Raw genomic sequence first — 129,524 nt, forward strand, 5'->3', positions numbered from 1 at the left:
ATGAGAAGCTTAAAAAAAAAAAAAAAATCCAGCAAAAACACAGTCAGCTACAGAGAGGTGGTGGGCAAAAGTCAAAACCCTCTGGGTGGGATGAGAATAAACATGCCTCAACTTTACATAACCCTAATTCTGCTAAATAAATTTTACCCCGTCATAGCAATGAAAACCACCTCATCAGCAGAATGGACCAAGAAAAGGCGTTCTGAAAAGTCATTGAAGTCAAAGACGGGTGCCAAATCCCACAGATGAATGAAACCCGATCTAGTCTGAAAATACACACCACACATACTTTGCCTCAATGATTAACTTCTCTTTGCTGGACTTTTTGCATTCTTACAATAAATTGCATCTTATCTTTGGATCAATCTACTGACAATACAAATGACTGTAAGATGTCTGCTGGAGGTTTCTATTTTTATATAATTCCATAAAATGATGGTTTTGTTCCAAATATTCACTTAAGATTTCAAATGGCCTTCATTACATTCACTTTACATTGTGTGTTTTTCCTTGCTTTTAACTTCCCCCAATCTTTTAGAATTGCATGGGGATGTAGCTCAGTGGTAGAGCGCATGCTTTGCATGTATGAGGCCCCGGGTTCAATCCCCGGCATCTCCACTTCAGTAAATTTCTCCACTGTGAGATCAATAAAGGCTTATCTTATCTTAATTTTAACACCCCCTGATAATAGATTGCTACATAATGCATAAATAATACCATGATAAAGAGTAAGTTATTTTTATGAATCCTCTGCTTTTGGTAGTAACCGATTACAAATATAACATTATTTATGTAGTTCCCAACACCAAAGTTTCATTAAGCTCATTTAACTTTTGAGCTGTAGAGCTGCTGTCTGTCTCTGCCCTGCTAATAGAGCGGACTGCTTTATCTCCACTGAAGAGCAGCTATTATTTCATTAAACTCCTGTTTACTGGACTGGTTCTCCCAATTGCCCCAACGTGATGCAACCTCAAGTGCATCTCCTACATAATACTGTAACAACACCAACAGGTGGACATTGTGCAATCTCATTATTACTCTTTATTTAATTATGTGGCGTAGTTTAGTACTTGTGCATCATTATTCTGAATTATATCGGTGAAACAAACTTTGTTTGGCGTCACGTCGCTGAGCTGCCTCCTCTTTTCGGCTGCAGCGTTTAAATGACGGGATAATGTGTAAACCATGTCCTCCCCCTGTGAGAAATCGCCTTGCTTGTGTTTTTAAAGAATGCGTGTCATTGGTTTACGGCGAGCTCGTCTGGAAAAGGATGCCCTCTGATGCTCACATTAGTTATAGGCTGTGACATCTGAAATGACGGCTAAACACTCTCATGTGGCAGACATGTGTGGCTGGAGAACGTAAAGACACAGCTCCGCTTTGGGGTTTGTTTTTTTTTTGCTTTGGTGGTGATGCAGTAATAAGCTTGGCCCACAGTGGCTGTTATTCTCTCCAAATTTTAGCACTGATTTGTTGATATTTACCCCCGAAGGTAACGCTGTCATAAATCCAGGTCGTCAGCGCTGAAACGCTTACAGTAAAAAAGGATTTTGCAGACTTTGGCAGATAGAAATATTTGGGCTATTTGGCGCATTCGGCTTTTTGTGTCAGTTTGTGTTAATATTTGCTTCTCCTCTGGTTCCACAGTGTCTGAGATTCCTGCGTCTGTCATCACTGCAGACGGAGCCACGGTGAGTAACGCGTTGCCTTCACGGTTATCATGGCAACAATCTCTCTTCGGGCGATCCAGCTGCTTCGAGCTCCAGAAAGTTCAAGAATCGCGTTTGTCTAAAGACTGCTGACAGTCGTATAACTGATGTTGCGATAACCTGTAACTGGCTTGAGATGTTATCCAGACTACTCCAGCGCAGGTAGGGGATGAGCTCACCAGCGAGGATGAAGTGAAGCTTTGAAGATTAGTTTGGCTCTTGCTATAATAATCCACTGCTATTCTAGGGCAAAGACTACGGCGCAGCACACCGCAGCCAGTCAAGGCGAGAGACTGCACATATGAGTTTATTCAGACAAGTAATACCATCGAGAGTCCGTCTGTCTTTATTTGTACTGTCTTGTGGTTGAGTCTTCACTTTGATGCTCATCGTAGTTTGCGCCTGCTGCTTCACTTTGCAGCACAGCTCGCTTAGTGATTAATTCGACTCATTATATGAGTTAGAAGGGGTTGGCAAATTTGTCATCAGTAAGTGATTTACAGTGCAGGCTGGAGCACTGAGCCACTGTGTCACTGAAGCACTTACTGCCCTGATTTTGGATTTGGAGTGTTTCACATTGAGCAGCTGGCAATTCAGCCCAGAAAGAAAGAGGTTTTTTTTTCAATACAAGCTGTAACAAGTTGATCAAATGTTTTAATATTTCTTTAAAACCTTTAAAAATAACATGTACAATGGATTATTTTAATCCATTTCTCTGGATTGCGGCTCATAGGTCATCTTACAATTTTCTTTTAGTTATGAGCCTGAAAAAAAAGATACACGACTCACAAAGCTGCAGCAGGAGTTCAAGCTAAGGTTATCCTGCATACATACCCTGCCAATATTCACTCCTCATTCCCAACCCTCTGTTTCATTTTGCGGCCAACTGGTAAGAGCATCAGTCTGTGGATTAGTAGGTTGCAGGTTTGAGCCACAGGTCAACCGATCTTATGGGTTATATCTTGGAGCAAGTCACTTCACTACAATTGCTTCGTACAGGAATAAGCAGTGTCAGGGATTGATATGCTGAATGACATCTGGCTCTTTCAGCTCTCATTGAGCTCCTGGTCTATAAAAATAAAACTGCCGTCCATGTATCAGTCCGGTCTATTACTGGATGTTGTACAGGCTCTTGACCAAGACTTTTGGAAACTGCGGCAGAGCACTTCATATCTTTTCCTTTTTCCACTTTGATATTAAAGAGAGAGTTTGTGCAGGAGAAGGTTTAGATGACACAATTCTGCATTTCTCTGTTTGATGCAGGTCATTTCTGAAGGTTGGCCACTAGATTTCTTGGCGGTTGAAAAGGACGCTGACGATTCCATCCAGTTTGAGCTTTCGGAAACCAACACAATGGCAACAACAGAAAACGATGTCGTTGTTCTGGAGGAAAGTGAAGTTGCACCTCCAGCTCTTGAACTGATCACCAGTGCACCCAAAACTTCTGGTAAGTCTTACTTTGTATCCGAAGAATTACTATTCTACTGTTTGAAGTCACCAGCCACGTTTCCCTCAGAGATCATCCAGTCAAATATTGTGTCTGCATCCTTCAAACCAAAGCAGCCAAAACAGACCAGACATTCAAGTTTCTTCTCGTCTTTACTTTCCCAGGCATTGAGGAAGAGGGTCTGTTTTTAGAGGACACTGTGCCAACCCCTCCTGTAGATACGCACCCACCTGAGGAGCTGCCAGCTGAGCCTCCTTCTCCTGAGCCGCCAGGTGATATCACACTTCCTCAGCCTCCAGTGGAAGTCGAGGCCTCTGGCTCGGGCGTGGACGACCTGGGAGGCCCGACCGAAGCCTCCACAATCAGTGAAGATGAAGAGGAAGCGCTCCTCGAGGAGACCGTGGAAGAGGTCGAGCCGACTTCAGAAGAAACTGACATTAAAACAGATGTTGTGTCGGAAGTTGAAACAGTTGTCAAGGCAGCCCCTGTTGAAGTAGAACCTACCACTGCTCCTCTGGAGGAGCTCGATGCGAATGAGGTTGAAATCTCAGAAGACTTTGAGATCTCTACAATCACAACCGAAACCTTAGAAGAAGAAGATCTGCCTGTCCAAATCCCACTTCCAGAGGCTGCAGACATTGCAAGTGAAGGATCAGAGCCAGAGGTGGCGGAAACTGATGTGCTCGCTGGAGGTAAAGACTCGGTGGAAGAGTTTACCATCACAGATGAGGAAATCAGTGCCTCACAGCCCGAGGAAGAGCCGACCGCTATCATGGTTTTGAACCCAGCTCTGGATGAGCTCAGTCTAGAGAATGCACCAGAGAGCGATGGGACAGAGGAGGCAGGAGAGGAGAGCATACCTGAGGCTCCTGTCGTTGAGGAGGAGACACCGCAAGCTCCAAAGATCTCAACAGAAGATCTTACTGAGGATGAAATCTTACTAGTCAACAAAGGCGAGCCACCACTGCCTGATTCTTCGATTCCCGCCCAGCCGACGGCCCTGTCTCCAGAGAGGGAGTCTCCTTTCACCAGGATTGCTGACACTGATCCAGCTTTTGACATCCTACCTGACGCAATCATCCCTTCGTTCGTGGAAGTAAGCAACACATAAAGAGAACAGGATTGGCTGACGGGGTCGTTCTGTTTGCATGTTCTCCCGGTGACAGCGGGGCTTTTCTCCGAGGCGATGCACATTAAATTCACTGGTTTTCCCTGCCTCTTGCTGTCGCCCCCTGTGACTCTAGTCTGAATGCAATAGGTTTAGTCGATGGGTGTATGTTTGATTCCAGCATTACGTTTTACCTTTGAAGGAAAACCAATATAAAATATGATATTTTAGCAAAATTGTAAATGCAGCACCCGTTGGGGGAGTGTTTCCCTTTGTCCTGCAGCGTTTCACATCTCCAGACTGTTGTTGCTTTCAGGTAGAAACAGAAGTGATGCTTCTGACTAAAAACTTTCATTATCTTGCGTTAATACAGGATATTTCACAAATCATCAGAGCATCTGCTAATTTGATGAGGACAATTCTTAATTCACAACAATCGATGGAGTAAATGTACTTACTGGACTCATTTGAAATTTCCTTTTTATTCCTCAGAATGAAGACTTGGAAGATGCCACGCCTCGAGACAACAGTTTTGACGTGCTTCATTACGGTTTTGGTTTGATCAACCACACAGAGGAAGGCAGCACGGGATTTCCCTTTGACGTGCAGATCAACACTGACCAGGCCAGCATCGCCATGCCTGTGAATCCTGGGCGGGCACTGATGGTGTTCTTCAGCCTGCGTGTGACCAACATGGTCTTCTCAGAAGATCTCTTCAACAAGAGTTCTCCAGAGTACAAGGCTTTGGAGCAGCGATTCATAGAGCTGGTGAATAGCAACACTTTATAGTAGTCCGATTTCCCACCATTTCCGCTCATATCTTCATTTAAACAATAACAAAACGATCTTTTTCCAGCTTGTGCCGTACCTCCAATCCAACCTGAGCCACTTTGAGAATCTGGAGATCCTGAACTTCAGGAATGGGAGCATTGTGGTCAACAGCCGGATGAAATTTGGGAAACCTGTGGCTCGTGGCGTCACCACCACTGTCTACCTGATTCTGGAGGACTTCTGTAACACAGCGTACCAGACCATGAATCTCGCCATCGACAAGTACTCACTGGACGTTGAATCAGGTAGGTTCTCATTTTTGCTCATACCTTTGAAGCTTCTGGATGTTGCACATTTCTCAACGTTTTGAAAATGAACATGTTTTTATTTTTCCCGATGATGGTTTGAAGATGAATACCATTCTCATGTTTGAAACGGCAAATAGCTGTTGAGTTTATCCGACAGTAATGACAAGATATAAGAAAACTGGTTCTGGACCTCACAAAACCTCAATAATTACTCAATGATTGATGTGCAAACAGGCATGTTTGATCAGCTTTGGAAAGATAGAGGTTCTGAACACACTCAATGCTCACTGCCTGATGGCAGGGATTCTGTATTCAGTAGACAGTCTCCTTGTCCAACTCTTGGATAAACAGTGATTGGCATCTTGTCTGAAGTGTCAAACTTCACCTTAATTGAATACCTTATCAGAACAATAAGACTTATAGGCTAATTATACACTAGGTCACTTAAGAACAATGTGTTTTTGTGTGTGAAATGCTCTGAAAAACCAGATGGTAAAACAATGGTCACATCACCTGAGATGAAGTAATAGAAGCTCTCCGGACTGCAGTCACATTAACAGATAGTATTACCTGCTCAACTTGAACAACTGATTAGTACTTGGGGCTCTTGTTTTAAACTGTGTGTATTGTATCGCTTGCTTTTTCTGAAAAACTAAATTTGCAACATAACATTACGTCATGTGGTATCGAAACCAAAATCTGTGAGTAAAAACTTCAGTAAGCTTCAATCATTCGAGTGGTTTATTATGATGTTCCTCACAACAGAATAACATAGAAATACCAAAGGTTTGAGAGATGACATTTCAGAACGCCCCAAAGCCCCTGGCAGCTTAAAACATAAGCTTTCCCTGTTGTAATCTGTGCTAACATCTGCGCAAATCAGTATTCTGAGATTATCACACCACTGAAGAATTTGTCATTGCTCACTCAGCCAATCAATAACAAAGAGTGGGCATATAAAAAAGATCTCAATTTAATTATCCAGCTCCCATCCCTCTCCTGAGATCATTGAAGTGTCCTCGAACAACCGTTAAATCAAAAGTGAAACTCTGCAGCGGAGAAGAAACTGAAGGGTACAAAGTAATATGGACGACGACCTTTACAAACTATTCTCACTTTTAACGGAATGATTTTTGAAAGTGATGAGCTTTAATCAACAGGAGGCCTCGGCTTGAGTCTTCATGTCTGAGAAGATGAAGCTTGCTTTTTAAAAATCACCTCTCAAGATGTACTTTTACAGATTTGGTTATATTCAAGTTTGGACTTGTTTTGGGTAATTTTATTGATATTTTACCCTTTTAGTGTAAGAATTCACTACATTCACTACATTTGTGAAGATGTATGTATGTATTTATGTATGTGTGTATGTATGGTTATATAATAATTTTATAGTTTCTTTACATTTTTAACCACATACATTTTTATCTGTATTCTTGCATATGATTCAGGTTCTAGTTGCTCCTTTTTTGTCAAGATGTTTGGTCTTCTGCAGTTATATACCACACAATATATTTTTTTCATCAAAGCAATTTGTAGATTGTTTCTATAACAGACAATATAGATCTGCAGGTGGTGTGTCTCAGCTCATTTGTCCCATAACTTGACAATGGCCGTTATATATAATTTAGATTTAATATACATAAAATTACATATGCTATGCTATCACAGCCTTTGAATTTATACTGGCAGAAATAACACTCTTTTTTCAATGATTCTTCTTTAGATGTACCAGCAGGTCTTCCCACACTTCTGTAGTGAGCTCTCCTTTGTTTCTTTGTTCCTCCTTCAGGTGACCAGGCTGACCCCTGTAAGTTCCAGGCTTGTAACGAATACGCCAAGTGTAAAGTGAACAAGTGGTCGGGGGAGGCGGAGTGTGTTTGCAATGCAGGCTACTTCAGCGTGGACGGCCTGCCCTGCCAGAGTATCTGTGAGCTGCGAACTGACTTTTGCCTCAATGACGGCAAGTGTGACATCATCCCGGGCCAGGGAGCCATCTGCAGGTGGGTGGGGATTAGGGGAAGTGATTTGCTTGCGTGCGGGAAGGAGTGTCTGAGTGTGCAGGTTTGAGAGGCGAGTGCCTCTTCACTTAACACTAAACAGATTTTAAAGTATTTTTGCAGGAGACCACAGTCTTCTAGCCTTATAGCTGTTTTTTTCCCTCAGCTGGAAGTTAATCGTGTGGAGAAGAGGAATGCACCCCCAAAGTCTTTTTCATAATTTGACGCCACGTTCTCTATTTAGCCCAATGAATTATAGACATAAACAACTAAATGAAATATAGATTGAGCTTTACATCCCTGTTGGCATCAGAAAACAATTAGCATCTTCTGTGATGTATGTTTTTTTGGCACGAAATCAAACCCAGGAAGTCAACATTTCTTTGTAAACGCTCAAAACACTGGCAATGCTCAATGTTTATTTATTTATACTCGAAGGCATACTTAAGAGGAGGATGTCTGGATTTACTCTGATTATATAGCTGTGGAACTGTCAAAAAATGTAGTGTTGATTATTAACTCTTTTTCGAACTTATTTAAATCTCAATTATTCAATATTAATTTGTGACATGCTTTTGAATCTTATTTGTGATTGGACGGTTTTACTGCAGAAGTCCAGGGGCCGCCGTACAATGACTGGAATACAGATACAAGCCTACATTCCTCTGCTTCCTGCTTTGCTCTGAGTTTTGTAATTATAACCTAAGTGGTCGAGAAGTTGCCAAATCCTGCCTGCGTCGACTTGATAGGAATAAGGTGTTAATGCTATGGCCATAAATGAAAAAAACTACCATTTGTAGAAGCATGGTTGTTAAGCTTCAATTAGAATTGTGTTAATTTTCCAGCATCAGTTTATGCAGTCACACCTTGGTGTAATACTTTGCTATTTATGCTTTATCCAATTCATTCTTTTGATCTGTGCATTTGTTTCTATGACCAACTGAGCATTTGCATGGGTTTACGTGTATGAATGACAATATGCTACTAATCCCAATCAGTGAGAGAAACTGGTGCACTTTAACTCACAAGCGTTTATGAACAGCCTGAGAAAAGATGAGCATGAACCTGAGCTTCACATCCACTACCACATCACAAAACTCTCTGATCCAGATGTTGCTGGATTGGTATTTACTTCTTGCTGTCCAGCCAGGAGGCAATGGATCACTACTTGGAGATGGGAAACAAACAGATGAAAAAAGTTTACCATAAAACAAAGAAATAGTGATTTATTTATTTTTTGGTACAGACAGACGACACACAATATTGTCTTAATGAGGGAAATACAAGGATCCCAAATCTCCACCACTGCACAATGGAATGTGATCAGTTGCAAACAGAATTTATAGATGTGTCTCCATAATGTCTTTCAGTGTTAGTATGGGTTCACGATGTCTATTTGTGAGTCACAGAACCTTGCAAACATTCAACTTGTTTGAATTTTGAACATAATCAAAGAATTTTTTGAACTTTTAATTTTTCCAGAATATTCACATAAAAGATGTCTGAACTCGTTCCCGGGATTGTTTCTTACAAAGTTTGTGAAATGAGAAAAGAACCTTCTGCATGTTCAGCTCGTCTTTATCCAGGTTTAGATCCTTGTCCAATGGCTTCTGCATCAAAAAACTCACAATTTTATGTGGTGAAGGGGTCAAGCGGCATACATGCAGAGTCCAGGCGAATTTTGACATCTAAAATGTAAAAAGCAGCAATTTACTTAGTGTCAGAATGAAGATTGTCACTAATCCACATATCTACTCATACTTCTCTATCTTCAACTACTTTGATGTTGAAGAATGAAAACCAAATCACGCATTTTTTTATTTCTAACAGCTCATAAGACATTGTTCAGTTTGCATTGTTTTGTTCTTCCCGAGTGAAAATGATTCCGTGACACTGTTGGTGAACTCCTGTCTTCATCTTCAGGTGTCGCGTCGGTGAGAACTGGTGGTACAGAGGCGAGCACTGCGAGGAGTACGTGTCCGAGCCGCTCGTGGTTGGCATCGCAATCGCCTCCGTGGCCGGCTTCCTGCTGGTGGCCTCCGGAGTCATCTTCTTCCTGGCCAGGACGTTACGAGATCAGTACGACAAGGATGAGTCAGAAGACCCCATACGGTGAGGATTAGCAGTTTGAGGCCAAACAGCCTTCTACCTTTCGTAAGAGAAGCGTCAGCATGGGGGCTGTGCCAGCTCAAATCAAGACGGTTTAGCAGAGAAGCTAAGTGCATTCTGTTTCCGCTGTTAATATAACAACTATTCTTCATACAAACACTCTCACATTTTTTTTTAAAATTCAAAATGTACTGTAGTTTGGCACAAGGATTAAGTTAAAATATCTGACAGAAATAGAAGTTACTGTATAACAGACTGTACACAATGGAAAGCATTGAAGATGACTCGTGGAAAGTTTAATAGGAGAATCAAAACACTGTTATTTTCCTCCGTCTACACAATACGTTAACTCAGAGTAGAAATAAAATGTGCTTTTCTCTTTGATACTGAACAGAAATACATGAAATTAGGGTGTTTAATGACTTTCTCTCCTCCACGTAATCGGCTTTAGATTAAAGGAGCCTGGTTATTTTCCCGAGGAGGCAGAATAAGTTGAGAAATCGCAGCACTGCAAATTTGGATCGAGGTCAAAATGATCCACTCCTCCGACTCCGACCCCATCTTAACTCCCGGCAGTGCTGCTCCGGCTTCATGTTTAGAGCCTGGTGCTTTTTTATTTTTCCCATCTCGTCCTGTCTGCTGCCCGCTTTCTTTCATCTCCCCTTTGAAGACACGCACAGCCATTCATCAGTGTGGGTGTGGGTGTGTGTGTGTGTGTGTGTGTGTGTGTGTGTGTGTGTGTGTGTGTGTGTGTGTGTGTGTGTGGCATGGATCCCAGAGCTACCTGCAGAGACTCGCTGAGCCAACCTCAGCCAATTAACTGATCAGATATTGTGCTGATCTATTTCTAAAAGGCCTTGAACACAATAGTCTCTGTGGTCGTCTCGGGTCTGACTGACTCATAAACAGACTGATTTATCCAAGGTTAATTAAAGCTAATCCACACTAATGTCTTATTTACTGCGGTTTAGTGTTACCATTGGGTTTCCATGCTGATTCTTCCTGTTTGCGTCTCGTGGAGCAGGCGGGCGGAAAGCCTCCCGTCTTTGGAGAGGGCGACCAAGTACAACCCCATGTACGAGAGCGAGGCCACCACGGGCTACAGCCACTACTACCGCCGCTATCCTGAAGCCCCCGTGTACAGCAGCGCCAGCGCCGAGGCCTCCACCGACTTCAGCAGTGAGGAGATACGACACATCTACGAGAACAGTGAGCTGACGAAGGAGGTGTGTGCGCAGAGAGTGTCCCTTAATGTACTCAACACAAAGTCACATGTTTTGACGTTTTTCTGCAGAACTTGTGAAATCCAAATTCTATTACTTAATTTTGCTTGACAGAGACATGGGAAAGGTTTAATCTATTTGAGGGAGTTGGCCTCTCATGCCTCACATGTTTGTCTCACACAAACTGAGAGTGAGTTTTGGTTGAAAGTTGAACTTCCAAATGTTTTTCCACATTATAAAACATAATTAACCGCTGTTATAATCTAGGAGCCTCGCTCTTGTCCCATTATATTGTCGTCGTTTTGAGAAATCGAGTGTTTATATATGGTCTGTAACTGCTTTAGATTAGATTAGATTAGATTTAACTTTATTGTCATTACAAATGCAACGAAATGCAGTTTAGCATCTAACCAGAAGTGCAATATCGCAAGTATCAGAGAATATTATACCCAGATAAATATATATGCATACCAATGTACATTCATATATATATATATATATATATATATATATATATATATATATATATATATATATATATATATATATATATATATATATATATATACATACATATACACATATATACAGATACACACACATACAACTGTTATCCTTGCGGTTTGAAATTCTTGTTTTGTCACTTAATTCACATATATTGCTCTTAAAACAAATTCAATTCTTACAAAATATTAAGTATTTCACCTTTCACCAATTTGTTCAAAGATTGAAATGACAAAGCTGAGAAAAGTCAACTTTCCCCCACTGCCTGATGGTCTTTGGTGACCTTTCCTAATATGATTTCACTGAGGTTAATTATTAGACCTCAAAGTCATTATACACCTTTTCAAGGTCGAAATAGACACATATTTGTAACTTGAAGAAGCAAACACTGGATATGCAACGTTACCTGGAAATGTTGGTCGAAGTTCACAAGTTTTATCTCCCTGGACATCATAAAAAGTGTTACTCTCTGACTATTGTATTTGTAGTTTTTTCATTTCTTCAGAATTCAAGATGCATGTTTACATGTACAATACCTTTGTTTTCTCTGTCCACATGTTAAAATGTCCTTAGGCAACACACCAAATTCAAACTTACTGTGATTTGAAGGCGAGCACCTTGAATGACGGCTCGCTTTCCATTTTTGTTTTGTCAGTGGTCGTCAGTGTGATGCTCCTTGAAACTAAAAGGGAATTTAAAATGAGGCATGTACAAACAGGACAAGTCTTTCAATACAAATCAATTACAAAATGTGTCAAAGTGTCCTTGAGCGAGACACTTTACCTAAACTTGCCCTCAGTGATGGGTGAGCACTTTGCACGGCAGCACTGTTGTGCTGGTGTGTTTGTGAGTGAGTAAATTTAATGTGTGTGTGTAGCACAGGATGGATATGACTCCCAGCTCATTGAGACGATTCATGTCACTGTTGCAAACGAACTCTACACAACATCTTATCTCTTATTTTGTGGGATGTTTTGAAAAAAGGGCAAAAAAGAATTGCCATAATGTGGATGGAATTTGTATAAAGAACTGTCTCATAACAAAATATCTTAATTTCTTAACACTGTTATGTTTTTTTTTTTTTTTGTTGAATAATCAAAATAGAAAAGTCTTGACGTAATTTCATTGTAATGTTTTTCTGACTGTAACTTGTAACAAAGTGTGTTTAGTTTACTGTTTATCTGACTGTGACGTAATGTTTCCTGATACCTGATATCGTGTGTGTCTGCAGGAAATCCAAGACAGGATACGCATCATTGAGCTCTACGCGAAAGACCGCCAGTTTGCCGACTTTGTGCGGCAGCATCAAGCGTGAGTATCTCGCTGGCTTTCTGTAGTTGGAAGGGAGTAAGATAAAGCAATGGGCCAGACGATCCAGGATATAAGGAAACGGGAAGTCAATGGAAGATAGTGGAGGCTGACAGTGTAGAGTGAAAATAAAGAGGTTTGTTAGTCGAGATTTGGCAGAGACGAAGGGTTTGAGTCGAGCCAAACCAGTATAGAGACAGATTGGTCATTCCTGAATCTTCACCAGCGCTCCCTGGAGCTGATACAGTGAGGCGAAAACCATTAGGACATGCATACGTTCATCTCCGTGCCAACAGCTTTGCAGCAACAAATATGTCTGTGTGCAGGGGTGGGGATTGTTTTTAAGTTGCATCTGGCTGCAGATCAGCTCTCTGGGTACCGCAGAGATTTTTCCTGCCAGATAAAGCTCTGTTTAGTTGTGGACAATTGTTTATACATTGAATGGAGTAATTGATTTACATGAGAATATTGAATCAGATGTGTTTGTATGCATGTGCTGCAGTGTTCTGGATACGCGTCGAGAGAGCTCCTCTGCACAGACATGAGACTTTTTCGTCACTATGAAGGTATTTCTTCTTCATTTACACATCGCAGCTTTACAGTTTTATCCAGACATCAATCTTTATTGCTCAGAGTACAACTTCATCTAAAAGTTTTTTTTTTTATTGTATTTGTGGAAAGTAAATTGTAAAACTAGATGTAAAAATAACTGAGCATATGCAGATCATCATTAAAAAGACCTTACGACCAAGTTGTTTATTTATAAGCAATATCTTTATGGTTACCAAGAGACCAGTAGTTTTGAGTTCTTTGAGCCTCAGGAAATATCAAAGGGTTGAGGGAATGCCATTTCCCAGCATGCTTTTTGAAAAAAATCATGATGAAAAATAAATCAAAACCCACACCGCTCGGATCTGAATTGGTTTAAAATCCAAACATTTGCTTCGATGCTAAATCTTGCAGTCTTGGAAATCATTCTCATATAATTTATGGAACGATAAATTTCAAGGACTTTTTGACGGGCCTGTATAGTGAATAAAGTGCTGCAGCCAGCAGTGTGTTAGCTTAATTTAAAGAACGGAAATTAGTTGAAGGAGTCTGGCTCTGTCTAGTATAACAAAATCTAACTGTTGCTACTTTTTATGCAACGACCTAACAGGATATAACTTGTTTATTTTGTGGCAGCAAAAGCCAAAATGTAAAAAAACCCAAAAAAAAACAAAGACAAATTGTAGGCTCTTAAGACTGGCAGGACATGTTGTCACCTCTTTGTTAGTAATCTGAGGAGACTTTAGGAAGCAATACCTTAAGTGAAAAATCAGCTTGGCATAGAATTTCTCAAAACAATAAAAACTGTTGTAACACCTCAGTTTATCTAAGGGTTCTCTTTCGTCTGGCGCAGACCCTTGTTTCCATTCTTAAGCCAAACTAAGTGGCTCCTGGCTGAAGCGTTGGACTTTGTATGGAGGAACTGAAAGTGGCATCTGCCTTTTCCTCTAACTCGGCAAGAAAGTGAATTAACATATTTCCTCAAAATCCCAGTAATTGTAGGCTGGTGCAACCCAACCTAATTTCTTTAAAACAACCACAGCTGACAACCAAGTTCTGTACATTTTTCTTTGATTTATTTGACCTTCATTTTACCAGGCAGTAAGTAAATACTCATCAGAACAACAAAGAGATAAAAAAAACTAAAACAAATTGTTGTATAGAAATGCATGGATGAAAGAAATGAACAATAAAAAAAACTAATTCTAATGCTGGGTCAAACGCCAAAAAGTAAGAAATAGATTTTGAGAGTGATTTGATCAAATTAGGCAGCTCAAGCGAGGAAAGATGGCGAAAGACTGTTCAAAGATTTAAAACATTTATAACTTGAGCTCCACTTGGTAGAGCGCAGACCTTCTCCAACACCACATTTGATGTGTCTCGCTAAGTTAGCATCGCTTTGTGATAGCCGTTAGCTCACATTGATGCTAACCAGCTAGGTCAGGTAGCTACATCACTGTGCGAAACACTGAGCAGGGAGCGTCCCATGGCAACAGACTGATCTCATTTGATCTCCTCCATGAGGTGCCCCTTGGAAATGTTATCACAGTTTTGGGGGATTTATTCGGAAATGCTTAGTCGTTAACGTCCCAAATTCTAATTGATTGATCCTTGGACAAGTCATCCTTTGTAAGTTCATGTCATTCGGGTGGGTCGTTTTTGTGAAAGGTTTGTTAAATACATACATACAAAAAAATGTAATAAATAAATGGATGGATGGACGGACAGAAACACGCAGCCAAAGACATAACCTTGCCCCAACTTTCGTTGGCGAGGTAATAAACTCTTCAGTGCACAGTTGTGAGCTCACAGCATTCTGCACACAAGTCAAAAAATTAGTTGAATGAGAAAATGTTTCACCATATGAAGGCCAATTAAACAGAACGTTCTTCCTGTACAACTCCAATTACCCCAAAACAAATGACTATCTTATTCAGTTCCAATAACCTAACTGACATGTCTCTTCTGTTTCACAGACCGACGATTCCACTCTTGAAAACTGAAACTCCTTGTCAAGACTTTTCTTCTTCCCCCTGACAGTTTTCATGGCCTGGACATGTAAATCGGCCACTGGTGGTCTCACATGGTGAATAAGCGTCGGCCGTGTGGTCGGGCGTGTTCACGGTTCCTCCTCTTCTCCTGGTGCCTTCTGTTGACTGAGTCAGCTCGGTGTGACATCTGCTCATCTGCTGGACGTCTCCCTACAGGGAAAACTGGACCGCATCCTAATACTTGAAATGTTGACAGACACAAACAGTATACACATTGAGTAGTACATATTCCCAGTTACATAACGGTTTCCTTTCACTCCGTCATATCTGTACATTGGTTTTTTTTTTTAAAGGGAAGAACATAAAGTGTGATTACTTTTGCGTTGTTAAACTGTTAGTCGAAATGATGTTGGTGCAGTTTGCTTTGTTGTTTCTAGGTGTTCATACAGAAGTCCTTTTTTTTTTAGTCAGTGGTGCTATTCAATATAAAATGGTATTTATATTGTAGTGGTCTGTAACTGCTTATTTTTACAATGTAAAGGCAACGCCAATGGATCATGTCAGTATATTAGACTACCACTGTACTTTAAAGGATTAGTTCAACAAATTGGGAGAGCAACGAAAACTGACTGAATTGCAATATGACAGAAATTGCTCTGCTGACCCCGTTAGTGGAATTATTATCGCGATGAAAAAATGTGCGTCACTCAACATGGTTGAACCGTCGTCAAGATAATCAAAGTAATAACAGATTTAATTTATTCGGACTGACCAGACATTTCACATACTGTTGAAAAGTTCTCATAATACTCTTACTGGCCATTTCTTTAGTTACTCCTGTTCAATTTGATATGATCTATAAACGCTCAGCCCTGTATTGTACCTACACAAAGCTCAGTGCTCAGGTTTGCTCGTGACCATCTGAAAGGGTTTTATTTAATTCAACTGAATATCTGTTTCTGAAGTTCAATATTGCAGTGGTGCGGAGCTGGACTGCTTTGTATTGATTGGTTGACTGATGGATGAGTTGATTTATCAATAGTTTGATATGCAGTTCTAAAAGTGAAGTTATAAGGAAAGACGTGAAAAATCTGTGAAAAGTTATAAATCCTAACATACATACTTTTCAGTGAACATGTAGACATGCGTATAAAACACAGCCTAAAGAAAAATTCTTAATTTAATATGAAATATCCTGAATAACACACTTATCTCCAGTGACATATGCATGTACGTACATTTGTGTATTCAAAAATGAGTGAGGTGAAGTTAAAATAACTTGCTTAATTCCATATTCGCCATATTCATGGGCGTTTCCATTATTTTGGCATCCTCAATAACATGACACTAATGTGTCTTAATACAAATTAGTGTGACTTAATGCCACTCTAAACTGCACCCTAAAAAAACATACATTTGAATTAAATCCTCTATACGACAAGCTTCAGGAAACCTCATCATGGCTCCATTTGTTAATGTAGATATTATGGCAGAGTTTTTGTATCAGATCATAGTTGGACCAGGTGAACTTCACGAGGTTTATAAACAGAGCGGACTGTAACTGGTGGAGCTGATGAAACGTATTTTTTACTTCAAAAGGAGAAAAGAAACAGACTTGAAAAGAAAAAAAAGGAGTAACCTGCGATGATTGTCATCTCTGTGATAATGCTTTCTCTCTGGATTCGCCTTTAGAGGGGCTGGTAAGTGGATTTAGTTTCCACCGGACTGAGCCAGGATATCAGTCCCCCTTTGCTTCCAGACTCGATGCAAAGCAAACCTGCACAGCAGCTAAATAATCACACTATATTAACTCAAAGTGGTGTTGACCTCCCATCTATAATACCTTCATAAATACAAAGGTGGCCAAAAGCAGCGTTCCTTTATAAACGAGAGCTTTTTCACTAAATGTGAAATGTCACAACTTAAAATGGATTTAACTTTCTTTTTTTTTTTTTTGATAAACATTGTAACCGCCTCATCAATGAGAAACCTCGGCGTTTGTTTGCACACCTGTGACGAGGCAGACGCGCGTGAAAACAAACAGTGGTGAGTGGAGGGGAGGCGAGGCGGGGAGCATGAACCCCGTGTCGCTCTGGGAGCCAGAAGTAAGTGAAAACACGTTTCAGTGGAAAAATGCTCTGAGCCAAGAGGTCCAGGGATTTCATCAAATGGTCTGCTTTCAGATGTCATGTGTAATGCAACTGCAAGAACAGGAAAAGCAGAAAAAAAGCAAGCTGATAAACAACATGTGCTCGTTGGAAAGACAACCTCAAGCTGCGTCTCCCACTGAAGGAAAACTTTAAGATTACCAGCAATTCTTAAAACATTATCTGTCCTCCGACTACTTATTTGGCCGCGATCCTACTTCTCAATCTTGAGCTGTCTGACAGTGCTTTTTGAGGTTTTTCTTTCTTTTGTTTTTTTATTTTTTATTTTTTGGGGGGGGGGGGGGTATTCCCCTCTGTTCTTCTTGACCCTTCTAATCGTTTGCTTAGACTCTCACAGCTGCAGCGGATTAAAACCTTTGGTTTGCTGTCAGCCGCGGTCACAGTCGTTTCCATTGTTGTGGGGAGGAGCTCCCAACCCCAGGTTACAGATCATGTCTTAGCTTCTGGTTTACATCACGTGCTTCTCTGCTCTTCTTTCATACGTCCACACAAGTGGAAAACACCGGTGAAGCAGACCCTTATGACAAATTCATGCCTTTTTCCCACCTGTGTGTTCAGTTTTCTTTTTATATTGTATGCTTTTTTTTTTTTTTCCTGTATCTGCATTCAGTTTTCTTTTGTCACTGTCCTTCAACATCTGCCACCTGTCCAATCATCACATACGGTGTTCTGTCCTGTAAATATGACTGTAGATAATATTTGTTGTTGTACTGTAGGATGTTAAAATTGTGTATCCTGAATGTTATAACCTATGGACATTACATTTTTATACTGACGACTCCCATGTTATCTGATCGTGCAGCTGTTTAAAGAAAAAATACCAGAGTGTAACAGGTAAAGAATAAAATGTCTTTCTTTTTTTTTATTAAAATCTGGTTTCCTGGCTGAGTGTAATTAACGATATTGTCGGCTGCTGGGTGCTTCAATACATGACCTGCTGTGAAATACGATGGGCTGTTATAGAATCACCTGCTCGGCCGTAACTCAAGATAAAACACTAGGAAAATACTGTTTGCATTTTTATACATGCGCAGTGAAGACTGGAGTGAAAGACAAAAGGGATCTAATTGAATACATCAATAGCATAGTTTGGTGAAAGAAAAAAATATTATTGCTCATTTATTGGGGCCTTAGCGTTTGCAATTTTTGTTTTGTCTTGTTTAATTAGTTTTTATCTATTCCCTCATTGTTCCAGGGGTTCCCTGTGTGTTTTTTTCCCTCTAGTTCACATTTTACATGATGTTTCCATCTGCCACGTTTACACATACCCAGGTATTTAAAAAAAACGCATCTATGAGTCACCATAAACGATGATTCTTAAAAAATCCGGCCACAGTGGGATTTAGAAAAAGTTTGTGTCTCTGTTTGCATCATAAGGGGGGTCGGTGGAGATTTATGTCAATTTGTGACATTGTGTTTTTTTTTTCCAGGATTCTGATTGGCTATCATTGCTTTATGCTTCTTTTCCCCCCCAAACAGGTTTGGCTGCTCATAGTAGCTCTGAATCAGGCGTATATGCGGTCCGTGTAAATTAAGGTTATTTTGTAAACACACAGGTGGAAATATCAGTTTTTGTAAAATCCCAGGTACGTGTAAACGTGGCCTAAGTATTGATGGTTTCCTTCTGTGTCTCGTCGCCTCGTTCCTGTATTAAGTGAGTGTATTAAGGCCTCAGTCTGTTCATTGTCTTTATAAGTGGATGTGCTCAGTTTGAGTACTTCATCCACACTCCTTGACTCTATTTTTTTTATTGTAGGGAATAATTTCCTTTGGAACACAATGCTGCCTTATCTTGATGAGTAATCCAGGTTATTTTGACTAACTCATCTTAAATCTGACTAACTCTCTGTCCTAATAAGTGCTTCAGTTCCCCATTTATTCACATCATGTGTTTATGAGGCGACGGTGACCATACACTCTGACAGCTCCAGTGTCATGGGGTCAACCCGGAGTTCATGTGAACGTGTTTGCCAAAGTGGAAGAAACTTCCTCCAGACAACCGGAGGGAGCGGAAAAATCTGCACCACGAGTGTAATCTTTGACGTCTGGCTGCTTGAAATTCATTCTCACTTCATCCCTGTGAGAGCGTGCCAAGCGTCAGGAACTTCCCCCAAGGTGCTGCTGAGACGTCACGCTAGGAGAGTGGACAGTTAGACACGTCAAAAACAGCCCGTAGTTTGCATCTGGTGCGGAGGCCGAGAGATCCAGTGACGTGCAGGGAATTTCATCAGAGTAAGGCTTACGCTGTTTAGAAGAAACACTGACTGCTGATTTGTTTCATATCTCACATCATAATTGTCTCCAGACCTGAATGAAGAACAATAGTCAAAGAGGATTACATTTGAATATGATTACAATAAAAAAACAAAGCAAAACAAAAAAAAAAACATTTGAAAATCAGCAGCAGAACAAGCTCAGACCTGTGTTCAGCACTGCCCCCTACAGTGAGTCAGAGGTATTGACTGCCTCACTTACTGCTTTTTTCATTGAAGTGTTTGTCAAATTAGCAGGACAAAAGATTTTGGACATGCGATTTTCTGTGGAAAGTGACAAGGTGTTGATATTGTTTTGGTCTATTTTTGTCTCTTTAATAGGAAGTGTGTCTGTGGCTGCTTTCCCACACAGATGTTGCCATTGCACCAATTTGGCTAGCTTTTTCTTTTCACCATAGCCTTCTGATGCAGCCAGGATTTGAACCTATAGGTAAGTAACACATAAGGGCAGGAAGTATTGGTAGATATACAATTTACTGCATTTCTTTATTTGCACCATTGTTTGACCTACTTTTCATGCACATCACACCACTTTGTCCTTTTGTTCATAGTTTCACTCATACCAAAAGTCACTCGTCTCGATATAAAAAGGCACATAGCAAGATAATGATGTGGGTTCCACACCCTGAGGTAGAGTCTTCATGACATTTAAATCTGAGGTGCAATTAATAGCTATTTACTAATTTTCAATCAATGGAAGTAAAAATCCACCACAAAATCATATGTGAAAATATATACTATAATACTTTTTATTCTTGTAAGACCCTTAAATATGTCACTTTGTATTTCTTTAAAACATCAGACTGCACACAATTCTAGGCCCTGGTGGTAGTTTCAATGAACACTCACCTGTATGCTTCACCTGGTCTGAACAGCTTCCATCAGGACGAACCAGTGGATCTACTACTCTTCCAACACGATACACCGATGATGCCAACGCCATATTTTAATTTCTTTCTTGTTTTTTTTTTTTACTTTTCTTTACTGGATTTCTATAAATCGGACCTCATATTACTCCTGGCCATTCTCACAGTCATACTCTGTTAGGAGTTGCTGGATAGACACTACTTAAAGATGGGAGGGACAGGAAGTCATTTTGAAACATGTATAGTTTTTTGTGTGTGTTTTGATTCTTGCTGCAATCAGGATTCAAACCCAGATGCTCAACAAGGGCTGTATAGTAAATAAGTAGTTGCAATTCTCAATTCACACAACTATGTTCCGTTGTTTGTCTCTTTCTTTAGTTATACAAATAAAAGAAGATTTCCTTTTGTCCCTTTGTCCACATTTTTACATGCTGCATCTGCATAAAAAAAGCAACAATTAATGGCTTAGGTTAATATTTTGAAAACATCACCAAATGAAAGTAAAAAATATACAATCCTGGTTGCAAAAGCTCTTTTGTAACAGCTGTGCTGGAAGAGTTTTCCTAGATATGTGCTTTCTGGCGAAAAGAGCAGAAGAAACGCTTCACTTTCTTGCAGAGTTGCTGATATATTGATGTCTTCCAATATGCTGCTGGACCAGGTGTTTATCCGCTCCTGGATGATCTGGAGGAGAGATCAGCTTCAGCAGGTATGGATTAGAAGCTCATCTGCAGCCATGACGGTTTCTTAAAGTGTGCACTCGTAATCGACCTGTGTCACAGACACACACACACACACACACACACACACACACACACACACACACACACACACACACACACACACACACACACACACACACACACACACACACACACACACACACACACACACACACACACACACACACACACACACACACACACACACACACACACACACACACGTGCCGGGATATGGCTGTGTAATTTGACGTCTATGCACAAGCGCAGGACTGTGTAAACACAGCAGTGGACTGGTGAAACAATACAACCTGGAACAGAGTGTCATTGTTCTGCATGCAGAAACGATGAGATCCAGCTGTCCCATTCTTTTTCGCAAAGGTTTCAGAGTGAGCAATTGTTCTAAAGGTTTGAATTATATTTTGGTGTGTGCTTTGCTGAGGTCAGTGGGTGTGTTGGTAGCCAGCGATGGTGTCATGCGATTTTAATATTAGAAAATTGCGATCATGGCAATCGAGCAGAAGGGTGTGTCTGTTTTAAGTCTCATCGTTTTTTTGAATTTCAGTGATGAACGAAAAGTGGTAGCGAGCGCCAGTTGGCTCAGTTTGAGATCGAATACCAAAGTCAGTGTCGCTTCAGTGCAGGGCAACATGGATGAAAAAAATGGAAAACCCCAAGTTGGGTATGAAATCATTGCTGCACATTGACAGAGAATTATTATTTTTTAAATGCTGGAGGGCAATTTGAGCCAAGGACTGACGGATGAAAAATTTCAGTGATGAGGGATGTTCTTGACCAGGCTGGCTCATGTTTCCCATGTGGGAAACACATCTACCCTCTGCATCAGATGCCCTTTCTCAGTTGCTGCCAAGTGTCTGGGCATGACACAAGACAGTTCATATGCAACCAATCTAGGAAAATAACATGAAGGCTAATGTGATCCTTGTAACACTTTTAACATAAGTAATACAATTAAATGCAAGCATGAAAATCTAAACTAAGCTGACTTGTCTATGACCGTTTGGTGGCTTTGATTAAGGGCCAGAGTATTTGTGCAAAATGACTGAATGCAAAACAAAAGCCTTTTTTTTCTTGTTTAAACTTTTCAATTCGTGAATCAAAAGCTCATGAGTCTTGCTCAAAAAGAAACAATCTGTTTCTGTGAAATTCCAGTTTATTGGGCTATTTTTGTAGCGTTTGTTTAATTCATGTGCAGGAAGTGGGAAGCTTTACTAAGATTCTCAATGGCATGGGTTATGTGACTTTTAACTAATAAAACTAATCAACACAAGTTTGTCTTTAAACATGCAAGTGATGCACAAAGCCTTCATATATGACAGAATGAAACTACAATAAAAGAAGAAAAAAAAAGCATGTGAAAACTTGATATTTGTGTGGAGTTAACAGGTCCTCCTTGTTTTTAGGGATTTTTGCCTGGTATTACAGTTTTCTATCTCAATATATCACTTCTAGATTTGTGTTGTTGTCTCTTTTTGGTCTTTGTGTGTTGACCCATCCTGGCTGGATGCTGCCTTTAGTCAGCTTGAATCAGCTTCAGCCTCCTTCAGTTTTGTCCATTGAGCTGTAATATAGTAATACAATAATCCTTTAATTGTCCCACATAAACTATAACATAGCATAAGACATTAAAAATGCTTTCAAGCCGTTCTTTTTTTCTTTTTTTAAAGAGTATTACTTGAAAAGAAAACCTTTTTTGGATACTGGAGAGGGAAGAAAATATAATTTGTCCCTTTTCTTTTTTCAATTGTCCGATTTTGTCAACTCAAACTGTCTGAAAAATTCAGTATTTTTTTTTTTTTTTGCATGATTTTCTGTTTTTTTGATGGTGTGTTCTTCACTAACTTGGCAGAGAGGATGTTTGGCACTCTGAGTAGGGAAACTACACAAGAACTGTCCAACTCTCACTGGGATAGTGGAAGGTTTCTCAGAGCATCATAAATCAAATTTAGTGTCACCCTGTCATGAGGCTGTTTGTATGAGAATTGTTTTCTTCGCAGGCGGACTAGATATTAAACATGAATTTGCAGTGTTGAAGTGAAAAACACCCCAGCTTCCTAGTTAAGTTCCTAGTTGCCTTTACGTATATGCACAGGTTCTTGTTCAGGTATTCAGGTTTCTTCCCACAGCTCCAAAACATGCCTGAGGATGGGGTCGGTGACTAAAAAGTTATGATAGGCATGAATATGACTGATAATTGCCTGATAAACAAATATGTTTCCTGTTTATTGTCATTTCTGTCAATTCTGACCTGGATCTTTCTCCACTCGGAACCTTTTGATTTCCAGTATGCATGACTGCATCACAGGTGTCGTGCATATTTCCATGCCAGTTCCAAGACATAATAGTGCTAAAATTGGTGTAGATGAATATGAAAATGGGTGTCGTGGATGATCATTAACTTAATTTACTTTGACACTAATAAAGGCGGAACCCAAAAGCAGACTGGTCAGAGCAGTCGAACGTTGAGGGCAGTTGGAATTGCGTCTCCAGTAATCCTAACATGACAAACGGGTCTAAATACGAGAAAACATGACGAAACACTAGGGAAATGGAAGAAAGTTGCAGAATGTCCCGGCGACGGTCTGGCAACGGACAAACAGAGAAGAGGTATTCCGATACACTGGGGAAGGGAAGACACAAGTGAATCACATCAGAAGCTGAGATGCAGAGAGGGAGGGAAGACAGGAGGGACGAGTGTGCAGAGGTGGAGATGAGACTACTGAATGTCCCAAAAACCAAAAACCAACCAGAAAGGAACTATACAGTCCAGACAGACTTTACGAGGACACAGAACGAGGCCTGACACGTTATACCGTCCATTAACTTTAAATGTATCTGCAACACTCCTTTGATTTTGAAGCATCTTAAACACTTGTAAAACTAAAGCCTGTGCTGCTACTGCATAGTGCATTCTGCAGAGATCTTTTTTTTCTTTTAATGTTTAGTAGAATGAATGCACAACTATAATCAAGTATATCGGTCACGCTTTTCATGTCTGAGTCTTTGTAGGCACAAGAGAGCCAAATGTCAAACTGTCTGGGGAAAAAAAAATGACTGTTGAATTTGGTCTGAATGAAAAGCGCTTTTAAATAAACTCTAAATAATGTATCTTGTATAAAGACAAGGCTTTGAGAAAACAAACTACATAATGACAATTTTCAGAATTTGTTAAAATGTGTTTCTAGGCTTCTGCCTGAGTGAAATCAGTTTTGAGGAACTGCAAGTATGATTGCAGATTATGTTACCGTTTAAAAGTACAGTATGAAGTTTATTAAACGAGTGATTGCATGGGACAGTAATGAGTTACAGAGCATGGGAACAGATCTTGTCTCCTGGTGCATTTTCTCCAACAAACGGCGTGTAATTATGCTGATAAGCTTTCACAGGGGTTATTTGATATTTCAATAAGTCTGCAGCTCATTCCCTCGTGTAGAGCTGACTCTCGTTAAGTTTCTTATAGAAGTCCGTTGATTTATGAGCTGATAAATGACAGAGTGAGTGAGAAGAGCAAACCCTGACCCTCATCAGCTGGCTGTGAAACACTAAAGAATTTATCTCTTGTACCTACGCACCATGAAAGCGGTGAAGTTGTTTTGCTGCAGGCAGGTTGGTACCTCTGAATAAGACCCAGGCAGGACTTTTATTTGCTGCACTGACAGCTGTTTCAGGATTTTCTTTTCTTTTCTTTTTTTTTTTTTTGTTAAAGTTTGTAATGTCTTGAGGCAGATCATCTTTTGCAAATGAAATACTACATAAAGTAAATCCACATGGAAGGCATATTGGAGCCATCTTTGACTTGCCAATGAATTTTACGATCTTCTAGTATACACTTTAATCATCTCCGTCACTTACATTGGCACTTCCTTCTTCAGGCTGTCCTGCTCCTCACACCAGAATCTCCCCTCGCCACTTCTTTCCATATCTTCTGGCTGCGCCTGATGTGAAACTTTAATGTCTCCAGTGTGTTTTCTGTGTGTATGTGTGTGTGTGTGTGTGAGGGACAGAGAGAAGTGAATCGATTTGAAGGAGAGAGAATACAAAAACGCACGTGGCTGGACTGCTGCTCTCTTTTTAGCTCACGTGTTCCACCAGCAGTGTTATGAATGTATTGTGTGATCAACAGTTCACTGACTGACAGAAGTGTGCAGGTCATTGTCTGCTTTTTCTGCCAGTTCTCAAGTCCCACTGTCCTAATGGACAAAACTATAATCAGCACTAATTGATCCAATATCTTCTTTGTCTTCAACTTAAAGGGGCGTGGCCATGGCACGCCAATGAAAATCTGATGGTTCGCCACGAAACAGGAAGTGGTGTGTAACTCTGTGTCACCATAGTGCTGTCCTGAACACTAATGTCCATTCACAGTCATAGCGCCACCTTGTGGAAGCAGGGATTGTAACTTTTTTTACACTTTGGATTATGAAGCCCATATTAAGGTCAAATGTGGTGACATAGACCTTGACACAATCATGATGAGTCATGATGAAAACGTGTCTGAGGCGGCATGGCGACAGTGAGGTGGCTCAACTGATTGAGTCTGTAGAAAATAAAACACCTCAAGGCATAGTTTTTTTTTTTTTTTTTTGGTTTACCTTGAAAAAAAAGCCACCTTTTTCTGGCCTCACAGCAGCAAACGTCTGAGACACAATCCTGTCCAAGGCAGCATGGGTCTTCTCTATCAGCCACAAAACAAACAAAAACAAACAAACTCATAACTCATTACTTCAACGGCTTTCCTTCAAATGATAATCCTGCAGAAACAAAAATGTGTAGAATAGGAGCCAATGTCCTGGACACCAGGATCTTGTGAGCAACATATAGAATATGTTCTCAAAATAGCAATCAGCCCAAACAAGGATACTTATAAATAATGAGTTATTGACTTCCTCAAACAATAATTTGTCCAAATGGTTCAATCAATCAAAGAGTTACAGAATATTCAGAGATGTGTTTAACTATATTTAGTAGCATCTTCATGTTTTTTTCAAGATTTTCTCCCAAAGGTGGTGATGTCTTCTCTCAACAGTGAGAAAGTTGTTTGAAAGCAGCCTTCTCTATGGCATGGCTATTTCAAAACACACAGTGCTGATGCAGAGTAACTCTGGAAACAATACGATATTTTCTTTTTGGTGTTCCATGATGAAGTTTATTTCCAACATGTTTCCAGCAGGATAAGCCTTTGTGACCATGTCTCTGGTTTTATTGATCACCTACAAAAAACCCCACACAAAACAACAACACAGTCGTTAATGTTAATAGCAACATATGTCATTATTTAAAACAACACAATTAACAGGAAAAGCTGACAACATACTTCAAGAGCAAAAATCACAACAGATACTTGAAAAATGAAACTAAACAGAATTGTTCTGAAGTCAAAATCAGAACTGGGTGTTTGAAAAAAAACAAACAATCTTTTTTAAAGTTGCAAAGGAAGATTTTAACTGATGATTGCAGCAAGGATTACCTTATCTTCCCTCTGTCCCTGTGTGGCGATGACCTCATACTTGGTTTTCCAATCGGAGACCACTTGCATAGCCAGGCATTAGACATTTTCTTTTTAAGGGCCGTATCAATAAGAAACTAGGCCACATGGATCTCCGGTAACGCTCATCCATCTCCAAAATCCTGTAAAAATACAGACTTTACTTAACTAGGATTGAGGCAACATGTTTACGTGCTATATATTTCCTCAAGTCAACATGAATGAGAAATTAAAAAAATGAGGGACTCGCCTCCAAAGACTGGGGCACCCAACCTTTTCTCCGCCTGTTGGGAGCGGCTCTTTTTTTTTTTGCTCAAGTTTGTTTATTGAGTTTTTACATAGACAATTTTTGCAAATAATGGCATTTCAAATATCAATCTTGTGTTAAATATAACAGCATAAGCCAAGCCAAAAAGCTAGACAAACAAACAACACCCATTCCCAAAAGAAAAAAACAGAAAACAAACAAACAAACAGAAAGAAAAATGTAAAAAGAAAGGGAGAAAACAAATAAACTCCCTTCCCGGTCAACAGAGATTGAGCAAGTCAACTGTAAAATGCACACAGTATTACATTTTTTTTTTTTTTTAAAGTTAGACATTCCATAGCCACCTCATGCACACATGAGCACCACACACCACTTTGACCTTTACTCACATCAGTCAGTCTGGAACAGCAGCAAACACCAATCCCTCAGCATGTTTGAAGAATAAAGGGGGATAAAGTCAATTTTAATGAAACCTTCTGGTGCAAAATACAATGAAATATAAAAAAAAAAATCCAACTTGTATAATTCCTATATAACCAGATTGCTTTGTGGGACCAGATTGGAGCGTCTTGCGGTCAGTTTTGGTCCACAGGAATTAAGTTCTCTGCTCAATGCGTGATGAAAATCGTCATCCACACTGTGCGCTCAGGTCCGCTCTGACCCTCGACCGGGATTTTCTCTTTTTTTTTTTCTTTTAATAGAAAAGCCCAACATATCCACATGAGCAAGTAGGGTTATTTGCGACTGTGGAAAAGAACAACTCCCTCTAACAGGAAGAAACCTTTGCAGAAACCAGACGGTGGCGGCATTCTGCTGACCGGTTGGGGTGAGGGGATAGAGGAGAGGAGAGGAGAGGAGAGGATAGGAAAGACAGAGAGATAGATTGGGTGGGGAGATAAATACAATACCCTTGTTAGTGCTACATATATTTTTTTTACAGTAATCACACTGATCCAAATATTTTCCAACTCTTATGAGACTAAACCAGCCTGAGCAGTACTATCTTCACAGTAAAATTATTTTTTATGAGATTAAACCAGCCTGAGCAGCTATATCTAGGCAGTAAAATGATTTTTATTAGACTAAACCAGCCGGAGCAGTTCTATCAAGACAGTAACATGGTTTTCTAGATTAAACCAGCCTGGGCAGCTCTAGCTAGACAGTAACATGATTTTCTAGCAAGAGTATAAATTAGCAGGTAGGCAAAAAACAACAAAAAGCGTACACTTTTAAACAACAACAACAATGATAACAAAAGCAAAAACAAAATGACACAAAACAAAAACATGATTTTGATAATTGAAAGAACAATAGCTGAAAAAGAAAAATCAGCGGCAAATCTCATCAATGAGGAGTGGAAGTGTGCGTGTGTGTGTGTGTGTGTGTGTGTGTGTGTGTGTGTGTGTGTGTGTGTGTGTGTGTGTGTGTCTGTGGTCTGTCCACTGGGTGTGGTTGAAACTGTTATGGGGGAAACGCAGTACCACCCGAGGCCACCAGTGCCAGACACCGCCACTTCGGCACCCGGCGGCCTCCCGGACCCAGGGAGGCCCCGACAATCCACCCCAGAGAGCCACGCCCCAACCCAGAAGGCACCAGACAGAGAGTGCAGAGAGGACCCCCCCCAGACAAGAGGGGCCCACAAAAGAAGGATAAAGGGTGCAGAGCCAAGGCCCCTGACCCAAGTTGCCAAGCCGGGACTGGCCGGAGGAGGGCCCCCAGGCCATGCGGGCAGAGAGCCCCCCCCAATCCCAGGGGCGAAGCCCGCCACTCTGCTGGGGGCCAGCTCCCACACCAGCCTCCCCTAGGCCACCAACCGTGAATAGGGAGGGAGAACCACTACCCAGCCCCTCCGGGAGTGCCACGCCTGAGCGAGCGTACTCCATGTACTCCCCCCGTACTCCAGCCGCACTCACCCCGGAACACGGTGGGACCACAGCGGGAGGTGCTCGGGATTTTCGAGATCGTACTCTACGTTATGGAACACACATGGACGTGAACCCAGAGTGTAGTATGGAAGTAATCATATATCACCCGTAGCCTCAATATTCCAATAATCGGATCCAGCTCAAGTATTTTGGCTGTTTCAGTGTCAGTGTCTTGAAATTTGCCAGGGAAACCCGTCCGTTGTGAAACCCGTCCATTGTCCACATTTGGCAGGTTGTCCACTCATTATGGTGCGTTGAGGGTTAAGTATGTGTCCGTGCACAGTGACATGTCCGCCCAGTACATGGTGCCGCTCTTACCGGGTCGCTCCTCAGAGGTTCTACTGTATTCCTAAATAACAGACAACCACAAAAATACAATTGATTTAACCAATTGTATTGGGTTAAATGTATTGTAACAGCATGAACAGTAAGGGCTCTGTTTTGTTTTTGCATGTTTTGCCAGAACTGATCTGCGAGATCCAGTTGAGGCTGCCCATCCTGTGTCTCACAAGGAGGAAGATGAGAACCTTGAAGAAGGTTTGTTTGATCCATGCCATAGCAAGAATGTTCACATCACTCCAGCATTGCAGCTAAATCACTATCTTGAGTGCGCAGTGTAGATAGAGTACTGTGTTTATCTGGTTGCTACGCAACCGCCACATCCCCCACCCCTCACCAGAGCCGCTATTTTGGATTGGTATACCCGACTCATCCATCCCCCGGTGGTCCACCGTATTTTTGTTCAACCGTATTTTGGTAAACAGTATGTTGATTTCTTTAAAAGAGGAAACTTGGCCTTGAAATACGGATGCTTGAAGTTCACTTAAATGGTTTTAATACTTTCAAAGTATGGATTAAAAATACATTATCTCATCTGAACACACACATTCACAGAAGTTGCTAAACATAGCGACCGCAGTGGACTGAAGGAGTGACAGACGGGATTTTGGGCAATGCTTAAAATTTTCACAGTACTTTTGCTGTATGTATCCAAAGTTGCGTTACAGTAACTTCTACAGTTTTAGACCTCTGAAGATACATTTAGTGTTGAATTTGTTTTATTAACTTTTGGACAGAGATATAGAAACAACAATTACAATTTTTCAGAGTTATATATGAAAAGACAAAAACAAAAAACTCCACCCCACACAAACAACAAACTCCTTGCCCCTATTGTCACTTATACCAAAAACAACCTTGAAAAGTTGAATGGAAGAGCTGCCCCACCCATCCGCATTTCAGCCGAGCATTGTCTGGATTCTTAAGGTGTGTTTCTTGAATGAAAGCTATTCTTGCACTTAAATTCCTCAGGTGTGTAAGGGCCTTCTTTGAAGATACATACAGTATAAAGTGTTGATTTCCTTATACTGCTGCTTTACCCCATTTTTCTGCTTCAAGTTTTCATCTCCAAACCTCTATCTTAACATAATTTTGGTCTTTTGGCGATTACAAATGATGTGCTGCATGTTGTGATGGTTAAATTCCCTTTTCTTGCTCTGCCATCCCTGTAAGGGCTTTCTCTCTTTGTCATCCTTGTAGTTCGTGAGTTAACCTCTGTGAGAGTGATTTATACCACACAGATGTTGTGGAATGAAGTCTGTGTCTACGTGATGAGTGTCATGGCAATGACATTCATACTGCCATACTGAGGTGTCCACTTCAGGGCCTGCGCTGACACACTTTTCTCCTCTTCTTTGTTCACTTTAGAAGGAAAAAGTAAGTTTATCCTTTTAGTATAATATTAATAATTGTAATGACAATAACCCAGCTTTAATGCTCCTTTCAAGGAACCCGAGGTCCCCTTGCATCAGAAAACTATCAAGCAGAAATGTCCATTTACAGTCGTTACAAATAAACATCCATGACTTGAAACAAATTAAAACAAGAGTAGCTGTGTGCGTGTGTGGGTGTGTGTGCATCAATATTTGCTACATGCATATCACCAAACAGAGAGTGTACGCCAATATATTGCTTCCATGCACTATGCATGGATGTCAACAGGCTCATTAGATGATGGCGTTCTGCACTCGATCATGTCGACAACACATCGTATTTCACCATTTCAACTTGACATCATAACTGGTAACAACATGATGGAAGTCGAAAGCACAAAAAATCAAGTAAATATGGCTAAAAACAATAAAGTTAACAACTGCTGAGCTTCTGAAAGGCTGCTGGTGGGATGGGCAGGTGCCAGTGTGAGAAAAAAAAGTTGTATCTTGTTTAGAGAGCATTGTACTACTATTACAGAGTACAAGGACATTATATAATATGCTTCCAATATATTATTGCAAAGCCCTTATAAGTAGTGTGTAAGGGCATTATAGAATGCTTTGGTGTAAAGTGGGTGATGGTTCTGGCACTTGCAGGTTAGATCTTTTATTTATGAGATACATTTGTAGTGATTGGAGGTTTTGTACTGGATAAGGTTGATGACATCTCATCCTGTTTGATTAAGTCTTTCCACGTCATTTCATCACAGTAGTTGATGCTTTACATTGTCACCATAGATGTAGTAACAAAATTGCATCTTTTTATACCTGCAGAAAAGAGGCCCAGTGTCAGTTGAAAACATGAGGCATTCAGTCTTGAATAGCTCCCATTGTCATCCATCTTTAATCAAGGCAAGATTCAAACCAGGTTTCCTGGCAGAAACACTAACTAGCTGACTATTTTTCAACCAGTATCAGTTTGAGTACTTGGCTCTGGTTATTCTTGTGTTTTGGTGATTGTTGTTGTGTTGCATGAAACACGTGATGCACAGTTATAGACTCAGGCAGTTGGAGAATAAAAAACAACACTTTGAAGCAATGAAGCATTTGTCCCAGCGGACCGAGAAAATGCAGAACGAATGCCATTTGTCTCCTCTGTTCCTATTATGGTTCTCTCCAGTCATATTGTCGTACTGGAGCATTTTCTCTGACATTATTTATAACCACTGTGGAAATGGTCAATCAGGAGTGTGAAAAACATGATCTCAGCTGTCTTGTTCCAGACTCTCCGTCGAAGGAGACCTGAGCCGGGACGAGTGGGAACAAACCGCTCATAGAAAACCCTCCTGGTCCATCAACACCTCAGCTCATAGTAGGTAGACAGGTGTGCCTTTCCTGGATCAGAAATAATGTGTTTATATAACCACTGAGCTCACGGCCTGATGTCATTCAAATTTCAATGGCTCCATTGTTCGTGAGTTTTTACTGATAAATGAGTGGTCTGTTTAGGATTTTATATGACATCGCAAGTACTCACGTGGAGGTCTTTTGTGTTTTGATGCAAGGCAATCTTGTTTCATGCTGAGTGTTGAAGTGTGAGGTTTGCCACAGAGACCAAGGCGATTACAACCATACATGTCCAACCTCATTTACTCCGGTTAACCCACTGTGTGGAATAACAAATCTCAGCTGTCCGTAAGTGTTCTCCCGAGTGAATTACAGTTAAATATGGGCATCAAAGTTCAAGGACTTCATCATTCCTCACTGTGAGATCCCCTGATGTAGACAAATTGCTGTGCAGGGGAGCTGGAGCCAATTCCAGCTCACTGTGGGTGAGGACAGGATACACCCTGGACAGGTCACTAGTCCATCACACCTATGGGCCATTCATCACCACCATTTAACCTCACATGCAGGCTTGTGGACTGTAGGAGGAAACTGGAGTACTCGGACCAAACCCACACAAGCAGAAGTATTTCTTCAGACCTTATTAATCATAAGCAGCAAGATTTCTTTACAAATCTCGAAGCGACAGTGGGAAAGTGATTATTTACTTATACATTTCCTATTCACTTTATTTTATTGTTTTAATTGTTTTAATAATTGCATTACTGTGTGCCGTATAAACCACTGTGAATTGCCTTGTGCTCTACTCATACCTGACATGAGACTCATACTGCAAACTTTTCTTCATTACAGTCAGACAACTGGACAGAAACTGTCCTGAGCTCAAGCTGCTGCTTTCATTACTGCCTCGGTCTTTTTATTCACAGCCTTCACTTGTCAGATCATCTGTCACGTGTTTATTATTTCCTCTTCTCTCCAAACTCAGATATTTATTTGCTAACTTCCAACATGTCCAATTCCATGGTGTATTTGGCTTTCTGCTCGTCGGGGCTCAGTTCACCATTAAATCCCTCCATGGGAAACACAAACAATGCTGTTATATGGTGATCATAATCGTAATAATGAAGCATAATGCATGTAAAACCTTCATTTGGACACTCCTGATGTCGGTTATGATGTCATTTTTAGTTGATCACTTGCAAAACGCACGCAAACCGAAAACTGTCTTATTTACGTTTCAGCACGTTTTATGCAGGATCTTAGTAAATCTCCCTTTTAAAAACTGAGTCCTCTGAGGGAAGAGTTTAGATTTGCTCCAGTTTGTAATTTCCATTCTTAATTCTACATGTGTCTTGTGCGTGCATGACTGATGACCTGCCGGTGTGAGCATCAAGGACACGTGGATGAGAAACATGCCGTGTGGAAAAGGAAATCGGCCCGAGACAGAGTGCAGGTGTAGAAACCAAAAGCCCTCTGAGGCCCACTGCTCATGTAGAAAAGATGAGCTGAGTGTCTGGTTTTAGTCTGTTTAAGGGAGACGGTAGCAACATTTTTGGACTTCTTTGTCAATGTGTTAAAAATAATACATTCAGAGCCACGACTTCTCGATTTCATTTTCTTGCACGACGCCTATTTAACATTTAGAATTGGTCGTGATTTACTCTTATCAGTCCCTACATTTATGATGATGTTTGTGGTGTAATCTGGAGAGAACTTTGTCTGTTGTAGTTAGTGTAGATACAGAAATTATAAATATATAGAATTGCAGCATTGAGATGACCAAGGCTAGTTTCTAATGAGTCTTATTTTTTGTGCTGTGTTACATTAAATGTCATATATAATAATTGACCAATTTTTAACGCAAACCAGACGATTTGACAGGACTTCCTGACTTTTAGGTAACCTCGGGTTTCTTCTCATTTAACTTTGGTATAAAAGAGAACTTGAGAAGATCATAAATTTCCCAAATAATCTGCCACAGAGAAAATACAGTCCATTTATTTGCAGCTGGCAGCAGGGATTTCTTTTGGGGAGGATTTAACCTGGCTGCACAGAGTAAAGAAAAACAAAGATCAAACATGGATGTTGGTGGAGTTAACGTGAGTTTGCTGCATAATCCGCTTGCAGCTGCTTTGCTCGGCATCAATGTGACTTTGGCTCACAATGAAATGATCTGAATATTGACTGTGATTGATTGGCGATCATAACTAAACATTTTTATGCGTGCAGGGACGAACAGACGATTAAAGCTGCCCAAAGGAAAAACTGAATTACAGTTAGACATGGGACAAAATCATTTCTGTGACTGTTTGACATGGGGCAGAGTTGCATCAAACCACAGTACTGTTGATTTTATTGCTTAAAGTCAACCTATCGACCCGTGATTCTCCATGTAACTAAAGATGGACAGCAGCTGTGTTGCTTTGTGGCACCGAGGAAGACTGTCGTCCAGGGAGCGACGGGTCCATCTGGGTTGTATAACGGAGGAGTCCACAGATCGGTTGTCTCTCAGTCCTGTCATACTGTTCTTTCTCTTGGGACAGTCTGCTCTCATGGGCCCCAGAACAGCTATAAAAACCAATGGGGCCATCTGTGAAACAGAGGCAACATGAAAACGACAGGCACGGGACCCTGCAGCAATGCCCTTTAACTGACTCTTCTTCCCCGCTGCTTTTGATTTTAACTCTGTTTGTGAAAACCATCCAAAAACCTTGTCTTGTAAACTTTTGCGACATGTCTTATTTCATCCTGGGGAATAATCTAGTTTGTTTCAATCTGATACGAGTACAAAACATTGACTTTTGAGGATTTAAATGTCACCCCATCAGTGCTTTATTGGTTTAGTGATTGTACATTATGGCAGAAGAAATCAATCACTAACAGAGGAAGACAAGGGGATTTGTCCGTCCTTCCTGTGCTGGCATGGGCCTTCTCTGCACACTCCATGTTTTAAGCAGCAATACAAATGTTGGTTTGTAATTGATGAAACTAAATTGATTGTAGATATGACTCAGATTCAGATTCAGAATTACTTTATTAATCCCTTGGGATGACTCCCTCAGGGAAATTCAAGTTCCAGCAGCTTTTTACAGGAGAGGAGCAGCACACAGAGAGCAAAGAATAAAGAAGAAATAAAATAGGATAAGTCTAAAAAAATAAAATAAAATAAAATAAAATACATAATTATGTACAATATTAGATAGACTCTTCACTAACCTTTACTAAATAGAAATAGCAAAAAAGAATCAAATATAGAAGTGTAAAGTGACAGGTGACGTTAAACTGCACTGTGGTTACAGACAGGGTTATGAGGTGGATAGCTGCTACTTCCCTTCCGTCCTCTGACCCCCTCCTCCCCCCAGTGAGGAGTTGTACAGCTTGATGACCTGAGGGACAAAGGAGTTTTTAAGTCTGTTCGTTCGGCATTTGGGGAGTAGCAGTCTGTCACCAATCAGGCTCCTTTGGTTGATGATGACGGCTGGTGTCGTCCATAATGCCCAGCAGTTTGTTCAGTGTTCTCGCCTCTGCTATTGTCTGTCACTCTGTAAGATGGAGCGGTAACTTACACCCTGCCTTCGCCCAATGTCACCTCTGACCTTAAGTCATGTAAAGAAGGCGTAGAAGAGGAATTGATGGGTTTAGAAGATGTCAGGGACCAAGCAGTAGGCAAACAGGTTTCTCTGAAAAAGGGTTTTATTTACCCAACCAAAATACAAAGGACCAATGAAGGTTTCTTTAACAGAAAATGAGGTCAACAAAACAAACTCAAAACATCTGACAAACTGGGATGTTGACATAACAAAGTGACCTCCCTAAATGAGCTACTCAGGGGTTTATATAGTGATCGGGTAAAACCAACTAAGACACAAGGGGGAAACAAATGACAATACACAAACTAATGATGGGGAAACGACTGAACCTAAAAGAAATGCCCCTCTGCTATGGCACGAGATGGTGGGGCCAACTGCTTGGAACAGCCTCTCGTCTGTTGCCCCGCCTTTGCCACTGCCAGACGACTCCTCCCATCAGCAGAGGAACTCAAAAATTAATACAACAGAAATGTGGCAAACGATAGTCTTTCAGTGTGAAAATGTGTGCATTTAAACAGTGAAAGACTAGAAAATCAATTATAAATAAATGGAATAAATCAAGTGTGCGGCGCATATGTAAAATGTTGGCGGTGTGGCTCTCTGTAAACAAGGAAGTGAGGTGAGGTGAGTGAAGGCTGCACCTGCAGGCTTTACTGTGTGGACTTGTCCGGCACAGAAGACAACGTCTGAACTAAAGCTAAATCTTATTAAGCTTTGCTTTGACAGAGTAACTTCACATAGTTTAAACATACGTGTATGTCATTTTGTGAGCTTTGAGAGATGTTGGTAGACAATAGTTTGTATTCTTTGCAGTTTTTCGGTTTCCAGCCTTCATGTCCAGCAAAGATAACCAACTGCTCGCTCCATCAGGAATGAAAGGAGACATTTGATGTTGCACTGAGACCTCTTCGTAGGGAGAGTGAAATCGTGAACTCACACAGATTTTGAAGGTGTTAATGACTTTGATCAATTGAAAAAAATTGTGGTTTAATCTAAATCATAATGTTTAAACTCAGTTTATACTATTGTTCAGTGTGACTTCGGTTTAGTTCCAACACCATTTTAGCCTGACCTCGTCTCTTTTCTGCTGTCTGTCACCTAAGAAAATGAATACTCACGCCTGTCCGATGAGCTCACCAGATCCTCATACTATCCAAATGATGTGACCAAACTTATTTTGAATCTTTATGCAATTTGTGTGAAATGATTCAGGTAATTATATGATTTAAAAGATCCCCCACAGTACTTGAGATAACTTTTCCACAGTCAAAACAATCTTGAATCTAGTGCCAAAGACATTTTTCCTTGTTTTCAAAAGCTCAACAATGTTTTTGTTATTTAAAAGACTAGTCTGAGGCTCTTTCACTTGTTTTGAAACAAAGATATCAAAATCTGCCTACTGAAGTTGACACATTGCGGTTTTACTGGGGATCATGTGTCAGTCTATTTCTCGGCTGGGTGCAATGACTTCCTGGCATGTCAGATAACCAGCAGAGAGGCCAAAACATAACACACAACCCAACGTAATCCATGTACAAACCGCATGCTGGTGGGATCATCTTGGTGAAAACCACAAGTGTGTTAATTAGCATTGGATGTACTGGTAGGTGGATATTGTTACCTTTTTATTATGGGGAAAACAGCCGCATCCAGTCTGTCTAGTGGTTATTTTAACCCAGATTATGCTGCCTGTGACGGCACATTTAAGAAAGAAATATTAAAAGGCAGCCTAGCTCTTTATCGAACTCTGAGCCTCAGCATTGTTGGAATATAATGGTTTTTTAATAAAAAAATTTCTGTTCATATGTGCTGTAAGTCAGCTAATTTTGGAACTCATCAACACTTGTTTTTGATCTGTTCTCTGGTGCAAAGAACTTCTACGAAGCATCCAGCTCCCAGTTGAGTTTTAAATAGATCAATCGGCTCTTCGCTCTATTCAGGAAGCAATGAGCCCCTCAGCCAACTGCTGAGCTTAGCAATGCTGAAATTTTTTTGGTTTCCCGCCAACAGTAGGAGTTGTTTGTGACAGACATATGGAAACCAGATGGTCCCGTACCCAAACAGAATTTCCAGGGCTTTAACCGGCGTGTGTAATCAGAAGATTGTAGCTTGTGCTCCAACCTGTCATCTGAAGATAAACAAGTCAGAATTATATGAGGTACCGTGCGCAAAGTGACGCAATACACTTATGTCTATGCATGTAAACTAGTTCTCCTTATGTCTTCGTTGTCCTTCGTTTACTGATTGTTTTAGATTTCCCTCAGTTGTTTGATGTGATGCCACATACAGCAGGGAAAACTGGCCACACACATTCATCTATTTTGAAATATGGTGCAACAGTAAGGCGCGTATGGAATATTAGTGTCTGTGTGTTTGCATGTTTCTGGGTCCATTGTATGAACAGTTGGCTTGGTGGATTAAAGCATCTTATGAAAAATTCAAACTGCTTGTGAGGGAGATGGGCCATTTGTGTAAACTCTGGCATTTTGGAAGCAAAGGCAATTTTTCCAATCCTTCCACTGCTGGTCGCCTGCTCACAATTAAGCCTGGAAGTCTCAGTTCTTCTACTTCTCAGGTCCCAGAAATCATCAACTCTACTGGCCCATGTGCCACACATGTCATAGGCTTGAAGCACAGGCCTAAATCTGAACTCAGAAAATACACTTTGTCAATAAAGTAAGATGAAAAAAAATTATAAAAACCTTGATCTGCAAAGCAGTAACATTAGTGTAATGCATATACTTTATATATGTATATATTTTAAAGGTTGAATCATCATCTCCTAAAAGGGTTGTGAAAATCAAAGGGTCGTGTTTGAAACGAGGCAAATCTACAATAGTAAGATATTATAATAGGGAAAGATCAGGCAGAGGAGAAGAAGAGCATTGATTTTCATAGTATTGGCAATTAGCCTCTGCTGATGAGAAGATAGATGGAAATACTGCACTGAACAGTTTTAACCAGTGATCAGCAACCCTTTTCAAATATAAAGATATCACATTAGTCGATTAGTGTGCTGTAATCAAAAGCAGGCTAAAATTAATATGCAGTCTGTCACAGAATTAATGAAATTTGAACAGACACTTCACCTCATTAACTTTATAAAATGATAGATAAACATATTAGAAGTAGACATCTCATCCATGGTCTCATCTGCATTCACTTCCATTAAGGTTACAAGACTTTACATGATTGAAATCATCAATCAATTGTCATCAATCACACAACCCAATGAATTTTAATACATTTTCACTCGATACAGACATGTAGTGTTGGACATCTCTGATGACGAGCTCTGTTCTGACCTGTATAGCAGACATAGCAGCACTGTTAACTTGCAATCATTTTAGTATGGAAAACCACATCTTTATTGAAAAATATAAGGATCCTGGAGGAACTACAGGTCTGTTGTGTGACACAAATCAAAGCGTGTGAAAATGGTTGATCATTGAGGCTCCGTTTACACGACAGTGTTTCACGTGACAACACCTCATCCGTAAAAAAAAAAAAAAAGGAGTGTGTTTGCACCATCAGTCCATACGGATGTCGGGTTCTCTCCATTTTCTTCACGTTAATAGTGTATTGTTCTCTGCACATGTCTGCGTGGATTCATTAAAAAAAACAAAATCAAGCAACAGCGCCCTCGTGTGGCCCGGCATACTAACTACATGATTGTTCCTGTGTCCGCTGCTGCAGTGTAAACACACTCCTTTTTTTTTTTGAATGGATGAGGTGTTGTCACATGAAACGTCATGTAAATGGGGCCTCAGCTTACATCTTTGAAAACAAACTCCTGTGAAAAGAGGCTGAGAACAGAAGTCAAGTCAAGTCATTTATATGTCTCACACACAACAATAAACATACTATCATGGGCAGTAAAATGTTTCAATTACATGCTCCACTGAGAAACAACTGTTTTCATGGGATGGAAAAATAAAACTAAAAATCTAGAAGACACATAATGAAAATAGCACACTATATGGAATTAATAATAATACAGAAATTTAAGGCACCTGAAAGATTAAGTAGATACATTTGGGTAGACCAGAAGTGGAGTAGATTATTTTATAATAGTATTGTCACTCATTAAAAACCTTCCCAACACACTGAATCCATAAATGCCAGAGGCACTGAACTTGTTGAACTGCAGCAGAGGTGTTCTCTTACCAGGGAGTCACAGTACCCGTAAACCTTTTCCTCATGCTGGCTCAGTGAGATTGTTGTTCACTGTATTTGTCCAGACTCGGTTGTCTACTGACATCTCAAGGAAGAGCCACACTACAAAGCAGCCAAACAACACAATAGGGTGTCAAAGAGTCACACTCCGGGCTCATCAACATAGAAATTATCATAGAAACCCAAGGTCCTTAAAAACTTCACATTGGGTGAGACTTCCCAAAGATTTTAAATACTGGAGCTCCCCACCATTTAGATAAACAGATAGCTAAATAGATTGAAATTGAAAAAGCGCTAAAAATTATGATTATGATTATGATTGGTGTGTGTGTGTGTGTGTGTGTGTGTCTGTGTGTGTGTGTGTGTGTGTGTGTGTGTGTGTGTGTGTGTGTGTGTGTGTGTGTGTGTGTGTGTGTGCGTGTGTGTGTGTGTGTGTGTGTGTGTGTTCAGGAGGCATTAAACAGTCTTATTGTAGCGGGACGAAGGATCTCTTGAATCGCTCAGTTCTGCAGCGCAGTGACAGAAGCCGACCACTAGGGCTGCGTCTCTGTCCCTTCAGGAGACTGTGGAGGGGGTGTTTGCTATTGTCCATTATAGCTTTTAGTGTTTTCAGTTGCCCCCCTCCACCATGGTTTGAAGTGGGTCCAGTCCCCTACTGAGTACTGATCCCACTCTTTTGATCAGCTTGTCCAGTCTTTTGTCCTTTTGTATTTGTGAGTGCCCCAGAGTCTACTCTCCCATCAACCAAGGAAAACCAACCAGTTTCTCCAGGACGGGACCAGGGAAACGACGCCTCACAGAACTTCTTTGTGTTTTCCTCAACCAGCAGGAAAACCATCACAGACCTGAGTTACAAGCTCCTCAGTCTGGACAAAAGGAACAACCAGGAGCTGCAAAGAAGGACTCCTGAAACATCAACTTCATCTTCTTCTCCTCGGCCTGCAGAACCAGCAAACCAGAGTTAGCAGGAGGTGCTAACTACAGGAGAAGATACCAGCTTCCCTCCAGCCAGGACAACAACTGAACTCCTTCAAGGAAGTGATAGCAACAACTGGGCTTTACCTGAGATTAGTTAAACCTGATGCTATGACAGAACTGTTTAACTTTTATGAAGATGTGTTGATTTTATTACAGTAATTGAGTTCTATAGATAATGATATTAGGAGCAGTTTGCAACCTGTAAACCAATGTTAGCTCTGCCACAGACACAGGGTCTGCATGCTAATCTTTGCTTTACTAACTTGTTAACTCACAATCCTACACAAATCACATCAAACACCACATCACACAGTAACTGAACACCATCTGACGACTCCTGACGTTTTACAAAGCAAGTCGCATTCAAATAAACTCATTCTAGAAATGGTCCTTTAGCAGAGACTGGTTACACTGGTTACAGGATTGCATCCTCAAGTCCAACATGCTTCCAACATGCAAACTGGAGTGGGTCCATTGCCTCTGTGACTTCTGACCTCAGAAAGCGAAGGACTCAGCGTTCCAGTGTCTTCATTATGTGAGATGTTAGTGCCATAGTTTAATGTAGTGGACAGCATGAACTGATGAGCTTGGATAAGAGGCAAAACATCTTCTGGCATCACCAAGTCCAGTTGATCTGCTTCATTTTCCTTTGAGACGCCTCCTCCCTGGACAAATGAGTATATGCATAGGCACATTTATTTTGTGTTTCTGAATTGTGCTGAAGGCACTGTGGATGTCAGCTATGTGATAACTCCCCTGTATTGGAAGAAGAAAAATACTGATTTATTGTTTGGTCCTCATGAGTATTTATGCGATGCACCAAGTGGTCTCAGCTCCACGTTTGAATATTATGCTTGTTTAATGATGTTCGACAGTCTATGTGCCACTCATCAGGCTCACAATAACATGGAACCATGGCAACATTGGTTGTATTCGTTCTGCCCTCCGTTTGCTCTCTGTTGCCTATAGATAGCCACACTCCAGTAATGTGCCTGACAACACACCGTTTTCAGACCAGCACACAGACAGCTGCAAATATAAGAACTATTAATACAGTGTGGGCATTAGTTGACAAAATGATCTCATTGGGATGAAACCATCAAAGACTCTTTTTTTGTTTGTTTAACTTTTGATGCCACTTTGCTTTGGTTGTGAGATACAAGCTGGTGTCGGTTTGCGTCTCCATTCACCCTCATTCAACAAGACGACTTTCAAAGTCATAATCCTCATTAAACACAAAGAATTTTTCCAGGTTGATTGAAGTCATGCTATCCACTGCAGATTGACTATTTTTCTGTATACAGTTTTTTTTTCCCTTCTTGTGCCAGCTGTTGTATTGCGCACACATTTTCTTTAAACCTACCTAATGTGGTATAGTCACACTTGCTCTTTGACTGCTTTTTTCCAACAGGTGAAGTTTACATTTACTCCAGAATTACCGTTAGTCTTCAGGCACATAGCTCAAAACGAGATGATAAAAACACAGAGAGAGAGGAAAAAAAAGTAACACCCTTTTTATTCAGTCTCAGCTCTTCTCTTCCCGACACATACTGTGAGCACTTACGGTGATTACTGCAGATTTCCCGAAACACAGAGCTATTATGTGCCATGTGATTGGTGTGTTTTGGATAGAAAGAGTAGCAGACTGAAAGTAAAGACTGCTTGCAGCCGCAAGGGTGAAACGTTATTGGAAAGAGTTAAACATCAGAACCAAGGTTTAGAGTTCAGACCCAACTGTCTGGCAAACGCTCCGGCAGGTACTACCTGAGGCTGGCTGTTTCAAATCCTCTTTTCAGTGACTGGAAACTATTTTAATGGGAAACACAGGGATGGATCACATTTTAAAAAGAAAAAAAAAAAAAAGTGTAGAGCTTGAACTTCCCTCTCCTCCAGACCCAATTAGATACTGGCCTGTTTCTGTCAGGAGTCTTTCAGCAGTTCTTTAGGGGATCATAGATTATTACACCAGCAGCACAACTCCTCGCTGCAGTGAAGAGCGTGATCCAATGAGAGTGACACAGAAGGAAATTCAAACTTTAACACTGACTCTTGTGTTTGATGTGACACGCCAGCCATAATACCTTGCTTGGTAATGAATTGGGGTATTGTGTAATAATTGCACCTGGTAAATTGCAGAATACTGCGCTCATTTGTATCAAATTAAAGGCAATCAAGCATTAGCATGGTCGTTACAGACCTGGCCCTGACGGCTGCCATGGAGAATATCTCCCACATGCTGCACATGATGTCAGGTTGTCTGCAGTTCACTGCAGCTCTTTCTACTTCCTTTGACCGTAGGAGACGTTCTGGTCTGCATTCATTCACTTTTCTGCATCTAGCTCGTCTGCAGCTGTGCACATTTACGTAGAGTTAAGATTCCTGCCAGAAACCTGAGAGTTCTTTTTTTCTTGTGTTCTTCACTGCAGTTTTTCACGTGAAAGGCTTCTGATTGCATCCATAAGAGTAGCCTGGGAGGAAAGAAAGAACCAAAAAAAAAATTATAAATCCCTTGAAGATGTTTATGAGTAATATTTGAATTAGATTGACTTCTTGAAATGTATTTCATGGCCGGCTGCTTGCACTCGTATCACGTTGTCTGCTTGGCCATTGTCTTTGACAGTCCTGTAGATGTCGGTCACCTCCTGGCCTGTGATCAATAACATATATCACCTCTGGAGACTAAGGCCATAGAAATGTGAGTTTTTTTTTTAATATACAAGGACTGACTGTAACTGTTTGTATTATGAAATAATAATATTGTATAAACAGCTACTTCATGCTTCATTAGCTGACACTTGTTCCATCGTTCCTTCTTCCACAGGAGCGGCCGGCTCGGGCCAGCATGGCCAGCATCTATGCTTGGTTCTTGAGTTACTTCTGCAATCACGTCGAGCAGAAGCGTTTGCAGCCAATGAGTGGCTGACGACAATGGGGAGACTCTGTAACTCTAGGTTTTTGCAAATTTTCCAGGAGTTGGTCAAATTGCTTGTTTGCAGTGAATTCTAGGCCTCTTAAGGAATACCAGAGCCTAAAGAGTGACTTGCTTGAACAGGGAAAGTTACAAAATAGTCTTATTGTGTTTTTAAATGTTAGAGAATACTCCTGTTTGTTATTTAGGCGGAATGATCTGCGCCGCCACACGCCATTGAAATCTGGGCAGCAGCAACATTCAAAACACACTGAGCCCGTCCTGATAGCTCAGCTTGGTGGCTGGGGAGTCGCGCTGACTGGATCACGATCCACTGGTGCTTGACGCAGTCAGAAGCAGGTTGTAGTGAAGGTGGCCAGCAAATGATTCCACCACACAGCTTCCCCTTAAATAATCCTCTTAAATATGTATTTTAGACACACATCACTAAAGACAGCTAAGGGTCGTTGAATGGACCAGTTGGTTTTACCAGCAGATTGGATGATTTAGCACGGAAGGTTTTATATTGTTGAGTTTCAGTCAATACAATAGTTGTTGTGATACTTATTTCTCATTGTTGTCTTGGGCTGAACGTTTAATATCAGGAGAGTTCTGATAGCAACACTGTTAGAAAAGCTACCAAAGAACCTTTTGGAGGCTTGTTGGAGGAAGATTTTCTCCCACAACAACAACATAAAATGTATGTTTTGGTCATGATATTGAATGTAATATTATAGCGCAGATGCAATTTGGTCGGATTAGGAGCCTGAGACTGTGCGGGTAAGTTTAAAGAACATACTTTTGGCTCCAACAATATGTCACTGACCTGATGTACAGAACACTTTTAGAAAATGTATATTCATGGTATATTTCAGACAAACTGTGATTTCCTGGCTTTGGTGTCATCGTCATAAACTTCTTGCTTCCTGATACGGATTTACACTTTGTTTACCATCTTCCATCATAATTACTGTGCTCATTAGAACTCAGTATAAGCCTGCCTTCTGGCTCCACTCCATAAAGATGGGATATTGGGTAAAACCCATTTTAATTCCAGCGTTCAGTGTCCAAGTTTGTGTGCCAGCACAAGAAAGAGTTTTAAAGAAATGGTTAATTCCTACACAGTTCCTACTGTGGCTAAAGAATCTCCCAGAGGTCTATTTTTATATGAAATATAATATCTTTGTGCATGAAGCGGCAACAAGTTTTTTTTAAACTCATGAACCACACAATTAATATGAACGTCAACATAACCGTATATCTCACCAAGCACAGTTTATATCGACTAGAAATCCACTATTTTGTGTCGTGGATTGAAACTTTTGACACATGAAAATGAAATGCCACATTAACTTTTATCTACCTAAAACGGGGTCCAGCAGTAAACGAGTGGAATTTTCATCATGTGGACAACTTGAGGCTCATCAAAGTATCCATCTGTAAGCTCATATGTTTGTTTTAAGTCGGCGTGAAAAGAAAAAAAATAAGTGTTGGCGTCGCGGGATGTTTTCAATACCTTCTAATTACATTTAAAACTATTTTCCAAATAGTCAAAGTGAGTATCTGCTTTTTTTTTCTGTTCCCTTTGCACAAAAGTATAATTTGTGATCCTTCCCCGTGGAGCAGCAAACCCTCTGTCTCCGAGTCCATGTGAATGAGAGTGGAGTGTTTTTGTCATCAGAGGAGATTGAAAACATGGTAAACAACCACAGTGGAATGGCTCTTGAGCCTCTCTGGCGGTTTCAGGATTTCCCTCTCCACCACCAACGCCGCTTCAAGCGACAGTCTCGCTTTGCTGGCTCATCATCGACGGGCCCTGAGATTCATCTCACATGCTGATCCTGAGGACACACAGTGTTTCACTTAAGACAAGACGCAGCAGTGCCTTCGCTGATTGGTTTCACCGCATTCAGACCTCCGTCTGTTTTCAGTCTGTGCGGAGTGTTTGAGGGTGGTTGTGAACGAATTCTGCTTCCCGTGTCTATTCCGATGATAAGTCAGTGTAAAATATCCTAACCTTATGTTCATAGATTTGGACAAAAAGTTTTAGTCTTAACTACATTCTCATGGTTTCATAGGGACATGCAGTCATGTTGTTGTTTTTTATGTCCAGATAGTGCAGATGTTGAATTATTTTGTGATGGTAACAGCTGTGGCTTGGAATATTCCGTTTCTTTGTTGTCTGTGTGTCCTGTTTTCAATGACATATCTTGGGGATTTCTATAAACTCGTCACAAATGGCTCATTTGATTCAAAGAATGAATTTGCAGCCACACTATTAACATTTTAAAAGCTATATTTAAGTGTCAATTGATAAAGCAAGGAAATGCTGCATACAAAGTTTGCAATGGGATTAGTTAAAGATGCTCATTCGAGATACACAGCTGCTTTTAGATACTGACAACTTTCTGCTTCAAATGACTTACTTCAATATATTTCTTTTTTTGTGGTTTATATACAACACATTTGGTTAAAATAAAGGCTAAGATGTTGTTGGAAAAATATAATAGCTTTTCCCTGGTCTAATCAAGTAGTTTAACTGGCATCGCTATTGAAATCCAAAATAAATACATTCAAAACGAGTAGGGGGAGGCTCAAGTCTGCTTTATGGATGAAGTTGGCAGAAGAGTAGATGGATGCAGGCCTCAATGCACACATGGTTGATGACCTGCTGGCTGCATCGATGCACTGGATGCAGGGTAAACAGTCCATGTAGTATTCGTTTTCCTGCATAAGGATGGATAAATTCAGACGTTTTTAATATGCCAAATTTTTTTCCACTATATTCATAGTTTTCCTACAAAAACAATCACAAAATGCACGTGTTTTATGCATTTTTTAAAAATGTTTTGTTTCAACCAATGTCAGGAAAAAGACAAAGAAAGACCTAAGTTGTCATTAAATTAAAGTAAAAAATTGTTCTTCTCTTGTCTTTCCCAGGAATCCACCCATCCAGTTTCTATACCCCTTGATCTGACTTAATAGTTGCTGGGTGGTGGAGCCAGACTGTGGTGAGGACTGTTTTTACGTCGTATCTGGCTGTAGATCAGCTCTGTGGGGAATGCAGACATTCTTCCTGCCAGATCAAGGCAGGGTTCAGTTGTGACCACTTGTTTATACAGTAGAGTAACAGATTTACATGAATAGATTAGATCACTTGTGCTTGTGTGCCTGTGCTGCAGTGTCTCGGATACCGGAGCTCTTTTGCAAAGAAATCAAACTTTTGTCGGAATACAGAGGCCTTTGAGTGACTTTAAAGTTGTTTCTTTTATGCATTCGCCTTCTATATCACTGGACAGGTCACCAGGCCGTCAAAAGGCAACCATGGAAACAGTTACCTATGTTTGCATACGTATGTATGGTCAATTGTTTCTTGGACTGTGGATAGAAATCGATACGACACCACTGTCCGGTTCTATTCTGCTTTTTTTCTTGTCTGAAAATAAAATGAAAATGACATTTTTTTATTATCAGGTAACGTCACTGTTATTCTTCTTCATTTTTGTTTGTTTGGCAAATGTGATCTCCCTGCTTGGTGACATTTCAGAAAGTGTGTCTTTTTACCATGAAGGCCAATGTTGTTCAATCTCGATGCTGCCTGAACTTAGTGTTGTTGTTTCTTTTTCAGGTGTAAAATTAACAAAATATCTGAAGGCTGAACTACCATGTGCCTTCAGTTTAATTTGACTGAACCTGCTAATTCTGCCACAAACTCATCAAGGACATTTTGAGAAAAATATTGTTGGAAAACGGATGAATATTATGACGATAGAGTCGGATTAAGGAAATTCCTCTGCTTTTGACGCTCGATGAGAAAAAAAAAGTGTTAATTTCACACTGGAACAAGAATCAATTTTCTCAGTTAACTATTGTTTTCTATGGCTTAAACTATCCTATTCTTTCTGTCCATTTTCCGTTCTTTCCCTTCACATTTCATTCAGCGTATGAATTATAACCCCGGTGCTGCCAGCACACGACGCCGTAACCAGCGCCGCTGCTCCACCAACCATCCGTCGTTTAACATGAAGACAAATTGATGGAACCCGACAGAGACACCTGTTGAGAGTTATATGTAGCCCCCGTGAGGTCGAACAAGGACCGCTGTGTATCTATTCACTGCCTCTTACTTCATCATCTGTCACACGTTGATTTCCTCTGGGCTGGATCCAGATAAATTCACCACTGAGAGAATTTAGCTGGTTTAACAGATAGACTAAGGGGTAGAAAAATGGAAAGCAGGAGCAATTATTGAAAAATTTGTAATTGTTTTTTTTATAGAAAGTGTCACAGTGGTGATTTTACAGCTTCACTGTGAACTTTGGCATTTGTACTCTGTTTAGTAACAAAAAATGATTTGACGACGGGATGTGAAGTGGGGGATTATTTTCCACTGCCCAGTGCAACAGCGTTTGACTTGGTGTTACCCACCAGGCTGAATAGCTCCTAAATATGTAGAAAAACCTCTCCCGTTTTCCTCCATTCCGTCCTCCAAGGCCTGTCTTGGATTGATCCTGTGGTTTATTTGTCTTAATCACCCAGAGGAACAAAGACGGAGCCGAGACCAAGCGAGGCTTTCATACAATCATATGGCAAAGCCAGGAAAACAAACTCTCTTCAGTCAGAGCTCGTGTCTCCATTTCTTTCTCTCTGTCATGTTGCCAAGACTCTTTCTAATAATGTACTTTTCTCCAGCCAAGTGACGGGCCTTACACTATTTCAGGGAGTCTAAACTATCTCAGCATGGGGGAATTCAGAACGGAGAGCAAAAGGAAACATTAGAAATACATTTTGCCTTCAGATGTTTTGCAGCTGAAAGTGCAGATAATGTAGAAAACAAGCTTGGTAAATGGCACAAACGCAAAGATCTTTAAAAGCGATCTCTTTGGTCAGTTTAATTTGGCTTCCATGTTGCTCTGAGTTCTATAATTAAAGACATTAAAGGATTAAGTTTTTGTAAGCGAGGGTTATGGTTACTGTTGGCAAAAAGTGACTCTGGTGTAATGGTCCCATGGTGGACGTCTCCTCAAACCAAGCTGTCAGTCACATCATTTACCCTACATGTAGGTGCATAGTTACTCAAACACAAGTTGACTGTCAATCATAGACTCTCTTTCTACTATAATTTTTTTCCTGAAATTGATTCTGCAAATGTGCCTCATTTACAAAAACCTGAAAACGAAGGCATCGCCTGTTTAAAAAGACAGAATCCCATTGGTACCAAATGGCTCAAAAAGTAGACGTGAATCGTGTTAACTTTATAGAGATGTAGAAAGTCGTCCTCGTTAGCAGGATTACAAGTCACAGTAAACCAGGCCCCCGAGGTGCGTTCAAGTCCAGGCTGTCAGTTACCATCAATAGCAAGTGTGCTTTGCCTAAATACAGAGCTGAGCGGTTCAATATAGTTATTATTATTAATTTTAAATTTTTTAATTTCTCCACATTATCAGCTATTTCTAATTCATTGGCAATGTAAAGCACAACATTTTTTCAAAAAACTTAAAAGGCAAAAGAACAGCAGCCGAGTGACTACTCCGTTTTTCTTGCTGTTGCATCACGCCCCAAAGACCTTCTCTCACTTTGAAAACCACCAATTGAAGTAAAATTTCTCCTTTTTTCTGTGAAACAAGTCTCCAAACAGACAATTAGTCGCAGCACAAAAACCACCTTGTTGACATGTAAACTAAGACGATGGGGAATAAAGTGTTTTGCGTTCTATCTGTTGACGCGTGACGGCCTCCTGCGGCGGGTCCACAGTGTGTGCGCCGACCTGCGCCGTGAGCTGCGTGTGCCCGCCCTCCCGCACGCCGCATTCCCTCGTAAAACATCATTTCATCGTGTGTCTTAACTTTCAGTCTAAATGTGACGCAGGCCTCTGGCTCCAGAGGAGGCAGAGGTGAGTGGTTTTCAGTGTGTTGCAGCCTGAAAATGATCTTACCATGACGTGCCTCTGCTCTGTGATTTCGCTCACGGACGCGTTACATAATGAATTACTGTTTCAGCTGTTGTCAAGGATGCACCTTCTCCTGTGTTTGACTACACAGTGTTTTGGATTTGGATATTTAATGGACGAGTGGAATCATGGAGAATGTCAATAATGTGATATATGACAGTTTGGTGGCCTCACCGACCGTCAAGCTGAGTCTAGTTTTTCCTTCATACAAACCTTTCCTCAGGTTCACACAGCCTCACAGGTTATTTTGTGCCTGATTCAGTTTGAGAAATCTTTTGGCCAGTGTGAGGGGTAATTTGTGATTCCTGACAGTTTTTTGTTGTTGTTTTTTTTTTTTTATTAGTGTAATTATTTTTGTGGAGCTGGAATATAAACATCAAGAGCAACAGGTGGTTATCATTTCTGACCGCAGAGACTGGACACACAAAACAGCTCAGAGTGCAAAACCCAGAGACTTTTTGAAGGCAGACTTCTGATGGGAGACGTGTCGATCGAGTAGAGTAAGAGTTCAGTGTCCGGCCCAAAGGCCATTTAACATCAGACTGGGAGAGTGTTATTTTTTGAAATGTATTTATTTTTTTGGCTATTACACCTCAAATACTTGTTTCACTTGTGGGTTTCTATAAAATACTTCAGAATTACTGGATTTTCTCAACAATGCTAGATTGCAGTTTCTTCTTTACTTTCATATGTGGACTCATACATCTCTTTAGGATTAACATATATTTTGGCTTATTTAGGTAATTGAATCCATGTCAACTTTATCCTCATCCTTTATACTGAAGTGGGGAATATGTTTACAAGTCAGTCATTTCTTTGCACGACCAGAAGTTTGTATGTTTGCCTGAATTCGGGCTTGTGTTTTTAACCCTGTAACGTCTCAGCTGTCCAGTATGTAGTTTGGTTTAACAGCACGTTACGAACTTTATTCTCATTTTTGTTCAGAACATGTGTGTTCCCTGTGCATCCCGTGGTTCAGCTGATTTAGGCCGAGAGCCAAACCCAGCTGGACAAGCCTGTGATACACCTGGTCCATCAAACAGATCGACAGTCGAACACAGTCACATCTACACCACTTCAGAGTCACCAACTCACCCCAAAAGCATGTTTCTGGAGTGTGGGAGGACACACAACAAATCCAATGTTGACTCAAACCAGGGACAACCTTGCTATTTGCAGAGAGTGCGAACTATTGAACCACAGTGCATGAGGAAGTTTTCTTCTGAAAACATGTGTTCATAGTGAAAATGTTTTTATTATAGTGACCCATTCACATGCAGTCTTGTGACTGGTGAGTATCGATTGTAGGTCTCGCCCAGATTATGGTTTGTTTGTGTGTGTGTGTGTGTGTGTGTGTGTGTGCGTGTGTGTGTGTGCGTGCGTGCGTGCGTGCGTGCGTGCGTGCGTGCGTGTGTGTGTGAGAGAGAGGGCGCACAGGTCAGTTCTTGATTGTTGAAGCTATTGGAAGTGAAATGACAGTTCAGTAGCAGAGAGCGTTTTCAGGATGCCAACATCTGTGTGGTTTGGTAATTCTGTACTGGAGCCAGATTCTTCCTTTAAATCTGTGGATTTGTCTTGTATCCTATCTGCTGTCAGCTCTAAGCTGCAGGCCTGATCCTCCCTTGTAATGTGGTTATTTATCTTTCAGATGGAGGATCCATCCCGACAGGCGCACGCACGTACATCAAGTGTGTGCACGCTCACTGTGCACGCTCACTGTGCCTGCGCGAACGTGCACACACAGGCGGAGGCACACAAAATGAGAACCACATTGAGCTTTTGGTCTCTCTCTTCTGCTCCCTGAGACAAATTTAGAGTGGATGAATTATACTCCACTGTTTTTTGGTTTTTTTTTCTGTCCTCTAGTCCCCTTAAATCCTTCTGCTCCATCCTTCACATCACCGCTTGGCCCCCACGGTTTTCCAGAACAAAGATTTGCTGATTGCCGCATGGCGGTTGGCAGTAACGTTCAGCTGTCCATCAAAAGTCGTCACAATGTGGTGGCGGGACTCGTTTCCACAAAGCCCTGGCCTGTGTTGTAAATGTGAGCATTTTGAACATACCGATCAAAAAGTGGTCTGATCTGTAGATTGTTCAACTTTCCAAAAATATTCTGCAGATGTGGAAAGATGTGCATATGCTCTTCACCTGTTCTCTGTGTTTGTGGGAGTATGCACGGTTTAGTGCTGGATAGGTGCTGAGCCATTGCGCAACAACTGTTACAGTAATCATCCATGAAGTCATGCTCGGGGTTCCTGTGATTTATGACTTAATGTTGCTATCAGCTTCGAGACAGACCCAAGTGCATGTTGGACAACATGTTACGATTCCTCACATGAAAAAGAAAACGGGTGTGGGCTCAAAGTGGATGAAACTGTATGAGACTGACCTCTTGGAAAAATCCTTCCGTACATCATTTATTCCACTTTGTTATTCAATACAGAGGCCATTTATCTGGCAGAACCCCACCCCCCCACACCTCCTCCACCACCACTTACTTCACAACCACACCTAGTGACAGGCACATATTAAATTTGACAATTAGAAAATCAAGCAAAGTCAGGAGTTCAATAAATGCATCGGCACAAAGGTGATATTATAGCAGCCAGGTGATCCGGTGATGACGGAAATGTCGGATTTCCGCGTCGGTGCCAGTGGAGATCGAGACGTATGAATGCATGTCTTTTTTAACGTCTGCCGCGTTTTCATCCTTGAACCATTCTGACCTGGTATGGACGTCTGTAACTTAATAAGCCATTCGGTTCATGGCATCAACTGGTTGGAAAAAGCGAGTGGAAAAAAAAAAAAAGAAAACCTAAATTCTTGTCTTTTTCCATACTCGAAAATCACAACCAGCCCAAGTGAGGAAGCTTGCACACGCTCGGCTGAGCTGTGAAAGACCTTCTGCTCTTGGCGGCTGCAGCAAACATTTTCCAAAGGCCTGCACCTACTGGAAGCAAGAATCGGAGGAAGGGTGCAAAAGAGTCTTGACCTTAACATTTTAACATGTTTGCTGAGGTGCTCCGTAAATGAGAGAGTGAATTATTTCACCTCACGAGAACTGACATACGCGAAAGCTGAAGTTAGCTTGCGTTACCCGGTCCTGACACGGCCTTCCTGCTGCGTGGCACATGATGGCAGGTCTCGGTGATGACGTGTTGAAAAGCCATAATATCGGTGATGACAAAAGCAGAAAGAGGACAGTGTGCCTGACCCCGTCTACTCGGTGCTACCCATCTTTCAATAACTTGACACAGGAGAAGAGAATTGCCGGGAAAGGTTCGCACAGTAGACGATGAGGGAATGAAAGACACCGCAGCAAGAAAGACTAATGGCACACTGGTTGATAGCAAATTACTGAACACCACAAAGCCCGCAGTTCATTCTGGGAGATTGTTTCCATGCTCAGCAGAAAGTGTTAGGGATTAGTGTTGATTGGAAGTGCTTCGGAGGAATGAGATCGTTCTACTACAATAATAAATGTGCACTTTCACGCTGCAGTAAACAAATGCTTGTTCTCTCACAGAATGAGCAGAAGATTCTCTTGAAAGGACGTCAGGCCCTGAGTTGGTGCTGTGGTTGGCACTACGGGAAGAACCGGGTTCAATTCTGGGCTTTTCTGTGTGGAGGGTGTGTGTTTTAACCTGGATTTTCGACAACTATTATGATCTAGTTCCACAATCTAAACACAGGCTTGTTGGAGTTAATTGGTGAGTCTGGATTGGCCGAATGTTCGACTGCTGCCCGACTCTGTGATGTTCTGGTGACCCGTTCAGGCTGTACTCACCTTTCAAATCATATTCACTTGGAAAGGCTCAAGCTTCTGTAGATTTGTGGATCAGTGAAGTGGATAAACACATAGAAATGTATTTTTAAAAATTGCAATTCAAGTCACTCCCTTAATGATGACAATCAGACTGAAATATTTAACTGCACAGTGAAATAAACACCTTCTCGCATCTCTGTTTTGACTGACTACGAGTTTGTCGTTTTTAGGAATCTGATTGTAAATCACAAGAAATGAAGCAAAAGAACCTTGACTTTTGACATTTAAAAAAAATCTTTTGTATGTCTGTTCATTTGTAGGAAAGTATATCTCGCTAACAAATCTTCCTCCACCTCTGGAGAAAACAACAGGATGGTTGTCATGAATCTTTTTGTTCCCCACATTCCAATATGACTGCGATTTCTTCAATAAACAAATTCCATCAGCAAACCTGGCCTCATCGAATCGGTTACACCCTAGATTTTTTAAGCAACGTCTGCAGTGTGCAGCCTTATGGTTCATGTGTTTAACGGGGTCTGGCACGGCGGAGGCTGGAGTTCCACTTCAGCAGTCTGTTCGGGGACTTCCTTTGGAAGACACACCTCCTTTGGCCAGGCGACATCCTTTCTGGTCTCGTGTGGTGACATGTGGATACCGTCAGTTACATCGTAGGGTGGAGATGTTAAAATAACTGCCTTCTCTAACACACACACACACACACACACACACACACACACACACACACACACACACACACACACACACACACACACACACACACACACACACACACACACACACACACACACACACACACACACACACACACACACGGGCAAAAAAATCAACCGGCTGCTGCACATACAGATGTGTATCAGGAATTCATTGAAAGCCTGTAATGTCTTGTCGTCATCATCCACCAAGATGGACCAAGAATGCCTGCGTGCCTCATCATGTAATGTGGTTGCACAAAGATTTGTTTTTGTTTTTTTTTCTTTATTCCATAATATGTGTTGCTCATGATGGCCACATGTTTTCACAAGCTGACAAAGAATATGTATTTATAGATTGGCTGATGCGAGGGGTTTCCATGGAATAAAAATAAAGCCGTGCTTTGTTAATTTATAACTCTCTGGATACAGTTTCCGTTAATGACGAACAATAACTGTTTGAGTTCTACAACCCACGTCTGTTTTAAAACACCCCCTGTTTTCCAAAATATTTGTTTAAAGTTGGGACCGTGTTACAGTTCAGGCTTTTGAAGCTGTCTTGGTTTTTTCTAGTCTTTACTTTACTGTCTACATCGGAGTTGTGTTCTATGATATTTAAACTCAGCTTTAATGTTTTTTCACGTAAACTTTATGTAATAGAATTAAATGCGCCACACCAAGGTCTGTTTCTGTGCCGTCCCTCTGCATGAGTTTCTTCAGGGTTTCACGATGTTGATTGGTGACTTAAAAATGCCCATATGTCTGAATATGAGTGTGTCTGTCACTCCGTTTGCACTGGGATGGAGAAGTGACATGTGGAGGCTCTAACCTGGGTGTTGCTTCTTGTCATCTCAAAAATAGAAAATCACATTACAGGAAACCACGGCATTTAAACCGAGACATCCTAGTGTCTTGTATCAGAGTGGAGCAGAGAATAATTCAGCGAACTTTCATTATGGCATGATTGGTGGTGCAAGCAACCATCTCCAGGGTTTCACAGAATCATCCAGAGAGATTGAAATGATCCAGCGAGTGGTAGTATTCTCTGGGAAGGTGTTGTCTTATTCTTGCCATCGGTCAGAGGAGAGTGGACAGACGATCTGTGAACATGCAGAATGTCAAATCTGGAAGCAGTTTGATAAAATCAGCAGGAAGCCAAGCAAGGTGTGACTCCCGTTGGCTCCAGACAGAAAACGAAGGCTACAATTCAGACGATCGCACCAAAGTTTCACTACAGAAGACAGGAAAGTAAACACAACTTTGCCTCATCTGATAAATATGAATAAATCAGAATTGGGTACAAATTAAAAAAAAATCATCAAAACATGGATTAAACTGTGTCTACTCGATTAATATCTAATTCATCTATCTTTCGTCCATCCATCCATCCACACTGTTCATCCTGGTTCCTGCTTTATGTTAGGGTTGCGTTTTATTGGAGTCAATCCCACCTGGACACGTCACCACACACCCACACACACACACACACACACACACACACACACACACACACACACACACACACACACACACACACACACACACACACACACACACACACACACACACACACACACACACACACACACACACACACACACACACACACACACACATTTAGCAATTCAGAGCCACCAGTTATCAAATGCATGTTTTTAGGACTCGGGGGAGAAAAGCGGATTCGCTGGTGAAATCACGACCTCACCAGAAACTATTTGTGCTGCACAGATTTTGCATCCACATACAATGTCACAAATTGGTTCCTTTGCAAATAAGGTGCATGACTGATACGAAATGTGGAATATTTAGATTAATTAACTTAAATAACAAGGCTTTCTTTTTTTATTTAAAAATAAATATATCCACTAAATCAGACGTGTCAGCTTGGAAACATGGAAAGCTGTGTGAAAGAAACAGAAAGGAGAACTATGATAAACTGTTAAACAACACAGCACTGAGCAAAAGGAGAAAAAAAGAGAGAGACCAGACCAAAAAAACTGAGTTGGGTGGGATTTTTGAAGGGTTTTTCTTTTTTTCCATTTGAGAGAGAGAGAGAGAGAGAGAGAGAGAGAGAGAGAGAGAGTGTGTGTGTGTGTGAGAGAGAGATACCGAAAGAAAGTGGGAAAGAAAAAAGAGGAGCAGTGGGGAACGGCGAGGAAAGTGGGCGTGTCCTGTGTGATCCCTCCCTGGTCATGGAGGTATAGATGGTGCAGGAGCAGCCTGCTGCATCCACAAGTCCAGTGTGCTGCACTAGTCCTGAGAAGCACCACCTCAGTGAAGTAGTTCAGCCACTCCAGACACTTCCAGCCAGATTCCTGCAGCCGCAGCACACCCTCCATTCAACCCGCCCTCCGTGCACCCAGCCACATAGCAGCAGCTCCATACACCTGAGACTCGGAGACAACCACCGCAGAGAAGATGATGATGATGATGATGAGGATGCAGCAGCGCTCGCACAGCTTTCTGATCCTTCTCCTCGTGGTCTTCATCGCCGGGATAGTTCGGTCTGGTCCCTCCACTCCACGCAGGAGCAGAGGTTGGTCATCCCTGACTTCATCTTGCAGAAACACACTTGCTGCAGGCGTCTGTGTGTGTTTTGCTTTGTCTGCGTCCCAATAAGATTTCAGCTTCATGCATTGTACAATATAGTCACTGGAGCTCGCTCTTACTGTTATCAATGAGATCTTCCTTGTCTGTCTCTTCCTTCTGCCAAGTGCATGTTGGGATGGGCTTGGAGGGAAGATGCATCATCGACAGTAAGAAAGATGTGTGCCTCTGTAAGAAATGAAAAGAGTAAGGGTGATGTCAGGAGAACTGTTAGAAATGCTTTTGAAAGTGTTTATTCTATCAACATGGAGCCTCCTGCAGCTTCAGGAATCCCCGAATGCAATCACAATATGAAAAATGAGAAGAACTGCCTGGAACACAGAAACGAAGACATGATTAGAAACTCAACTTTTTTTCCTTCAGTAACTTTCCCTCCAATGTGCTGTTGATGTTGCTATCAGCTGAATTACCACATTGGGCTTTTACTGCAACTCCACCCCTGTTTCAAAGGAAGTAAGTTCTGCCCCTCTGCTGTGGTACACGGATGAAACAGTGATGGTAAAGGAAAGTAGATTTAAGTCACACTCGTCTTTTGGTATGTGTCTCAGGTGTTTTGAGCACCAGTGAGCCAAACAGTCTCGTTTCATATTTAAACCATATTTAATCAGCGAATAATACGTCGGTCACTCTTTTTTTCCCCCCATTTCACTTCTGTGCTGAATTAACCACCAGTAGCTCCCTGGCCAATCCCCAAAACAAAGGAGCTCTATGAATTAGTTAAAGGATTTGAAAGGATTTACATTCAGTGAGTGGATGATTTCACAGTCATCATCTTATTCTCTAAACTTTCGTAGAGGCTCGATCCCAAAGGGGAAATAAATCAAGCTTTCCCTTTGAAGCCACCTGTCAGGCTCTCAAATTGTCTTGATTAGAAAGTGTGTGAGGACTGTGTTTACGATGGCTGCGGTGTAGCCATATCTCCTGTGATGAGGCAAGCAGATGCAGTGAAATAGGTCAGGCACTGCTCACAGGTTTTAATGAAAGCGTTTCCATGTTGGTGGGTCAAAGGTTAAACTTGTAGACAATTTGATGGGGAGGCTTTCCTGGAAGCAAGCCCACTGGACGATCTGAAGGTTTATTACTTTAACGTATTGCTTCAGGCGAAAGATTGCTTTGTTTTTTTTTTCATTGTTTCTTTTGTTTCAAACATGTTGGTGCACTAATTACAGGATTTTACAGAGCAGCTTTTTTTGAAAATGAAACCCAGACAGACAGACAGACAAACAGACAAACAGACACACACACACACACACACACACACACACACACACACACACACACACACACACACACACACACACACACACACACACACACACACACACACACACACACACACACACACAATTGCCGTGTTCAAAATACCAACAGCATTATCAAGATTAATGCAATGCTTGACATCGACAGAGACAAAAAAGGCCACTAAAGGCAGGTTTTATCAATAGATTGAGGTTACCAGAGCAGTGATTGGTTATATTTTGCAAAGAAAGAAACCTTAAAACATACCTTTGGCTGTGAGCATTGCAGGGAAAAGCATGCAACAAGCAAACCATAACTTTATCTTGTGGAGTCTTACTCTGTGCTGTGAATTAATCTGGTGTGCCCTTTAAAAACACTGACAGAGGTAAAAGTGATTTGAGGTGAGCTGGTGTGAGGAGCCGAACACAGTTGAAGCGGCTGCCTCCTGTGTTTGACCTAAAGCTGGCACGCAGACAAATCTCACTGTGAAGTTTTGGCGTCAAGATCAAAGGTTCTGTGCTTGTTTTTGCTTTGGGAAGAGATTTAAATGTCTTTGTCTCTTTTGTTTTTGGTCAAGGGTGAAATATATTTTTGCTGAAAAGGGTTTGGATGCCATTAAATAGTCTATATGTCATTGAGTTTTAATGCACATTTTTCAACAACAAGGTAACATATTGACCTGTAATCCATTGGAGGTTACTGTAGGACCATACTTGTTCACCACAGTGAGCTGAACCTCCTGTCATGTGCAGGTTAAAGGCAGTGCAATTCAGCAGGTGAAAGGAAAGCAGAGCGGCTCAGTGAGCGAGAGAAGTGCAATCGAAAGCACTTGAGGAAAATAGAGAAGGAGCAGGTTGCTGGAAAGACGGCTGGTGACACATGTAGGACAGCAGAGATTGAGTGAAGGAGGTGAGGAACAGGATGGAGAAGCGCCGGAGGAAAGAGGGGAAACAGCTGCTGCACGGCTGAATCTGACGAGAGGGGATATATGGTGTGAGAGTGGAGCGACCTGCATGGGAGCAGCCGAGGCGGGGTTAAAATGTGGGAGTGCAATCCCAGGTGCAACTTTCTGCTGCCGAGCCACCCCAACCCACCCCCACCCTCACCCCCACCCCCCCTCCGATGGGGAAGGGATGGTTCCACACAGGGACGGATCAGACAGGCTCTCGCTGGATTACAGTAGATATTTGTAGCACTGAGTTACACTGTTCACTGTTTATTCCCATGGCAGCAAATATAGGTCAGTCGAGCTGTCGCATGCTCGCGACCTGCATTATTTCAAACCACTGCTCCTCCAACTGGCCCTGAGAGGTTTTCGCACTTTCAAGTGAGGGCTAATGTTATACCAAGCACCACAGAACATCTGCCTCTGTCTCCAGGCTGAGGAAAGCCAAGCCTCCTCTCTCTCCCGCTCTCGCTTCCAGGACAGAAACCCGAGAGGCCAAAATACTGTACGACCAGAGCTGCACCAAGTCTCTGCTGAGGCTCGTCACGCTGTGCATTGCAAAGGAAAGATGCATTTGCAGATACCGTCAGCGATGCATGTGTGAAGCAGGCAGCGGCGTTAGAGAGAAGAGTGTTGCTCTTTCATAATTTGCTCATTTGGTCATGGGGATTTGCAGACTCTCGCTCTCAGCTGTGACGTCCAGCTGCTCTGACTCCAGACAAACTGACATGACTTTAATATTTTGTGTCACTTGGATCCTCTAAATCTTCCACTCGCCTGAGCCAAAAGTTTAAAGGTGATTTTCCACTCCATGATTTGAAAACAAAACAAACGCTGTAGTAGTGCTTCAGCTTTTTATTTTTTTCCAAGTAGTTACAGTTTCTTTAGTTCAGTTTAGTTTAGTTTTTTGTTTTGTTTTGTTCACACATCAGTGTAAAAGTACCGTGATGACATCAGTCTGTACTCTGAGAGCATTTCTTCCAATGCAGCCCTTCTCATGTGTCATGATCCGTGGGAGGAGAACGAAAGCTGCCAGTGGTGGAAATCTGCGGCTTGACGGCTACACACAGTGAATCAGGACCTATTAAAATGAGAGTTGCATATACTGTGCACATTCCTGTGTCAGTGTTTATTTTTGCAAAACACCAAAACCGTCATGATTTGCTGCAGCTGATGGAAGCTGGTGTGCATTTTAATGACACCTCCATTGACCTTAGTGCCTTGCCCAGAGGTTTGATCGCCACTGCAGACGATAGAGGAGACCCTCTCGCCACAGCTTTCTGTTTCAGGCCAGCAGCACAATGTTCTGTTGGTCTCAGTCTAAATCAGGAGGACTTCATCGGAGGAATGTTTATTGACTCTCGTGGCATTGTTTATATCACAACCTGACAGGTTTATTGATCGACTCTCAGTGTTGTGATTGACTTGCTTGCAGAGTATTTAGTGATGATTTATTTTCTTCCTGGAGATGCACAAGTAGATAAACTGCTCATACTGTCATGTTTCACATGAGGATAGTGGTCTTTGCTACAATAATAATAATATAGTGTACATACTGGTAGTATACAGTATTATGTACCTCTGCCCTGCTGTGAGTAGGAATTAATTTTCTTAAACTGTTTGCAGAAGAAATGTATAAATCACAGACTTATGATGGTTCATTGGCAGTTTTTTTTTTTTCTATCCTTACCTCATGTTTGCTGCTCCAGATGTTTCACAATGATAGATTGGTTATTAGCGAGGACTGATGATGGCCCCCGGGGCCAACATGGAACGGCACCCCCAGCTCTTATACTGTCCATGACTAAACCCAGAGATGGTCCAAGACACAAAATGACGATTTACACCACAGAGGACATTTCTCATTGGTCTGTTTCCATCACTCTCTGGTCGACTTGCAACCTGCCTTTTAGGTTTGAGAGCTCTTCTGTGCCTTTGTTATTTGATCCACTTTCCAATGAGGATTTCCATTCTCGGTTATAACAGGGAATATGGATATGGAATTATTCTTTGGCTGAAGTTACATTTCTTATGATGAGGTTGTGAATGATGTTATGTATTATAATCAGGTCAGACACAATCATTATTTTCATCACAACCCGTCCAAACAAAGACACTAAACAAACTTTTTGCATTGGTACTGGAGGTAAATGTTTCCCTTTGCGCTGTAGATTTACTTGAACATCAGCATTTTAATTTGCTTTGTTCTTTGAATTTACTTTACTCTGGAAAATTCGGATAAGTCGCTAACTGTGTGCCCCAGAATAAGGCAGGTTGTCACAGGGCAAAGCTCGTTGTTTATTTGTACTCAGCTTTAGTACACATTGCCAGAAGCTTCCTAATGCTTGAGTCTCTCCATTATCTTCATCTCACTCATGCTTTATTGGAAATAATGATGGGAAAATCTCAACAAAGGCAGTTCTGATAGGAAATGCATAGCTGGAAAAAGTATAAAGATATTTTTTCGGATCCAGGGCTTCCCCCTCTCGCTAAGTTCCACTATTTTATTTTTGTGCTGACAAACGAGCCAAGGACATGTGCTGTGCAGGGTATAGCATGAGTCGTAATCTCAGTGGAAAGACAATTGTTTTAGACTTTGATGACTGTGAGGAATGAGTGTTTTTGGCCGTGCAGACACATTTGTGACTTCCACTACAAAAAAAACAACAACAAAAGAAGCAGAAGAGATGCTGAAAAAATATGTTTAATTGGCATTAACAAGCCACTCTTTATAATAACTTGATTCAAGAATGATGTGAGTCACTGATTTAAAGCACACTGAGTAAGCTCAAGCCAGGATCAGTCCAAACCAACTTTATTTGATAACCTGTAATGGTTTGTCATGCCAGCTCGACACGTTTCATCCAGCTTTGTTCTGCCATGTTTGTTTTACATGTGCTGACAGCAATAAGCCTGTTGAAACTCCCCTCATCTCATTAATCCTGCCTGTTGAGTGGTGAAATGTAAGTTTGTCCACTTACCGACTCGTGCCTCAAGCCTGACCATATGACCTCTTCACTCGTTTGCTTTGTACACATGAAGCTCATTTAGTCCTGTGATGTTCTGAAGGTATGAGGCTCATTAAATCAGCTCCATTCAAAATGCCTCACTTCTAATCACCCCTAAGTAGGTCAATAGCAGAAACATCACAGTTTTGTCGACTGTGTGTTTTGTATTTTATGGGTTTTCGCCTCGTGGAGAGCCAAGCGCCTCTCCGGCCAAGATTAGAGACCAGGAAAAATGATCTGATTTGTAACTTGTCTTGGTTTCTGGTTTATTACGACCCACCCTCCAGTGCCTGGCCTCATCTGACGTCCGTCCCCAGACTCCGCTGATTGGGAGTGTGTTCTGCAGAAATCACTTGCAACAGAGAAGTCATGTGTTAGAGAAACATTCTGTGTTTATCTCACACCATTTTCTTGTCAAGTCAACACAAGTTTGACCCGCAGCACCACTGAGCTCACGTTTTGATAGCAAGAGTTGATTTATGGCGTCTATTGAGAAACACTTATGAGCACAGTCACAGATCTAGTAAAATAAACACATGCTTGTAAGTGGGAGATCATCAACATTTATAGTCTTGTTATTTGCAGCTCTCCTATCGAAGAGACACGGAGAGCTTAGTGGGGCAAAGCTCCGGGGCTTGTATCTGCCTAATAAAGCCACAGCTATTCGTTTACGCTTCAACAGAGCCGAAAGCAGCGGCAAGTCTACTTTGACTGGAAAGCAGACGTGTGGAATCTGGAAGGTTGTCCAGGTCATTAAAATGAAAACATTTATTCAACTCAGTGAAGCATTTGCCTCGTTTTATTCTGTTTTTGTCAAACTGGTCAAATACAGTAACATTTATCTCTTGCAATGCTGTCTTTGAGTTGATCTTCTGCTCTTATGATGCAGATCTTTTGGGGATTTTGTGTATGTATGTCCTTGAAATCTCAAAATCAAACTGCCTCCCCAAGCACACATGAGCTTTACCACTGTAGCAGGAAGACAAGCGGACCTGCTTGATGGTTTCAGATTTTAAATTCGAGCATATCCAGTTACTTTCACGACACAATTGAATAAACCACGACACGCATGACTAATACTCATCACACATTTTCCTCCGCGTGCCCACCAAGAACCAGATGCAGGTTCAGCGCCGGTCCCGGAGCCACTTATTAATTAGTTCAGGTTAAAAACCTCCAAAACTCTGCTTTGCTTTTCCACAGCACTCAGAGCCACAGCAGAGCCATGTCATTACCTTAGTGTGTGTGTGTGTGTGTGTGTGTGTGTGTGTGTGTGTGTGTGTGTGTGTGTGTGTGTGTGTGTGTGTGTGTGTGTGTGTGTGTGTGTGTGTGTGTGTGCGTCTGTCTGCGAACCGCTCAGCAGCTGTGCACAAGAACCTGTGCTCAGTTTGCTGGTAAACAAAGGAAAATATGAAGTACAGAAAATGTCAAATGTCGGGCTACCATCTGCAGGCAATTTTAAAGAAGATGCTTTTACATAGTTTTTTGTCTGGACAGCAAGTTCCAATTTTGTCAACTGCTTCTGTTTTACCCTCATATTATAGAGAAATATTCATGTGAAAAGCAATGTCTTCTTTTCAGATAAGATTCTTTGCTGCAGACCAGCATTTCCTTATAAATTAGTACTAGAATTGTCTCCTGTCCAGAACCAGCACAGAGTGTTTCTACCTGTAAGGGGTTTATTGTTCCTATTTGAAACTTTGAGGCTCTTATTGTCATGAAACTTAAACAACAAAGACATTTTAATGACCTACAAACTTCCATTTTTGTTATTTGCTCTCTTTTTCGTGTCTTGATGCTGAATACTTCCAAAAAAAAAAACCAAGACGATGAGTAAATCTTTGCCGTTTAGTGTATTTAATGATGTGTTCTCCTGCCTCTGCAGTACGGCGCCAGAACATGAAAGTCCGCATTAGTGCCACAGAAGACACCATCGTGATGAAGTTTTTGCGTCCCAACCCGGGCACCAAGCTTGAGGGTTACATCTTGGGCTACGGCAGCAGCATGTTCTCCAAACAGTTCATTCCCCTGCCCGTGGACGGGCGGCCATACGTGTCCGAGATGGGTAGGAAAGGCCGCCCAACTTGAACTTCAAGCCAAAGCCGGGCTGTACATTTTCATGAATGCATTCAAAGTTAAATTGAATGTTTGTGAGTACTTGTGTTTCATACAATTGTCGTTTTGTCTTCAGATGCTGAGCCGAAGTACCTTATCGCCGTCCAGCCCATTCCCACCAATGAAGTGAAAAAGCACTGCACAGGTACAATTAGTTAAACGAAGACAACTTACCAAGATGACATGACGAGAAACAAAATGTGACGGTGAATAAGAGTGAAATGCACATTAAATAAAAAAAACGTTTTCCTTCAGGGAAAGTCCAACTGCAGAGGCCACTACATTTGGTCATCGGGTCGGTGACGCCCACCTCAGTTCTCCTGTCCTGGGGGACGCTGCTGAACACCCCTTATGAAGGCAATATCATGGATGAATGTTTGGACGATGGGTGAGCTCGCTTATTATTCTCAAATCTGCACAAGAGGCGTCCAAATTATGGCCATCGGGTCACATGTGGTGGATTGTCTCAGAAACTTAAGATATCATGGATTATGGCTCACACATGAAACTCACGCTGTACTGTACTTCTGAATTTAACACTAAATAGAGCTTGAAAAAGGTTTGGACTTCATCTACGGTATCTTTTTTGAAACTCGAGTCACTTCTGCTCTACACAATTCCCAGATACTTTCAAATAATCTTGTTAGTACTGACCACTAGCCAATAAAAGTTAAGATTAATCAAAGAGTAAATGTTCCTTCTCGTGATCAGAAATGACAGAAAAATATTTTGTGCGCGTCAATTTTTGCGTTTGTTTAGATTTTTTCAGCTGCTGAACTTTTTTCACAAACTGGTGCCAGTAAAAGTGTCAAATGGAGATATTTATCACGAGATAATCTGGGAAAAATATGTAACATAAAAAGGGGTGTTTTTGCTTATTTGAACACAAATCTATAAATGTTTATTATTTATTGGATATTTATTTATATTTATCGACTGCCACACTAATTTTGTATATAATCAATCTACCCATCCATCTTCTACGTCTCTTCATCCATCCCAGGGTAGCGCAGGGTGCTGGAGCCAATCCGAGCTGATGGATTAAGACACAGCCTGACGCTCATCTTGGAATACCTCAGCGTGTGTCTGCAGTTCGGACTCACAGAAAAACTGCCTTATTATTCTGCCAATGGTGACGGCCGTTAACAAACAGGATAAACTACAATATAAAACTTACTGTGATTCCGAAACAATAATTCATACTTTACTGCCACACACTTTCCCGTATGCAGAATTTAAAAGCCTGTGGCTCTGAGCAAACATAGAAAGGTGGCCAACATGGACCATACTAAAGCACTTTTAAAGCTTTCTGGGGTTTTTTTTTATACTCTGTCATGATAATCCTGTCAACAGATGGTGGAATAAGTCTTTCTCTCATTCATACGCATGTGTTTGGTGCAGAAACTCTGTTAAAAGAGATAAAAACATAAAAGACTCCCCAAAGTTTCTCAGGTTACTGAGCTGCAGATCCAGAAGAGTCTGTTTACACGACTTTCGGAAAGAAGTTCACCCACGCAACATATGTGGCAGGGAGATAAAGACAACTAAAAGAAAAGATTGTCATTTGGTACTAAAGTACAGTAGACAGACATGCTCACTTAATTTTTTATGTTGACTATGAATGGGGAGTACCGGTATACATCGGTGTGTCCGGACTTTAAAGTTCACGTAAACTGAGACACATGCAATTCCAGACATTCAACTCAGTGAATGCATTTGGGCGTACCATCTGCCATTGTTGAAATATCAGCATGAAAGCTTAAGCAGGTAGCAGAAAAGAAATACGGATGATATTTATCTGTGAAAACATTAAACGAGTGACAAGATGCTTTTTCCCTCCTTATAGATGCAGTTATTAATGTATGAGGAGTTGTTTTTAACGGTTTGTCGTGGTTTCCCCTGCATTCAGGCACTACACGGTGCGCTATCGCGAGAGGAGCCGGAAGTGGAACTACCGGATCTGCCCGACAAGCGACACCGTCATCGACAATCTGAAGGCAAACACGGTCTACGAGTTCGGTGTCCAGCCTTCCTCGAAGGACGGCACCGGGTCGTGGAGCCGGCCGGTCTTCCACAATATCAGCTCCTCGGGTGTGGAGGGTACGTGAGATTCACCATGACGCTGCCTGCCATGGCCGCCGTTAATCTGAAGCAGCGTCTTTAGATAAAGCCGGTGTCTTCAACAAAAATCCACGAAGGCCAGTTTTTTATTTCTCGCAATAATAAAAACAGAAACAAAGTCATCCTCCACATCTGTTTGTATGCACGGTGAAGTATATATTTTATTATTGTAAAAAAAAATTCACATGTGTTTCTGCTCTTTGGGGAGAGGGGATACTGAAATACTTCAATGTGTTATTGATTCTTTACTCACTTAAAATTAATGTACAAGCTGGCAAAATAATGGAGAAAAAGCTGGAAATATTGCTGCTTTATGAACTGAAGCACTTAATCTAGTAGATAAAAACTTTAATATTTTTTACATGAAAAGTGCTTTGTTCTGTAATATCTCTTTATTGTGTTTGTTCTTGCCATAAAATCTGTAAAAACTTTAGTATTTTATTTTTGCTAAGCAGACCTGAAGCTATTTGATAGTGCTTTAATGGATTATTTAACAGATAATGGGACATTATGGGTGTTAAACATGGGGTTGCCTCCAGTGACATTATATTCATACACAGAATATGGTATGCATATGCACCTTTACACACTGCTTTAGGTTTTTCTAAGATGAAACAAAGCCTATTGGAAATGTGGTTTCAGTCAGTTACTTTTCTTTTTACTGTTTATATTGAACTAATTTACGGATTTTTCTCTTGTGTTTGCAGAGAAGGTCATCAGGAAAATCTTTAAGCCCCCAATCACCTCTGAGGTATTTATATTTCTTCATCGAAACAATGCCAAAGATTTACAGATATTATAGATCACTGTGAATAGAAACATTAGTTATCTATATAATAGTGTCAAGAGGTTCCAATTTGGCAAGTGGGATGACTTTGCAGAGTTTAAAATGTAGACTTTATTATTTATTTATGATTTATTATTATTATTTATCTTGTCATGTTTCAATAAATAGATTTATAAAACAAAACAAAACCGGCTATTCTGAATTTGGGACCATATAACATAACACTCAGACCCAGAACTGAACTCTGGCTCTGGAGGAAAGCAATGATGTTATTGTTCAGACGAACTGCTTCTTGGGGCTGTGGTGTCCATATGCACAAGGAGCATTTTAGAAAAGTTGCATTTTTGCCCTCCGTTTACATGGCGACAAAGTCAAAGCTTTTTCAAAAAAACTCCACCTTAGAAGCAATTTTCAAAAAAAGTGATGTTTTCAGTTACTCCGAGCACCATTGTCGTGTAAACAGAAGCCCAAACTGCATTGGAAGTTTTCACTTAAAAATGTTGCGTAAACCAGGAAACGGAGAGAAAAATGCAGACATGTTTGGGAAAATAACTATTTCTTTTCACTAAAACTGTTGATGATCACCTTTTAAACTGCTTCTTTCCACATATTTTGCTCGTAACAGGTTTCACACTGAATGGCCTACCTGATGGGATTTGAACCTTGACCTTTCCGTCTCAAGCTCCCTGCTCTGGGCCACCAGTAAAACTAAAGGAAAAGAAGTCGTCACTATTGATAGTTTATTTTTTTCTGCCCCGTTAAGAGCAACATGGGCTGCGTGTGAACTGAAAATTTAACTAAAATGGGTTAGATGCCCATGATGATGGTGATGTGTGAACATGCAAGAGAAGACGGCACTGGTCCATCTCTTTAAAAAAAAATAAAAAAATAAAAAATCCTCTTATTGAGTGCTGGGTGTGCCGTCATAACAGACAATCTGCTTCCCAGTGCCGTTGTACACTATATTGAGCGTCTGCTGTTCTCAGGGTTGTTTGCCTCATTAGTTTTCCATCCAGCTGCTGAGTGGAAACGCTATCAGTGCAGCCAAAGTGAGCAGTCTGGCACCAGCGGAACTCCTGGAGCGGAATGAAATGGCGAGCCGATAAATAGGAGATGAGTTGGATGGATAAGGGAGGAAACAGTTCTGAAATGAGTTGAGAGAGGAAAGGTGGCACCGGTTTTTCTTGACGGGCCGTTTGCTCCGTCACGTGCGCCTGGAGCTCAAATCATAAAACATCGCAGCTGTTAGCAGTTAGCCGCAGGACTTTCGTTTCCACGGGGGAAACTTTGAATCACGAGCTTCTTCTTTACCAACTTGACATGGAACACAAAACCTTCCAGTTATGTAATGTAGGAAAAGAGGCAGAGCGTGGAAAGACAATGCTGATACTTTGACTCTTGATGATCACGGAGACTAATGACCACTTCCTCCCGCTGTTTCTCTCTCCTTTATCGAACAGAAACCCTTAACGCCGGGCCCCCACTCCTTCCCCTTTTCCCCTCAGCACGGTAAGCCCTGGAGACATTCTGCTTTTGGTCTAACCCACTGAACCCTATTTATTACAGAAACAGAAGTTTTATGATGTACCGTAATTTATTACTGCTCAGCAATGTCTGTTTCAGTCCTTTTCAGTGACCCCTGCTTTAAGACTCAGTCTTGGAAGAATTTTAACTACAGATCTGATTTTTCATTTGTCTTGCAGACAGAACCTCATCATATCAAATCTCACTGTTTCAATGTCCACTTCTTTGCTGGTTTACTGGTGCAGTCAAATACAAAAGAGCTGTTTATAGATTGCAGCCAGGCTTAGCACAAAGTAATACGCTCAACAGAATTTAAGTGCATTCCTGTGAGTTTTATGCACAAAAATTCTTATTTTTTTCCTAAACTGCAGTTATTCTTTCCTGCCATGTAAAATGTTCATTTGGGAGCTCATTATGCTTTGATGGGTTAGCGTATAATGAGCATTGATTTAAGACTCGGTGTGACGTGAGAAGGCTTCACTGCTTGTCTCCAGCCGCACTGCCGGGTTTCAGTTTGCAGGATGTTGATGCTTTCAGTGTGAAAACCTTCAAAGAAAGAACAGGGCAGTTCTTCACTGTGATGAGTTGATGAACAACTTATACAAAAAATGTTTTCCCTGACAAGAATGAACTTTGATATGTTTAAAAAAAAAAAAACTTCAAGGGATATTATCTCAACAGCACACTCGTTGTCAGCCCAAACCTCAGCGTGCGTCTGCACTGAGTGCCAGACTGAAATGAAGAAATGAGATATAAATCCCATACATTCATACTTTTATGAGATAGTTTATAGCTTTTTTCTTTCAGGAATGAAGGTGAATGAAGGCGTCTCAACCTGTATGTCCTTGACTTTGATTTGTCTTTTGTCCTTGTCAGTTGTCCATAACAAGACCCGGGGCCGACAGCCCTCCTCCAGGAACATAGCCCAACAGACCACTCTTGGTAATGACTTTTCTGATCTACAGTCGAGTTCAGAGGTCAGAAAGAGCTCTGGACTAAACATCCCCCAGTCCAAAGAAAATTATGGAGGAGAAAATACGAATTATAATATGCCATGATGCACATGAACCTACATTTCATTCATTTTAGGACATAAACAACATGCAGTAGGTTGAAAGTAAGACATTTTAGCATTCCATGTGAACTATTTGCTTTTTGGGGATTTGATGGTAGCGGTACATAAGTATACCACCGTGTAGAATCCAGTCTTCTTGTAAACCCTTTGTGCTATTTGAGATTTGTTGAGACCATTTGCTGTCAGTGATATTGCCTGTTTTGGTCTGATGTTGATTCTAACTTCTCAAAAGACCTTGTTTGCCAGAGATTACAGTTATGATATGCCAACATTACCAGTGGGGAAAAGGTTAAATTGCAGACAGGCCAGTTCACTATCTGGAGTCTACAAAGCCTTTTGGTAGTGATGGATGCAGGGTGTGGTTTAGATTTTCCCTGTTGAGACACCGAAGACCTTTTCTCGGAAACACAATGGGTGAAGAGATGACGAGGTTCTAAAAAAATCCTCATTCTGCTCAGTAATAATAATGTCTTCCCAGATGTGTAAGCTGATCGTGATATAGATAGTATGTAGCCTACTTTGATTGGAAATGTTGGCTTTTAATGGTTTTATCACTTTTAGTTTGCTGGATTGTTGTCATCACAAATGTCGGAGCTCCACTTTGCTTCAGTCCTTTTGTGGTTTAGGACTGTGGTCATGCATGGTTTCTTCTCTGCATGGTAGCTACAGCTTTAGTTACATTTATGAATTGCACAGCAAAGTGGGACCATAGAAAGTGTTTTCTGGAAGGGTTCCTGAGCTCTTGTAACACTCACAGTGTTTTCTTTGTATAGCATTATGTCTGGTTTTAATGCACAAGATGCCTGAACCTCCTCAACTGGAGTAACTTCAAGCCTCTCCCTCACTCTCTCACAAAGACAAAACTTATTTCAGTGGTTCAACGTTCATGACCAAAGCTGAAGGTTAGGATGTAAACTGACCAGTAAACAGAAAGTTTGGCTTTGCAGGAATGGTCAAATGTCTGTCTTTTAATCTCTAATGTTGTCTGTGTTGGTTTTTGAGCCTTAGCATTTTTATTGCTCTATTACAAATCATCTCATCCTTTTACTTTTCTGGTTTTAAACTGGGGGAGTATATCTGACAATTTTCCCTTCTTTACTTCTCTATCTCTATCCTGCTGGAAAATGTAACTTTTTTTTCCTTTTCTTTTCAACAAAAAGTTGCACTATTTACATGGACTTTTTTTCATTCTACAGGAGATAAGGTGATAACGTTTCTCTCAGGTCTGCTAACATGCATTATATTTCTCAGCTCCAACCACCACTACTAGACAGGAATCTGTGTCCACCACCCGGCCCACACGTCCTCCCATGGTCTACAAACAACCAATCGGTAAACAGTTAAACATGGTTCTTTATGGGATAGCTTCATGGCTCGTTTTGTGGCTGTGTGCAATGATAGATTCAGTGGACTTTAATTCAGAGGCTGCCAACGCTTCACGGTGTCTCGTTTTAAAAGTTGCATGGGTAAAAGCATCATACTCCTGGTGAGTAGCTAAACTCGGTGAGCGCTCCACTGTTCGGGTTGTAATGCAGATGAGGTAGATGACTTCAGCTGCATGGCCTATTCTCAATATCAACAAAACTTTGTGAAAGCGTTGTGGATTTCTTTATGATGTATGACGTAGGTTGTATTCAGCCTTTTTATCGCATATTTGCATGACTAGATCTAGAGGTTGTGACTTCAATTGAAAAAAACTTAAAGAAACAAAAGCACTTTATAGTATCGTTTCCATGCCTTTCAGAATCTCACAACTATATTTGAATGTTTTATCGCATTGGCATTTTCAAGTCGAACATTTAAATTTCAGGATTTATTGTTATGATTTGACCATGTTAAATGATTACAAAACTGGGGCTTTTTTAAGCCATGCAATGGAGATGATAGTGTGAAAAGTGCATGCGTAAACTGCATGAAGCAAACGTTTCTCTCCCTCCAACAGGAACCTCAGAATGACCAGTCTTATTGCCTTTTCTTTCATCTTCAGGACATTTTATTTATGTGTACCTGTTTCTGTCATCAGTCATTTCAAATGGAGAGTTTGGTTAAAAACAGGTCTGCATTTGTAAATATGGAATTGAATAGCTGATTGAGGTGAATACGTGATCAGATTGAACAACCAATTTTGAATGGTCGCCAAGCCATCCATCAACAACTATTAAACCCTCATGTGTCATAGCTTCTTAGAGGCACAGCCAATGGATTTGGATGGCCTTCACTCACAGGCATCCTGAGCAGAGCGGCCCAGTCTGTCTGTAGTAACACGGTTGTTACATTGTGAATACCTCCATATGGATTGCCTGCCTTTGAAATTGGACTCATTCTATCAAACTGATGCCAGGTAGATGTTATTGCACAACCAGTGTTTTAGTGTAGCATTTGATCAGTGAGCCAGTGGCCTTCAGGTTATTCACTTGTTCCCCGAATGTCTTGCTTTTGACCATTTGCTATGCAATAAAATAATCTTGATAAATTTCTATCAATACATTATTGCTATATGTGAAATTGAATATTCCACTGAGGTATTTCTGGCTTCATAGCCATATTTTCTTCTTTTTCACACAACCCAGGAGGAGGACACCTTGCCAAGCCCAGCTTGCGTCCTTCCTTAGGAGCTCCAGTAGCTCCCAAGCTTCATCCCCCATTACACAAAACAGCCACGATGGCAACTCTGCCAAAAGCCAAAGAAATTCTGGAGAAAAAAGAAGCGCAGCCGCAAAAAAATCCCCTGTTCAGGCCCGATGGAAAACCTCAGCCAAATTCCCATGTCCAACTGCAGTATCACCTACTAACACTACCGCCCCAACCATCTCAACTACCACCTCAACTAATTCCTAGTGTGAATTATAATTTTTCCCCCGAAACCTATACCCAAACACAATCACACCCTCAATTAACAACCCAACCCAACTCATTAACCAAACCACACCTCAATTCAACTCCACCCAAACCTCAGCCCCCAAAACGTCAAAAGCCAACAGTCCGGCCCAAAGCGCAAACCCAACCACTACCCCATACAACAATACAGGACAAACTTCAGACCCAACCACAGCTCCAAAGTTCAACACAACAGACCAAACCTAAACCCCAAACAACAGTTCTGCCCAAGCTTCATTACCAACATCTTCCACCGACAACAACCCAAACTAGCCCTCAGATGGCCCCAAAACCCCAATTCACAACTTCACTGAAACTTCAAACCCAATCACTGCCACATGCAACAACCCAGCACACACCTCAAACCCAAGCATTGCTACAAACAACAACCCAGCACAGATGTCAGACTGAAGACTTTCTACAAACAACCTCTCTCAAACCTCAGACCCGACTGTTATCCCAAACAACAACCCAGCCCAGCCCTCAGACCCAAGCCTTTCCACAAACAACAACCCAGCCCAGACCTGAGGCCAAAGCCTTTCCACAAACAACAACAACCCAGCCCAGATCTCAGACCCAAGCCTTTCCACAAACAACAACCCAGCCCAGACCTCAGGCCAAAGACTTTCCACAAACAACAACAACCCAGCCCAGGTCTCAGACCCAAGCCTTTCCACAAACAACTACAACCCAGCCCAGACCTCAGGCCAAAGCCTTTCCACAAACAACTCAGCCCAGACCTCAGGCCAAAGCCTTTCCACAAACAACAACTCAGCCCAGACCTCAGGCCAAAGACTTTCCACAAACAACAACTCAGCCCAGACCTCAGGCCAAAGACTTTCCACAAACAACAACTCAGCCCAGACCTCAGGCCAAAGCCTTTCCACAAACAACAACAACCCAGCCCAGACCTCAGGCCAAAGCCTTTCCACAAACAACAACTCAGCCCAGACCTCAGGCCAAAGACTTTCCACAAACAACAACAACCCAGCCCAGATCTCAGGCCAAAGCCTTTCCACAAACAACAACAACCCAGCCCAGACCTCAGGCCAAAGCCTTTCCACAAACAACAACTCAGCCCAGACCTCAGGCCAAAGACTTTCCACAAACAACAACAACCCAGCCCAGACCTCAGGCCAAAGCCTTTCCACAAACAACAACCCAGCCCAGACCTCAGGCCAAAACCTTTCCACAAACAACAACAACCCAGCCCAGACCTCAGGCCAAAGCCTTTCCACAAACAACAACAACCCAGCCCAGACCTCAGGCCAAAGACTTTCCACAAACAACCCAGCCCAGACTTCAGGCCAAAGACTTTCCACAAACAACAACAACCCAGCCCAGACCTCAGGCCAAAGCCTTTCCACAAACAACAACAACCCAGCCCAGACATCAGACCCAAGCCTTTCCACAAACAACCCAGCCCAGACCTCAGGCCAAAGCCTTTCCACAAACAACAACAACCCAGCCCAGACCTCAGGCCAAAGACTTTCCACAAACAACAACAACCCAGCCCAGACCTCAGGCCAAAGACTTTCCACAAACAACAACAACCCAGCCCAGACCTCAGGCCAAAGACTTTCCACAAACAACAACAACCCAGCCCAGACCTCAGGCCAAATACTTTCCACAAACAACAACAACTCAGCCCAGACCTCACGCCAAAGCCTTTCCACAAACAACAACAACCCAGCCCAGACCTCAGGCCAAAGCCTTTCCACAAACAACAACAACCCAGCCCAGACCTCAGGCCAAAGACTTTCCACAAACAACAACAACCCAGCCCAGACATCAGACCCAAGCCTTTCCACAAACAACCCAGCCCAGACCTCAGGCCAAAGCCTTTCCACAAACAACAACTCAGCCCAGACCTCAGACCCGACTGCTATCCCAAACAACAACACAGCCACAACTCCAAACATCAACCCAGCCTACACCTCAGAAACAACAACTTCACAAAACTACAATCCAGCCCATACTTCAGAACTACCCACAACCCAAAACAACAGCAAAGTGGGTATACCTTACCAAACCACAACCTACAACATCATCCCAGCCCAAAATCTCACAACCAGTTCAGCAACAAATCCAAACTGAAACTCAACCAGAGACAGCTCAAGATAATGCTCAAATCAACACCGAGCGGCAGTCTGAGGCCCAACCTACACCTAAATCAAGGATAATTTATGACGAACCCAAGCTCACACCAAAACATAAACCAAAAAAGCAGTCCAAGCCCCAGTTACCACCTCAACCCAAAAAGGAGCCAAATTCTCAACCTCGACCTAAAAAGGAGCCAAAATCTCAACCCCAACCAAAAAAGGAGCCAAAATCTCAACCTCAACCAAAAAAGCAGCCAAAGTCTCAAATAAAACCACCGTCAAAGCCCAGAATTAGAGACCAACCATCTCAGCCAACAATTCTGTCACAACCCCGGTCACAGCCTCCATCGAAGGCCCAGACCCAAACTGAACCTCCAACTAATCCCCAACCACAGCCTCAGCCTGAGCTTCAGTTTCAGCCTCAGACCAGGACCACCTCTCATCCCACCAAGGTTACCTCAAGTCAATCAGTTCCAACTGGTAAAGACCTTCCTTTTTGCCATCAGCAATCCACAATTAATTAGGACCCTATTAAAGATACACATTTTAAAGGGGGCATATTCATGTTATATGTGTGTGGTGCGTTTCCAGTGAGTTATTTAGGGAAAAAATGTGGCTAACCTGAGATATTGTTGATATCGTCTAGGCTGAAAAAGGGGATTTTTGCACCTGGACATTTGTATTATTATTGAATCTTTTGATTAAATGTATAGCACACATTTGACACAAGATTACTTATTATAGAAACAGTAATCAAATGCCTTCCCTACTGCATTGATCTCCAAACCAACAGTCCTGTTGACTTTCTGACAAGAGTAGATTATGCCTCCTTTAAAAGTTAAACTTATTCTCATATCATACACTTATGAACAAATTATCCAAGATAAATAGTGAGTTTTCTTTCATACAGCTCCTAGTCCACCAGAAGAGGGCAAGCCTCTACCAAGACCTGCCCTGGCTACAGACAAAGCTGGTAGTTATAATCATGGTAAACACCATGACAAGTTTGTCCCATTACCATCTCTGCTTTTGTCGTCGCACCACGTGGAACACAGTCGTGTTTCCACTGGATCCAAACATTGGATGACATCACTGCTTCCACATCTCCGTCTCCATCCTGCCACCCAACACACCCCACCCTGTCGTTGTCCCTGTCTCCATGTGTGCTTCCATTATCAGCACAGCACACTCACTTAACCCCTTACGCACTCACAACCAGAGCACTTTGACTAGCTTTGGGTCTCATTTGTGTCTCTTCCTCTGTCACTCCATCCATTGTCCACTGTTTTACATTAACTGGTGTGCATTTTCATTTATTCCATCCAGGTAAAGCTTCCAAGCTCAGGAGTGGAATTATCCTCTAACTTCCAGGTGCATTTTTTGCTCCTCCAGGTGCTGGCATCCTCAGGTCATCGGTTGCAGAAGCCCCTCGTTCTCCCATTAGCTCATCAGTTACAGCACGAAGAAACACCACCGTGTCTCGCAGCCGGGTCCCTCCTCCCTCTACTAATCTTGGTGTCAGATCATTCTCTCCATCCAAGCCAGTCACCTCCTCTCACAGCTCCAGCACGCCTGGCGGTAAAGGAGCACTCACTTTCCTTCTTCGTTTTCTCTTTCCTCCCCTGAGCGGCCACCTCAGGCCACCCTCTCCCTTTAGCCCTCTCTCACATGCTCGTCCGCAGCTGTGCATCAACAGCTACGGAAAAACAACAAGCCAGCTCGCGGCTTTTGATTTAGCTCAGTGACCTGCGATGAATGCACTTCCTCTCCTTTTTTCCTTGCTCTCTTCTGCTTCACCTCCTCGTACGGTACATACGCTCCCCACGCTCTGCCACATGTGCTCGGTGTGTATTTCACACCTTCACCACGAGCAGCAGTGGTGTCTCTGGGGTCAGGATCGTTAACGTGATTTACGTTCGCTCTCACTGGTCACAGGTGGGAAGTCTGGCCACGGCACTGGCCAGGACGCACCACATTTTACATCAGCTGTGCCAAGTTAAGCACTGTGCAAACAATTCAGTCTGCAGCTTCTCTCTCTCTCTCTCTGTCTCTCGCTCTCTCTGTCTCTCGCTCTCTCTCTCTCTCTCTCTCTCTCTCTGCATCTCTGTCTCTTTAACACACACCTACATACTGGTGAATGAGCTATAGAAGCAACAGTCAAGAAACATGAAAGTAAGGTTAGATATGCTTTAAAGTAATTGCTTTTATAATTCCTCAACCGGGTGAACCGGGTCACACACACAATCATGTCTGCAGCTGAACAGTCACTGATACTGAACAGTAAAAACCTCAAGAGGCAAAAGTGTTTATTTGGTGTTCATATGTTTGTCATCAAGACACGCTACTTTTTTTTATTTTTTTTATAACGGACCTTTCTCTCCTTCCAACAGCCAGTGGGGCGCATCATAAGGGCAATGCTCTTCATAAGCCTGGGGTGTGGTCCAAAGAGAAATCTGGTAAACACAAACCAAGATAACCAGCTTTCAGTGTTCCTCACTCACTAACCAAAGAGGCACTGTTACATCCAATCACCCTGCAGTCACACTGGTCTGTGCTTTTGTCACAATTCTCTCATTGCTCTGTGATCCTTGTCTGTTGATGTGACGATTGTGCCTGGTCTATGTCTGTGTGGTCTGATTTGTACAGTTCCAGTGGCTTATACTTGACTGAGACTGAAGCCATATGCAGCAATGATTTTGGCATTCACCTGCCCTCTCTGCAATATACTGTATTTAGTCTACAGAACATATGGAGCTGCAATCAGCTGGCTGAAATCATTTTAAATACATTTTTGTGTGCCGATTGGGCAATGTAAATGCAGTCTGAGCCCTTTTTTTTTTGTCACTCATATTGTTTCCATTCTGCCAGGCTGGCTCAGTTAATTAGAGTAATTGAATCCATCTCAAGTAGAAATGCAAACCACGTCTGGACCACATGCATTAATGGAGCCACTGCTCACTCCCTGTAGCCTGGAGTCATGAAGAGAGGTTGCGCTTCAGTCCCATGTCACAGCTGGTGTGTGTTATTTCTGGAAACTTGGACAGTTTCAGAGGTCTTCAAGGAGTCGCAAGGCTCTCTGGAAGCAACTCTAAAGAACTGAAGAGCCGTTTTTGCCTGCCACCTTGTACATCCATGCACAAAGCTCCCAGTGACTAAACTAAAAAAAAAAAAAAAAAAAAAAAAAAGACACCATCTGCTCATAGTTCACGTTTCTTAATTTTTTGAAGTAACTGACATTCAACCAAATATTATTGCCTCTTAGACCACAAAGAGCTTTATTGTAGTAGAAGCTGGTCCGGAGTGTGCGGCTGGGGAGGAACTACAGCGTCTCAACAGCAGTTGTACAGGGCTCTGTTTCACACTGGCACTTCAGCTTGAGCTTGTTTCAAGGCTGTGCTTATATGTGAGACGCAGGTGTCCATGCACGAGTCCCGTCCACGAAATCTTAGCATGTGTTGCAAAGGAAAGAACTCCGGGGATGTGAGACACTGGTATGTATTTCAGTGGGAATATCTTTCTCGACTGGCCATAAATCTCTCCATTTTCGGTTGAATATATTTCCACATTCTCGCCCTCGAGATGAAGTTATCTGACAGAAAGCAGCGCTCACATCACCGTGGCTGTTTTAAATCACAGAGCTGAGTGTCAGGCGCTTTTGGCAGACGAGGGGCCCGGCCGGCTCCTTGAGGGGCTTTAGTGGGAGACAGATAGGGAGACACTGAACACACCTGCCGGTGAAACTGTCAACCACTCTAATCATACTGTGTACCCTGCAGAGATGTTGTGGGCAGACACGTCGGCGGCGTCCTCATAATTGTTCCCATTCTCCGCCCACTTCACCCTGCGATGTCACCGCTCTGAGCCATCAGCCCTCCATGCTCCCTGTGTTTGTGTGGCGTTTACGCATCAGCTTTCTGAGCGCGTGAGCATATGTTTGCCGTTAGCTGTCAGTGGGTCAGGGGTCATCCTCGCTGGTATTCTCAGTGTTAATCAGTAAGACTTGTTGGCAGATGTTGTTCGAAGTAGTCTTGATCTCCTCAGCTCCTTTCTCTTCATTGTAAATGCCAGAGATCGATGATTTATACCAACCAAGGGGAGGTCAGCACCACAGAGGAGGATATGAGTCCAATTGAAATATTTTTTGGACAATTACTGTATCTTGTCAGCTGAATCGCCAAGATAAGAAATGAGGAATTACAATGGAAATGGATGCTCACAAAAGGGAGATTCATTCTTAAAGCTGGGTGATCTTTGCACAAGTGAGATAGGAAACATTTAAAGGAAATGGTTCTCAGCCCTGTCTCAAGAAATACAAATGTCTAGTGATTTAGCTTTTTCAACAGCACTATTTCACAACAGAGCTGTCAGAGAAGGAAATCTGAAGACGTGTTTGTGGCTCAAATGTTTTTCCTACAAATCCGAGTAGTTATGTTATCCACTTAACTCTTCAATTCCTGCTGCCGAGTTAAGCAGTTGGGTCAAACGTATGTGGACACCGTCTCTGGAGCATTGTTATTTTCACAATCTGTGGTGTGAAGGGAGTCAGTGGAATATTTTGTTGGTGAATTGGCTTGAGAGCCAAAATTATGTTTCATAGTTGTGAGTCATATACTTTTTGACCTGCTGCCATGGTTTCTTTGTAATTTCAAGATACCACAGTTGTTCTAAAGGGGATTTCAAGAATTGGTTCACAGCTCCGGCTCTTAGTCATGGGTTGAGGTAGTTTCTCTGTGACAACACTTGAAAATGGAACCAGAGACATTTCACATGCAATCTCCTTGGCTGCTTTGTTGTTGCTTGTGTTTTGCTTGTGTTTGTGCACGCACTGTTCCAGCAGACTCTCACCCTCCTAAACGTCCTCCTCTCCTCAAACCTGACATCACTTCACCGTGTTTGCACTGTTCAGTTAATCAACGCTTGTTTTCAGATTTGTATCTCCTCTCCAGTGTTGAGAACCTGGCCATTTTCAGTTTGAAATTTTCAATCTGATATGGACTCTTGTTTCCCATGATTCCCAGCAGTTCTGCGCCCTCCCGTCCCTGGCAACAAGAGACCCAACCTGGTGGGGAAACCTAGTGACCACGGTGAGGGCAAACGCGTTGAAAGTACACTAAGTATATTCTGCTTTTAGCTGTGCACATGCAAGAAGCTTCCAATTGGTTCAAGCTGCCTTTTGAGTATAAAAGCGAGATCAAACATGTTCTTGCTCAAAGCTCACGCAAAGACGGGAAGAAACCACTAGTTTGACTCCATCCAAAGGTAACAAACCTCACCAACAGGCAGCAGAAACTCCAGAGGGTCTATGCAGGCAGCTATGAAACAGTCTTTCAACACCTCTGAGAAGATTAAACCCCCTGCTATTTAAATGCTTCCTTCATCATACAATTAAACAGCTTCTTGTGTTTCAACAGAGATGTTTGCACATCGTTTGACTCAGTGGTTTCCACGGTGTGGGGGTTCAGCTCAACGATGCAATGACCAATGTGATCGCCATCGCCTTTAAAATCCGACCTGTCAACCTCATCTGTTCAGGTTTTGTGAGGTTGTTGGGTTTTTCCGAGCACATTTGTGTTTTAAAAGCAACCTTTGCACCGAGAGACAATTTGACCATATTTCAACAGAATTGAGTGTGGAGAGTTGTTGTAGTTTGTATCAAACATTCAGGAAACAGAAAGGCAGCTGACTGGCCTGAGGTAAAGTTTGGAAACCACCGCTTCAACTGATGACATTATATTTCTCCTTTCTCAACGAAGTTACTTGGCAAAAATATTGTGATGCGAAGCAAAGGAAGTGTGTAGGATCCTCACCAACAGCAATAGTTATGACAGTGAAGAGCTAAAAAGTTAATCGATGCTCTTCGCCGGTAAAAGATTTTTGTTTTGCTCAGATAGCGTCATGCTAACTGTTTCCAGTCTCTGTGGGAAGCTTTGTATTCAAACGGAAAAATGACACCAATCTTTTCATCTAATTGACATCATGAAAACAAATGAGTGTTTTCAAAAAGAAGATCAAGCTGTTCCTTCAAACTTTGCCCAGAACAAAATGAGACCCGTCCGCCTCGCTGACACCGCCTCCAGCGAGCATCGCTGCTTTCCTTCTCGTCCCTCCGCCTATAAAAGTCTTGTCTTTTACATGTTGTTTTATTTTCTGAGTGATGCTTGCTAAACTCTGTTTCAAAAGCCCCGCAAGCATTAAATCTTCTTTGTTTATTAGTCCCACATGCATCCATCTCCTGTGCAACCGAAGTTCCGATCCACATTTTTTCCACAGGGTCCAGCAGGCCCCGGCTTTAATGTGTTAATGTCCTTCCCAGTACGAGAAGCCACCTTCAGCTGTCTTCTGCAAATAAAAAGGACTCTTACAAAGCTCAAGAAAATCGTTACTTCGGACTATTTGTTATGGACATTATTGCAGAAAACAGCTTAACCCTGTTCATCTCAGCTGTATTACTGCCTAAACACCTCTTGGGACTTTGTGTGCACAAAGTTTGAGTGTGTGTGCGTGTGTGCGTGTGCGTGTGCGTGCGTGCGTGTGTGCATGCGTGCATGTGTGTGATTGCAGCTGGGCATCTCGGCAGATACATCCTGGCAACTCTTTATTCCTTTTAAAAAGCACAAGAGATATTACTCAGCAAGCGATCTCTGATCTCCCAGCAGCCAGGAAAAGGCCACTGAGTTGCTCGGTGCGGATGGCCAGAGCAGATGGATCACAACTGTGAACGACTGTGAGTCAGATGATGAGGGAGAAGAACTGATCTCTCCTCCTCCTCCTTCTCCTCCTCCTCCTCTTCCTCTCTCTCTCCTCCTCCTTCTCTCCTTCCTCCCTGTCCTCAGATAAACCCATGGATTTGAAACAAGGAGACAAGGAGTCCATCTTGAAGCCATTCCCTCTCGTCACAGCCAAACCCAAGCAAGAACGTCGTCAGCAGTGGACCACCTTGGCACCTGCACTAAACAGTAAACACAACTCTCGATTGTTATGTGTCGTTCTACTGAGGTTTTGTTTACGAGGGTGCAGAAGTGCCTCTTGGAATGAAGATGGGAACACACGACAGCGTCGCTGGTTGTCCAGTCGTTGCATGCCTGTGATAGAAAGCAGAATACGTTGTGTGATGCAGCCTGCAGGTGTGTGCACTCTTCAGATAAAGGCAGAAAGACAGAACTAAAAGCAGAGTATTAAAAATTGTGTGAGTGCAGCCAAAGCAGGTGCTGGGCTGACTGCTCGCTGACCCGGGCCAGGGCTGTAAAAATAAAGACGGCGAGAGCTGCCAGGAGCTGCTGGCGCATCACGCTAACCCCAGCTCTGCTCTATTGTTTCCTCTTCAGCCAGTCGCTTTGACATATATGAAAACTCCTCCATATTCAGGCCCTTGCCTGCATCAGATGTGGACGTTATGGGAAAGAAGCGTTTTGTAGGTAAGACTCCACCAGGGCTACATTCTGTCTCCAGCTCACGTTCGGACGCCATCTATCAACACGAACACACCATAACTCTTGTTCCTTACGTCTTCAGCTCCACATGTGATCTACAAGACGGATAAGAAGCCCGAGGAGCCGTGCTCCATCACTTCCTCCCTCTCTTACTTTCCCGATGAGGAAGGCAGCGATCAAAACGTGACTGGTCCTCCCCGAGTGCCCCCCTCCAATCTCACCGTGGTCACTGTGGAGGGATGCCCATCCTTCGTCATTCTGGACTGGGAGAAGTCCGACAACGAGACCAGAGGTGCGAGAGGCTACTGATTTTAAAACGACCGAAATATTGTTTCATGCTGAGAATATTCAAACTATCGGCTGTTCACTCTGCCGTCACCGTAATAAAAAAAGTGGATGATGTTAGGAAACCATGTGTCACACTAGTGTACCCAATAAAACACAGTCTTTACTGGTCTTGTTTGGGTATTTAAGTTGGTGTTTCTCCTTGTCAGGAATGATTTGATGTGACTTGTTTAACAGCACGACTTTTACATTGATCACTCACGTTGTAAAAGAAGCAAAATTGAATTCAAGCTATAAATCTGTTATTGGTAAATCTAATTTGTAAACCAGGACAAACAGTTCACTTTTCCCCTCGTAAAAGTAAAATAAAACCTGAGTATGATAAGTAAATCAGATGTTTCCTAAAATAAATATTTTGCTTCAGGTTTACATCACTCATCAAACTATCATATCATGCAAATAAATAAAAATGTTTAAACCTGAAATTTGGGATTTTAAAACCCCCGATGGGATGTTTTTACTTTTTTCTTTCCTCAGAGTATGAAGTCGTATCAACGGCGAAAGGACCAAACGGTCAGCAGGTGTCAGTACTGACCACCAACCAGACGCACACGGCCGTGGAGAATCTCAAACCAGAGAGCAAGTATGCAGTCCTGTTTATTTTCAAACAAACCTTTTTGTTTTCCAGCTGCTCTTGTTTGGTGTTAGAGGATAATCTGCAGGTTTGAGCATTTAAGTCTTTGCTAAACAAACCCTGTGTGCTGATTAGACCCAAACAATAGAATTGCACTCAATAACACCGCAGCTCTCCTGCAGCCGATTCACTTACACCCTTCCACCGCCATTGGTGGGACTCGAGTTTGGTTTTGCACATTGAAAAGTGCCAGAGAGACACAAATCTGGGGGGATCTGGGTGGAGTGGGTCACAAGGGTTTTAATTAGATTTGAGCATCTGGAGTTCCCTGGGCTGGATTTCTTGGACAGGCCATTGCCAGCACATCTGAATGCAGCACGTGGAATAACCATCAGCTCTTTGTGTGTTTGTGTGAACCCATTCTTAGCTGTCAGGCACATGAAAATATTTTGTATCCCACCTCCGGAGAAAAAAGGATTCGGAACAAGAAGTTCTACGTTTAGGATGCTTCTTTTGTCTTGTTTGCGTGCGCGCTTGAAACTGTCCTGGTGGTTTCTGTTTACTTTCAGTTATGAATTCAAAGTAACGCCGAAGAACGAGCTGGGAAGCGGACCTTCCACGGAGCCCGTGTCTTTCAGCACCGAATCAGGCAAGTGTCATCACCGGCGAATCAATCCTGCAGGTTGTGTGCTTACAGAATCCAGCTACTCATTAGCTGCATGAAAATGCCACTGTCTGTATTAGTTATCTGGCAGTGATTAGATACTTAGAGGCTCAGGCTGTTAGACTATAGTGAGTCAAATCACTCCAACATGGTGCTCAGGTCTGACTGATTAAGACTCAAGGGTCTCATCAGCAAACCAGAGGACTTCTGAGGCTGGTGTCTGACACGTCTACCTGGCTGCCAGGGCGCTTTGAAGGAAGCTTTATTTGCGCCAATCACAAAGCGGCTGATCAGCTGCTGGCCTTAAACTCAAGATGACAACAAGCGAGTGGGGACTGTTTGACTCGCCGTGTTGGCCTCCTGCCCTCAAGCAATCAAAGCTCGGCCTTCTGGGGTTAAACAGTGTGAAAACGCTGCCAAAGAGTCTCCGAGACGAGTCTGGGGTTTGTCTCTCAAGATCTCTCGTGAGTGCGTGTTGATTCTGACTCATTTTGAGGACTTTATTAATTCGTGCCTCTCCCTGGTGTTCGCAGCGGATCCACGAGTGAGCGAATACGTCTCAGGTAAATTCAGTTTATTCCTTTCATCCACACATCCAAGCTCACGTGGGCTTGTTTTGATTCTCAGAAAAGTTCCGGTTTTAATTCCTGATCAGAAGACAAGCAGCACATTAAAGCTTTCCTCTTCTTCTTCTTCTTTTTTTTTTTTTTTTGTCACCTCAGGCAAAGACGCCATCTGGACTCAGTTTCCGTTCAAAGCCGATGCCTACTCTGAATGCAACGGCAAGCAGTACGTGAAGAGAACCTGGTACAGGAAGTTTGTGGGCATCCAGCTGTGCAACTCCCTGAGATACAAGATCTACCTGAGCGACTCGCTCAATGGTGCGTACACACCGCTGGGGCCACGAGCAAGTTGGAAATCACTTGTGAAAATATGATCTCAGACATGTTGGCAGGAATCTCCATGAACTCCCTTGATGTTGTTGGAAAGCCCTGCGTGTTCTGCAACACCGTCAACTCAACCCAAAAATATCCCTTTATTAACGTCTTTCAAAGGCTTTGCTATAGGGACAACAAAAATGGCGGGGCGACCAAGGAAATTGCACTTTTGTTGCTCTAATCTTGTTAAATGTTAATATTTGAGTCCATGAAGGGCACGGAGCAAATTGCATAGAGAAACATAATAAGCACTAACAGCACTCATTAATAAAATGTAATGCATTCCACATATCAAGCATCAGACTCCATGAAATACAGAGTAAATCTGTAAGTAAACAAATGAAAAGAAACTTTTTAAAAAATGCATCACATCAAAAAGTTGTTCAACATAAAAACCCGGAACAGCATGTGCTCAAATCTGTTTACATGAGTATTTTGAGGAAATGCCAACATTTTTAGACTTTTCAATCATTAAAAGCACCTTGATCGGCCAAAATACATGTGGAAAGTGATGAAATCATATTTGGCTGCCAGAGTTGCCAAACGTACCCACACGCATCACTGCAACTGAAAATACACATACTTGTATGTACTTAGATGACGGCACTTTAACCTTTATGAAACACATCAGGACTAAGATTGTACTCTAGTTTCAAGTCAGAAAAGAATAAAAGAATAAAAAATAGAGTAAACTGAAAATAAAAAGCAGTATATAAAACCATATAAATTCCATGTAAAACTTATTGTAACTGTGACTCAGTGTGAAGATAAGTGACCTACTGATGATGTGTTGTTGCATAGAATTACTATTGCAACAACACATCATCAGTAGGGTATAACTAACCTGTCTCACTAAACCCAGCACACGTTCTCTATTAATGGGTGAACTATCCAACGCTTGGTGAATTCTGCTTCACAATGATAGGACCGCTAAAATAAAAAAAATAAAAAAACTGCCTAAACTACATGAACTAACATTTGCATGTAAAGAGCAAAAATGGAAAATCACTAAAAGAGTCAAATGGCGATCACACCTAAGGGGATTCATTTAGCTCAAATAATTTAATCAAATGTCGCCAGTTTTAAATTTGAGCTGTGAAACTTCATTGATGCAAACCAAAACGAACAGTTCCTGTAAATACAGCAAAACTGTTTCGTGGCTCCAGATGCATTTTATTCGGTGGAAAGTGGTAAAAACGAGATTGTAAATACCTGAGGCCCCACATTTAGTTAGAAAAACCACAAACTGATGAAGTCTGCATCAGGAGTCAAACGTCTGCGAGTCCAGTTGATCTGATTCAATTTGCTTAAAAAATTATATATTTTTTAAATGTATTTATTTATTCATCCAGTCAGACAAAAGCAACCATTATTTTTATTGTTGTATTGTGATTTTCCATTCAGAAGATGTACTGTTTCCATTATTTAATCCATAAATAACATTTATACTATTGGTTATAGATGAGAGATTATTTGAGGCAGCATTGTTGAGGTCACATGAAATTATAAAAATTGGAATGAAAACTTTGCTCTTGTTCCTTCAGCGTCGAGAAAATACCATTTCTATATTATATTTGTATTTTTGCAGGAAAGTTTTACAACATCGGCGACCAGACGGGCCACGGCGAGGACCACTGCCAGTTTGTGGACTCGTTCCTGGACGGTCGCACCGGCAGCCAGATGTTTGCCGACCAGTTACCGAGCCGACCGGGTACACGGCTACACGCTGGCCAGACAGAGTTTGATCTCAGAGACCGACTTTGACGTGTTTTTTTTTTTTCATTTTTGTTGTTGTTGTTTTTCAGGTTATTTCAGAGCGATGAGGCAGGAACCGGTGAAGTTCGGAGAGATCGGCGGGAAGTCCCACGTGACTTACGTGGCCTGGTACGAGTGTGGCACGCCGATCCCTGGGAAGTGGTAAGACCCCCCCCCCCTCGGGACGGCAACTTCCTTCATAGCGAGGAAAACGAAGGGCATCAACGACACCCGACTCGGTCTGAAGGGAAGTGGGCCTTTCTTTTATGCTAACGTGGACACTGTAGATGGCTCTGTCTGTTTGAACTCACCCCTCCTCTCCCGGGCGGGAACCTTTTACTGGACTATTAGGTGCCACAAAACACTCCCCAACAACGTCACGTCTCTATTTATCAAACACGTCACAACGGATGGAAGAATGCAGGAGTTTGAGTGGAACCGAATCTTTGAATATACAGTAATGGCAGAGAAAATGTTGGGAAGCTGGCTCCCAAAGTGTAATAACTTGTATGATAATATTTATCAAAAAGGATTGTTATTGAAGTTTTCTGTGTGCTCAGGCTTTCAGAAAAAAAAAGAAAAAAAAGAAGAATGTTCCAAATACTTGTCACGCATGTCAATGAGCACACGAATTGGTCATGTGTACACAAAGAAAGGTGCCAAAGATGCTTTCATTGTACATGTGAAGTGTAAAATACACACTGACATGCAGAATTGACCTTCTGCTGGCCCTAAGGGACTCAAAGCAGTTGCAGTTTGCACAGTATTCAACTTTTGTTCATATATGTATATGGTGTGAAATACAGCAGATTTACCAGGGATGATATAATTTGATGCATTTCAGGTGAAAAAACGAAGAAATAGATTAAATAGCTTTTTGCTAAACGTTTATATTGTGAGGAAGCCGAAGCTTGAGCCCAGCTTTTGTACGGGGCCACTTGGAAACAAAAGATTTTTTTGTATTTTTAATGCCAGTGCAGTCGTGTCCTGTATTTTAAAAAGGAATAAAAATATATATGAAAAATATCAATCGTTGACATTGAGTTTGTGCGCAAGAATACAGTACGTTTTTTTCTTGAATGATGCTTGAAATACTGTTTCACAACTGAGCAGAGTTCTTTAAACGTCCACTCGTTTGACTTTTGAAACAGAACTCAACACTCTGAACATGTCTGAAACAGTTTAGATATCACATCTTTAATCTAAATTATAAACTCCTTCAGATCAACATGGACGGTTTATGTCAGACAGAGACTCTTCTGGACTCTGAGATGGAACATTTTGTAATAAAGATGAATTTTTCGTTCTTTGAGGCAGACTCTTTAAACAAAAACTTTTCTTGAAACAGCAATACCAATGTTGCTCTCCCAGCATGTTACATATTTTCATGTATATAAGCTGATGATTGATGTTGTCGTCACAATCAAAGAGGATTTTCTAGTTAAGGGGTCATTTATGTAAAATTCACTGTCTAAAGGTTTTCCAAAAGTAATAATAATCCCCATTTCTGGGAATGACACCGGAGAAGTGAAGAAAGTGTCTCCTCTCTTTCTCTGGCTGGTTTCAGTTTTAAAAAGTGTGTTGCTCCAACCGGCCAATCAGAAACCCTATGTAGTGTCATCCCTTTGACTCCTCCCACAATTGGGCAACTCTGCTCTGGCACATGGCACCACGAGAGGAAGTACTTCCTCCTCTTCCCAAGATGGACATGTGTGGGCAGATCCAGTCCAGCTCACACAGACACAGCAGATTCTGAATGTAGCTCCTATGATTTAATATTCAAATGGAGGGAAATCAAGGAAAAGCTGGATTCGGGGGAATAAAGTTTAAATGCAACATTTTTGAAACGCTATAGTTTGAAAACTATAACTTTCAAACATGTACAGAGTATTCTGGAAGGAAGTGTGCGAGTCTGTTTTGCACAGAATCCTTAACTATTTACAAAGTTATTTGAATACAACTGCTGTTTGCCTGTAATCTGGCAGCGGCTTCAGGAACGTTACCGAGCCTCGATTCAAAGTAGTTGGTTAGATCATCTTGTGTAAAACTGCAAATTGTTGCTTGTACAACTTTAATGTGTTTTCTGGGTTTGCGGGTTTCATTACAGTCATAAAAGGTAAGCTGGATGGCCAACTTTTAATTAATTTTAATTTAAGAATGAATTCCATAACATTATGACCGAATATTGTGCGTCAATTCACCTCAGATATTAAAAGGCAATACAAACGCTGATCAACGCGACACCATTGTGGACAAACATCCACACGGAGCAATTTTTATTTGACACGCATACCTTTAAATGGTCTTAGACAAGTCGGTGCGCTCGATTCTTCTCACTCAGTGAGACACTTTTTGACACGAAAAGACGAACCGCACACTCCCATGCCACATGTTCCAGCCGACCACAAGCCACAGGCAGGAAAACAAAATAGAAATACCAGCATTACCACACTTTTCCAGATCTGGGGGGAGAGAGAGAGAGAGAGAGAGAGAGCCAAACTTGGAGACGTGAACTCACAAACCACCGAAAGAGACTGTGGAGGCAAACGGCGAGACACGAGCAACACCACATCAAATCAGAGATAAAGACAGACTCCAACTGGGTGTCAATCATTTATTAGGTTAAAGAAAAAAAAAGTTACAGTTTATACATAAACAACTAATCTCACATGGAGGTGGAATCTGATGCGACATATTAGTAAAAACCAGTGATAAGAGAAAGAGAAAGGAAAAGCAAGCTGAACTGGAGGTGAGGAGAAGCCTTCATGTCTCCCGTCAGCCATCACTTAGCTAGTGTTCCCAACATGGGGCAGTTTCATCGACACGTTAATACCAACACGGTGGCGAGCTTCATCAAATAAACAACCAAAGACAAAAAAAAAAAAAAAAAGGACTGAGGGGTAATTTTTCATTGAGATGGTGTCTGATGAGTGAGGCGGCTGAGAGAACGACGCTGAGCTCACTGCAGAAGACGAGCGGGACGACAAACAGTTTGTGCAATGGCCTGTTTCCGTCTCCCTGGTGTGCAAACAGACTGGATAGAGGGGCGACTGAGGGAGACAGGGGGGGGGGGGGGGGGGGGCAAATTAACACAAAGGGGCAAAACAGCAAGGCCAGAACAGTATAATGTGTTGGAGAGACGAAGTACAAACACTAACCATCAGACTGCGGGGGCAGGGTTGCTTGTTTTATATTTTGACTTGATATTTGGGGGGGGTGGGGGGGTGCAGGGCGGTGGATCTGCTTGTTGCACCCATTTCAAACAGTTGGAGCCGCTTACAGGTTGGGGGAGGGGGACGGGGAGTTGTATCTTTTATCGCCGCTATCCTCTTTTTACCGGTACCCGGGGCCTGGCTGAGTGTAGCCCTGGCCGTACGGGGGCCGGTTGCGGGCATACGGGTTAGCCGCTCCGGGCGGAGGGGTGACGGTGCTGCCGGGGGGCGGGGTGTATCCTGGGCGGGGCTGGTAACCTGGCGCGGGCTGGGATGTGGGCGGCAGGCTGTAGTTGGCGGGCTGAGTGGTCTGGGAGGTGTAGTTTTGGGGAGGGAAGGCCCCGGGGGGGTACTGCTGGGCGCCCTGAGGCGGATGTGGCGGCTGCTGCTGCTGCTGCTGCTGCCCGCCCTGGAAGCCTGCAGCCGGGGCCTGGCCGGACGCCGCAGCCTGGGAGGAGGGGGCGTAGCTCTGAAACTGCTGCTGCTGCGGGGGCTGAGGGGGGCCGGGCTGGGGGGCTCCAGGCTGAGGGCTGTATCCAGCTGAGGGAGGGACAAAGCCATTAATACACACTGCATATGCCATTTTTTTTTTCACATCCTGCCGAGTGTGGTTCTTACCAGGGTACTGCATGCCATACTGCTGCTGTGGGGGGGCGCCTGGCTGCTGGGGAGGGTACCCCCCCGGAGCCTGGTACTGCTGGTACACCTGACCTGAAGAGCACACCACCAACCACATCAGTCACACTGCAGTAGAGAGTCGCCTTACGTGTTCTCACCCCTGAACAGGAAGCAGAAGTAGATAATTCTACTCTTTAATCAGAGATCACGACCACTAAAAACGTGATCATGATCCACTCTCTGGATTCCCTAAATTATCCAAGCGACAACAAATGACCTACTTTATCAGACATCAGCAGTTCATCTTGATGGGAAATGGAATCAATAAAACTATATTTATCCCAATATACTCTGCAGGTTCACCCATCATTTCTTTTACATTGTGAAACAAACAATAAGCGATGGAGGCCGTCGTTAACTCTTCCTACATTTTACATGTGGAGCGCTATATTTCACTTGGTTCAAATGCACCTGAAGGATAATGTCTGAGAGGGTTCATTCAAACCTGCGTTACAATATAAAGAAAACAACTGAACATTTTCTAGAAATGTAACTGCTGTTAGTTCTCTGTCCACTGTGGGTCACACTGTTTAATTAAGGCTGCGTCTCAATTCTCCCCATTAGCCCTTCATCTTACCCCTTTGAATTGCGCGTTCGCGAGAGTCTGAGGGGTGTCCCATTTCACTATTGTGCAGAGGCGGAGGGGTGAGGGGAAGGGCTATTCACCCCTCGAAACGAAGCATTTACAGATGCACACTTTAAACAGAGGAGTATGAGGACATGGCGACGAAGGACTCGCATTTCACATATATACGCTTCTAAAGTTATATAAACCTGTTGTGTTTTATATCAGTAAGAACGGCAGTAGCGCTTGTTTGCGCTTTGTTTCGTAGAGACCGTGTTTCTAACATTTTATTATTACACTGTATAGTTCCAAAGTCTTCTAATATGGGTGTTTTGAAAACAGGGACCCCCGAGCAAACCAGGAGGCTCCTCCGCTTTCACATGGTGAATGAGGAAATATTTCTGAAGTCCAAATACAGCGCAAAAACTGAAGTAATCCATGTCTCTGTCTATTTCTTCGCCTTGATGTGGAAACAAAGCAGCCAAGCTACTGCAACACGTTGAATTTGGGACGGCATGACGACGCTCCTGCTGGAAAATCAACAAGCATCCGTGGTTCAGCTCTGCTGATATAAGGGCGCCATATTATGACGTCAAAACTGTGAGACGGAGCGAGAGGGGCGGGGCTGAGGAGAGGGAGAGGGGTGTCCCAAATCTAAGGGCTGAAACTGCCTTTGCCCTCGTTTTGGAGGCGGAGGGCTAAGGGGTAGGCGGAAGGGCAAAAATAGAATAGGGATTGGCCCTTAGAGAACAGACATTTTAAGACAGGAATCGGGAGGATGTCTGGACCAAGCCTTCACCCAATGGTCTCATTGATCGACCTCCAAAAAATGTTCTCCACGAAACCTTGTTCATTGGCCTCTCCAGTACAAACATGACTGTGTCTGATTGAGTGTAAACGCTGCCTGTATCGCCACCTGTGTGGACCGGAGAACACCGCCTCCATGGAAAGTCCTGCGAGCACTTTGCCTCGACGAGTTGTTCTCCGTCTCCCGGAGGAACGGCTCCGCGACACATTACAGAATGATCTGGCCGGGAGCTGCACAGACGTAAACGTACTGGTCGGTTCCTGCGTCACACCAAAAGCTGCTCGGTGTGCAGACGAGACTTCCTGCAGCTCCACCATGACTCCACCTGTCCTCGCCGCCGAGGTGCAGACAGGAGAAAAGGTCTGGGAGCTCTGAATGGCCACTCTGTTAAAGCCCTCTGCAGCGTCATGCTGCTCTCCCAGACGGTGCAACAGGGGAAAACACCAAGCTGGACATGTGATGCCGTCACACGTTTTGATGGCTCTCCTTGTAATTCAGAAATTCTCATCAGGTTTTCCATTGAACGCCTGAGTGCTCAGCAAACATGCAAAGACTTGGCAAACCTGAAGTCTCCCCCAACAAGCCCCAGGAAGATTGAATCCAAATCTCCTGTGTGACATTTGACTGGAGTGACAACAGGAAAAGAGGGAAGGCGAAGGGGAGGGGAGGGGGGGGGGGGGGGGCGTCGCTGGTTAGAACCGGTGCGATTCCTCCATGTTCGAGTGGCGAGACCGGGTGGAGCTGCAAGCAAACGTTGACCTCCCATCACAGAATGAGTTCACTGTGAACCTCGTTAAACTCCAAAACTCCTCCACCCAAATACAAGTTGTCAAAGAAAAGTTCGTATCGAATTCCAACACATTCCACACAGTTGCAACCACTTCCTTGGCAAAATGTTAGCAAATATACTTCCCACACGATCGGAGACGCTCAGGGCCAAACAAAACCCTGCTGGAATTGCTGGACGGCCGGACAGCTGATGACTAAATAAGTGAGGACGAGAGCACCTCTTGGGTGTCTTCGTTTCAACAGTGGTATGGCAGCCATGTGTTTATCGCACTGACAAGCACCTTTAACGCAAACATGCCGGGCTTTACTGTGTGAAGGAGCATGTGTGTGAAATTGGCGTCTCCTCCCATCAGGCTGCGCTGGGATTCATCACGGAGGTTATATAAGAGACAGAGGAGGCATGGACGCCGGAGCTCTTTGGCTCCACGTTTCAAGAGGTCAGCCAGCAGCAGAGGAGGACAGTAAACAAGTACAAACTCTGGTAGAATATTCAGGGGGAACGCTCAGGTGTCTGGCTCAGGTTTAGTTTTCCAAACGCTTACTGTTTTAAGTGTTTTGTTAAACGGCTTTTATTCGCCCAGCAATCAGGATAAAGAACTGTTGCACACACTGCAAGTCTTCCGAAGATCAACACTCGCTTAAACCGATTTAGAGAGGAAAATATGCAGCACATCACCTCCTGCATCACCAACATAAACCCTTGAACACGACAGTGCTACAACTGACAATCCCGATAACGAAGCACAATGAACCTATGGAAGACGAATTGCTTTAATAATGGGGGAAACTGAAATCTATAACAAATTGTAGGCATTACAATTACACACTGCATGGGAAGACATAGCAGATACTAGTATCTACTGTGATTGTGGAGAGAAGAGGATTTATCACCTATTGAGTCCAACAGCTGGAAGCATTAATAATATCTTTTAATCTGAAAAACATTGAGGCCTGACATCCAACTAAAAATAACTGCTTGGCTTGAGACAAAGTATGTGTGGTGTGAGAGTGCGATGTGGTTCAACCTCTGTAACGGGACGGCCATTCTCCAATAAATAACACCAAATAACAACATCCTCTAAAAGGCGACTTTTATACTTCGGTGTATATGTTGAAGCTGGAAAGCTAATCTTCATAAAGGGATTATATGAAGGAGGTCCAAACCAAACATTAATAGAATGTTTCTTTAAATAAACAGCACAATATTAGATGGTTTAGTTAATTGGCAGTTCTTTCTCTGTATCAGTACAAACTGAGAATCTTCAGTGAAGAAGTATACTAATGTCCATAACTTGTTGAAACTCGACATTTCCATATCATTATTTGTTCTGATTGATGTATGCACATGAAGTACTATCAGTGCTTCCACTTTCACCAGCTTCAGTGCAGAATAAATGTTTGCTTTCTCTGGTCATTAAGGGTAAAAACACCACTGAGGCGTCTTTGTAAAAGCAAATTTTTTTCAGCAGTTAAAAAAAAAAAAAAAATCCCCTCAGGGAAAAGATTCGCTGAAAGAGAATATTCAGGCAAACTGACCGAGCCACATGCTTGCAGGAGGATTCATGGGAGCTCGTTCCTATTTTTAAATAAATACTTTGCACCAAACGCACGTCTGCCGTTCTGATGAAGAGCCCCGAGAGAGCGTCCTCGCTGCTGTTATACACGTTTAGTTTCTTCCTCACAGATGTAAATCATCACCGAGGGCCCGAATCGGCATCCAACCACAGGTTCAACTCTTTCACATCTGCTAACGAGTCTTATTAGCAACATTCTTATATCAACAACAAAGAAAGCTTCAGGCGACCTTTAAAAAGCCACACAAGCGCTTTAGCGTCCAGCCTCATACACAGGTTTTTATATATTCTCGTGTGTGTGTGTGTGTGTGTGTGTGTGTGTGTGTGTGTGTGTGTGTGTGTGTGTGTGTGTGTGTGTGTGTGTGTGTGTGTGTGTGTGTGTGTGTGTGTGTGTGTGTGTGTGTGTGTGTGTGTGTGTGTGTGTGTGTGTGTGTGTGTGTGTGTGTGTGTGTGTGTGTGTGTGTGTGTGTGTGTGTGTGTGTGTGTGTGTGTGTGTGTGTTGGGATTTCCCTGAAGGCTGCTGAATTCAACTTAAAAGCTCTGGGGGCCAGATAAGGACACGACAAAGTGTTTGTTGCAATGTCGGACTTGCAGATGATCGTATCGGCCCAAAGCTGCCAGTTTGGGCCATTATTACCACGATACATGTGACGCATCTGCGTCCACATTAGACTTCAGTGACTTCACCTTATCTTCACTGAAATTGAACTGGAGTGGCGCAACTCCACATTCAGGCTTGTTAATGGGGAACGATGTTGGAGCTGTAATTCTACTAAATAAATAGAAACTTTAATAAACTAAATGTTCAACAATATCAAGTTCTACACAGATTACGGTAACCGGCAACAAGTTTAAGCAACAGCAGGGTAAACGGGTCACTTGTTCTTTAAAAAACAGAATCTGGAGTGCATCTCGTAGGCAGGTTTCAAGTTTACTCCGTAAGAGGATACTGACGCAAAACATACATCTCGCGTCATCGAGGGAAACAAACAGAGTCCTGTAAAGGTCAATTCACCAAGAATTGAGGAAAACTCCTTGTAGAACTGAAGTAAACAGGCAAACGGCCACCAAATGCAGATTTTCCTTCTGTATTGCACAGGACTGTGTTACTCAGTGACACCACTTCTATTGTCAGAAACTGTCTGACGACAGATTTCAAAAGTTGGACATGTCAACATTTATTTGAAGTTATTTGATGCTCCCATGAGCATTTTAGTGGTTTTAATGCTCAAATACTAGATATCCAATATAAAAGTTAATGACCAATCATTTTCACATTTCTATTGTTTGAAACTGTGAAGATTAAAAATAATCCTGGTTATTGCAGCTTTCGTTAATCACTCGCAGTTATAAAGAAATATCAAATGATGAGAACACCTCACAATAGACTGATCTGACCTTATTAGATCCCAGCAGATTCCAAAAGCCAATGGTAGGTACACCTGTGACCACTTTATAACTCTGCTGCGTGTTTATCATTTACATGTGATGAAAAACCACCAGAGCAAGAAGGATGCAGCATAATGCCGATACAGCAACAACGACTTGAAACCATTAACAGGCAACAACACAACAACATGTCCTTTGATTCTGTGCAGTAAGCATAACCAGACAACGGTTTATGTACATGTGCAGATGTTGGACCGATTGTTAAAACTGGGTGATCGTGAGCAAAAGTCTGTGGTGGAATCCTCCTGATGGACCAACTACTCCTCTAATGAGCGCCGCAGCCACTCTTGATGAGGCCAAACCACAACGCTAAATGAGGACGCACACAAAATGTGTATTAATCTTCAGTTTTGCAGGTGCAATTGCTCAAACAAGAATTTATAGCCCTCACATGATGCAATGTGCTTTACTCAGGTGGTTCCACTCCTGAGTGGGTCCAAACCACACGTTAGAAAACAATCCTGCTCACATAAAACAACATGGAGAGAAAAACCTTCAACGTCTGCGGCTCCACCTGTCGGGAGGCTTCGCTTCACAATAACAAGCGACGAGCCAGAAAACGTTCAGACGCAAACGGGTACGATTGGCATCTAAGACCACATCCCAGCCGAGTCGGATTCTGCAGCGGTAATGAGCTGAAACGTGAATTTGTTGATTCCAGTCCAGGCTGTTGCTGTCCAGGAAAATTATGACAAAGCCTCTTGTTGAGGTTGAGAAATATCAATTTTACAAATACCACACACCACACTCAAGGATGGATTTTAGTTCTAAATAGGGATCTTTCTTCACTTAAAATAAATACAAAATCCAACTGCAGCTTCAGTAAGGGTTGAGAACACCAAAAAAGGAAAGGAGCTCAGCACACATGAAGATGGAAAACATGCCCAGAAAATGTCCAATATCGGCTCCAAACTTCTATACTTGTCATCTTAATTACCATTTTAATTACCAGATGTTAGCATTTATCTACGTGCACAGAAAAAAATATTGATTAGGACTGTAATGTGCATGTGCAGTTCCAGAAAAGATGCATCGGAGTGGAGGCCTGTGCATCATAAGGCCTGGGGGCCAAACATCGCTCTTTGGATCTGCTTCACCCAGCCGGCAGGGAAATTGCATGCATGGTGGATGTAATATTTGCATGGCCAAGTTATTATTGGCGTAATTCATTTAAATGGTAATTTATAAAACATTTTTAACATTATTGGCCATTAATACATTGTTGGTTGCTACATGGTGAGTGGCACATTGGCTAGAAAAGCAAACTTGGTTCGTAAATTTAGTGATTGAAGGTTAATGAGAAAGTATAGTTTTTATCTACTTAATTACCGATGTTGACATTCTGAAAAAAATAATGACTACTGGACTGGGAAAGACTGAGGAAAATATGATGCAGAGCAACAGCAACTTATAAATATAGTGATATAAAAGTGCATTTTATCAAGAGCCCTCCATAGTAGTGATGACTCTTCACGTCACCTCTTGGTCTCCCCCGGTGTCGTGGAAAACCAAAAAAACACAGCAAAGTGTTGCCATTTTCATTTGATATCATTGTTACGTAAACAGAGAAGTGAAGTTTAGAACCCCGTAGGAAAAAAAACAATCAAGTATTAACTTTCTTACGGCAACATTATTAAACTTGCACGCCAGTTTTTTGCTTTTAAAACCAGACGACAACAGAGCCAACCATGGAAAAAGTCATTTCGCAGCACCACTGTAAAACTGTAATTGGTTACCCGCCCACACCGTAGAATGCAACTCCCTGTACCTAATAAACCATTAAACCATCACGCACACACTTGCAGCAGCTTCAGAGGACGTGTGTGCATGTGTGTGTGTGTGTGCATGTGCGTGTGTGTGTGTGCATGTGCATGTGTGTGTGTGCATGTGCATGTGTGTGTGTTCCTCTCACCATCCATGCCAGCTGGGGGTCCCTGCTGTACTCCGGGGTAGGGGGCCTGTGCCTGTGGGGGGGGCGCTCCGGGCTGAGGCGCTACAGAGGAGGAGGAGGCGATGCTGTCGGGGGTTCCCGAGCGCTCCTCTGGTGCGCCTGCAGGGGGAGCTACCGAGACACGCAGAGCTTTTTCAGGACACTCGTACAAACCCCGGCGTCAAGGGGTCGGCCGTGTCGCCGGAGCACGCCGTACCTGCGGGCTGGTCCTCGCTCAGGCCGAACGCCGAGATGACGTTCTTGCTGACCTCGTCCTGGTTTTTTAGCGGGTCGAAGGCCGACATGCTGGCTGCGCTGACCGGAGTGGTGTGCTTCACATTGGGGTCTGCTGCCAAGACTTTGCCCTCGCGTCCGTCCACTGAATCTAGGAAGAGACCAGGAAAACTTTACGTCAGGGGAAAATGCACGCATGCAAAACATCTTGGGTGGCGTTTACAAAGGCTCGTTATTACAGTGTCAATAAAAACATGTCAAAGAAAAAAGGCAGGCAGTTTGAGTGTTTCTGATTAACTACATGTTTCAAAAATGATCATCAATTCATTCTGGTTTTGATTAATTCGCTGAAGAAAAAAAAATGCGCACATTGGTTTCTGTGTTGTACTGGATTACAAACTCAAGCTCATCTTTTGAAAAAAACAAAACAAAACAATAGATGAGCGTGCACTGATCGAAGAACAAAAACAAACAAAAAGCTGAATAAAGTTGAAGCTCACGGAGGATTAAAGCATGTCAGAACACAACTGCAGCCTTCAGCCACAATATAACAACTTCACATGGTTCTCATAGAAATGTTTTGGTTAGATGATGAGGAGGCCTTGATCGCTTTTGACATGTGCAAGTGTGGGTGAGGCTGACCACAACAAAACTGGACCAAGCCACAGTGCAGGCAGGTCACACGTTCAGTTTAGAACAACAGACGACAATTCATTTAAAGAAAAGCGTCACAGATGATTCCAGCAGTTGTAGAATCTTGTAAAGTGTCTCAGTCTGGTACCAGAGTCTGTGTGGGAAGCAAAGCCAGCCTCTCCCCAGAGGAGCAATGAGATGGAGAAATAACAACTCTGTGTGTATATATATAGTTTTAAATTTACATTGGTGACATTAAGAAAATTAAGATGCAAGGATTGAGTAAAAAAACCTCAAAGGTTTTATCCAATTAGTGAGTTTATAGCCAAATACTGGTAAGACCTATTTGTCAATGTGTAGGAGTTGTCTGTCTGTATCTCAATCTGTGTGTCTGAAGGGAGATTTGTCCATATATAAAATAATTTGTCAACGCAAACAGTAAAAGGCATCTCAAAATTTGTCAAAGAGAAGAAAGACATTTATAGTTGAAGTCGACATTTTCGGTTCCAAGTACTGAAAACACAGACCAGTTCTGAGTCACCCAGCTTCACAAGTGACTGTCTTTTTTTTTTTTTTTTTTTGCACATGACTTTTGCTCCACTTCTGAGGATTCATATCGGTATTCAGGGTTTCCCACCCTGAGCTCAGCCTTGCAGGCTCCTTTATCCTGGCAGCATACTGCTCTGCTGCACTCTACCAAAATAGTTACACCATCTGCAAGCCATTAGGCAGCACCAATTTTTGACCATATTAGTTGTTGGAGGTTCGGTGTTCTATTATTATGCCCTATGAAAATAGTTTGGAGTAAATCAGCACAAGCATCCTTAAGTCTTTTATGCACATATACCGGTTTACAGTTCATGTATTTGTTTAGGTTTGGATGAGGCAGAAAATGAGGACTCAGGAAAAGTGACTGTAATGCTCAAAGGTCAGCAACATACAGTACATGATCAGCATGTCTGGTGTCACATGATACTGACCTGAAAAGGAATAGCTAAAATATATAATAATAAAAATAATAATTAAATTTTTCTTTTACAAATGTAAAGAATTTTACACTGCTGAAAAAGTTAATGAACTCAGTAAAAACACCCAAATTCTCCATTCCTCTGATGCATACCTTCTTTCCCTCTCGCTCAGAACCAAACACTGAACCTGGAGCGACAGAGTCTTCTCCATATCTGCTCCCACACTCTGGAACATCCTAAACCAACATCTCCGTAGCTCTCCTGACCAAACTCCATCAAAACTCACCTGTTCAGAACTGCTTTTAATACAGAGTGCAAATCTAATTCTTTTATGTGTTTTAATGACTGGTTTTTTTTTTTAATGTTTCTCTATTTCATGCCTGCTGATTTTATGATAATGTAAAGTATTTTTGAGTGTTTTTAAAAGCACTACACAAATAAAATGTATTATTATTATTACAATATCAATGATTCCACTCGTACCACTAGTAGTATGTGAGCTCCCTCTACTGGTAGCTCGAGAAAAGAATAAATCAATTTGAGGACAAACATGTTGATGTTCATTTTAAATCTGCATCTTATATTTATATGATGAGTAACAACTGTTGTTCTTAATGCGGTGGCTTGCTGTATTCATGAGGGATAAAGAGGTGTTGCACTTTGTTTGGATGAGTTGAAATGTCAAATAAATTCCTGCTGCTTTGCATAGAGTTGCTGTGGCTTGCAAAAATGTCTCAATACATAATGTATAGTCAGTTTGGCCACAGTAAAAGTTTTAAGAGCTGTTAATCGAAGCTGTTTTTTTTACACTTGTACACGTCACTTTTTATGTTCTTTTAGTGTTGAAATATATTCAGTATTTAATGACTTCACTATAAGGGTAGGCCAAATATTGTTCTGTCTATTTCTACTTCTGATTGTTGACGATGACAATAATAAGCATATATGAAGAATATACAGAAATCCTCCAAGAATAAAAAATATATTTACCTTCTTTATGTGTTTCAAAGTGGCTTAATGTCTCCGAAGAGGAATGTAAATTCTAATGTGCCTATGATGAGTTTAAACGGCGTTGACGAACGGATTCCCTCACCGCTGTCCGGCGCCATGGCGGCCAGTCCGGGCTCTGTGGGGGGCTCCAGGCTATCCAACAGGTTGTTGACTTTGTTCCTGAGCTCAATGAGCTCCCTGCGCAGGTGCTTCACCTGACTGGACTCCAAAGGCCGCGGCTGACCATTCACTGTGGGGGATGACATGAAGAGACGAGACCCATGTGAGCAAATTAGAAACATCCATCGTGTTTGTTATAGCAAAACATCTTGATGGCGACGGACAGAATAGTGAGCAACTGAAGGACGACAACAACAAATTATCTCATTACAACCCACAAATTCCAAATTCTTTAGTTTTTTTTTAAGAATTTGTAATATGGAATTAAGATTGAAAAGGTGTTGTGTGTTGAAAACACAAGCAGTCGATGGTAAACTAGACATGGTAGAAAAACAAACGGTCAACAGTTGACCGACCATAGGCTTTTTAAACAAAGTGGAACGCTAACTTCCTAACACCACTCTATATTTGGGTTTCTATACAAAACGAAATGGGTTTTGTAGCGAATAGATGAGATATGAAGGTTAATTTTCACTATTTGAATTTGTACAACATTGATTGATCGCCAGTTGGAGGGGGTCAGGACGAAACACTATGGACAGAGTTAAAAACAGCATTCAATCATTTAACTATGGCATCTAGAAATCTTTCAAATTGAGGTTGATTCACGTATAACAAATGTCAAACTGAATATTGCTCCATTTATCTAGGAAAACACTCGAGGCCCACTGCTGCTTTTTCTGGTATCGTGTTGTTAAAATCACAATGTAGCACAAACAAATAAATTCTCAGAGGCAGCGACAGACATGTTTTGTCAATGGAAGACAGGTGGGCCAAATGAAGGCTTCAATCACCTGTCACTAAGGCTGACGCTTGAGTAAAGCTCCGAAACTATACTTGAATAAATCATCTTGACTTATTAACAAGGGTATAAACATACTACACCCTGTACTTTTGCATGAACCGTTAAAAAGTACATCCCATTGCATTGTCATCAAAAGTAAATATAAAGAAAAAAGTTAATCCTCAAAAGTTAATAAACTATTTACTTGAAGTATTTGCACGCAAGTATTTCCATGATCTGTTCCAATTCTGTTTGCTCTCCACTTTCAACACCTGGGATTAGAGGGATAATCTATCATGGGGTGGATTCCACAAAGCTATTCACAAATTAAGCCAGACTGAAAGCGATAGTGTGAGCCTCAACATCGTCATCACTCTGCCGGCAGAACATCCAACACTGGGTAGGAGAACGCTGCACAGGGGGGCACTGGGTGATTGCACGCATCCCTTGGGGGGGGGGTATACGTCCCCTACGCCACATGTTCATCTCAAACGACTTCCAACTGAACGTCGCCTGAGAAGAGAAATTCCCACTGCAGGAGAACGAATGTGAGCTCACTCTGCATTCCTCCCTCACACAGGTTCCTATGTCTGTAGTGGATAATGCTGAACAGAGAGGCTGGAGGCCGTGAGGTGCTGGGCTGAGGTGCAGTCTGTCTGTCTGTCTGTCTGTCTCTCTCTGCACACTGACACATGTTAGACGCTGCAACTTCCACGTGAGGTTGTGACATGCAGGATGTTAAAATGTTGGTTTGGAGGAGAAAAGGAAAAAGAATAACATTTTCCAGCTCACAGGGTATAATAGTACGAGCGGCGGCAGGAGGACAAAGTGAACACTGTGAAAGTCATGAGGTTACCATTACTGATTCTGCATCTCAAAGTCGAGGAAATATTCAAATCTGTCTCATCTTTGTGAATCATATTTACTTTCTTTCTTTACTCGTTTATTTGCAGAGGACAGAAACATTAATGGACACTCACTACAGTCACTTTGTGTAAATGCGCCAGATTTAGCCATGGACTACTTTCCATCCGTAGTACTCATACATTTAAGACAACAACTATTATGCATTATTATGTAGTAAGTAAGATGGAAGGAACACACATTACTAAACAATATACATCAACCACTGCTAATATTCGGATAAGAAAATGCTTCTTTAGATATTTAGAATATTTTAAATGCAAACAAGACACGATTGTGACTTTATATGTTACACGAGAGGTAATGGAATAAATAAAGCCTGTATAGATCTTTAAAGGTGGATAGAATGAGGGAAAACATCCGCTTTTGATTAATGTGGCATAGCGGATGTAAAACCCTTCTCTACCAACCTTCCATCAAGCATTTCTCAGCTAAAGCTAAATTCAGGGACACGTGTAAGTATTTTAGACGGTAAAAATAACACATAGCTCAAAATGTCTCTAAATCTGAGAAATACACTTTATTGGACTCAATCCAAGAATATGAGTTATTTTTGAATAGTGTGCAGGCATGTTTTTACATTATGAAAATTATTTAAAGTTAAAAGCATCAATCAACTGGACTGATTGGAAGGAAAACATGATTTCTCACTGTTCAGCGTGACTCTTTAATCCTGAAACATATGACTTTCAGCAATGTCCAGTCATTAGCTTGAGAAGAAATGCAGAAGTCACAGTATTTTCACATGTCAAATAAAAGGATTAATTTGAGGAAGTAAACACTACATTATTAAAATTACTATTCCAAGCCAAGTAGCACTATATAATTACTCCTTTACATGAAGCTGATCTGCATTTTCTGTACTGTGCTTTCGTTTCTAAAAGATACCTTTTATTAATCACACCTTGAATAAGAATGGGACAATATAGTGAGTAAATGCTGCAAAGTAAGCTCAAAAATTGTACAGATAACATAATGTAATATGAATAAACAGATGAAGAAAACAGTACTTCCTGTGGCGACCCATTATATTGACATTTTCAAGGTAAACCTGCTGGTCTTCTGTGGATGAAAGCTCTCTTGAGTCTTTCTCATCAGGTAATCCCAAAGAGACTCAAGGATTTAAGAACCAGTATAACTGACGCAAAGATTCTAAGACCGCATATCCACCTAATTCCTTTCATACCTGTTCCTGAACCAGTAACTGGAAGGGCAAACAATTCACACCCTTAATTACTCAGAAGGGAGTCATGGACCTTGTATTTAAACACCCACATTTGTTTAGTGAAGCCTGGCCTGGCCTGCCCTCCAGTGAGCAGCTGCTGCAACAACTGGGACTTTCAGCTGTTCCTGACAACACTCAGATTATTCAGGACTTTGAACATCTATAAGCTGGATGTCTTGAATGTGCTGCAGACATGAATCCCCCCCTGCAGGACTATGTATGCCTGCGAGAGGGAAACAGACAGAAAAGACATGAAGGTCTTACCGAACAAAGTCAGTTTGAGTATTCTACTGCACTGGATGGCGAAGGAGAGGTCAGAGCTGTCGAAGATGGTGATGAGGTCATCATCTGGAGAAATTAAGAGAGAACAAATGCGTCAAAATAATCTAATTATCACTTCCAACGAAAACATGATTACACACACTATTTATACCGTGTTGAAACTGACCTTCGTCTTTGTATTTAATGGTAACCTCGTCATTGCTCTGCAGCTTTCCCCTGAAAACACGCTGCATCATCAGCACCAGTTCATCGTAGGTGATGTCCTCGTTGTGGATGGGGATGCGCCTGATGTCGTCGCCCAGCTGGGCTTTGATGATCAGCTTCCCGCTCAAGTCCAGCTGGCCGTTCATGGTGCCGTCTGACCTCTTCTGCTCCCACCACTTAACAGAGACAGACGAGAGGGAGCTTTGTAAAACAGCTTGTGGAAGGAAGGAAGCCATGATAAACACAGAAACTTGACAATGTGTTTTCTACCTTTTACTATTTGAACACACCTAGAAACCTTGAGCATTCTCAATGTCAATAATGGTGCATGCTAAAACACTTGACTGAGGGTATTATAATTGAATAATGATCACTGCTTTATTATTCCTAACTACCTCGGGATATGTTATATGGCAGGAGACATAAAGTATGCAAAACCAATAAAATATTCATGCCATAGCTTATGCAAGGTCTCAGGGAGTGATTTAAGTCAGGTTAAGTAAGTGGGTTAACAGGTCACTCGTGCCGAATGACATTACATTAACAAGGACAAGAGGATTATGTTGACATTTTGCAGAGGCACGAATTCCACACAATTTTGGAAAATGCATAGAGATGGAGTAAAGGTGTTCCTTTTCCTCTACAGGACCCATCAGTATCACATGGTTTCATCTCACAGCCGAGTCTAAGAGTCTAAGAGTCAAAGAGTCAAAGATCACCCAGTGAAGAGGCTGTTAAAAGTCATTCCGATCTGCTGAGACTTTGCCCCGCAATGTCAAGAGCTTTGATAGGAGAAAGCTGTCAATACGACCTCCAGTAAATCCACTGATGTATACTGACAATATGATTACTTGTCTGAAATAATGAAAAACACAATCTAAGATCATCAAGAGGGGAAAAAAAGGATTATTACAAATATTACAGTCAGCAAAGCAAAGAGTCAGTGCTCTGTGACACACGTTGCTGTCCTTCATTCATTGAGTGCATCAGCATGTGGGATTAACTGTGACGTTACCTGCTGATGTTGTAATCTCGACAATATACTGCTGTGAGTTTAAATCCAGAATCGCAGCGGCTTTGGCTTCCCCGGCCAGATGAATAATTGGCTGGATGCTAAGGGATTGTGTGGTGGCTAACGTTTAGCATTGGGCAGTTTTAAATAGGAGCCGACAACCGATTTTCGTCACCGTCACATTGACGTGCCAATGAGACGCTCGCCGCTGCAGGATAATTGGGTTTGGGGTGAAAGGCGCAGTCATCTGTTTGTGGCCCCATTAACTGCTAACAGTTAGGCCGTAGCCACCATGACAAAGTAAAAACAACACAATCCCGATATGAAGCTGGGAAATGTTTAATTCTCTGATGCAAAGACGGGGAATTCTGGTACTGCCTGTTTATCCTGCTGGAAGTCATTCTGTGTAACTTATAAGAGCGACCTTTCAGACTCTAGACTTTATAGCCTGTGGATTTCTCGCTCTATAGAGGAAATTGTAAAGTAAATATGCGTATCTTTTTTAAATTAAAACGTCCCTGTGATCAGCCACGACACCTGTTTGACGTGAGCTAGCTCACAGTTAGCTCCCTACGCAGCGAAAGTAATGTTAGCCGGCTCGAGCTAACTGCGCCCTGGCATGCTAACCAGCCACGGAACAGTGACCACACAGAAACAGCGGTGTTGGTAAAAGTCAGTTGTAACACGGCTTAGGCTCAAAAGCAAACAAGACCTTTTACCTGAATCAGACGCCTACACCACGCTGTGTTTCACGGGCTTGTCCAAACCGTGAAGAATCAAAGGTGTTAGCGAGCCTAGCTCGAGGCGGCAGCATCAGGAAGCGTCGTCCGGACTGTCGACGTCAACCAGTACGTGGCATTCGCTCCGCGCATGCGCACACCACCCGGGAGCAAAGTACATGGGTGACTTTATTGTTTTCCTTTTTAGTGGGGAAACTACTTCACTTTATGTGGCACACGACAACATTCACACTGGATGACCTTAAATTATATATATATATATTTAGAAAATGTATTAATTACATGCTGTATATTTATTGTTTGATGGGCAAAGCTCTTCAACTAACTGGGGATTTGTACCATTTTTGCACCAATTTTTCATGTCAGTTCCTTTTTTTCCCCGATGCATATATTATTCACTGTTAAGGTTTTTATATATTAGTTTTTAATACAACTGTCCTGCATTGTCCAGCGGAGAATAATGTAAACTATTTATATATACATAGTCTATTCTCGTTTGCAAGTATCCAAATATTTGTGCAATGTGGAGCTGCTGTGACTGAATTTCCCCATGTGGGATTGATAAAGTCTGAACTTATCTTTAAACCCTGCCTTATTCAATATTTTATCTTTCTATCATATTTAGTAATATCTGCGTGTTCTTTTCGGTGTCGAGCAATACTATAAAATAATTTCCTTCTGAGTTTAATAGAGTATTTCTATTCTATTCTCTTCAATTTACCAACAGCACAGCTCTTAATTATGATTATAGATGTTTGAGCCATTTTGTAGAAAAGGCTTGCCTCGAAAGGTCTCATAAATATTTGAAAAGTGATCTTTGTGCATGAGATAGAGAATAGACACAAATGAAAATATACTTTCTTGTGTGACGTTCAATGTCTTTTGATGAGTGAACTGTTAGAGCATGTAGCATCTATTTTCTTGGGTGAAGGCATCACAGGGCAAACTGTGTGTGTGATATGACAGTCACACTTAAGGAGAGCACTCTTACTTCCACAAACTTTGGTGTTCGGTCTGATTTGTATCTTAAGGTAACCTAAAATAACACATTATCTAAAGCTTTTGTTCTCTTAGTCGCGGTCACACGTTTACTTTTGTATCTGTCTTGGTAAATGTCACCCTATGGCTTAACAATACGTTTACTTGAACCAAAAACAAGACATTGCAAACATATATTCTGATTTTTCAACTTTATTTGTTATATGCAACAAAGACAAAAAAAAAAAAAAACAGTCCAAACAATATATGTGGTAAGTGTTGTAAATAATGTATGCACCCTATTAATTGATTCTGCTGGAATTAAGAAATTGTTTTTGGATAAATGGCATTTTCACAAATTTATTCTGATCCATAAAAACCTCCTGCTGAACAAAAGAGTGAAGACGTTTATTGTTGTGTTGTGACACCACTCATGAATGACAAACAAACTTTCTGCTTTGAATAAAAATATGGATTCGGGACTAATCTGCACACTTCAATGAAGAGTACATTTCCATGGTAAAACTATTAGAAACTAAACTATGGCGTTACATAATAATAATGATGACGAGATAATAATTAGAAGGATGAATCACTGTAAAGAACAGTTTGGTGTCTTTTCCCACTTCGTTATTTCTTCTTCTTCTCCTGAGTGGTGTTAAACCATGAGTCTAGAAGTTTCTTCATGTAATATATCTGCCAGGCGTGTACTTGAACCGCCACCACCATGATGAGATACATGACAGTCACTGCGGAGAAGCCGAAAATGAAGCGGTAGGCTTTTCCGTGCCGGTAGAGCTGCTGAGCCACAGGAAACATCTCCATGCCGCCATATATGAGAGGCGCCACGGAGAACAGCCCGCCACTGATCATGGACAGGACCAAGTAGCTGATATTGTTCTTTGGCAGGGACAGGCTGCTGAAGAGCAGCGGGAGGAGGCTCAGAAGGTACGGGTACTCCCATTGGTACGGCATGCACACCGTGTCATGTGATAGCAGGTCAAAGTGGCTGATGCTCATCTGTGCCGCCACCAGCAGCCACAGCAGGAGGTGGACCAGGTTCAACTTCCGTAATTCTGACTTGAGCGGAGCGCTGCAAAACAGAAAGAAAAAAACCCCCGCCAGGTTCTAAACCTTCATAAATAATGCCATCAGTGTCTCAGGATCACATTTACACGTATTTACAAAAGCTGCAACATTTGTCTGCATTTCTTGCATATACTGTACACAGCTTCGTGTCTTCGTTTGCATCTAAAGCCGGGTAGACGGAGATTCATGTCACAACATCGAATTCAACCTGTGTGAAAATGGATCCACTGAAGGTTCTTGTGCTTTATTCGTTTGATATTCTAACGCCACATTCAGGAGGAGCGCCGCTTGTTTATCGGTCGTTGAAAGAACAGTAAATAACTTGCGCCATTCGTGACGTTGTGTTTTTTCCAGGACTCTGATTGACTGGGACATGGATATAAACACCAGATGCTGCACGGCCTATCAGCACCTGTTGATGCAACGCGTCTGCTGCGCCGCCATCTTGGGACGGTCTCCCGCTCATGCTAAACATATAGATTCCAGGCTAGAAAATCCACAAACACATTCGAAGCTCGCTCGCTAGTCCACATAGCAACAAAAATTATATCTCAGTTTAAAGCTCTCCTCCAAATATTTTTTTCCATGAGGTTTCCACAGGATAGAGCTTTTCCTCAGCTTTAAAATGAGGTATTATTTGTGTTGCTCCGTGGATTAGCGAGCGAGCTACAAATGTTTTTGTCGATTTTCTAGCCTGGGATTTATATGTTTAGCGCAAGATGGCGGTGCTGGAGGAATCTGGTGTTTTAAATCTGTGGATGGCATCATGATTCTCAGCACACTGCCCCCTACACGTTTGTCACGCTCACTGTAGCTCTGAACCGGGTGTATATCTGAGTCCCTGTAAATTAATCTCTTTTTTTTGTAAACGATCATGTGTAAATGAAGATTTTTATTTTTTTTTGCAAACATAAGAGGGGGAAAGATCTTTTTGTTGTTGTTGTAAAAACGCAGGTACGTGTAAACGTGGCTTCAGACATACACAAGTGACTTACCTCATCTGGTATTGAGGGACGACCCTCTCTCTGTAACGGACTTCAGCTCCATTCGTGCCTGCAGCTCTGAGGCCAGCGCGTGATGTCATGTTTACAGAAACCTACTGACACACACAAATTAATAATTAGAGGCTTTATTGATTCCCTCTGGGATGTTCTGTCTTGGCCTTTAACCCACCCTAACCTATGATCTTAGCTACACATACTGGGCGCAGAGGGCTGCTGAATTGCAGGGAACTGTAGGCAGTTTTGGAACTGCTGTGAAGACTTTAGTTTAGGGATTTCATACAGTCTGATTTCATTTCAATTGTGATGGACCAGTGAAAAACATTTCACTTCAGTTTTAGATCAGAAAATCACCAGTACGCCCTGGTAATATTCAGATGTAAAGAACTTTCTACAAAATCTATCATGCACAACCTGAACTTTTCTAAAACAAACAAAAAAAAAAAGGCCATGAGCCTAATACACAGTTGCTGCCACAGGTAAGTAGGTAGAGAATTTCCGTTTTGGCCCTCAGAGTTAAGTTATTACCCCATAGTTTTCTGAGAAATGTTTAAGCCTCCCTGAGACAACACTGGGCGCTAAACTGTAAAAGTGTGACCTCCAATGGGTAAATCAGGACCCGAGGACCATGGACTGATTGCCAGACACCCCTGAAATACATCATCACGTCACGAGTTGTAGGAAAAGCCGGATTTTCACTGCGCCAGCTGTCACCAAGCATTCCACAGTGTTTGTCACATTCACCCACTCACACTCTAATCAGAGGTCCTGATGGGTCCAGTTTCTTGCTCAGGCACATGTTAATTATGTAATTTGGCTGAGATGGAGGTTCAAACCTGGAACATTATGATTGAAAAACAAACTGATCTACCAACTGAGCCACACAGAGGATGAATATTGTCATTGTGTGATAGTGATAACTATGCCAGTAAGTAACAGATTTTAAAAAAATACAGTGAGGTATGGCAATTGTTGGTATTAAATAAACCATAAAAACAGCAAAAATTTTGAAAACATAATGAATATTGTAATTATTGCTTTATCTTAATTTTTTTTTAAGACAAAAACACTATAGGAGCATATGATATGTCACTGTTCAAAAATGAAGAAAGTCATTGCTCTCACATCAAAATAACTTCCATTTCACATTAAAACTGACTGTTTAATATAATCTTCACAACAACCTCCCACATAAGTAATTAGCCCATGATATAATAAGAGGACGTACGTGTGGCCACAATGCTGATGTTAAAAAAAAACCTAACAACAACAAAACAACAGGTCGCCAAATAATGGCTCAGACTGAGCTATATCAAACGGAACACTCTTCTTTCTAACACCATGATGAAAACTAACATCCAAACAGACATTTGTGGTTTTTCAGGACGATATCAGCTGAGCCCTGCAGGAGAGCAGGCCAACACATGATAGCTGCAGCTGCGGCCTCCGGATCTTAACAGATCCGTGTTACACGTGAGGCTACCGGCGTTTTATCATCGACCCACGACAGCAGAGGAGGATATTTCACTGTGAATGTACGTACTTACTGCGTTCGTCCCTCTTTAGTTGTTGCAGGTTGTGTCTCCGGAGGATGTGATGAATGAATACGAGGAGCAGATCTGCGCATGCGTAGTGCGCACCGATCGCCCTTCCCCCCGCAGCATCAGCATCTGTCCTCAGAGCACACTCGGAACGACACACATCTATCACACCCACATCTATACACTTCTATCACACCCACATCTATACACTTCTATCACACCCACATCTATACACTTCTATCACACCCAGATCTGCACACATCTCCCCTAAACTGGGACTGTGAATAAAAACATGGATGGATCCTGACTGTAAAGGCAATTTTATTATTTTTCAGACTTAATGCCAGCAATGCAAAAAAAAAAAAAAGACAAGTTCCTCTTAACACAGTATTCTTCCCTATGCAAAATCATATAGATGTATTCTGTATTTACTTTCAAGGATTCAATGATTCTTTATTGTCTTGCCAGTACATGTTACATGGTACGAGATTACGTACTCGAATACCGGTGGGCACCAAAACATAAACGTAGACCATAAAATTGAAAGTAATCCAAGAACAGAATGGAAAACTGATATAGCATAGGCACAATAAAAAAGATTTTATACAGAGTCTACAAAAGTAAAACGATGGACAGGTGTGACATGTTACTACAAAAGAAAGTGTCTCTAGTTGCAGGTAGGTTATATGGAGGGTGCAGAGCTGCAGGGCACCATCAGAGTTCAACAGTCTAACAGCTTCTGGAAAGATGCTGTTCCTTGCAGTGACCGCAGTTAATGTTTTAAAAAGCACAAGACAAAAATCCGGCCTTGTCAGAGGGTTGGGATTTGGAACCAGATTCAACATAAGAAACAGGAATCGGTTCCTCACATTTTCAACTAGTTTTATCACAGTCACAACGTAAACAGTAAGACGACAACAACAATCACTATCAATGAGTAGCTTAATGTGACACTTTCAATTGTGCAATGTCCATATTCCTTCTGCCAGACAGATACTAAACTAAGATTTCAATTAGGTAGATGTAATAAAAATAATCATTACCTTTCATAATTATGGTAGGTCTTTCACAATCTGACTCATGTTCAATGTAAATAACACTTTTGAAAACAGATATCTCTGTAAATGTAGAACTATGCATCACTTTATTCAGCCTCTTTTCGTCCTCTGAATTACTTAGATATACACTTGAATTACTAGATATACACAATCCTCATCAAGCCAGTGTTTCCCTTGACATTTGCAAGTGTTAAAACCTTTAAACAAAAGCTTTCTTTGAAAAGATTATAGTGTCAATTACTTTGTTTTTAAAATCATAATAGCTGTTTTTCAGTAATATTCTGTTCCCCTCATCAATATATAATTGTATTCTTCCGTATATTTCACTTTTATCAGTTTTGCCACATCCCTTTCCCTTTGGTGTTTTAGTATTTTGTCATTATCATGATGTATTTCTAGTTTCTCTTAAACTATTGTTCATGTTTTATGTTATTATCAACATGCAATATTTAGCTCAATAGTGAATAGTTCAATCTTAACAATTGCTGTGGCCTTCAATATCATTTCATTCATGTTTCCCTTGTCTTGCTTTGCCAAGCATATGTAAAACACTTTTAAATAGTTTACATACATGAAAATGCACCACACAATCACATTTTTAAAAGATTTAGGACGGCCCTCCAGAAACATAGCAGAGAAAGACACCTATTGGATTGTGCATCTTTTTGATCAGAAGTCCCACTTTGCTGGGTGTATCTCAGCATTTGATTATTTGTCCTATAACATTTTGAAGTTTTGCACATTATCTATAATTCAAAATTAAATTGAAGCCGCGTGGGTTGAACGGGTCCTCACACACCCACGCACGTCGGAATGTGTCGTATGTCGACGTTTTGTGCACGTCACCCTTCTTCCTGTGACCAGCAGGTGGCGCTAGGCCAAGTCTCCGATCAATCACGGACTCTCATGCAACTTTGTAAGAGTTAAGCCAGAACGGAGCATGTAACGCCTCGCTTCATGTTTCCAGTAGGTGGCGCTACGCCCAATGGTGGTTATGGCTCTGATAGGATCTGGACTCGAATGTAAAGTGTGAGGGAAAAAGGAGCACGTTCAGGTTCTTTTCACTCCCCTTCCAGTCTCCAGCAGGTGGCGCCATAGCTGATGCTGTGAATTGTTGTATGACTGTGATGAGGGATGGACTCTGAGGCCGATCTGACCAGATTCTGGGGCTCCCGTTTTGCAATTTTGCAGGTGCCGCCGTTGAGCCATTTCACAAGCCACATGTGTAACTCCCTCAAATTATCACATTTTTCCGCCGGACCTGACGAGTGTGCAAAGTTTCACAAAAAGTCAAATATCCAACAGGGACTGTCAGTGTTTGTTTCACCCAGAAACCTGATTAAAGACAATTATAAACGCCAGGCATGTTATTTATGTGACTCACTATGAAAACACCGAGAGGCTGCTGGTCCAGTTCAAACAAAGATGCAAATTAGTTTATGATGAATGAACCCGTGTTTGATAAGTCGAGGGGAAAACACAGCTGACATCATGTGTACGACATTCACACTGAATATCTTCACTGGATCCTGAACCTGTGACTTGGGTCTTTTGAGCAATGGCATGGCAGTGGAAATAGACCCTCAAGCTGCTGTCTCCAAATAAAAACATCTAAATGATGACTCCTCACATCGCACACATGTTCCTGTGAAGTTGAACATTGCATCGATTACATTTTTTTCAAAACAATTTTTATTTAGAAAAAAACCAACACAAACAATAATAACAAATTTGAAACATTAATACACAGATTATTTGATTACTATGACAATATTAGCACCATGCTTATTTCCCTTTATGTTCCAAAGCAGTAAAACTAATAAATTACTGACAATTAACACATTGACATGCGGTTGAAGTGAATCAGTTGCTGCAACATTCAACACTTTGTTTTTAGTCCAGTGATTGCAAAAACAGCATCCAGAAAAACAAGGACAATGAGGATGTAGTGGATCCTGGTTCAGTCCGTTCACTTGGAGACCAAACAGCATTCTAGATTAAAAAAAAATTAAAAATCCACTTCACAATCCACCGTTTCAAACTGTTTCCTTGGCATGAATGATTTTACCATCAGTACATCTGACAGTGTGCTTCATATCAAAAACTGTGGTCCAGAAAAGATTTAAAAGAACGGATAAATTCACAGAATTTTTGAAATAATTTGTGTCAATGCAGACTCATGAGAAGTTTTCTCCTCTCATGCTGCTGACCGAGGAGCTGGAGTTCAGCCCCTCAGGTTGGACGAACCCTTGTGAAATGGATGGATTATGTGTCTGAATGTTTAGCATGCCATTTGGAGTACTTTTCCATACAAAATCATGTGAATTTGACTTTTTTGCATTAAAAAAAAAGGTTCTGTTTACAGTTCTCCATCCATAAACCTATCTGCAGACATTAATACAAAAAATAACTATTACATTCTTGTTCATTGAGTCGTCAAGTTGGTTTGCAACATATTTTGCACAGGCTTTTGATTGTTTAGTAATACAGTCTTACTGGTGACTACTTCAACTGTCACCCGTCGATAACAATGTCCCTGATAGATGCAGATCCTCCGTTCACCCTCAGATTCCTAAAACACTTTGCCTAACCTTAGCTCTTACACAGCGTTTCACAGATATCTATTAGCTTCAAGTCCCCAAATTAACTAGATTGCAGGCTAATCAGGTAGAAATGTGTTTACCCCCAAAAAACTAGGCAAAAAATTTACTCACTTCTGTAAAAAAAAGAAAAAAAAGAGTAATTGATCATCACTGTCTTCGCCGAGAGGGGATTTCATATCCTTACTGTTAATATTAGAGAAAAAGAAAACTGCTTCTGCATGCATGTGCATGAATTTCCTGCCACCAATTTGTGTTTATTTCATTTCTTTTTTCCTGGGGGTGTAGTTACACATTTTTTGAATGGGGCAGGGACTTAATTTTGCTCTTTGACAACAGCGTTATTGTCATTATTATGTACATGCACGGAGCATTTGTACCTAATTCATGAATTGCACTCATAATTTCTGGTAGAAAATCATTTTCAGGTCTTCCGAGGATGCAGTTTTTTCTCCCCCTTTTTTTTTCAAATTTTAACAAATGTTTTTCATTTTATATCAAAATAATTAAAAGCCTTTACTGTTCAAAAGATGTTGTACATAGAGACTCAAATGTCATATTGTTTGTTGAAATAGTTAATCTTTTCTTCTCATTTCTATTGACAAGATCAACAGATTGACTTTACTAACAGGACTGTTGAAAAAATGAGAACCTGTATATCAACAAGATTTCCTGTATAAATAAATGTCAAGTGGAAATAAAAAGAAGTATGACTACTCAGTCTAATGGAATTCATGACCATAGTTGAAATTATACCAAAAACAAGCTCCCTCCTTGTTTTTAATGTCGCCTTGTTCTGTGCCTGCAGTTTGTGGAGTTACATCGGGTATAACAAGTACCCCGAAAACGAGGAATGGACGTACTGCCCAGCATAAAGTCCTGATGCCTGATCGGAGGGCAGCTGAATGTACACAGTGTCCCCGGGCTGTAGAGGTAATACTGCACTCCCTGATGCTTGGTCAAGGAAACCCTTCTTGTATTCGTCATACGTGTACATCACCGGCTCATTGTTTCTCATCAAAGCCACCCACACATTCGCTCCTTTGCAGTGAACGTGGTAGGCAAAGTAATAGATGCCAGGCATGTCACAGGTGAAGATTCCAGTCTCTGGGTTGTAGTTTTGGCGGCCATTATACAAGAGCTTGTCAAAGACGACCGGCGTGCCCACAGGAGGAAAGGGGGTTGTCGCAACAGCGGTGAATGCCGGCATCTCCAGCCCGCTGGGGCCCATCGCTTCGGCCCCATACTTGCCCTTCTTCCCATAACTCCCGGCCTTCACACCATCCAGTCCTGGGCCCATCTCAGACAGCACTCCGGCCATGTCAGGGGAATAGCCAGAAGGTCCAGGTGTGCCTGGTGGTCCAGGAGGGCCAGGCAAACCTGGCTGTCCAGGGGGTCCGAGTGGGCCATCTTTTCCTGGGGGTCCAGTTGGACCAGGCTGACCTGGGTTACCCTCAGTTGCGATGCCTGGTGACCCAGCGGGACCTTTATCTCCTTTTGGTCCAGCTGTACCGGGAGGTCCAATTGGCCCTGCAGCACCATCCATTCCCGGGATCCCTTTGGGACCTTGAGGTCCTGCTTCACCTGGAAATCCACCTTGTCCTTTTGGACCAGGAAGTCCAGGAACACCAGGAGTACCAGGGAGACCTTTATGTCCATCATCTCCCTTGGCACCACCCAGTCCTGGTGGACCTCTTGGTCCTGGCTCACCACGATCCCCTGGTAGGCCATCTTTTCCTGGTGCCCCTTGAGGACCAGGGGTGCCTTTGGCTCCATCAAGCCCTTTCGGTCCTCCGTCGCCACAATCTCCTTTGGGACCAGGTAGACCTATACCCCCATGAGGTCCCATAGGGCCTGGTGGACCGGCTGGACCATTTGGGCCCGGTGGTCCAAGCATACCAGGAAGCCCTCCATGACCTTTATCTCCTTTTGGTCCTGGAGATCCAGGTGGCCCTCCCAAACCTTTATCACCTTTTGGTCCTGGGAGTCCAGGTTTTCCAAACCCAGGCAGCCCTGGTTTTCCTGGCAAACCTGGGGGTCCCGGATGACCTTTCCCCCCGGGCATTCCCGGCTGTCCTGGCAAGCCGTTTTGACCTGGTTTTCCTTGACCAGGCAGACCTGGTGGGCCTGGTGGGCCTCCTTCACCAGGTGGCCCACCTGGACCCTGTTCTCCTGGATAACCTTTGTCCCCTGGTGGTCCTTGTGGACCTGGGGCACCATTCAACCCTGGTTTTCCAAATCCAGGTAGCCCTCTTGGCCCAGCAGGTCCAGGAGGGCCTGGCAGCCCTTTGTGACCAGGTTGTCCAGGTTGGCCCATTCCCTTGTCTCCTTTGGGTCCAGGCAACCCTGGTAGTCCGGGGAGACCTTTGTGGCCTGGCTCTCCTTTGGGTCCTGGCTGGCCTGGTAATCCCTGTACCCCTGGTTTACCTATTCCTGGAAGTCCCGGTGGTCCTGGTGGACCTTGTGGTCCTGGCTGTCCAGCTGGCCCATCTTCACCCCTCGTCCCCATTTCTCCTTGCGGCCCAGCCTCTCCATTTGCTCCTGGTTTGCCTGGCAGTCCTGGCAAACCTGGTTTTCCCAGTTCAGACACTCCGGGTGGTCCAGGAGGTCCAGGTCGCCCTGCTGGTCCTGGCTGACCATTTCCCGGAGGTCCAGGAGGTCCTTGACGTCCCTCGGGTCCAGGTGGCCCAGCTGGACCTGGTTCTCCTTGAGGAATCCCTTCAGCACCACTGGGGATCGTTTGACCTGGAAAGAATAGAAATCCAGAACTTGTTACATCATAGAACATGTTTTTTTTTTTAATCTTTTCATTTTGCCAGTTGAAATTGTGAATCTCTCACCTTTGTCTTGCCCACCATTGTAGCCGCCGCCTTTTCGAGCAGCGTCCTTGCCTTTGTGCATGGGTATCTGCGGCAGCTCCTTCCTGTAGTGGGGGTACTGCATGTAGGGCAGCTCTTTGCCCAGGTACTGTTGTTGTGGGAAGCCCTCCTTGCCCATGCCCATGTGCTGCAGGTGCTGTATTGGCTGGTACTGCTGAGGGTGCTGCTTGTGACCATAGTATGCCCCACCACTCACACACACGAGGGCTGCCAGCTGTACCAGCAGCAGCAGAGAGAGGGGGGCGGGGAGGGGAGGCATGACCAAGGCCTGTGTGGAAGGAAGCACAAGACAAGACATGAAGGAAGGATGTCACTGCTTTTACAGATTGTTTGATGGCGTAACGTCTGTAAAGGTACTTTATCCTGGGCGTTATTCTAATGTGTCTAATTTGTCTCGTGGACAAATCCATCAGCAAAGAGCAGTGAGTGAGGGGCCGCACTGTCTCCCTCTGCTGGACAAATAGTGAAACTCAACCGACCGCACTGTAAGCAGTGGCTGGATTGTTAAAATAAGTCAAAATGACAATGCTAAATGATGCCAAAGTCAAGAATAGGTTTTAGAGTTTACATTTATGACATGATAACATCCCCATGCGAGAAAACATTGATAAATTCACAATCTGCTTGGTTTTACAGACAGACTGGTCTTGTTTTTTTCGTAGTGAGTTTGTCCAGCAGAGGGAGACAGACTGTAGCCTGCCATATAAAGACATTCAGGGTTAGCCTGCTTTTAAAACATATAGGGAAGCTACCAGAAAGACCTCTCAAAACAACATTGCCATTATTAATCCATCAGTATGCTATTTATCAATGTTTGATTCAAATCAGTTCAAATAAATGTGTTTGCTATACGGACCCATTTTCTGAAATCGACATGTTTCTTCAAATAATAATATAAACATGTTTGTTTGCAATCTCTACCGTGAAACCTATTTACACTTAACTTGTCAATACTGGTTTATAATCTAATAGTTACATTTAATGTTCATTTTAACTTCAGTAGAAACTTCTCACATTGGCTGTGAAATTCCATTCATGCCACTTTGCTGTGTACATTTTTTCCACAACTTATCCATCAGGGGGAGCCATAGTAAGATCACAATATATGTTTGGATGTCAGACTGAAACTGTCCTGAGGAGACTTAAGAAAAAAATATGAATGCTCTATGAATAAAGCTCACCAGAATTAATCATCTGTGAATGAAAAGAAAATCATGGATTGAAGGTGATGTGATTTTTTAAAAAACATTCTCCTTGGTTCTGGCTGCTCCATTCAGGGATTGTCAGAGCCAACCGTCTGCCTTTATAGCAGCCTATCCTCTGTTTCATCACATCTCATCACATTCAAATGTTCTCAGCCTGCACTCTCTGGCGTTATCTTCTCAGCCTTAACTGTTCCTCACATCTGTTCATTATTGGTCATGATGCCACACATCATAGCTGACACTTCCATCTCAGCCTTCTGGTGCAAGAACAGCATCAGGCATAAAACCTCTACCGCAAAAAAAACATATATTTTCATTAATAAAAATATTCTGACATAATTACGAAAAAAAAGTACAGGATACTGTGTGCTTCTGTAGCTTGGCTGAACAAGCAGAGTGACGAGAGAATGTGAACATCTGTATGAAGTCAAGTTTTTTCTTCTTTTTACAAGCGTGTGAGGTATTTCTGCCACCTTCGAGCTAAAGCACCGGTGTGTTCACCCCTCTTGCTGGTAATAATGAGGATTCTTACCATTCCAACATTACTTCAACTGAACAACACAGAGAGGAATCCCAGCACATTGAATGATCTCACCAATGACACAAAACAGCCAGATGCCACCGCAGACGATTCCCCATTCGGAGAGATTGAATCTCTTTACTACAGGTATCTGACAGATCCAGCAGCCAAAGTTATCAGATTCGACGTATATTCCTAAGCAAGCAAAGTTAATGTTCAGTTATGTTGGGAGGACCACGTATTTATATCTAGCAACCATCGTCGAACTACAAACATGTCCGTTGTAAGTTTCCCTGAGCTCAATGAACACTGACAAGTTTCATAACGACTCGTGCAGATTTTCTTTGTACATTGAAGTGAAGATCTCAGCCTCCACTTCAGTGGAAGATAGTGGAAACAGATATGTGGTTATAAGAGGGCCTGACAAAGGTCAAATGAATCATTCAACTTCCTTACCATATTTAGTAACTTCTGCAAATTTCCATTGCTTCAAATCTGTCACTTGTCGATTGATGAGAATTCTTGCTCGCCGGTTCACATGAAACTAGTGCAAGTTTTCAAGTTAAATATAGAAAACTTAACTGAAATAAAATAATAATAACCGAACATATTGTACTGTAGGTCCAGTGCTCAACGGCATTAATGATCCTACTTTGAATGCAATCCAGTGAATCTTTTTTTTTTTTTTAACTTTAAAGTAAAGTAAAGTAAAGTAAAGTAAAGTAAAGTAAAGTAAAGTAAAGTAAAAAAAAAAAGTACCCTTTTTCCAGTGTGAAATATATGTGATTGTGGTTAGTATGATGCTTTTTAGCATGATTCCTATGATTTGGCTCATCACATTTTTGTACGCTATGCAGTGAGAAAAAACCCAACAACACAAACACCAAAATATTCCCAAAATACATGTTCTAAAATGTATTTGTAACAGTCAAAAGAAGACATTATTCACATTTGAGTGGGAATGTCTTTGCTCTTGTGTGCACGCATTCAGTACAGGCACGTATAAAAATGAAAAGAGTCGTTTCTGAATGTACTCTCTCGTTTTTTATGCATCTTGAAGGTCAACAAACACCTTTTCTCCAGAGAGAAGTCACACTGTCCCGAAGCACCTCAACCTGGATAATCAGAATGATTCTCAAGTAGAGTCCCAGTGGCTGAACCCTTCTGATGAGGGTGAAACTGTTCTAATTAAGTTCAAATGCAACCCTGAGTTTCATATGAGCCAACTGACGTGTAGTTTTTACAAATCCACATCCTAAACCACATCCTCAGTGTCCACTCCATCACTGGCTCTCTGGACTCTTCCCGCCCTTTGGCCTTTTCTCAGTGGCCTGGTGATTTTGACACGGCGGTGCCACTGTCTCCCCCGATGAGAGGTGGCCTTTGAAGGAAGTGCAGCGGCTCTCCAGCACGCCCGAGGCCAGACATGCCGACGAGTCCAGAGGAATGCTACTGACAGACTTCACTCAACAAGAACGGCGACTTATTCTCGCCACTTCGAGTCGCTTCCAAGTATCCTCATCCACACTGTGAAGGTGGGACGCGTCAAGCCTCTACGCAGAATTAGAGGACGAGCATCACTGAAGACTGGAAGGCTTGACACACACACACGCACACGCACACGCACACGCACACGCACACGCACACGCACACGCACACGCACACGCACACGCACACGCACACGCACACACACACACACACACACACACACACGTACGCTTCCTGTGTGTGAGTCTGAGCATCTAAATCAGTGGTCTGCAACCTTTTATGAGCAAAAGAGACGTTTTTTGTCACTTTCCACCAAATCAAGTTTAACTGGAGCTGTAAAACGCGTTTAACCTTTAAAATTAGGCCAACTCAGCTTCTTAAATGTTTCATTATATACTTTTGATATATGAACATAAACTGTCGTATGTTGAATTTACAAAGTTCCAATTACTTTTTAGGATGGGGAACATTTCATTATATATCATTACACCTGATTTTAGAGGTTTTGACCATTCTGGCTCTTTTTCCCTCTATATTTCTAAGCTTTTCTTTTTTTTTTTGGGGGGGGGGGGGGGGGGGGAAATCCTAGTCATTTACTTTCAGTTTTCAATTTCTTTTTCTCCATTTCTTGTGGTTTTATCTATTAAGTGATGTCTTTTTTTAAATCCCTAACCCTAACCCTTTGTGTGTGTGTATATAAAATGTTTATTTAGGTATAATTTTGTGAAAGTGTCATGGAGCCACTACAGAAGGGCCAAAGAGCCACATGTTGCAGAGGCCTGATCAAAATGATGAACTATTTGGCATCTCATCAAACAACTTTTATTACTGGATAAAGTCAACCCCAACTCCAAGTAAAGTTTGAACAGAACTGGGAAGTACACTTAACTAAATTGATAAGAGGAGTTTTGTAAAATCTTTCGAGTCCTTATGATCTGTCAGTAATTTGTTTAGTATAATCAGACTTTAATACTTAAATGAAATAACTCATCTAAACAAGACTTACCCTTGTAAAATATAGAATTAATAAAAACAAAAATTATGACTGTATATCCAACTTCAAATAAACAGTGTTTTTTCTGCCTTAAGCCCATAAATGGCACATAGCCTCACCACAAGTAGTAGTTTGGTCTTTTTAATCCTTGTTTTTAATATTAAACAACACAAGAGTTAATAACACTGAAGTTGTATATAGAAAAAGAGTTAAAATCTTAAATCCATGTGAGTTCAAGGCTTTTAACTTCCTCTTTTTTCATGGTTGTAGCTTGTGGGGCCTGTTTCATTGTTGCACCACAGCTTAATTCATTATATCAGTTATCAGTTTTGCCAGTTATCAAGAGTGGCATGCTGGGAAAAAATCCATCCTCATCCTCAAGAGACCCCTGTGAGGCGAAGCTTCACAGGGAGGCCAGAAGAAAGAGGTGCACTGAGACTTTTGTCAGGTAAATATATTGAGAGTAAAGAAATCCATCAGGAGTTCCTGGAGGACCTGCAAGCTTTTTATTTGTTTAGTGATAAAGATGCGAAGTGTCACCGATGATCTGACTGCATGCCGGACGCAGTTGCTCTTCCTCACCTTTCAGAAAGAAGATATTAAACCTCAAATATTTCTGCAGATCATATAGATCAGACTTTAGAGGAGGGGTCTACTACCTCAATTCAGCGCTATACATAAATAAATATCTGCGACTTTCTCTTTTCTACAGTGGCTTCCTGTGTCTTTCACAACATTACATGTAAATAAACACATTTTTATTGACATTTAGATTTAATTGTGCAGTAGACAATCTTTAGAAAGACTTGAATTTAAAAATATATATTTCTTCAATTGAAATATGTATGAAATCCTAGTATGGCAATGGAAAGACTTGTTTCACACTCAGAGCAGGTATTAAATACATTTATTTCATGTAATATATTCTTTTTGAAGGTTACACATCACTTGTGGCTTGAGATAAATGTTTCTTTCTCGGAAGGAGATAAAATGACTCTTTGGTTTGCAAATGTTGCAGATAAGTGAGTGACAAGGAGTTCTGGTCATTAATAAAGCAGGGAGGTATGTTGAAGAAGAAACAAACATGTTTCATGTAACTACCATTAATGGTTTCATTAAAAGACAATGTGAAAAATACATGGTAAATTTTCTGCAAAAAGAAGGACTCATGACAAAGCATTAAATTAGTTATTTGGGGAATTTGTAATAAACATAAAGAAACATAGTCTTTTACAATAATCATGAGGCAAAATAACACTAACTCCAAATTTATACTGAAATCATAAAACCCTCTCAGTCCTCTGTACGATATATTTGTGGGATAAAAGTTGTGATACTGATTCACCGACTTGTACTCTGTGATTAATAATGACAACCTGGTAACATCCTGACTTTACTTCATATAAAACTCTGAAATCAATGAGAAAGAAAACTGAAGGAGGAAGGCTTGGTATTGAACCACTGTTGATCTCATTCAAATTCTTCACCTTCTGTATCAATAACTTCTCATCGAATTCTTTCCTTCTCTGATGATTGGGGACATTTCTCACTCCCTTTATGACGAGGCAGGAAATGTTACAGGTGACTGATGAGGCAAATATTCACATGGAAGCTTTTATTCCAACATGTTTTTTTTGTTGGTGCAGAGTGCAAACTGGACCCAAGCACTGCTAGTTTTATGGCCACCAAATGAGAAGGAACACAGCTTTTTTTGGACTGTGGAAAGAAAGCGGTGTCCTGGGACATGCTTTTTGTCTCGCGAGGAGAGAGAACTACAGTAAGCACTCCATCTCAAAAGGGATCAATAAAACTCTATTTACATAATCGAATCCTAACTAAAGTAACCGGATTCTCCAGCCTAAATCACTCATGTGATTCACAATATCGACTTCTGGGAACTTCTAACTGCATATCTGTCTGAGTTGAGATGTTTTTCATCACTTATTCTTTTTTTGTTTTGTTTTACAATTGTGGGATTTTTTTTCTTTCTTTTTTTTTTTCGAAGGCGTGTTTTTATGGGGAAAATCTGAAGACAAATTTCCAACATTGTGGTTCAGAATATTTGGTCTGTTTCACTACAACAGTCGGCATAAACATGAAAAGCTTAGGAAAATAATGTGACAGTTTTATAAGCCTATAGGCACGTCCCAGTGTGTGTGTGTGTGTGTGTGTGTGTGTGTGTGTTTTAAAATGGTGAGGATATTCTGACAAAGCTTTGCGGCTGCAGATGAGAGCGGCTTTACAACGGGGGTCTGTTCAGTGTCACGTAGCAACAGCGTGGTGTTGTTGTCATGACCGCAGTGTGATGGAAACACCTTGTGTCTTTACCTGGTCTCCAACACTCCCGAGAGACTCATTCATGCAATTGGGACTAAAATGAACATTGACTGGCAATATCTACTTTTGTTGTTTTTTTTTATTTGTCATGACAGAAAACCGAAAGAAAAGTCAAGTCGGTTATAACAAAGTGACAAAGTGACAGTCCAAACAGACGACAAACATGAGGACACATGTGGATGTGGCACAGCTGCAAGGAGTCCCGGTGGCGTGACTCATGCGTCAAGTGCTGCTTCTCACATTTTAGGGTTTAATTTCTGGAGTCCCGGTTGTAAAACAGTTCAACTCCTCTCAGTGACGATACGATGACAAGCTGTCACATTGCTGCAGATCCTAAACAGGAAGCAGCAACATGTTCGGCCAGACGGACGTCGACACCACGTGTCCCTCAGTTAACACTTATACTGGCTTGTTGTTTCCACAAAGGAAAGACACACATGCGTACTGATAGATAAAAGCAAAATTAGACACAAATCTTTATATGTGTTTAGATAATAATGAGATGCAGGATCAGTTAAAGTCTAAGGAAGACTTTACAAAGAGAGAACAAATTGGATTTAATTATTGCCTGAATTATGTTTAATTGCTTTAGTGGTCATTGGAGTTAGTTAATTAGTTAAACAATCAGACTTTTGGAAATAAGTGTTCATATTAAGTTGATGTTTCATTTTCATTTGAAAATACCACTTGTACAACTCAGTGGAGTATTCTCATTGTTTACTCATATACTGTAGAAGTACAAATAGTTGTTTAAAAACCAGACTTGTTAAAAGTATAGAATCTTTATGTAAGTAAACATTGCAAAAAGTACAGGTTCTGAAATGTACTGAAGTCAAAAAGAAAAATGAATTTTTAACTACAATTTGACTTTTTTGTAAGTATCAATTGTTTGTGTGGCGACAACTTGTATGATCATTTCCAGGTTCTTTTTCCCCCTAAATTCATTATTTTTGAATGACTTGATCAATGTGACTTCTGAAGCTTCACTATGGATAAATGTTACAATGAACTCCTGTGAATTATTTTCCTAAATGTTCTAATGTGTGAAAGAGTTGAGGGAAAAGTACAGACATTTGTATTTAGATATTGGATGTAAAAGTAAAAAGTCATCAGATAAATATGTAAAAAACAAGTGAAGTACCTAAAAAAATCTATTAAAATACCTTAAGATAGTACAAGGCTGTGTTGGATGGTTGACTTATTCTTGCATCTAACTTACTACGGTGAATTACGACTTATTTTGGAAACTGGGATTATTTCTAATTTGGTTTTGGCCAATATTCTTTTCTAAAAATGTAACTTCTGCCTTTCCAAATTTTTATCAGTTTTTTTTGTCAAATTGATGGAATTAGCTAAAACTGTGAACAAAAGGTCCAAATTGAAAGTGAAAAACGTTAAAATTCTAAAATACAGTAATCGAAGGAAACCATTGCAGTGAAACTATGAACTGAAACATAAAACCCTCATACAAGAAAAATGTATACTATAAGAATATCAGAGCAAATAAAATAGACCTAAAGACATGAAACCATATTAATAATTAGTCTTGTATAAACAACATAGTTCTACTGGGAAGGTTCAGAAGAGTTCATCTCCAGATTGTTTTACTGTCAAACACGGTGATATTGAATGTGCAATGAATTCTCCTCATTGTAGACATGGGAGCAGAAGAAAAAGCAGGATAAGTGTTGTGAGTGTCTTCCAGAGAGAATCTGTCGTAACACGTTACACAGAGGAGTCGATCTAATCAGCCAATGAAAAATACTTAATCGTATTGAATCGTATCGAATCGCATCATATCGCATTGCTTCATATCGCAGTGCTTCATATTGTATCGCATCATATCGTATCATATCATATCATATCATATCGCATCGCATCGCATCGTATCGTATCGTATCGTATTATATCGTATCGTATCGTATCGTATCGTATCATATCGTATTGTATCGTATCGTATCGTATCGTATCGTATCATATCGCATCATATCGTATCGCATCGCATCGCATCATATCAAATCATATCATATCATATCGTATCATATCGTATCGCATCATATCACATTGCATCATATCGCACCACATCATATCGCTTCATATCACATCGTATCAAGTTCATATCATATCATAGCATACCATATCACACCATATCATATTGTATATCACATTGTACCGTATCGCATCATATCGTATCATATTGCATCACATCATATCATATCGCATTACATCGTATATCACACCGTATTGCATGATATCGTATCATATCGCATCATATATAACATTGCATCGTATCGCATAATATCGTATCGTATATCGCATCGTATCATATATCGTATCGTATCGTATCGCATTGTGCCGCATCGCATCATATCCTATCGTATATCACCTCGTATCATATCGCATCATATTGTATATCACAATGTACAGTATCGCATCATATCGTATTGATATCATATCATATTGATATCACATCGTATTGATATCACATCGTATCATATCGTATTACATTGTATCATAACATATCGTATCATATCTTATATCACATCATACCATATTGTATCGTAGCATACATCATGTACTTAAATACTACTAATTGCTAATGAATAAAATGGCGAACATGACAAATAAAATGGTCAAAAGCCAAAATGGCTCAAAGAACCACGTTAGCTGAATCAGTTAGATAAAAAGGTTAAAACTGCTGAAAATGGCCACAAAAGCTTCAATTCTAAATTGTTATCAATTTGTACGTTCAGCAGAATGACATAAATAACTTTATACACTGTGTGATCTTTTATGATTAAATGTGTTTTGTGGTTCCAAAAGAATTCAATTTGATGGAAAGTGAGAAATACAGTTCTTTTAGTTTGAAAGGTTACGGACAGACAGGCCTATTCAATGTAAATCTGCATGTCATATAACACGTGACAGGGGGCGCTGCAGGCACCTCAGCATACATACTTCCCGCATGTTTGCATCTCACATATTTTAGTACATAAAATGTGTGAAGTTGCTTAAAATTTCAAAACTTGTAGGACCGCACAACCGTAAAGTAATTCTCTCTTTTTTTTTCTGATTTCGTGACGAGAACTGACTTGATAAAATGTTAACGTACACAGAGCTCGATCTGGGTATTATACAAAGAAAATGTAAGTGATGTGTATTCCCATTAAGTAGACTCACTTTAACTGGAGTCCATCCAACAGCTGCTGAGATATTTCACAGATAAACAGCAGCATTTAGTTCATGGTCAAACCAAACATAGAATCGAGAGTTGGTAGAATTAGTTCTCATATATATATTAATGGTAATCCATTTGGGAGCAACTGAAATATTTCAGTCTAGACTGAAATAACGGACACTTATTTTCTTCCATAAATCTCTGTCACGATCCCGGCCAACAAAAGCCCATGTCAGGGCCACCATTCCTCCGCCTTTCTTAATCGTACAATATATCCTGATGTCCATCGGTAAATCATTGGTTGTCGTAATCCTCATCGTTGACTGTAAAACCAGATTAGTTTGAATTGAAGTGCAACCAGATCCATGCAGTTGTCCCCCACACAGGGTAGTCCAACGCACAACTTTTCAACATCTGCTGCCAAAATCGAATGTGGCCCGTCAGGCTCCATTGAGCTCCCAGCATGTGCTGCCCGGCCCAGACTGTTCGAAAAACAAGCAAACTTGTCAGCATTCTATGTCTACGTGTCATGTAGGTGTCCGAATGTGTATCTGTGCACCTCTGTTTCCCTGACTGTTTCCAGATGTCTTTTTTTCCCCTTTGTTGTCGTTGTTGACACGTCACATAAATGAAACACAGTAAATAGTTCATCAGGCGTGTGAGGGGCCTCCTGGGCATCGCCTCACTGTACGCTGGGGTTTCTGTCGAGTCGAGCCTCGTGCTGAGGGGTCGGCTACTGCACTTTGTAGAAGGTGTATCGTCCAGCGTCTCATGAGAGGTGCAACAGCTGCACAACGTAATGGACAAATGTGTTGAGAAAGAACGAGGCCATCGAAAGTCCAGCAGGTGGGAATGACCTCAGTGTCTGTTCTTCCTCCATAAAAGCAGGATGGGAAATGTGATTATTCAGACTGAAATATAATCAAGAAATGCAATTTGAATTGGTCTTATTATAAAAAAAAAAAAAAAAGATCTTAAAACAACGTCAAATGGATTTTAAAGTGCAGACAGAACCTGCCCTGGGTGGCGCTATGGAGCAACGACAGGAAGGATCTGAGGTTCAGGGGTTCTTTTAACAGCAAGAAATTATGATTAAAAAAAGGCATAAATGACGAGTAAATCTTTCATTTATTCTATCAAAACATATATTTCAGAACTGAATCCATTGTAAATGTGACATGGACAAGTTAAAATGAGAAAATAGCTCCACTGGAAAATGACTGTGAATAGATAAGAGCAGGAATTTGAAATGAAAGCCTGGCCCGGCAGCCGTCGTGGTTCTTTTGATTCTGGATTCCACCAACTTGTGCACGAGTTGCCAAACAGCGTGGGTTTAACGTAATTCAGTTCATTTAAAAACCATTTAAGCTTTCATTTGTTTGCTTTTGATTTCAGGTGTTGAAAATCATTCATTTCATTGAAGCGATTCTCTAAGACAAACAAAAACAATGACGTCACTGCTGTAATGATGACTGCGGGTGATCCTGTCATTTACATTGCACCAGTGTTACAAGTTCCATGAGCAGCAGCTGATGGATCGCTCGCCCCTGGAAACACACCTATGTCTGACGATCAAAATAGCCACACAAAAACCACACAAAAGCAAGCGACCTAAGCACACACGCCGTGGCAGACGTCAGCTGATGGATGGAACAACCGAGCACACACTGATAAGGCGACGACACATTCTTCCTCAGAACTTTCCCAGCCACGGCGGAATTAGCGGCCTTGCATCTTCTGCTCCCGAGGTGGAGACTCTCACCTCCGTCAGACAGACACCCCCCCCCCCCCAGCCTCACTTGGCTTCACTCGGACTCCCCTCCCCCTCGGAAACCTCCCGGTTCAGTGACCGGAGGCCGTGCACTGACACTGCAGACTGCGGCGGAGGGTGAAAAGAGCAACGCGGGAAATAAAAACAAAACCCCCAAAGCATCACAGCAGCATTTCGCCGTGCTAAATGCTGCTTTTAAGGAAACGGGCAGCCTGAAAAAGAGAGCGGTGTTTAAATCCCACTGAACATGCTTCACAACCTTCCTCTCCGCACCGCAAGTGATCTCACGCCAGCCGTCTGGGTAAATGCCCCGGCGGGTGACTGTGGCTTCTCAGCGAGAGGGGAAAAAACATTCACAGCTCCTCGGCTCCCTGAACGCAGCTTTTATCACAGAGCACACCTTGTAAAATTATCACCTCCTCGGGCCGCGCTGCAAACCTCGTCCTCAAACCAGAAGAGCACACACACACACACACACACACACACACACACACACACACACACACACACACACACACACACACACACACACACACACACACACACACACACACACACACACACACACGCACACACACACACACACACACACACACACACACACCCAGCAACAGCTGTGCAGCTAAATGACCAAACCTACAGTGTTTACCTCTTTCCCTCTCCTTTAGCCAACCATCATTCTTGGTTTTCACAGCGGTCCTTTGTCCTTTTGTGCCGTGCATTCCTCAAGTTAGCCGAATAATGCTTGCAGGGCGGTGGTGGTGGTGGTGGTGTTGGTAGTGGTGGTGGTGGTGGTGGGGGCTCAATGTTGTGTGTGCAAACAAACACACTCCATTTGAAAGGTTGGTTTTTGTGCACTGCACCAGTGAGATTTTAGGGTCCCATCTTGTTCTGCACCTTTCACGCTCTGAGGTCAATTCATGGGCCACACACACGCGCGCACGCACGCACACTCGCACGCACACCCACACACACACAGACACATTTCACAGCGTGGTGGAGCACCGTGACTCGTCACACTTTATAAATAATGGATCACAAAAAACTGATAAGAAACAGGTCAACAAAATCAGTCACATATTCCTCCTCAAACATTACAACCAAAGACCAATAGTATAAGAAACTACCAAAATGCCACATAATGAGCATAATCAGTATTTTTTCTTCATAAAGTAACTAAAAAACTGTGATTTAGTCTTTTATCTGGTGGGAAAAAGCATATAGGAGTCTTGCAAGAGGTGTAACAAAATACATTTGAACTAAAATCTCTCAATTATAGCAATGAGTAGAGGTATAGATTTGTAATCACATTTGCAGCCTCCCAATGTTCTCTGGTTTATCCATCTCCCTGAAATAACCAACCAGGACATGTGATCAGAGCTACGATATAACCACGTCATATAGCTGTGATTGACAGGACACCGGCGAGCAGGAAGCATTACGAAGCAGATCAGGCCGGAGAGACAGAGCTGCTTCAGGCCAAAGACGCTGTTTGCTCTATGGTCTCTTCTCACCAAACCGCTGCTCTTGGCCCCATCGCATACATCTCTCAGTTTGGCTTCAACTTTCTGCACACATGCACACAAGACACTCAGATGGATATTTGCCTCCAGAGCAGGCGCACTCACACACAGATGTATGACTGGGTTCGGGATGCTGCGTATGGAGCAGCTTGAGAGGCAACTTATGAGAGGTTCTGCCTGCTCCT

At 41.8% G+C, this 129,524-nt stretch overlaps 5 protein-coding genes across 6 annotated transcripts in view; 2 read left to right on the forward strand and 3 right to left on the reverse strand.

Moving 5' to 3' along the window:
- impg2a (interphotoreceptor matrix proteoglycan 2a) overlaps nt 1–13,029 on the forward strand; it is a gene marked incomplete at both ends in the record, with an annotated part of 24,175 nt that extends 11,146 nt beyond the window's left edge. Inside the window, 10 exons of the mRNA XM_080498556.1 lie at nt 1,648–1,691; nt 2,973–3,156; nt 3,375–4,252; nt 4,757–5,032; nt 5,121–5,340; nt 7,133–7,343; nt 9,264–9,452; nt 10,474–10,675; nt 12,408–12,487; nt 12,987–13,029. Of these exons, the coding sequence (XP_080354682.1) occupies nt 1,648–1,691; nt 2,973–3,156; nt 3,375–4,252; nt 4,757–5,032; nt 5,121–5,340; nt 7,133–7,343; nt 9,264–9,452; nt 10,474–10,675; nt 12,408–12,487; nt 12,987–13,029 (2,327 nt within the window). The remainder of the gene's footprint in view (nt 1–1,647; nt 1,692–2,972; nt 3,157–3,374; nt 4,253–4,756; nt 5,033–5,120; nt 5,341–7,132; nt 7,344–9,263; nt 9,453–10,473; nt 10,676–12,407; nt 12,488–12,986) is intronic.
- Nucleotides 13,030–56,134: 43,105 nt separating this feature from the next.
- abi3bpa (ABI family, member 3 (NESH) binding protein a) lies at nt 56,135–87,026 on the forward strand. The gene is made up of 23 exons (XM_080497796.1): nt 56,135–56,425; nt 63,575–63,754; nt 63,881–63,949; nt 64,060–64,192; nt 65,714–65,904; nt 66,633–66,676; nt 68,173–68,221; nt 69,113–69,178; nt 70,563–70,643; nt 71,882–74,770; nt 75,201–75,278; nt 75,683–75,868; nt 76,681–76,746; nt 79,309–79,374; nt 81,124–81,246; nt 81,616–81,705; nt 81,803–82,012; nt 82,543–82,648; nt 83,209–83,288; nt 83,837–83,866; nt 84,026–84,184; nt 85,830–85,952; nt 86,047–87,026. The coding sequence occupies exons 1-23, from the start codon at nt 56,308–56,310 to the stop codon at nt 86,160–86,162; spliced, it is 5,253 nt and encodes a 1,750-aa protein (XP_080353922.1). The 5' UTR covers nt 56,135–56,307; the 3' UTR covers nt 86,163–87,026.
- Nucleotides 86,541–105,282, reverse strand: tfg (trafficking from ER to golgi regulator). 2 transcript variants are annotated; one of them, XR_013936648.1, is made up of 9 exons: nt 105,157–105,282; nt 103,388–103,601; nt 103,204–103,287; nt 99,930–100,076; nt 97,219–97,386; nt 96,984–97,133; nt 89,827–89,919; nt 89,155–89,748; nt 86,541–89,046 (listed from the first exon to the last, which is right to left on the reverse strand). XR_013936648.1 is itself a non-coding variant. In XM_080497795.1 (8 exons), exons 2-8 carry the CDS (start codon nt 103,569–103,571, stop codon nt 89,330–89,332), a joined length of 1,245 nt encoding a protein of 414 aa, XP_080353921.1. In that variant the 5' UTR covers nt 103,572–103,601; nt 105,157–105,282; the 3' UTR covers nt 86,541–89,329. The 2 variants fall into 2 exon arrangements, 1 of the variants encoding a protein (XP_080353921.1); XM_080497795.1 differs by having other exon boundaries at nt 86,541–89,748.
- Nucleotides 105,283–106,785: 1,503 nt separating this feature from the next.
- On the reverse strand, nt 106,786–108,328 carry jagn1a (jagunal homolog 1a; the record flags this gene model as incomplete). Its single annotated transcript, XM_080498720.1, has 2 exons — nt 106,786–107,248; nt 108,240–108,328. 2 exons carry the CDS (start codon nt 108,326–108,328, stop codon nt 106,786–106,788), a joined length of 552 nt encoding a protein of 183 aa, XP_080354846.1.
- A 5,933-nt stretch (nt 108,329–114,261) lies between these two features.
- col8a1a (collagen, type VIII, alpha 1a) lies at nt 114,262–116,582 on the reverse strand (the record flags this gene model as incomplete). The annotated part of the gene is made up of 2 exons (XM_080498348.1): nt 114,262–116,189; nt 116,285–116,582. 2 exons carry the CDS (start codon nt 116,580–116,582, stop codon nt 114,262–114,264), a joined length of 2,226 nt encoding a protein of 741 aa, XP_080354474.1.
- Nucleotides 116,583–129,524: the final 12,942 nt, after the last annotated feature.

Source organism: Blennius ocellaris (assembly GCF_963422515.1).
Source record: "Blennius ocellaris genome assembly, chromosome: 6".
Classification (NCBI taxonomy): domain Eukaryota; kingdom Metazoa; phylum Chordata; class Actinopteri; order Blenniiformes; family Blenniidae; genus Blennius; species Blennius ocellaris.

Excerpts from the sequence above, each read along its gene's own strand:
- abi3bpa (XM_080497796.1), top strand. The coding sequence starts at position 56,308 with ATGATGATGATGATGATGAGGATGCAGCAGCGCTCGCACAGCTTTCTG. Across the intron at positions 65,905-66,632 it reads CAGCTCCTCGGGTGTGGAGG|AGAAGGTCATCAGGAAAATC; the intron begins GTACGTGAGATT and ends TTGTGTTTGCAG. Across the intron at positions 66,677-68,172 it reads AGCCCCCAATCACCTCTGAG|AAACCCTTAACGCCGGGCCC; the intron begins GTATTTATATTT and ends TTTATCGAACAG.
- tfg (XM_080497795.1), bottom strand. The coding sequence starts at position 103,571 with ATGAACGGCCAGCTGGACTTGAGCGGGAAGCTGATCATCAAAGCCCAG. Across the intron at positions 97,134-97,218 it reads GAGCGAGGACCAGCCCGCAG|CTCCCCCTGCAGGCGCACCA; the intron begins GTACGGCGTGCT and ends GTGTCTCGGTAG. Across the intron at positions 89,920-96,983 it reads ACCCCCAGCTGGCATGGATG|GTCAGGTGTACCAGCAGTAC; the intron begins GTGAGAGGAACA and ends TGTGCTCTTCAG.